A 121896-nucleotide genomic window follows, 5' to 3' on the forward strand; every position below is an offset into this window, starting at 1 on the left:
ATGGACAGAAACCTCTGAAACCCTGAGCCAAAGTAAATCTTTCCTCCTTATAAGTTGATTTACCTCAGGCAAATGTTATACTAATGCAAACTTGACTAATGCAGACACAGAGCTGGTAATAGGCAGATGTAGACAATGCTCTTCTTCTCCCAATCTGTCCCTCAGGGATGTGATTCAAGGCAGAGATCAAGTAATGAGGGGCTGCCCTGTTACTGGCTTCACTGTGTGACTTTTGGCTTCTTCCTACTGCTTCCTGGGTTATATTGAACTTTTACTCCTTCCCTACTGATGACACGATGAAAAATTCAATGTTTACCTCCAAAACTACTGCCTTGGTCTGTTCGTGCAGCTATAACAAAAGACCATAAAATGCATGGCTTATAAACAACAGAAATTTATTGCTCACAGTTATGAAAACTGGAAGTTCAAGATTAAGAATGACTCCTGGTTCAAAGACCTGCCTTCTCACTGTGTCCTGGTGGAAGGGACAAAAGAGCTTCCTTGGGCCTGTTTTATAAGGAGACCAATCCATTCTTATAAGTGGAGCCCTCATGATCCAATCACCCCCCGAAGTCCCTTCTCCTAATGCCATCACCTTGAGGATTAGGATTTCAACACATGATTTTGCAAGGGACACAAATATTCAGACCATAAGCAACTAACTTGATTCCAGTGCACAGACTGGGGCCAAATTGGAGGTTGCTGCTGTCTCCTGGGAGCACTGGGCCTGCTGCTGGCTTTTCCCTCCCTTTGCTTCTGGGTGACCCTTAGTTGGAGGCAGTCACCACAGAGCCATAAGCTTGACTGCTAAAGAGTTTTCAAAAGAAGCCCATGAATTTCCCTACAGGAAGCTCCTCATTCCCTCTGCGGGGGACGACTCTTCCCACACTTTCTTCTCTTCCTAGGGTTGCAGCAATCCCCGGTCAGGCAGTTACATAAGCAGTCCTCCTTGCCAACTGTCGCCAAGGCCACCTGGAAAATCGAGACACATGCGGACCAGTAATAGCTTGCCAGCCACTGGCTGAAGCTTTGCTTTGAGCCCTGTCATTACTACCAGTGTTGAATTTTTCCAAAACAGGAAAAACAGCAACATGTATTTTCTGCAAATTTAAAACCATTTGAGAGGCCAGGGAAGTGGCATACAGGGTAGAAACAACAATGTCATCCTGAACTCCCCTGCCCCTTCGTCTCTGGTTTCTCCTAAGGTCAGGATCATGTGCTCGTTTCCTGTTTCCACACCCCAACTCTTCCATCAAGCCTACATGAGTGACTTAGCCTCTGAAGACTTCTGTTTTCTCATCTGCAAAATAAGGGAGACATTACTAGCTACTCTCCATCCTGAAATGATTATCTGGAATGCAGGGGTTCCTTTCCCAGGCCCCCAAATTCTAGCTCAATCCTTTATGGAGCCCCCTGTCTAATTATCTTTTAGTATCCCCAGGAGAGGAGTGAGAAGGTGTCAGTATTCCCCTTCTGCAGGTGAGAAAGTGCATTGTTAGGAGAAGTGAAATGACCTAGTACTGCCATGTCCTGGATCATGACGTGGGTTTTCTCTACTCTTCACACTTGAAGGAAGAGGAACACGGCCAGGCACCTGGTTCTGCACCACCCCAACAGCTGATGCCTGGGCTCGCCCTTTCAGACCAACACCTGCTCAAGATACCCCCGCTGCAAGGGGGCTGAGCCGCTCCCAACCCTCGTGTCTGTCCCCTTTTGGCCCTGCAGTCCATCTGTGTGTTCTGTCCCATCTGTCTCCACACCTTCAAGCCAGCTGAATCGGCCTAGAGACAGAAGAGGTCAGGCAGCGAGCGACACCACCCGAAAGCTGAGAAGACGAGTGAACTGTATGGAAGGGCCCAGGACTTGGTGGCTCGGATCTGAGAACAGAGGCCTGAGCCCTCTAGAGAGGGGGTCCACCTGTGTCTCGGGGTCCCCGTCTGCCAGGCAAGGTAATAGATATTTCAGAGTTGTATAAGAAGGAAGTGAGTGTATGCAAATGCCCCCGCACAAGACTGGTCCTAAGCAACCATCACTCTCTCTGTGCTCCACTGACATTTAGGACGTAGACAAGAGCCTTGTTTCACTGTGTCCTTCCATCGACCCACCAAGAAGAAGACACAGTGACATGTGGAGAGAAGCAGATGGGAGCTGGAGGGGGAGCAGGTGGGGAAAGGATCAGAAGCTGAGAGGAAATGTAGCTTGTAGAACCAGGCCTCTAAAGGCCCCTTCGAAGGAGGTGAAGGGGCACATGATCCGCTCACTCTCAGTGCTTCTTGCATTTTTCAGCTTGGAACTTGTCTTCTACAGCTTTGGGGATTCTGATCGTCTGTGGTTGTGGGCTCTGTCCCCCTGTCTCAAGAGGTCTGAAAGCCCAGTGGCTGAAACCCTGTGGCTAACAGGATGCTCCTGGCCAGCATATGCCCTAGGCCACTCAGTGTTCCAGATGCAGCATCATGTTTACTTTTTGTTTTTCAGTATTGGGGATTAAACCCAGGGATACTCTATCACTGAGCTATATATATTTCCAAGTTCTTTTTGATTATTATTACTATTATTATTTTTTTTGTTATTAGGGATTGAATCCAGGAGTGCTTTACCACTGAGATACATCTTAGCCCTTTGTATGTTTTATTTTGAGACAGTCTTTCTTTTGTCATATATATCTATAACATATATATATATATATATATATATATATATATATATTTAGTTGTAAGATGGACACAATGTCTTTATTTTTTTTATGTGGTGCTGAGAATCGAACCCAGGGCCTCACATGTGCTAGGCAAGTGCTCTACCGCTGAGCCATAACCCCAGCCCAAGACACAGAGTCTTTCTAAGTTGCTAAGAATCTTGCTAAATTGTTGAGGTTGGCCTCGAACTTGCAATCCTCCTGCCTCAGCCTCCCAAGTCACTGGGATTATAGGCATAATCCATACCACCTACCTTCATATTTATTTTTATTATTTATTTATTTAGATCTTGGGGATCAAATCCAGAACTTCATGCATCCTAACCATGTTCTACCACTGAGTTGCATCCCCAGCTCCATCATTTTTAACTATAATTTTGAGATTGGAGTTAATGAACAAGAGTGGGAAGATTTACAATAAATCCAATAAGGCAAAACAAAGTAACTTCTAAAAAAGGTGAGGAGTGAAGAGTGAAGGGGACAAAAAGACAATTGGGAAGAGGGTATTTTTAAGAAAGCATTAACAGAAGGAGTGAAGGTCAAGGCTTGCAGGGAACAACTGGTAGGCAGAAAAAAAAACTGGCTAACAAATAATTTGAATGAAGATTGCTTGGTAAAGAGATCAGAAAGAATATGGTGTCAGAACAGTAATGGACCATTTTAGACAAAAGCTGTTTCCTGGAAAGGATTGCCTCTCACTTGTATTATATTAAAAGCTGTTTGGTGATTTAAAGGCAACTGGTGGAAGTCTGGTGAAAAATCACAAAAAGAAGGAATGGAGACTCAAAGAAAATCCCCTGTGTCTAAATGAAATATAGTCTTGATTTGTATGCTGAAATGCCCCAGAATGAGGGCTTCTGAGAAATGAGTCCACTAACAGGGAGTTGAGAAATTGGGCATAATGGAGTCTCTTTCAGCAAGGAGAGGGCGACTGAAAGGAAAAAAAGAAGAAAAATCAAATGGAATTCAGAGAGAGAAGAAAGGCTGGGTGGAAGGGAGGAAAGGGCTTTTGTCTGAGGTTTAAGCAAGGAATCAGGCTAAGGGGGCTGACTCGTGGTGTACATTGCACTGTGTTTGTCTTGAACAGCGGTGGCTGCCGTTTTTATTATTTTTTTAACTCACGAAAATCAAAGTATTGTATAGCTTTTCCAACCTGCCTGAGGCTCCAGGTAATAAAAAGAAAAGGATGAATCATATGTAAGAGTATAGCTTTGATGAAAAAAATCCCCAAATCACACAATGGTATGATTGGTTTAACAAGTCCCTGATGTTTGTCTGACGGGAGAAATGACTATTTTTAGACTTTCACGCAGCAGAAATAAATCACAAGCATGTTCGGGTATTTGTGATGTGGGTCCACTTTGAACATCTGAAAGTTCAATTCTCAGGTGCAGTCTTGTTTTTATATTTGTTCTCAGTGGAGCAGTTTAAAATTGAAATAGTGTTTACTGTGTACCTGGCACTATTCAAAGGCCTTATGTACATTAACTCCGTAATTATTGGGGCAGCCCTAAGAGGAAGGTTCTATTATTCCATTTTTCAGATGAGGAAACTGAGGTGCAGAGAGGTTAAATAATTTGCCCGAGGTCATAGAGCCAGAAATGGGAAGAGCCTGGATGTCACTTACTAATCCCTGTTGCACTCACCCCTGTGTGCAATGGTCCAAATTTGTCCTGTGTACTTCTTTCTAAAGAAAGAAATAAAACACCACATAGAAAGTTTCTATGCCTGTTATATTTCGATTCTGTGTTCCATCCCCCGTCCCACGAATGCAGGGTGCACCCTCTAATTTCTTTTTCAAATATGCATACATATATAGGCTAATATCTAGGGACAATGTATAGGTTGTTTTTCACATTTTGAACTTTTTCATAATGCCATGATGTGGATACACATCCTCTAAAGGCCCACGTGTTCAAAAGGCTTGGTCCCCAGTCCAGGGTGCTATTTGGAGGTGGGAGAACTTTTAGGAAGTAGGCCTCAATGGAAGTTTTAGGTCATTAGAGGCATGCCCTTGAAGGATATTGTGGGATCCCAATCCCTTCTTCTTCCTCTCTTTGGCTTTCTGGCCATGAGGAGAGCAGTTCTGCTGTACCTCAAATTCCTTACCATGATGTGCTGCCTCATCATAGGCCCAGAAGCAGCAGGTCAACTGACCAGAGACTCAAACCTCAAGAACTGTGAGCCAGGAGACCTTTCCTCCTGTTGATTATGTCAAGTATTTTGTTACAGTAATGGAAAGTTAACACATGGAAGTTATAATATACTACTTAAAAATAATACCCTTTGTGCCACTTGCTTTCCCCCTCTATTTCTGCCACTATAATTGTGAACCCTGCCTATGTTGACATGTATTGATCTTTCTGCATTATTCAGTTGTGTAGCCTCTGACCACATCTGGTTACTAAGCACTTGAAATGTGGAAATAGATCTGCTGTAACTGTAAAACACATATCACATCCCAGAGACAGTTTGAAAAAGTTAAATAATCTATTAATGATTTTTAGTATTGATTACATTTTGAAATGACAGTATTTTGAACATATTGGGTTAAAATATAAAATTACCTCCACTTGTTTCTTATTTTGTTAATGTGGCCACTAGAAAACTAAAAGTGGCATGTGGTTCATATTTATGGCTCACATTTTATTTCTATTAGAGAGCACCAATAGAGATCCTTCTTTTTAAAATGAAATCCTAGTTTAATAACAATCTTTAAGATGAGTTTTAGTTTCATTAATTGAAGATGTACTTTTTAAACTGCTGTCAGTCTTTTAGTTAATTGATGGAGAAAGCCCTAAATCTGAATAATAAAAATTGATATTTACTGATTATAAATTGATATTAACTTATTATTGGTATTCACTTATTCTAAATGTTTGACATGTTTCTTAGTCCATATTGTGCTCTGTAACAAGATTCTGCAGATTAGGTAATTTATAATTAACAGAAACTAATTTGATTCACAGGTTTGGAGGCTAGGAAGGCCAAGATCATCTGGTGAGGCGCTTCTTGCTCTGTCATAACCTGGTAACGGCATCACATGAGGAAGATGAGAAAGCCCAACTTGTATTCATAACAAACCCACTCTCTAGGTACCTAATGTGATATCATTAATCCATTCATGAGGGGAGATCCCTCAGGACCAAATAGCCACTTAAATATCCCACCTCTCAACCTTGGGGGTTAAGCTTCTAATACAAGAGTTTTGGGGACACATTGAAACCATGACAATAAGTAATAATCCACTCAGTCTTCCTGTGAGGTTGCAGAGCTGCACAAAGTGAGGTGAGGCAATTGTCCAAAATCACACAGCTTCAAAGAGCCTGAGCTGAGACTGAAGTCAGGCTGGCTGGCTTCAGAGCCCAACCTTTTAACCACTAATTCAGCTGGAAGAAGCCTTATGAGAATGGTGTAAATCTGCCCGAGAAAGCAATGGCCATATCATTGCAGTTGGTGAAGTCTCTAATACATTCTCCTTACATATCAATGAAGCATCTGGCTTTTCTGACTTTTAAAGAGCAGCTATAAACAGACACACATTTTTTGCAGCAATTTTAGTTTTAATGAAACCAGCACAGGCAGTATTTTTCTGACATCCGCTTGCAACATTATGAAGTTAACCTTACTCTTTGCCACTAATTACATTAACTATTTTTAGGGCAAACTGTCAATGCACCATACGTGTTCATGCTTCCTACGTTTCCAATTTGTTTTCTTCAGCCGTGACTATTTATACCTGAAGTGTTGGGTTTTTTTTTAAAAAGGACATTCTCATTATTCTGCCAATGATTAAGTTGGGGCTTGTAATTAAGTTATAAAACACACTGGGAGGGAAAAGATGACGTGTGGTTGCCATGGGGATATTATTGATGACTATTAGATTAATTCTTAAATTGTGAATACAAACCCACTTTAACATTTCAAATCATAAAGTTGCAGAATAGGGAGGAATTTGAGGTCACCTAAGTGTCTGTTTAGAACAGGCACTTGGTGTCAGGCAAGCTTCATAACCATGTGACCCTGTGACCAATCTTGTAACCATAGTAAACCTCAGTTTCCTCATCTATAAAATGGGAATACTAACGTCTACCTTCTAGAGTTCTCCTGCGAATTAAATGTGATAGTGATTGTAACTTTGTTCTTTGAAATAACTCTTATTACTCATGGTAGTTGTAGTAATTACTATCATTATTCACTAGATGACTCCAAGGGGATACAGTGTTTTCAAGCACACCTGGCCCTATTCCAGCAGACATTTTTCTCCTTCATTCTCTACCAGGACTCTTGAACTCTTCCCTTAGGTGAAGGTGTACAAGATTAGAAGGAAGAAAACCCTGAAGCCCCCACCTTCTACTTGCTTTCTCTTTCTCTCTCTCTTTGAGTCACTCTGCACATCACTGGCTGAAGAAAGCTGTGCTAAGGTCCATATACAGCACACTTCCAATGTCCACTTCCCCAAGGATCTGCTCCACGTGCCCCTCCCACTGCACCTGAACATATCTACATCCATACTCTCCTTAAGAGAATCCATCTTGGACTTAAGAGCAGTTGTTCACCTTGCTCCCTGAATGTAAGATTCCTTCCCCCTCTTTTCTGCCATGATGGTGAGTGAGGGCTCCAGTTGACAGCTTTCCTCATCATCCAGAAAAATTTTTCTATTTAATTTTTTTTAGTGGTAGGTGGACACAATACCTTTATTTTATTTTTATGTGGTGCTGAGGATCGAACCCAGGGTCTCACGCATACTAGGCAAGTGCTGTACCACAGGGCCCCAAACCCAGCCCCCAGAAAATTTTAATACAGCCCCCATATCATACTCATTTTGAGAAGAATAAACACAAACCTATCAGCTGTTCCCTTCTTTGGCCCAGTATCCTACAGGCTTCTCATGCAAAGAAAACTTTTCAGGGTCAACCATGTATGTGAAATTAGAATGTAGTTGAGGCTCTGCCATGTCCCTGGACTAAATAAGATTTTAGAGGTGGAGCAACTGGGACCTAAGTGCTTAAAGAACTGGCCAAAGATACTGAGAGTATCAGAGACAGTCTTTCTTCCAGGATATATTTTTTCTTGGGATGAGTATCCTTCTGCCTTGTATTGAAAGTTGGGACCGTCTTCCTCAACTACATACAAACACATCCAGCAGGTCTAGGTGCATATTCAATGTTTATTGAGTTGAATTATTCGTTTCTCCCTCAGCAGCCATGAGGAACTGGGAAAGGACCACAATTTCTTTGCCTCTTCGTCCTTTGTTCTTCGTATGGGGTCTGGCACTATGGGTTCTCCCTCTCCTGTCTGAGGTGTGCATGGTGTAGGCGCTTAGGTCCTTGGTCTCTGGACTCTGCTCCCCGCTGCAGAGCCCAGGCCTCACACAGGTGTTACCCTAGTGTCATTTACTCTGCAGCAGTTTCTGTTGTTTCTTGGAGAGACCCGCGGTCTTGGCTAAGTTGCGTATTTATTTCTGGGCTTCCTGTGTTAGTTGCTTTTGTGCCCACTTCGTCATATGGATAGTAAATAAGGCTGTTATTTCTGAAATAAATCTCTTATTCCGACTCTAAACCATTTCCAGGCCACCCCGGACCCTCCCACGGTCGCCCAGCAACAAACTTCCCCGCCCCTGCGACTTTGCTCCGCCCCGTTTCCAGCGCGCATGCTCAGAGCCTCCCTCCTAGCTCCGTGCTTGCCGAGTGCACGGTAGTGACGTACACAGTCCGCGACGCTCTCGGAAGGCTAATTCCTGGGATCCTAGTGATTGATTCCCTGACCCCACCGCGCCGCCATGGCCTCCGCCGGGGTGGCGGCGGGGCGACAGACCGAGGATGCGTTACCGCCCGCGTCCGAGCCGCCGCTGCCTGAGACCAAGCCGCTGCCGCCTCCTCAGCCGCCGCCTCCGGTCGCTGCGCCCCAGACGCAGCAGTCCCCAGCACCGCAGCCTCAATCACCCGCTGGCGTGAAGGAAGAGAACTATTCCTTTTTACCTTTGGTTCACAACATCATCAAATGGTAAGGGCCCTTGGAGAGGACGAGCCACCGCACTCCCTCTCTTCCTGTCTCGTCTGTTTCAGAGCTGCGAGAGCTCTGGGCGCTCGGAGGTACGCCCATATGTCAAAGATGAGGAAACTGAGTCCTAGAACCGGAAGAGGCCTTCTCTGAGACCGCACAGTTACTCTACGAGTTCAGCGATATGCTTAAAAAGAAGCCGAGTTATTGACTCAATGCACAGGCTCTGGGTTCCAAGTGCTCAAGTTTGTATCCCAACCGTCTTAAGCAAGTTAAGGTCTAAGCCCGTGTTTATTCACCTGTAACACGGTTAATACGGGTTGTGGATCCCTTATCCGAAATGCTAGGGATTAAGAGGGTTTCATATTTCGCATATTTTCGGATGGGACCCAAGTCCTTATACACATAACCCGAAAGTAATTTTATACAATATTTTTAGTTCACCTGTGTTTTGAATGCAACCTACCACACGAATTCGAGTGTGAAATTTTCCACATGTGGCATCATGTAGGCACTCAAGGTTTTGCATTTTGATGCATTTCAACATATACACATCATCTCACCTGTGTGGGGAAATGCCAGATTCTATGAGTATACACAATAAAAGGAGCCAACTTTTTAACTCCACAGGGCTCACCATCAGAAGGAAAGAAAAAACACGAATGTGGATAATATAATTAAAAAATAAAAAGAAGGGAAGAGTGATCAGGAAACATTAGAGGAAAGAAAGACACATAAGTTGCCCTAAATGATTAGATCCCTTTACTAACTTTGTTGTAAGATAGTATCAAAGGATGTGTTGTCATCCTTTTGAACAAAAGTCTTCCTGATCCCCATATTTGCCTAAGTTATTATTTTTTTCACATACAGTCTTGTTGCCTAAGGATGGAGACATATTCAGAGAGGTGCATTGTCATGGGCATACCCAAAGTTTACTTTCATAAACCTAGGAGGTATAGTTCAGTCACTTGACATGGCTTCTTGATGCAATCAAGAAGCTCTAAATATAAGGTGTATGAGGCTGCTGCTGGCCCATCAGGGCACACTGTTTTATAGTGATTTTTTTTTTTAAAGTAGGAGTACATTTTGGCAATTTAAAGTACAGAATAGTAGATACATAAGCCAGTAATATAGTCATTATTATTATTGAGGATTTATCTACTATCTATAATTGTATGTGCCATATTTTTAAACAACTGGCAGTACAGTGCGTTTATTTGCTCTAGCATGAGTGCTACAATATCACAATGGTGTCTCTGGGCCATTGAAAGTTTTCAGCTTGTATGTGTGGTCTGTCATGGAATAAAAGGTTATTCAGCACATTACTATATCCACATGATATTAAATGTAAACCCCTAGGCTTTTAACTCCTATTTAACCATTCAGAGCTAAATCAAAGTAAATTAATACAAAATACCACTCTAGTAACATTCAAGCGAACATTAACATGCACTTTGGTGTTTTGCTAAAAATGAATTGCCAGTTGGAACCTGAAAATCTTGAGTGTTAATGCACCAGCTTCTTTGAGGTTTAGATAGCCTGGATTCACTTGCTGTGAGATGATGTGATACTCACCCACCACAACTGCAAATCCTTTGTTTTCAAATAGATCCCCACTTTATTTGACTTCGCTTGGAATGAATGAGGCAGACTGTTCTGTCTTCATCAACAAGTGGCAATGAAGTAGCATTTCTTCTCAGCACCAGTGAGTTCACAAACAGAAATACAGATGACACCCCACCCCAGACTCTGAGCAGTAATGAATTATAAAGGGATTATCCAGCCAGGCACTGTGGTACACGCCTGTCATCCCAGCAGCTGGGGAGTCTGGGGCAGGAGGACTCCAAGTTCAAGGTCAACCTTGAGAACTTAGTGAGACCCTGTCTCAAAATACAAAGGGTTGTGGATATAGCTCAGTGGTAGAGTGCTTGAGTTCAACCCCAAAGAAGGGGGTTATACAGATTAACCCAAATACCCTGGTTTTAAGAAAAATATGGAAAAACAGAAGCACAAAAAGGTATGCATTCATGGAGACAGCTCTTGGGAGTTGTCTAAGTGTATATTATTCTTTTCTCTTTTTTTTCCCTTTTATTTATTTATTTATTTATTTATTTTGGTAACAGGGATTAAATCCAGGATAGCCACTGAGTCACATCCCCAGCCTTTTTTTTTTTTTTTTTTTTTTTTTTTTTAAGTTTTTATTTTGAAACAGGGTCTCCCTAAGTTGGTCAGGGTCTTGCTAAATTGCTGAGGCTGGCTTTGAACTTCCAGTCCTCTTCCCTCAGGCTCCTGAATTGCTGGGATGACAGGCATGCACCACCACACCCAGCCCTAAGTATTAATTCTTGAGTTCAGGTAGAGAAGTTGAGTTGGACTGACATTAAAAATGAAGCCGTAAAATATATTAGGGAGAGCAGACCTTGAAGTCAGATAGTCCTGGATTCAAGTCTGTGTGCTTACACTTGCTTGCCTTATCATCTTGTTAAATAACCTTCTCAGGCTATAATTTTCTTATCTTTAATATGTCAATAATGGACTTCAAACATTGAATTCAAATTAGCAGCTCTATAATGTACTATTTGGGTAACTTTGGGCAGGCAAACTAAACTCCTCTGATCCTCTTTTTTGCCTGTGAAATAGGAACAATAATACTTAAGTCATGAAATTGTTTTTGTAAGATATACCTAAGAGTATGAAAGATGATGGGTTGTCACATGTGGTTTGTGTAAAAGACAGTAAAAGGACTTTTTTTAAAAGCATCCCAGCAACTCGGGAGACTGAGGCAGGAGGATCTTGAGTTTAAAGCCAGCCTCAGCAAAAGCAAGGTGCTAAGCTACTCTCTGAGACCCTGTTTCTAAATAAAATACAAAATAGGGCTGGGATGTGGCTCACTGGTTGAATGCCCCCGAGTTTAATCCCAGGTTCCAAAAAAAAAAAAAAAAGCAAAGCATAAAATCAAAAAGAACAGGACAGGAGAGGATTGCCACAAAACAGATGGTCAAGGGCTAACTCACCTACCAACTCTGAAGCTAGCTGTCTTTGACCATCATGGCCTTCTCCCAAATCCCAGGAACTGCTTGGGCCTGCAATCTCTGGAAGTTGGGCATGAAGGATGGGGCTAAGAACAGGAGGATTACTTAGAAGTCTAGAATATCCACCCACTCCAAGAAGCCAAACTACCTTTCATCTTGGCAAAGGATTGCTCTTTCCCAAGATATATTCTCCAGAAGGAATAAGACAGCAAGGACCTGGATTGGGAGACACCAGGCATGTTGCAGGGGTAGGTAGTAGGGAGCCATACTGAAAATAGGAAATAAGAGAAAGTTCATCAACCAAATAGTAACCTACCCCTGCCCCCTGCAACCAGCCTTTTCCAACCTGGCTTTTAGCCTGGGTAGCCAAAGAGAATGAGGTACCTTCTCTGAGATGTCTGTCCAGTCCCAGAGAAAAGACATTGGAGTACAAAAACACACCAGAAAAGACTTTCTTTCCCCCACCAAAAAGCCAGATCCGTTCATTTGAAGAGAAACTATCACCTTGAGAAAAAGCTAGGATTCAGTCTGGAAGCCTTTGATGTATTATGTATTTGAGTTTATAGGCTAATGAGGGAAAGGGATGTGGACTGAGGAAGGGTAGGGGAGCCAGAGATAGGAGACCTCAGAAAGCCTGGAGAAACCAGAGGCTTGTAGAGGGTGATGCCAATGATAAGTCTGAAATGAGAGGGAGGAGGACAGTGTAGGAATGGGGCGGTGGGGGGGGGGGGTGAAGCCAAGAAATAGCATTGACTCTTGGGGTCAATTCTCCAGTTTGGTGGCATTGAAAGTAATCCAAGCTAGAACAGGGTCAGGATGGAGAGCTGAAGAAAAGGGAGGAGTCAGGATAGACTAGCACACCCCCTGTAGGGAGCAGAACTTTGTCCTATGAGGTTTACTGGGAGGCCAGGTGGGACATGGACTTGGCAGGCTTAGCCACAGGTAGTGAGGACTGGGGCCAGACCTAGTACACAGGGTGACTCTCCAAGAACCTTCATCTCTTCCTTCCTGAAACTTCCAAACAGTCCATTGGAGTGGTGGTCAGGGATGAACAAGAAAGTAAAACAAAGTAGCAAATGTAGCCTTTCCTGTTCTTATAAAGAATTCAGCTGGTTACATCAGTCTTTTATTTAAATTATTTCATAAGTCACAATTGCACATTCAGAAACACAGAAAGGTATAACTGCTGTGAATACTTAAGCTGCCTTCCAGGGAATATATATGTTTGTCTTTTCAAATATGTACACAAATTGAGACCATGTGCCTTGTATTATGCCTTTTCACTGATTAGTTCGCTGTGGGCACCTTTCTGTACTGCACATAAAGATTTGCCTCATTAAGGCCATTGCAGAGAATTCCATCTCATGGATGTACCATGATTTATGTAACTGGTCTGTACGTGTGCCCTTAGGCATTTTCCTAATTTTTGCTATTGCTGGTAGTTCTGGGGTAAGTAAGCATCCTTTTATTTCACTATGTTTATGGTGAGGTAAATCTTCAGCAGTGGAATTGCTAGAGCAGAAGGCACATGCATTTTTTATTTTGATAGCTACTGATCAATTTACAATGCTACTTCATTTAGCGAACTCCTCCAAAATTCAGTCCTGTAGACTGGGCTGCTTCAATTAACTTCAAAATTCTATTAACCTAAAGTGGCCCATAAATCTGCCACCCCAAAAGCATTAAAAAAAAATTAAAGTGGTAGATGGAGTCCAAGAGTACGCAGAGATATGAAATGAAAGTGATCCTTCCCCTCCGCTTCACCCAGTTTCCTCCCTTGTCCCCAAACTGCAAATATTCCATTTTATGAACATGCCATCATTTATTAAACTGTTCTTTGCTCAAGGACAGTCTTTATGCCAGGGGTTCTGCTTTGCAGTCAGTACTGCAGTTTGTCTCTTTATCAATACTGTCTTGTGGTTCTTAGGAGTCTCTGCAGGGGACATTTCTAGCAATGGGATGTACAAATTAAAAATTTTGATCACTATTAACAAATTCAGAAAGAATATGTCAGTTTGTGCTTCCGCTAATATTGTATTTGTATCTTCTCCCCACACCACTGCTGTCACCAGTAAACTTTTAGCTGTAGTTAATTTGATAGGTCAGAATTTATATATTGATCTGTATCTTTTGTTACCTTAGAAAAAAATCTTTTCATATGTAATTTTATGCATCATTTGTACTTTTCCCTATAAACTGCCCATGTTTCTATTAGGTCATTTTTTTATGAATTCTGTATGGTAAAGAAGTAATGTCTCTGTCAAATATTACAAATAATTCCCTCAAGTTGTTGCTTTTTTTCTGTCTTGTTCATGGTCATGGTTTTCTTGTGTGTTTTGTTTCATTCAGTATCATATAATTTCATGTAGTCAAAGTTGTTGAGTTTTTCCTTTCTGGCTTCCAATTTTGAATCCTACCTAGGCCATAGGGCTGGGGATGTGGCTCAGTGGTAGAGCGCTTGCCTGGCATGTGTGAGGTCCTGGATTCCATCCTCAGCATCACAAAAATAAAGAAGAAGAAAAAGATAAAAGACCTGGACACTCTAAAATTATAAAAATTAATTCCCATTTCTAAGTCTTTTCCTAAGACTTTATGATTGTGGTGTTTACTTTGAGTTTTTTGATGCTTCTGGAATTTGTTTTGGTGGAGAGTAAGGGAGCCAGCTAGCCACCTCTTCCCCACAGGCATTTAGTGAATATTCATTATTGTACCTCCTGGAGTTGCTGCCTTTATTATATATTGATTTGCCATATGTTTTTTGATCTACTTCTCAACATTCTGTCCTCTAGTACCAAACTGTTTTAGTCCTGAAATCCTCATAGTATGTTTACTTCCCATTTAGGGATATTCCCCCCTTGCTCTTGCTTGTTAGTTATCCCCTGTAACATCTTTACCTTCCCAGCCCAGTTTCCTAGTAACCTATCTGAGATTGTGATGCTTTTTGGTTTTGTGGACCTTTTTGTCTTGGACCTGCTCACTTACTCTCAAACCTGTTGAGACTACTCATCAGCTAGACCTAATCTTGTTTTTTAGATTAATAATCACTTCTTAATTAGTCTCTTTACCTTTAAACTCTCCTCTCTAAAATTCATCCTGTGTATGTTATCAAGTTAATTTTTCTCTACTCGAAATTCCCTAGGGCTTCAGAGGAAATGAAGCCCAGACCTTAGCCTTCCATTCGAGTATCTCAGCAGACCGCCTCACTTTGCATGCCTGGACCATCCACTGTAAAGTCCAGAACAGGGACTTTTCTGCTGCAAGTGCCTTTGGGAGGATGAAGTCCTCATGGGAATGCTGCATGTTTTTTAAGGACTTTTTTAGAGGCCACCTCCTGTGCTTACAGAGCTTTGTGAACGTGATTTCCACTGTACCCAAGGACACTCCCTGCCTGGCTACCAGAATCTCCACCTGGGACCACCCTGCTTACAGTGGGAACTCTTGTGCCTCCTAACATCTTTCCCATGGTTGAATGAACAACTAAAACTCTATACATTTATTTTTAAAGAATGAGGAGCCAGGATCAGTGGCACATGCCAATAATCCCAGCAACTCAGGAGACTGAGGCAGGAGGATCTAGCTTCAGAAATTTAGTGAGACCCTATGTCAGAATCAAAATTTTAAAAGGCTGTATCACTGTAAAACAGTGATAGAGTGCCCCTGGGTTCAGTTCCCGGTACTGAAAACCAAACAAATAACAAAAAGGATAATCTAATGCCTATAAGAAATATTCGAAATACCAAGTCTTTTGAGACCTTTCTTGGTATATATAAAAGTTCCATGATAAAAGTAGCAAGAAATGAGATATGTGAGACCAGAGAAAACTATAATGTCTTTTTCCTTTAAATTTACCAAATCTAATCTGAGTCTGGTACTATGTGTCCCAGCCTAGGAATTCTGGATTGCGTTGTTCCTGCCTTCCTGCTGTGTTTGGCCCACCCAGTTAGAGTATTCTGTCATTATGGGTACTGTCACAAAATATTTTTAATTAAACGTTTTCCTTTAAAATGTCGTAGGTTGCTATGTGGGTACAGGAGAGCCATCCTTGACCCTGCAGAGGGAATTCCAGTGATGGCATGCCAAGCTGTCCCTCCCATCTGATCAAGCTTTTGAAACAAGTCCTCTTGTAGTGGCAGGTCAGCAAGACCTCAGAGCCCCAGCAGGACCTCTTCCATGAGAACAGGGTGTTATTGACCTGCCTCTTCCCACACAAGGTCTGTTTTGATCCGCCCACCCTCCACGCCAGCTGAGGCTTGCTCCAGGGCTCAGCAGAAGTGGCCCCCTCTGCAGCTGCAGCAGAGGAACTGGGCAAGCCCACACCAGCATGGTCTGGGGCAGCTACTGCAGCCTCTGCCTTCACACCCTTCTCCTTCAGCCATGTCCCAAAAGGATGAGTGCCCAGACAGGAATGTCTGGGAGACTGCTTGGAAGAGTTGCTTCCAGGGCCTGCTTGAAGTCTCTTCACTCCTCTGCCACTTCATTTCTGTCCCATTGATTTCACTGACTGCCCCACAAAGTCAGTCTTCCTGGCCAGCACTTACTTAATACAGTGGGAGAAATGTTTGGGGTTGGGGGCAGGGTCCTAGGTAGAATGGGAAGCTGAGCCTAGGAAGGCTAGAGGCATTTGTGGGTAGCATTGGTGGCCCCCTTCACAGTTTGAACTTGCCCAGCAGGTGTTATCTGGGAGCTGAGGGCCAGCTAGAATTTTTAAGCAGCAGTGACCTGTGCAAACTTGGGTTTCTTTTTTTTTTTTTTTGGTAGTGCTGGGAATTGAACCCAGGGCCTTGTCCTTACAAGGCAAGCACTCTACCAACTGAGCTATATCCCCAGCTCCAGACTTGGGTTTCTAAAGGTAGGTGAAGCAGAGGGTGTGGAGGGGAGCCTTCCGTTTCCAGGAAGGCAGTGGCAGTGGGTAGTTCTCAGGAGTCTCTGGAAGGTAGAGTTGGCAGGACCCATAACTGGGAGAGTGACGGCACAAAGGGCAAGTCTGAGAGGGCAGCCCTGAGTTCACTCAGTGGGGTGGTTGGGGCCTTCCAGCAAGGAAGCGGACGGAGGCCCACTTTGGATTTTAGGGGTTTTCCAGACTCCAGGGAGAAGATAATCAATGACAGCTGGAAAGAGGGAGCTATAGGCAGGTAGGAGGGCTGGTGGGGAGTTGCTTTCAGCATGCACAGAACTGGGAGTGGCTATCAAGTCCAAGGGTGATTTGCAGAGCAGCTTCCCACCCACAACATGCCCCCCCCCAAACTTCTTTTAGCAGCAGAACCTTTTGTTGTTACTCCCTAAAAAGAATGTATTATACATGCAACCCTGAAGCAAGGGTGTAAGGTTCAGAGGTCTCTTGGGTGCTGGCAGAACTGGGGCAGAGGAATACAGCTGCTAGAGAAGGAACAGCCAGCATTGTCCAGAGTAGGAGGATAGTGTGTCATGGAGTGTACATCAGTATAGCTTTTTTGAGGTTTTTGTTGTTGTTGTTTTTGGATTTTTTTCTTTGATATGGAGTCTTTAAGTTGCCCAGGCTGATCTTGAACTTTTGATCCTCCTGTTTAGTCCCCGACACCATAGCTGGGATTATGGGTATATCACCGCATCCAGCTGAGAGGGCAATTTGGTAATATTTCAGAAATCACAGAACTTTTGACCCAGATTTCTCACTGGTGGGAAATTGTGTTCCAAAATACTTGCACAAGTACATGAAGATGTAGGTATAAGATGCTCATTGCCATCCTAACAAATTACAGGCATTCCAAACACACATCAATAAATAGTTTAGCTATATAATGTATATATGTGTTAATGCAGAAAGACCTCCAAAGATGCGTTGTTAGGAGAAAAATGAAAATTTAAAAAAATAGAACCAGGTATGGCCACATTTCTGTCAAAACAAAGAAGCATGTATTTTTATACTATGTTTTGAAGTGATCTGAAATAGTATACATTACATATCAACATGGTTATCTCTGGGTCCTAAAACTAAAGGGACTTCCTGTTTCTAAGTCTTTGCATCTGTCACTTTTGAATTTTTTCCTTTAAGTACCCATTAATATTAAAAAGAGAATAAAAGTTTTGGAAGGATGAAGCTACTGAAGTTAGCATGGTAGAAGGAGAGGCCAGAGCAGAGGAGAGCTGAAGCCACTAGTCCACAGTGCAGCCGCTGGGACATTTAGCTGAGGGCAGTGGAGGTTTTGAGGAGGACATAAGAAACCAGGTCAGATGCCACCCACGGTCAAAAGAAGTGACAATCAAGTTTTAGAGGAGGCTGGCTTCAGTTGATCCAGTGGGTTTCTTTTGCTTCTAACGTGCCAGTGGACACACTGTCCAGTTGTTGCCCATTTGCATTTGTGCTAAAGAACCTTTACTATAAAAAAATAAAAGAAGAACAAAGAAAATGGAGTTGTGATTCTTAGATGTGTCCACCTAACCTGTGCTATTTATGATTCTGGAGACACATATCCAGATATCTCTGTGGCCTGCTGGAAGGACACTCTGAGCACTACCCTTAGCAGTAATATTTCATCCACTCCTTTAAAAAGCATAGTAGGTGGGACCAAAGTGCCCTGACTTTGCCCTTGTTTGTGTGATTATTATCCTTCTTGACCTAGTCTGTCTCTCTCTCTTTTTTAACCTTCTAAAGTTGGATGATGACTAACATTGAGGACAAAGGCAGGCCCATTTAGAGCTTTCTGCTTTTATTCACTCAATATTTGGGCCTGTTCCTTTTCTTTGGGCCTGGGTATTTCATAGTCATTTTGGCTTAGCAGGTTCCCACTTGGTTCCAACCAGTTCTTGAATAGCATGTGAATAGCGTGTTTTCCTCGCCCCAGGACTCATGTGCTATTTACTGCCACCAACTAGGGCAGGTGAGCAGCTCACAGAGAGGCCCTCTTTCAGCTCAGCTCAGCTCCCCTCTAGGTGGCTTTTCTCATGGCTCATTTCTTATCTGAGGACCTTATCCTCTCCTAAAAGTTCACTGAATAAAGAATGGGCAACCCTGGAGATTTGGGGGTTTTCAGAAATAAGCATCTTAAACATGGCCCACTTCAGAATTTTATTTTGGGCCAAGTTAGGCCCAAAAGGTTAGTTTTGATTCAACAATTGGATTACCACAACTTTCTTCCACATTTTAATTTTATGTATTTTTAATTTGTTTTACTGTTTTAGAAAGTTTCATGTGATGTGAATCAGTTTTCTTTAAACTAAATTTTAATTTCAAAACTTCTTTGGGACTTAAGTTGGTAACAGTGTTAGTTCATGTGCCATTCAAGTATAATGCTTTCAGGATTCCAGATGGTTTCTATCTAGATTTGTGTATCTGAGCTGAAAGAGTTAAAAGATGATCCCTGATGAGGAGTATAGTTCAGTGGTCGAGCACTTGCCTAGTACACAGGAGGCCCTGGGTTCCGTCCCTAGCACCACAAAAAAAATATTGCTCCCTGTTTGCTTCCTTCCAAATCATTTGCAGTCCTCCTGAGCTCCAGGTACCCATCCTTAGCAGCTGAGTTAAGGCATACCCATTAATTGTATTTCTAAATTGAGGGCATCTAATGGCAGCAGGAAACATTTGCTTGGCCACTTATTCCCTAGAAGAGATGATTGATTCTCCAAGTTCCACCTGAGTTTAGACCTGTTGATAAATAATGAACAGGTCCTGGTGGCCATCTGATTCGCAAGGTGTGAGAAGTAGCTGATGGATCAACAGGAAAGATAGGTATTCTGTCTGCGTAAGCAGAGAAATGATGAATAATAAACATGAATTAGCACCATCTGGGTTGAAATTTCCCACCAGGGATGAATGTTTATTAAAAAATACATGATCATTGACAGTTTCCCACTGACGCCTCCATGGCTTCCTTTCAGAACAGCTTACTAAACTGGTGTTTCGTTTTTAGTCTCAATTGCTTTTACCAAAGCTTACTCACTAACTTAGGAGCGACTGGTGGGCCATTTTTTTGATATTAGTTGAGGGTTTTCATCCTTGTTTTGCTTTAATTTGGTAGTAACAGGGGAGTGTAGATCTCTGTGCAACTAATAATAGCTGGGAGATTAAGTGAATGATCAGCAGCCTTCAAAATGAGCTTGACCTGAAGGCAAGGAGTTTGCATTGCTGTGGTAGGAGAAAGCCTATATCTGCTGAAAATTTCCAGTATTTGTAACTGATGTAAAATTTATGAACAGCTCTATAGAAATTAGTCTTTATGTTAACAGGTTCAAGTGAGCATCAAAACCTTGGCTAAAATTAGCTCTTGCTAGTTGAAAAGTCTCCTGATTGGCTAGAAATGGCTTAGGTTATACAGAATGTGGTATGTAAACTTTTTGGTTTGGCATGAATCAGCTGATGATTGTTAATGGTTTATTCGTTCATTCAACCCAAATTTATGAGTTTATTTGCCAAACATGCCTGTGAACAAATACTTCTTGAGAGTCTGTGGGATAGGGAGACAGTTGTGGATGAGACGGATGCAGTCCCTGTCCTCAGAGGGCCAATGGTGGACAGAAGAGCAGGATTAAGCACCTGACTTTGTGAGTGTGCTAGACAAGGGGGTGTTGTAAGAGAGAACTGTTCCCTGCCTTCTGAGGTCGCACAGCTTATTTGGGACAGACACATCAAACAATGTTCTGAAAAGTATTGTAGGGTGCAGAACAGGGAAGCCAGGCGTGGGTATGAACTATGAGTGCTAATGACCATCCTCTGCCCTCCACAGCATGGATAAGGACAGCCCAGACGTCCACCAGGACCTGAATGCCCTCAAAACCAAGTTCCAGGAGATGCGAAAGCTCATCAGCACCATGCCCGGCATCCACCTGAGTCCTGAGCAGCAGCAGCAACAGCTGCACAGCCTCCGGGAGCAAGTCAGGACCAAGAATGAACTTCTGCAGAAGTACAAGAGCCTCTGCATGTTTGAGATCCCCAAGGAGTAGAGGCAGGGTGACTTCCAGGAATCCCTGAGAAGGCAGGGGAAGGCAAATGGCTTCCTTGCCCACAGTTCCTCTAGACTCCAGCTCTGAGCTCAGCTTCACCAGCCGAAAGCTTGTACATACCCATATGGCTGATGCATGCTGACTTGAGTGTCTGCTGCTGGAAGCAAGTGTTCCTTAGGTTGGGGGGAGGGCTGCCTCTGCCACTGGGGAGGGGGCCATCTGCTGTGTGTCTGGGTCCCTCCAGCAGATCTGAAGAGCACAGTAGGAAAGGAGGCGGCTCTCCTTACTTCCTGCCCTCCCACCCCCGATATAATCAGCATGTACCAGGTACATATTGTTCCTGTTAGCAGCCGTTTTTTTGTGAAGCATTTGCATAGAATTCACTGGTCGAATTCGCCTGTACTCATATGGCATGGGTTTAACATGATTAAAGGAGGCTGTGAGAGAATGAACGTTGTTTTGGAAGACCAGAGGGTGGGTGGCTTTCTCTCCCCTCTCCAAAACGGTTTGGTTCCTTTTATATTTCAGCCAGTGAGCGGAACTTTATCCTACCTGTGGGGATGTCAGCTTGAAGCCCTTCCAGGCAGCCCCTGACTCCAGGCTCCCTCTTCCCTTATATTTGGCTCTTGCTACCTTTGTCTCCTGTTATCTTCAGTTAGTGCTGGGGCATATCCAAACCATTCCACACCCATAGCGCTTCTCCAGGGATGGAGAGGGCCGGGGGTTCCCTCAAAGACTTAAATAGGGTTTTAGGCGAGCAGATCTTTCCTCTACCCATTGCCCTGGCTCAAACCATTATTTCCCCTCTGGGCTTCTCACCAAAGTCAACCCTGTTTGCTGTCCTGTAAACAAAAGGGTTCACAATGCGCTTTTTGTTGAGAAGGAGGCTCTTACGTGGCAATTGGGATGTCCCCTCAGCCAGGTGTGACAGAAGAGTTCTGGATCAGTTCTGATGGGATGGACTGAGCTAGGCCTGGAACTTACACGGCCACGTTCCTAGTTCCTACATGTTTATCAACAGCCCTCACTCCCCCAGCTCCATGCTTTCTTTCAGGTAGGACACTATGTGTGCTCTCCCCATGTCTACAGTGGAGGTGACAGCAGTTCTTCCCCCGAATCTTAAGTGTGAGGTGAGAAGTAACTGAATATTGTTTGGATCTAGAAATGGGCACATAATCTGTGCTGACCAGCTCAGGGCTTAGCAGGTGCCCGCTGACTGGCCTCATTGGCAGAAGTACTGGTTGGAGATGTTAGCAGGGGTTCTAGTGGTGTCCACCTGTAGCCAACGGTCAGAAGGTGACTGGCATATTGGAAACCTGGGACTGTGTGAAGGAGATCAGGTTTCAGAGACAGGCTTTGGCCAGAAAAGTAGGCTCTGAGTTTAAGTGGGTGGTCACCTATTAGATCAGTTCTATCTTGGGACTGTTATTTAACTGAATCAGTTATCTTAAAATTTCAGAGTAGCAGGTGGGCCAGTTTTAAGGCTCTGACCAAATACCATGGAACATGAAGCATGTAAAAATATAAAACCTTCGGGGCCTTTCTGGGAGTCTGAAATGGAGAAGGGCTCCTCACCAGGGGTGGGGGGAGATGGAACCTTCTCTGTATTCCAGTGATTTGACCTGTGATATTTTTCAAGTGTGTGATTAAAAGAACTTACTGCTCTACTGTCAGGACACCATGGTTTTTTGTGTTTTGTTTTTGCAATACTGGGGGGAGGTCAAACCCAGAGGATCCTGTTTTTTTATGCCCAGGAATTCATAATGGGATGTATCTTGCATAGTTGAGAGGAAGGTATTCACTTCGCTTAGACAAAGAATGAAGTTGGAAGACCTTGCTCCTTGTCCCTCTCCTTCCAGCACAGTTAAACCAGCATAAGAACAATAACTACTGGACACAGTGGTGCATGCCTGTAATCCCAATTACTCTGGAGGCTGAGAGACAAAAGAATCACAAGTTCAAGGCCATCCAGGGCAACTTCACAAGACCTGTCTCAATATAAGTAAAAAAGAGCTGGGATACAGCTCAGTGGTAGGATGCCCCTGAGTTCAGTAAATGACTTCCTCAATGAGGAGCATCTGTCCCCACAGGTGAATCTGACTGGAGGATCATTCCACATCTGTGTGTGAGTCACCTCTGGGCCATCCCTCCTCCTGGTGGGGATAACTTTTGGCAATTTGAAGAGGTCCAGTACTGGCAGGGAGTGGCCCTCACCAGAGCAGGGTTGAAGTCCTTCCCCTAGGACAGTTTTGAGTCTCCTTCACAGAGAGCTGAGCATCCTCTAAGAAGCCACCAGTTATGTGGATTACTGGGTGGCAGGCATTTGTGCTCAGTACTTTTCAAACATCACACCTAATCCCCACAGCTACTCCATGCAGAGGGCCTTCTCTGTACTTCTCAGATGATGAATTTGGCAGGTGTCACTTGCTTCAAATTTACACAGTGAGAGCTGGGTCACAAGTTACAAGCTAATGATCTTAACCACTGAGGGACAAAGCAAGATGCAGAGGGCTGCCGGACCCCGCCCAGGTCAGCAAGTGCCTCTGGAAGCTACAGGAGGAGCTCGAGGCTGTAGGATCTTAACTATCTCCAGTCATGTAACTCTGGGGCAAGAGGACGAGGGTCCAGCACGAGCCTGCTCCCAGGTGTGTCACTCTGGTTCCATTTCCTTATTTGTGACAGCTAAGCTGGGTGACAGGTCAAACAGTCTGCATTTCAAGTTTGACAACCCTCTGTAGCTTGGGTCTGCCCTATGATTAGTGAGAAATCAGTTCTGCCAAAGAGGAAATAAGAATGTTCACTCAGGGGCTGGGGATATAGCTCCGCTGGTAGAGTGTTTGCCTCACAAGCATGAGGCCCTGGGTTCCATCCCCAGCACTGCAAAAAAAAAAAAAAAAAAAAATTGTTCACTCAGAAAATGAGGCCCAAGGTGACACAGCCTAAAGAAGATCACCCAGGTAGATGGCTAGAAAGATCTTTTTAGGGAGATCCCTGAAATCCTCTGTCCTGGTTTTCTAGAATCCCCATCATCTGGAACTTTTTTGGTTTCCTCCCCCATGAGGCCTGAAGCTATTTCTAGACGGGCAGGGTTCTGTTCTGGAGATGGTGATGTCCAAAGTCACTGCAGCAGAAACCCAGCCTCCCTTCTAGAAGCAAACAAAGTCTTGTTTTCAATGTTAAATTATTTTATTTTATATTAAAAAAACAATAACTTTAAAGATTTCACACACACACACACACACACACACACACACACACACACACACACACACAGTATAAACACCTGGAAAGCATTTTGTTCATGTTCATGTTGACCGGAACTACTATTAAAGTGCAAGTTTTATGTTTTTCCTTTGTGCAACTTCACACACACATATGTAAACAAGTCTCTTGGCTATGTTTTGACCCACACACCCCCGCCAGTTTTTTCCGGAGGACAGCGGCCTTGGCCAGCTGTGACGGGCAATGAGAAATCACAGACAGGATAATGCCCCAATGGCCCTGACCCTCAAGCTAAAGCCAGGGAGGACCAGTTACTTGACGCCCAACAGTGGCTAATGAACCTCACACCCCCTCCCTACTCTCATTCTGGTCTCTGACAAATACCCCCTCTGCTGGGCCACCATCCACGTTGTTGAGGATGAGAGACGCCAACAAAGTTCAAAAGTGAGGGAGTCCATGTCTTTGCCAGTTCTTCCTTCCAGAGCAGATGACCATCTCTTCTCTGGTGGCGCCTTCCCAGTGCGCGTGGCCGGATTTCTCCAAGGGAAGAAACCAGTCCGCGTGCGCTCGCGGCCCGGGGTGCACCCCGCTGGCCCAGGCGTCAAACTTGACTTAAAAAAAATAATAATAAGTCCTCGTTGGATTGTGTCGTCGGCGCGGTGGGGGCTCCTAGCTAATGACGCAGCGCTCCTTGTCCTTGGCCTGGCTGCTGCCGTTGGCTTTCTCACGGATATACATGAGGTCGCTGTGCACGCTGGGCCTGCGCGCGAAGGGCGCAACGATGCCGAAGGCGTCGCCCGGGTCGCCACCGCCACCGCTGCCAGCCCGCAACAGCTTCTTGTTTCGCAGCGCCTTTTTGTGTAGCATGTCGCAGTACTGCACCGACACCTTTCGGTGCAGGTCGGGGCTCATCTCGCTTGGCAGCTTGGCCATGGCGAAGAGCGCGCGGAACATCTGGTCTAGGCTGCTGTTCTTCTTGGCCGAAATCTCGAAGTACGCGCAGCGCTGGGGGTCGTCACCCACCAGCTGCTCGATCTCGCGCTGTTGCACCTCGCGGTAGAAGTCCCGGTCCCCCTTGTTACCGCAGATGACCAGGGGCACGTCCACGTTCTCCTTAGTTTTGTTCTTGAGGCAAGACTTGGTGTCCAAGATCTGCTGCTTGAGCCTCTGCACCTCCTCGAAGGAGTCGCGGTTGTCCAGGCTGAACACCAGGATGAAAACGTCTCCTGCAGAGAGGCAGGGGCAGAGGGCGGAGAAGGTGAGGGCGGCTGCCAAAGAGGCTCCAGCAGCCGAGCGGGGTGCGCTGTTCCCTTCAAGCGCAAAACTCAGCGCGCAGAAGTGGGACCCGCGCAGACCGCGCCGCCAGCCCGACCCTCGCCGGACTATCCTAGACCAGGGGTCCCCACTCCTTCCCTTCCCCGCCCACGACCTTCCCTTCCCTCCACCCAGCTCACCTGTAAGGATGGAGAGACGCCGCATAGCTGGAAACGGATGGTTGCCGGACGTGTCAAGGATGTCAAGCTGGTAGACCTCGCCGCGGATGGAGTAGAACTTGCGGTGGAAGTCCTCGATGGTGGGTGTGTAGGCATCCTCGAAGCGTCCGGTGAGGAAGCGCGACACGATGGCCGTCTTGCCTACCTTGGACGAACCGAGGATGACCATGCGGTAGCAGTTCTTGGCCGGGATACTCAGCTCAGAGTCGGTCGGGCACATCTTCTTGATCATCGCCGCCAGTTTCATTGGGCGGAGGGGCCGGGGGCGGATGCGGGACCGAGAGAAGTGCTGAGGGCTACGCAGGGCGCGAGAGTGGAGACACCGGGGCGGCGGAGGGCTCTGCTTGGGCTCCGCTCGCCGGCAGATCCTCTGTGGCTCTGACTAAGGCGAGGGCTCAGGTCTGGCTCCGATTGCCTCTAACTCTCGGGCACAGGCAACTCGCTCTGGCTCTCCGCGTCCCGCCGCCGCCTTTATATGCAGCCTGAGGGGCCGCCCCGCCCCGCGCCACCATGTGCCCTCCCAGCCTCAGTGCGTCACGCCCCGCGGGCGCCCTCCTCTACTTCCCCGCACCCCTCCTGCCCGCGACCTCTGTAGACAACTGCACTGCTGCTGCCCAGTGGGTGCGCAGAGGAAACTGAGTCCGGGTTGGGGCTAAGGACGTACGAACCCTGCGCTTTCCACAGCACTGGGCACAGCGGCTGCAGGGGCGTTAGTGTTCTGGTCCTGGCTGTGCCTGACTTTGTGACTTTGGGCAAGGACCTCCCAAAAAAAAAAAACCCACAGTTTCCCCAGAAAATAACGATAACAACCCAGCAATAGCAGCAGCGTTTTCTGGGTGTCTGAGCGTACTGCATCTCTTTCGGTCTTCGGATGAGAGCCCTCAACGCCAGCCCTCTCCGCTCAGGCGGGTGCTTGTTCCTTGGAGCTGGTGGCCCGACTGTAGTGGCTTTTGCAAGCTTCCTGAGCTGAGGCCCGCGCTGCACGCTCAGGCCGCCAGAGGGCAGCAGAGGACCCTGCTGGCAGCACAGGGAGCCAGAGGGCGAGAGTCACAGGGCTGTAGAGCAGATCAGGGAGTGTAGGTGGGGTTTGAGGACTCCGGCGCTCTGGTACAGATAACCCGTTCCTTTCTCCCAACCAGAGATGCTCTGTGGCCTGGAAGAGTTCTCAGCCAGGGGCAGCCCCCACCCTTTCCTGTCCCTGACCCCAAAGACCCAGAGTCTCACCTTTCCTTGAACCGGCCTAGGCGAGCATCCCAGCCTCTCTCCCCCTTGGCATTTTGGGCCTTTATAGTCCTGCAGACTAACGTTCCCATTTGGTATGGAGGAAACTGGGGTACAAAGTCACAGAAGAGGTGTACGAGCACCCCACAGCCTCTTGCCTTCTTTGGCCTCAGTTTCCTCCTCTGGAAGATGGTGATCCTGTGATTGTGGATGAAAAAAGTGCAAACACTCCAGGAGGGCAGGACCTGATCATAACAATAACAATGTGTAGTAAATGACCCATGAGGCCCCAGGGAAGGGGAGACTGGCAGCTTCTGGCAGGTTGATCAGTAACCAGAAGTGGGCTGATTCTCCTAGAAGGCCCAGAAATAGGCTGTCTGGAGCTAACTCACTCCAGCCTGGAGCTCCTGAAGAAGCCATTACTCCTGGCTATGACAGGTATGGCTGTGTTATTTTGACTTGCATCCGATTTGGGAGAAACCCAGAGAGTATAACTATCCCAACACCCATCAGTTGGGCTCTGGGTGCCAGTCCCTTCACAGAGGGCCACCCTTCAGGAAGGGCTTTCAAAGCTATCCCCTCTGAGGACCCAGGATTCCAGTATAATCTCCTTGTCTCTGTGGAGTGGTGCAAAGCATCCACCCCCAGAGTCGACCCAGGAGTGCTTCTTTCATGTCAGGCCTGTTCTAGATGATGTTGCCCTTCCTCCAGGAAGTCCTTGAGTTGTAGGACTGTTAATCTCTCCATTTTGCACTTGAAGAAACTGAGGCACAGGGTAGTGACTTGCTGGAGTACCCAAGCTAGTAACTATGACAGGCTCAAACCCCAGGGCCAACTGGTCAGCTCAGAGACCTGTGATTCTGCACACCCCTATTCCTCCACAATGACTCCAGCTACAGGGGCTACTACCAATGTCCAGCTCATTTCTCAGCCAAGCGGGGTACCAACATGCAGAGAATCCTCTGGCTTCTCTCCCAGGTTTCACTTTTGAGGTCACATGTTTCAAGCCACATCACAGAGTGGAAACCCAAGGACTCATCAGTTGGATCTAAGAAATGTCAACAGTCCTTGACCTGGATCTGATTCCCGGTGCAATTTATGCAGGAGGTACCTGGCTGCCCAGCTGGGGCTGGTTCCCCATCACGATCTTTAGTTCTTATATCTGTTGATACTCCCTGTCCCTTCACCCCCTCCCCATCGGGAGCAAGCTACCCTAGGATGTGAGAAGGAGCCACACCTGTGCAGAACTCAGGGCTCCTGTGCGTGGTGTTCACTGCCTTTTGGGCCCATCACCTCACCCCCCACAGTGCTGGGTTCTGGGGGATTCCTTCTCCAGATAAGCCAATTCACTTAGCGGAGTCCTCTGCTTCTCCCATCCTGAGCGCCCCACAGCGCCTGGGGCTGGCAGGGCACGAGGACTCCGGACCTCACTTCTCAGAAGCAGGTGGATGACACTGTTAACACAGATGGGTCCTTTTCTTTCTCAAAAGGATTTTTCTCTTCCAAACCAGATTGAACCAGAGTGAAAGGAACAGAAAAGGCAGGGCCTCTTGTGTCACACCCAAAGGCCAGCTGGACTGCTGTTGCTGATATCCCCTTGCCAGACTCCCAGTGAGACAGAAGCTCCACCTCCCACTTCTGGACTTTCTCTGCAAACTCAAGTTTTCCTTTTTTCTTCCTGGATTTGTTTTTGTGGCTTTAGACCAGACTCTACGGTAGCTGATCAATCACGGTGGTTGGGGTCTGAAAGCCCAGCAGGACTCACCCACATAACCGGCTCCATGGCACCTTGACCCTGCTCTGGAGAGGCACATGTGTGCTCCCCAGCTTCCAGCACCCCCACCTCCCATGTCCCTCCGCCAACTTGGTATTTTTATGTTGTCCAGGTTTGTAGTTTGAGTTCTTCTTTTCCTATTCGTATCCCTTTAATTTCTTTGGTCTGTCTAATTGCTCTGGCTAGAGTTTCGAGAACAATGTTGAACAGAAGTGGTGAAAGAGGGCATCCCTGCCTTGTTCCAGTTTTTAGGGGGAATGCTTTCAATTTTTCACCATTTAGAATGATATTAGCCATGGGCTTAGGGTAGATGGCCCTTACAATGTTGAATTATGATCCCACTCTCCCTATTTTTTCTAGTGTTTTGAGCATGAAGGCGAGCCTATTTTATCAAATGCTTTTTCTGCATCTATGGAAATAATCACGTGATTCTTGACTTTAAGTCTGTTGATATGGTGAATTACATTTATTAATTTCCTGATGTTGAACCAACCTTGCATCACTGGGATAAAACCGACTTGATCGTGGTGCACTATCTTTTTAATATATTTTTGTATGTGATTTGCTAAAATCTTGTTGAGAATTTTTGCGTTGATGTTCATTAAAGATTTTGGTCTGAAATTTTCTTTCCTCGATGTGTCTCTGTCTGGTTTAGGTATCAGGGTGATATTGGCTTCATAGAATGAGTTTGGGAGGGTTCCCTCCTCTTCTACTTCATGGAATACTTTGAGGAGTATTGGAATGAGCTCTTCTTTAAAGGTTTTGTAGAACTCGGCTGAGAACCCCTCTGGTCCCGGACTTTTCTTTGTTGATAGGCTTTTGATGACCTCTTCTATTTCATTACTTGAAATTGATCTATTTAAATTGTGTATGTCCTCCTCGTTCAGTTTAGGCAATTCATATGTCTCTAGAAACCTGTGGTTACTTGCTGTTGTGTGACAGATAATTGTTTCCTGCATGCTTGGGACATGAGACTATGAACAGTATTGATGAGACTGGGAACTATCCGTCAATGTCACTTACTTGTGGTACAGCAATGTTCCTGCTCTGGATGGAAGGGGAACGGTTAGCATCCCACCAAATGTTAAGGGTGGTCATGGGGGTGAAGAGATGGTGCTCCAGGCAGGAAATGTTGGCCACACAGCCTGGTCTGAGTACCTAGGGGACCTCAAACCCTGGCCTGCCCCCCATGGGACCAGGTGCCTAGTGGTTGACACCCCTTCATAGCTCAGTGCTTCAGAGATGCTGCTTTGGGGCACACCAAACTTGTTCTCGCCTCAGGGCCTTTGCACTTGTCATTTCCAGATGCCTGGAGAACTCTTCTGTCAATCTGCTGCCTCTTGCTTGGCTCAAATGTCACCTCTTCAGGAGGCCCAACCTGAGCATCATGGCTAAAACACCTCCACTATCATGTTACTTCTTAGGTTTTGGGTGTGATGTATTCTGCTGTCTGATCATTTTCTGACCAGTTCCTATTCAATCTGTCCCATTTTCTCTTAAAATTTTTGAAGTATTAGTTGGAATCATACAATAGTACTGTCTTTATTAAAAATGGTTCAAATGGGCCATTCTGCATGGTTGCACTTGACATAACTTAGTTACTGTACAATGCAAAAATCTGAAGTTAATGGCTTGAAGAAAGCCAACGTACATATGCACCTTTTGACTCCATCACATATATAGAGGCATGTCCAGCCCCCAAGTCTGCCTTGTACTCCCACCCAGACAACCCCCCTCAACTAAGCTGGCTTTTACTACCAGATTACTTTTGCCTTAGCGTCTGGCTTTTTTTGTCCATCACAGGACATCCATCCACACGTCAATCACATGTCCCTTGGAGCTTCCCTCATTATCCCTGCTATAGTTTGGATTTAGAATGTCCCTCAAAGATCCACGTGTTGAAGGCTTGGTTCCCAGTCCAAAGTGCTATGGGGGGTAGTTGGGCCTGTAGGAGGTGTGGCCTGGTGGAAGTTGGGTCCCTGGGAGCATGGCTTGAAGGGGTTATTGGGGCCCTGGTTTCCTCTCCACATACTCCCACCATAAACTGTGCCACCCCAGGCCCAAAGCAAAAGAGTCAAGCAATAGAGACAAGAGACCATGAACTAAAACCTCTGAAACCATGAACTAAAATAAACCTTTCCTTCTTTTAGAATGATAATCTCAGGTATTTTGCTACACTGGTGGAAAAGTGAATCCTATTGATTGTGCAAGTGCAAAACTAGTTCCAATAAAATCCCATCATAATAGGACAGGATTAGAAATGGCCAACCAGGAGATCCATGATATGCTGACATTGATATTTTTTAAAATTATCACTGAGGGAGGCGGGAAGTGCTGGGGAATGATATTGGCCAAATTATATTGTTATCTTGTGTGCGTGTATGAATATGTAACAACAAATTCCACATTATGTACAACTATAATGCATCAGTAAAAAAATCCCACTGAGATGGGAATGTAAAATGATTCAGACACTATAGGATGCAGTCTAGAAGTTACTCAAAATGTCAAATGAGTTACTGCATGATCCAGAAATTCCATTCCTAGGTGTATGCCCAAGAGAAATGAAAATATATGTTCACACCAAAACTATACACTAATGTTCACAGCATTATTTACAATGGTTCACAGGTGCCAAGTGTCCATCAACTGATGCATGGATAGACAAAAGTGTCCTGTCCATACAATGAAATATTGTTCAGCAATTAAAAGGAAAGAGGTATCACTATGGTTTGAATGCCACACCAAAAATGTGCTGAAATTTAATCCCTATTGGGAGGTTTTGAGAGCAGAAACTTAATTAAACTACAGTGTTTGGGGTGGGGGGCTATTATGGCTTGGATATTAAAGTGTTCCCCAAAAGTTCATGTGTGAGACAATACAGAAATGCTCAGAGGTGAAATGATCTAATCAATTGATTAATCCATTTGCTGAATTGATCATTTGGAAGGACTATTATACTGGTTGTAAGTGTAGGCAGGTAGTGTGGCTGGAGGAAGTGGGTCACAGGTTTGTATTTTGTACTGGCATGTCTCTTCTTTCTCCTCTCTGCTTCGGGCTGCCATGAGTGACAGCTTTCCTCCATGCCCTTCCACCATGAAGTCCTGCCTCATCAAAGGATTCAGCCAACCATAACTGTACCTCTGAAACTGTGAACCGAAATAAGCATTTCCTCCAAGTTGTTTTTGTCAGGTACTCTGAAAAGCTGACATGGCCTTTGGGAGGTAATTAAGGTTAAATGAGGCCAAAATGGTGGGGCTCTAATCCAATGGGACAGTGGCTTTATAATAACAGGAGACATGAGCCAGGATGGCCTGTCTTATCAGGTGATACTGTGTCACCTTGCAAATTCTCCACCAGCAAGACGGACCTTACCAGACACAGACACCTGCTGTATTTTGGATGTTGAATGTCCCCCAGTGGCTTGTGTTTTAAAGGCTTGATCCCAGGATGGTGGTGGGGCCTACTAGGAGATCCTTAGGTTTTGGGGTGTGCTCTTGAAGGTGACTGGGGACTCTAGCCCCTTCCTTTGTTCTCTTTTTGCTTCCTCACCATGAGGTGAGTTTTGCTCCACCATATGCTCCCATCACAGTGTGCTGTCTTGCCACAGGTCTAAAGCAATAAGGCCAACTGATCATGGACTAGAACCTCCAGAAGTCTGAGCCAAAGTAAACCTTTTTTTCCTTCATCAGTCTACTATCTTGGGTATTTTGTTATAGTGATGGAAAGCTGATTAACACACCACCCAATATTGAACTTCCCAACCTTCAGAACCAGGAGGCCAAATAAACCTTTATTCTTTATAAATTAGTGGTATTCAGATTTAGCAACAACAACAAAAACCAGACTAAGACAAATAATGACACATGAGAAAACATGGGCAGACTTCAAAGACATGTTAAATGAAACGTCAGACACAAAAGGACAAATATTGTGATTCACTTGTATGAAACGTCCAAAATAAGCAAATCCAGAGAGAGGAAGCAGATTGGTGCTTCATTAATGCCGGAGGACAGCCCTGGGCTGACAGCTAAGGGGTATGGGGGTTTCTTTTCTTCTATTTATTTATTTTGGAGTGATGAAATGTTTCACAGTGACTGTGGCAATGGTTGCACAACCCTGTGGGTGAACTAAAAACCACCAAATGGTTCACTCTGAATGGGTGAGTTGTATGTATGGTACAGGAATCATATCTCCCTCAGGAGGTTAAATCAGCCTTGAAATAAAGTATGAAGTGACATCTCCTCACCCTAAGGCCCCCTTCACTGTAGAACCTGCTCCCACCCAGCAGCCAGAGGGACCCTGTCACCTGCTATTCAGTCAGACCCCACTGTGTTGCTGCAGAACCCAGGACCCTCCCCGGGCTTTGGGGCCTTGGCACACGCTGGAAAGCTTCTGTTCCCTCACCCACCTCATCTCGCTGCCACCTCCTCAGACCTCACCTCACCAGCAAGAATTGCTCCCCTGAGATTGAGGATGTGGTAACAATGACATAAAATGTGCTCCAAAAGGGAGGTGTGCCCCCAAGGAAAGGGCCTAAAAACTGGTCATTGCTGAGTTCAGTACTTGGTTCATAGAAGAACTTAATATTATGGGATGGATGGATGGAAGGGGGATCATTCCAGGTGGAGGGGGCAGCAAGGGTAGATGAGGAGGTGATCTGAGATCTGAGTTCTCCCAAGTGGAAGGGAAGGGGCTGCAGCGGGCCAGGCCCTGGGGGGAGAAGGAAGCTGGACTCCCAAGTTAATGGGGTGAGACTGTATCTTGAGGACAACATAGGGTCATGGGTGTCCTGATGCCATCTACATTTGGCAGGGGATGGTGGTGTATGTGGGTGGAACCCAGCCATGGTGAGGGGTGGGTGGGAGGTCAGCAGAAGACTGAGGGTGGGGAGTTACCAGAGGAACCCCACCAGGCTGAGCCAGGCTGTTGCCAGGGAACCCAGGCTTCCTCCCCATGCTGCCAGCACACACAGCTTGGTGCTGAGCAATTGGTGCCTAAAAATAAAGCCAGGCACAGTGGGTCCTGGGCTGACAGGGACACAGGTGGGACCGTGTCCCAGGGACTGGGAGGCCACCCAGGCTGAGCCTCTCTTGGTCAAGCATCCTCACTGCATGGAAGAAGGTTCGGAGAAGAGAACAGTATTGGCAAAGATCTGCACAGAACCAAGTTGCTACCATGTCCTGGGGTGGTGAGGACGCAGGTGAGGAACAGCCTGGCCCAGTGGTCTTATCACCCTCTCCACTGAAGGCACTGGGGGAAGGGAGGAGTTCAAGGCAGACAGTCTGGCCACTGTCCTGTGCTCTGGCCCAGGACTCCAGCCAATGAGGCTCCTGGCACCCACCCTTGATGCTGAAAGGGGAGGCCCAGGCTTCCTTGGAAGGAGTTCCCACTGTGGCCCTGTGCACACTGTGGTCCCTGGCACTTTATAAATGTCCAATCCAGCCATGACCTTGGGGCCTGGATGACAGTTACTGGGGATGTTTAAAAAAGGACAGCCCCCAGACACTGTCCCATGCAGTCCCTGAGGAGTCCAGGAGCCAAAGGAGGGCCTAAGGTCACAGATGGAGGAGGGTGGGGATGAAACAGGCAGAGGCCTTGCTCTCTAGAGCCCTGATCCCACAAGCCCTTCTGGGAGCCCCTGACTGGGGCCAATGAAGAGACCCTGCAGAGGAATGTTGGCCTGATGTTTGGTGTCTGGCACCCCAGAGATGATCACCCCACTGAGTCCAGGACCTGAGGACAGGAAGTGGCCATGCTTCCTGTGTGAGAAGGGGTAGAAGGTTCCCTTTTGGCTACCTCTGTAGTCCCCTCAGCCATTCCTGACCTGACACTTGGGGTCACCTGAGCCCTGCCTGGCACATGCCCCAACCCTCACAGGGCTTCCCTGTTGCCCTTTTGGTTGGCAGCTCATGTGGGCGCCCTGTGGACGCTGCATGTCCAGTTGCTGGGTGGTGACTCTTAGATGACAGTGTCTTCTCCCCAACTAGACTAGGGTGGCCAGGGACAACATAGTGACACATCTACACAACTCCACCCTCATGTTTACAGACTCTGGCTGGATCCACTTGAGGAAAGGGACAGTGAGGAGGTGTCCTGGGAGTGTTGGGGTTGGGGGGGTTACCTAGGGGTGAAGATGTGCCACAGCCAGAAGAATCACTGATGCCTTCCCATTGAGTTCCTTTTCTGTGAAGCCTGGACAGTGGTGCCACCTCACAGCACTGGGACGATCCAGAGGAAGGCACTGCCCGGCCAGGAACCCTCAAGGGACATCCCAGGCCCTGCCCTTCCCTCCTGGAGCCCAGAGCCTACTCCTTCCCCCTGAGGACAAGGATGAGGGTGGAAAGAAACCTGGAGGGATGCTGGGGTCAGGGCGTCTTTATTGGTGTGGGAACAGTAGGGACAATGGGGCAGGGGGGCTCAGTGGCCAATGGCAGCTTGTCCAGGGCCCCCAAGGCAGTGGTTTCCAAGGCACTGGAGCAGCCCACACTGGGCACAAGCCAGGAGCAGTGGCCCAACACCACTCTTCCCAGAGCATGGCTGTGTACTTGCAGTGGGCAGGCCAGTAGGTCAGCCAGGCCTTTGGCTGTGGGCCCATCAGCTTCTCCGGTGAGACCGGGAGGCCTTCTGCCGGTAGATGTCTGCGGTGAAAGGCCTGTGGGGCAGAGGAGGCTTCTGTTGGCTGGTCCAGGGTGGGGACCCCAGGCCAGGCATGCTGCTCCTAGAGCACGGACTGCCCTTCCCCTGTGCCAGTGGGACCTGGATCCCCACTTTCCCCCAGAAATCTTCAGAGTGCAGGTGAAGGCATAAGGGGCCAGGGCCACCTGCCCACGTGCCTGGATCTCACAGGCCCTGGATGTGTCCCCTCTGAGCTTCCTGACCTGTGAATGGCATAGCCCAGGAGGCAGAAGCATGCAGAGCTTGCCTGGCCACAGGGAAAGGCCCTAAGGGGAGCGGCCTGGCACAGTGTCAATCACACTGACACCCCGCCCTGCCAGCCCCTACTTACTCCTCGTACAGAACGGCCACCATGTAGACGAGGGCCACCAGCACCGTCAGAAGCAGACCTGTGGGACTGGCATGTCTGTGGGGACAGACCATGGTTAGTGGGTCCAGCCACCTCCTGCTGCCACAGTGGGTGCTCAGGCTGACACCGGGTTCACTGGGGGCAAATGAGCTGAGCTATTCCTCAGCCCACCTTCCTGAGTTGACTTCCTAAAGGACCAGTGTCCCTGTCCTCAGGGTCCTGAACCTTGACCATCTCTCCATCAGCCTGTCCTAAATGGCTGGGTCCCCTTGGGGCAGGGCCCACACACCCCTTCCTTGTCTCGGGCCAGGCTGGAGCTCAGGACAGCAGGAGGGAATTGAGAGGAAGGAATGACGCTTCTGAGGACTGTTCCTATTGGCAAGCCTGTTCCTTTGTGCACAGGAGTGTTCTGGGACAGAAAATGCTCCCCCCAACTGCCTGGGATAATGTTCTTAGGAAAGAAGAATTTTCTAGAAAGCTAGTCTGGACCCTCAAGAACACACAGCCCTGAGAGAGTTTCTGCCACTTGAGCCTCAGGCCCTGCCCACAGGTGCAGCCCCATGGCCACTGCCCTAGGATGCTCTAGCAGGACGTTCCAGAAATGCTGGCTCCACACTTCCTCCCCACCCCAGGCCTTGGCTGGGCTGCATGGGTGGGAGGTACAGCAGCCCTGCACTTGCAGGCCCAGCCTAAAGCCCCCACCCTGGCCCAGAGCATGAGAAGCCCTAGGCAATGCGTGCAGTGGGCCCAGGGCTGGCCAGAGCATCTGTCACAGGCTCTCTGCTGGTGACCAGCCTCTGACCTTGCTGTGCCGACAAGTGCTGGCAGCTTGTTAGTGACGGCATTGAGGAGCCTCAGAGCATCTGCCTCAGGTTTCCAGAAATAGCTGCTGTCAAGCTGTCCCCCAATCTATTTCTATAGTTACCTCTGATCCCACCAGCTCCCGCAGGGGCTGGACTGCTGCGTCCAGATCAGCAGGGAGGAGAGAGGAGGACGTTGGTGAGGCACAGCCACGGCTGAGGAGGAGGCACAGGGCAATGCTAGCCAGGCCTCAGGGCTCCCTCTCTCTTGGCTGCCCCCAGCTAGGCTCAGCATCAGGCTGCCCCTCTTCCAGTCAGTCAGCACAGGCTTCCTGGGTGGGGGGCAGCCCCAAGGCACAGGGGTACCAGGGTGCACCCTGCAGGGACCCTCTGCCTTGCCCACTCCCTAATACCTACATTGACCTCATACAGTCTGTCTGTCTGGGAGCTCTGGGAGGAGACAGAGCAGATACGGAGACAACAAAGGCCTGAGCCCAGACTCCAATCCTATTGTCCAGTGTCCAGCAGCACCTTCACTGTGGGCACTGAGCGGGACAGAACCCCTGTCTTGCACAACATGAAATGAGAAGGCTGCCTGACCCTCATACCTCTGCCCCCACCTCTGCCACTGTCCATAGAGTGGGCTCACCACCACAAGAGGGGACACCAGAGAGACCTTTGTGGGGTAGACATGAAGCCTGCCCTCCTGGGGCTTCCCTCACTGCTCCACTGCAGTCTTCTAGAACAAGCAGAGCCTCTCAGCATGTGCCAGGCATCCCAGGGAATGGGGAGGCAGGCAGGGGCAGGCTGGCCAGCACCAAGGTGCACCTACTATGGGCCCCACGCTCTGTGGACAGTGTCCCCAGGACTGGTGCTTTACTGCTCAGGACAAAGCTCCCTGGGAGCTCTAGTGACCAGGGATGGCCTGGCAGCTTCTGTGAGCAGCTAGTCCCTGAGCTAAACTCTAATCTCAGCTTGTGCCTTCCCAGAGAATCAGGTCCCAAGAGGTCAGCTGGGCTGTAAAGTAGGGCTTTGTCCTCTCTGTCCTGTTACTCACAGAGGACATTTTTTTTTTTCTTTTTTTGGTACAGACTTGGAACTTGGAATGGTGGAAGGACTTGGGGCTGGGTTTAGCCCTCCGCATCCTGGCAGATGTGGCTTTTCAGCCTATTTCTTGCACTGTGAGAGGGATGAACTATGAGAGGGTCACAGGGAGCTTTGTGATGGTCACCTCTTCCTCCTGGCTAAAGAGACAGTCTGTCTCCTGCTAGGCTCAAGGAGAAACCTGGTCCCTGGCCATGGTCCCAGCCTCACAGGGTTCTACAGGCTATGAAAGACTCTGGAGGGAGGGTCCAGCTGGCAGATAGGACCCCAGGTAGACCTACCTTGGCCATGTCTCCTCACCTTTGGACACCTGCTGGTGGACAGGCTCATTCACATGAGTCACCTGTTTTGAGCTCACCCCTATAGGAAAGTTCTCCCTTGCCCACTGAGCTGACTGCAAGCACTTGGCCACCACAGGAGGGTCCACAGTTCCTCACAGTTCATTTCCTGTTGCTAAAAACATCATCCACGCAAAAAGCAAGCAAAACAAAGTTGAGAGGCTGTGCCTGGGAGCCAAGGGACCCTGGAATCAAGCCCATCTCTATTCCAGACTTGCTGTGCAGCCTGGGACGAGCCTATCCCCAGCCTCAGTTTCCCCGCCTGTCATGGGAGAGGGCTGGACTGACTGACCTTTACTTTCTTCCATGATTTCAAAACCTATGATTTCAGAACCCCTAGTACCTAAAGAAGTCACTGGAGTGGCTCCAGCCAGGGACTTTTGGAAGGCCCTTTAAAAGCCTTTCCCAGCCTCAAGTCAAAACCCTGGGGAGAAGACCTCCAGGCAGCCAGTTCTCCCAGCACAGAAGCTGGTGGGACACCTTGGCTTTGTACCTCACACCTACAGAGCGAGCAGGATGCTCCCCACCCTTCTCAGATCCCAGCCAGCACCACCAAACATGCCACCACTGCCCTCAGGGGCAGAGATCTTATGGCCCCAGGTCTGTGGGTGAAGTGGGGAAGGTTGGGGTGGGATTTGGGGGATGGGACAGTCCTGTTTGCCCAGAGGGGGAAAGGTACACAATCTTAAATTCCTTTTTCTTCTCATCCACATGAAACCTTCCCATCTGTTGTCACCGTAGGTCCAGCTTGACCTTCTAACACTCCAACCTGGGAGCTTACTGTCCTGCTCTGCAGACGAAGACACACTGAGCCCAAAGGAACCCAGTCCCTGCTGGAGAGTTGGTGAGATGGAGGCCTGGAGAGATCAGGGTCCTGCACCATGTCCAGTCTCCTGGCCCTCAGGAATCCCTCAGCCTGGCCTTCCAGGTGCCACGCCTGGGTGCTCAGTCACTGGGGCCCTGGTGGGCAGGAGACAGATGGGCTGTGGGCGTCCTGGAAGTGGCCCTGCTGGGTCAGCATCGGGCAGCTGGGTAATGGCTTGTCTCTAATGAGTCCTCAGACCAAGGGCTCCATCCTCCAGCACAGCTGGGCCTCTCTTCAACACTGTATGGCTAATGTCCTTGGAGGCAGCTCTCAGGCGCCACATGTTCCAGGGTGGCTTTCACTCCTTGGCACCAGACACGGCTGGAGACACGTGTATGTGCTCTTCCCTTGGAGAGAAGGGCCACTAATTGCTAATTCCAGCATGCGATGGGGGGTATTGGAGAACAGAGGGGACCCCAAGTGGCCAGGAAGGTTTTCCTAGAAGAAGGAGCACCTCAGGGTGGATTTGGAAGGACCAACTAGGGGTGAAGTGGAAGAGTTCCAGGCAGGAGGAACAGTATGTACACGGGAGGCGGAGCTTGGTGCATCAGGGAGTTAGGAGTATGCACAAGTCTGGGGGCAGGCACATCTTGGCGAGAGGGGCTGTGCTGAAGGCAGGTGGGAGGACAGTCCTCAGGTGAGCTCATAGGGCTGGGGACCATGTGATCTGGATGTGGGGTGGGTCCCAGCCAGACCTGAAAGCCCCTTCTAGCTCCTCATCACTCAAACTCTAGCAGCTGTGATCCAGGGGCACAGTCTACTGGCAGCACCTGGGGTGAGGACCAGGCGGGAACAATCTTGCCCCTGACATCTCACTATTTAAGATCTGATCCTTTGGGGTCCTAGGGCCCTTCTAGTTTCTGAGAACACCTGCAACATTCTAGACAAGTAATATTCAAACGCTAAATCAGAGCAGCAAAATACTTCCTATAAAAAAAACCTCTCCTTCGGAAGAAAATGGACTGATTTGAGCTGCCAGGCAGGAGTAGGGAGGGCACCGTTGGCAGTGCAGAGCCAGGGCCACAGTGCAGCCTTCTTCACTTCAGGGTCTCTGATTCCTGAGGATGTGTCCCCACAGCCTTGTTAGTGCCCATACCTGACTATGGCAGACAGCAGTCCTGGGGCCCAGCCTCCATTGGCACAGGGTGGCTCTCTGTGGGAGGAGGGCATCTGACTGCACAGGTTCGGACCAGCTCCCCTGTCAGGAGCACCCTGGAGAACACAGGGGTTTCGGTCAGCTACGCTGGCACTGTGCCCCTGGGCAGCTCACGTGGCCCTTCTGGTGTGTGGGACCAGCAGATTGCTTGACGATTTCTCAGCCCTAATGTGCTAATTCAGGGCTCAGCAAACACAATACCTAAGATGGAGACTGCTTTTTACATTTTTAAATGGTTAAAAGAATCCAAAGAATATTTCATGACACATGAAAATGATATGAAATTCTAATTTCAGTGTCCATAAATGAAGTTGCCTGGCCCACACCACACTGTCCAGTTCCCTGTGCTACAGAGGGTGGCTGAGTGGCTGTGCCCTGCCTGTGGCCCTCAAGCCTAAATTCTCTGACCCTTCAATAGGAAGCTCACCAAACCCTGTTCTGGGAAGTTGTTTCTGTTGTCACAGATAAGAAACTCCTGAGAAATTAGAACCCCAATGCCCTTGACTTCCATGGATGACTTCCCTCTCCAGGGGCCCAGCAGGGTGGGGGCAGGGCAGGCTGGTACTCACAGGATGGCCCAGCCCAAGTAGTTGGCTGTGCTTCCCCAGTACATGGGGTTGTCCATGATGTTGAAGGGGAATGTGGTCACTCGTGCCTCCTTGAGGATCCCAAAGTAATCACCTGTGGATGAGACAGGGAGGGTGGGAGGGTCACTGGACCATTTGCTTCCCTGGCCTTACCATTCCTAAGGGAGGCCCCCAGAGTAGGCTTTGGTAGGTCCTACAGATGAGACAGGGCCCTGCCAGCAGGGGGACAGGTTCAAACAGCATACAGTTCAGCCCCACCCCCCACAAGCCCCAGATGCCTTGGAGGGTGTGAATCTGGAGGGACTGGGGTGCTGAGTCCCACTCCCAAATCAGCACCTGCTCACCCCTCTTCTCTATCTCCAAGATCCCCCATACTGGTGTCTTCCCCCTCTTCCTGCCTCTGTGACTTTGCACATGCTGTTCCCTCTTGGGAACATGCCTTTCCCTGCTCTTTGTACTGACAGTCTCTCCTCCTTGGGCATTTCTTTTATTCATGTCACCTCCTTTGGAGCCCCATCCCACCCTAACCTACCTGCCGAAGCAGGCCTACCTGCAGTTCATAACTTCCACCCCACCTCCTCCCCGCTCCTCACCCCGGCCAACAGCTCCCCCTCAGGGCAAGACCGAGGCCACCTCAAGCTGCTTGCAGGGCTGCTCTGGGCAGGAAGAAGTGACCAAGGGATCACAGATAAAAGGATCTGGCCCGAGCCCCCATGCAGCAAGTCATACAGGCTCAGCATAGCTGTTCAATAAAGGACGCTGCCACGCCTCCCAGGCCTCCTGCCTTTGTTTCCTGTCAGTCTGGGGGAAGACAGAGCTTCATCTCGGCCAGAAAGTAGGGCAACAGCCTGACAATGAGAAGCCACTGGCAGGAGGGGCCCAGTAGGCATTGTGTCGCCCATTGTTGGGGACAAAGAGTGCAGGGGTCCTGAGGAGCCACCAGAGAACTGCTGGGAGCCTCTTTCTTCCCAGGAACTGGCAAGTGGGGCAGTGGGGCCTGGAGGCGGGTGGCAGAGAAACGCGCTTCAGGCTGCTTCCTGGGGGAAGTGACTGCCATGGCCTACATCCAAAGCCTGTTGGGTCCCTCTAGCATTTCTAGGCCACATCTTCTGGGGAGGTCCGTCCCAAAGCTGCAGTCACCCAACACCCTGCCTCGCTCTTCTAACTGTCCACCACAGCAACCTCAGCGTGTCCTTCCTCCTCCCCAGGAGCTCCACCAGCCCTTCCACCTGCAGCCATCCATGTTCACGTCCACCTCAGCCCCAACCATCGCAGGTACTCGGCCTAACCTCCAGCCCTTGCCCTGACTGTGCCCCTGTGCAGCCAGTGTCCGCGGCCTGTCAGCCTCCCATTCCTCTGTTCTAAGACCTTGTCTTCTCCTGCCTGCACCTGCAGACCCAGGTACTCAGCTCCCCGCTCCCAGGGTCCCCGCCTCTGCTCTCTTCCAGGGCAGTTCCCTGCAGCCCCTGCCTGGGCGTGAAGCACAGAACCACGGGCAATGGCCCCTGCTACAGTTGTCCCAGCAAAGCCCTGCCAGGACTTGCCAGGCAACCAGGAATGCAGGACTCAATGCCACTTGATCCCTTTGGGCCCAGCTAGTCCTGAACACACACACATGCATGGAGTGTTGAGCTGGCTCCTGGGATACCAGGCCAGGGTAGATGCCACGCGCTGCACAGGGATGCAGGAGACTGCCACCGGGCCCTGGAGAAAGCTGAGGCCTGGAGTCCTGCCAAGTCTCTGCATCTGGTCAGAGGCCGGAAAGGGAGGAAGAACTGAGCTTCCCAGCAACTGCAGGCAGGGCTAACAGCCAGGTAGAGCCTGAGTGCTGGAGGGGCTCCCTTTGTGGATGAGGAGCTGCCACCTTCTCTCTGCCCCTGTTCCCAGCCTCCTCCCGCTGGTTTTCCTTGCATCTCCCAGGTTTCCAGGGAGCTGGAAGCTGCTGCTGTCACAGTGGGGAGTGAGGATCTGGTCAGGCTAGTACTGGCTCCCATTCCCAAAGTACGAGAGCCATAGACAGTAGAGAATGGAGAAGGGACAATGTTCCTCCACCCTGCACCGCACCCTAGACCAGCCCTACTGGTGGCCCAAACACAACAAACCATGAACCCATCTGGCCTGGCAGCCAAGCATTCTGGGAACTCCTGAGGGCTGGCCAGGCATGATTGCAAAGGAGGAGGGTATTGTACTGTGCACCTGGGTGACTTACCACGGCTTCTTTCCGCAAACAGGACCTCAGGGAGCCTTCTGTGAGGTGAATGTGGGCCCTCGTCAGGGCAGCAGTGAGAGAAACCATCTTCACCCCCAGGAGGCACAAGGTCACTGCCCAGGAGTCAAGATGAGATAGTAGAGCCCAGCCTCCCATTTTAACCATGGATAGACCCAACCCAGAGATAGAGACGGAGCTGGGAGTCAGCTGGATCCCCAGTGCTCCCCGGAGAATGTCACAGATGGCAGGCAGCAGCCACAGGGCCCCACTCATCCTTGGACCCCAGTGTACCTGCTCAAGTTCACTCCAGCCCTGAGTCTTACCTAGGAAGGTTCCAGTGAACCCCAGTGCAAAGAAGCTGGAAAGCACAAACAAGGTGCCCACACCCAGAAGCATCAGGCCCAAGCAAAAGGCGGTGGGGTTATCCAGACCTTCCATCTTGGGTTGGCTCAGCATGGCCTGTGTGAAGCTGCAGGACAGGGGACAGAGAGAGACAGCATGTCACAGAATTAGGACAGTTACCCTACCCTTCTTGATCCTCCTCTATGGACTCTCAAAGGGTAGTCAGCCCAGAGGTTACACACTCAATGCCTGCTGCAGGTGGGTTCCAGGCCCTTGCAGAGTACTGTCTTGTCCTAACTGCCACAGGGAGGAGACAGGAACAGGGGCCCAGGCTGCTAGAGATTTTGATTTTTCTAAAAAAGCAGAAATCCTGACTTGCATATGAAATTGCCCACATTTTAGAAATAGGTCATTCATGAAAACCATCTGGGACTCTGTGCGTGCAGGCAGGCTGGTACAACCCTGGGGCCACTAGTTTGCAATCTCTGATCCTGTCTGCTGAGCAGCTTATACTCTGGAGGAAGGTGAAACTCAGAAAGGGTGTGTGTGCAGAACAGATGGTACAGCATTCCCAGCACCTGACTGCCCTGCTTTGGCATATGCCACATGTGGTTGTGGGCATCATTCTCCTAGCAGACTTGTGGACTGAGCCTGGCGTGAGCTCTGCAATGCCCACTTGACTCCCTGGCCCCTGCATAGGCCTGGCCACAGGTAGGCAGCTAATTTGAATTTTAAGGTACTTCAAAGGCCTCTATGTGTCCTCTTCCATCCCCCAAATCTCCCTGTGGACCTCCCTTTGGGGTCAAGCTACTGAAAGCCCTACACAAAGGCAGTGGGCTGACCAGAAGTGGGGGACTAGGCTGGCATATCAGTGGGTTTGAGGTGTGGGTTCTTCAGTGGGCCTCTCCTCTCCCAGACTGGAAGACCTGGAGCAGGTGGGGAACAGGGAAAGAAAAGGAGTATGGGCCCCAGTGAGACAGAGGTGCTAGACATTAGACCAGGGACACATCCAAAGGAAAGAATGTGTGTGGGGGCAGGCACACGTGGGAACCAAGTAGGCATTGCCCATTTTCCCCATGATCATGACATTCAGAAGACATGAAGATCTGCTACTCACCCAGAGCAACTTCTACTCACTCTGTGCCAGGTCCCTCCCAGCAAGAGCAGTTCACCATCCCTACCCCATCATTAATCCATCCATCCATCCAACCACCCACCCACCTAACCATTCAATATTCACCCATGCACCTCACCATATATCCATTCACCCGTCCATCCATCCACCCTTCTATCCACCCATCCGTCATCCATCCATCCACATACTTACCCATCAGTGCACTCACCCATCTACCCATCCACCTCTTCTACACCCAAGCATCCATCCAGTCATCTGTGCGCTCTCATCCATGCATCACTGAGTGTCTTTGCTTGCCAGGCTCTTTCAGCAGAATGCATTTGCTGTCACTCACTCCAGCAGTGACAGCAGTTTGCTGTGACATTATACTTAAAGTGCACTGCATGCTGACTCCCTGGAATTCTTCCCTCAGCTAGACTTTCTTGGGCAAGAGGCCCTTCTCCTTCCCTGTATCTTCTTGGCACCCAACACGGGCCAGAAGATGGGCCAGAGAAGAAAGGCCTGTCAACAAACACCATAGCAGAGGCCTGCAAGTGACCTGTGAGCAGCAGCACATGTGTGTCAGGGCAAACCCAGCCTCTGGTCATGCTGCCCCCTGCCCAGTTCTCCACCCATTACTGCCCTCCCTCAACCCTCCTGCTGCTCAGGCTCATGGTCACCCTGCACCCTGCAGCTTCAGACTGAGCTACTGGAATTGGTGCAGGCTGCCAGGAAGCATCACCCACACCCTATGTTGTGAGAGGCAGCCACACCCATGCCCCCACCCTCTGGGCAGCCCTGTGACCCAGGAAAACTCTTAGCCCTGCAGACTTAGCTTCTGAGGGCATCAAGTTTTGTCACCCCCCCCCGCCCCGGCCCCCAGCCTTGGCCTCTTCCCCACTTTATCTAAGCAGACAGTGGAGTGGAAGGACATGGAGAGGACCAGGCACCAGCAAGACAGCCTGCTTGGGCTGGGTCTCCTGCAGGTACCCATGGAGAAAAAAGTATGGTGGAGGGAGTATGTGTGATGCTCAGGGCCTGGGGTGACTCTAACCACTCCGGCTCCATTTGCCTGAACCTAAGGGCAACAAGGATTGTGGGGCTCTCTCTGATCAGCCCTAGGCTGCTTGCCTTGAGTCCTTGGGGGTCACCAATGGCAGCACAAGAGCTGTTGGCTCCCAAAAGAAGAGGGGAATGGGGCTTCAGATAGCCTCAGCCTGCTCCTCTGAGACCTGATGGTGACCCCTCCCCTGCTCCCTTGTGTAAAGTTGCTGTTGCATGACAGCTGAGGGGACACTGTGACAAATGCTGAGAAGCACAGGTTGCCAGAGGGCCACATCAGCCAGGGGCAGTGGTGTGGAGGTGCAGTAAGGAAGAGATTCTGCAGCCGAGGTATAAAGGAAGAATGGGCAGAAAGAGGACTGGCCAGGCTGGATGCCTTGAGGCTCAGGCAGAGGGTGGGACTCAGAGAGAGGTGTGAAAGGGCCTGGTGGAGGTTGGAACGATTCTGCACATGTGTGGGAAAAGCAGAACAGAGAGACCAGTCGGATGACACAATAGTGGGCAGAGTTGGGGCAGCCAGGAGGCCGGAGGGGTACTCTGGAGGGGGACCTTAATATGACTGACTCCTTCCTGTCCCAGGGACAGAGAACCAGGCTACTAACTGTTGAGCCTGTTTCACACTCTGCATGGGTCATCTTGAAGGTTCCTCTGCCAGGATTCATCTGCATCAGGCAAACAGGCAACAGATGAAGGGGAACCTTCTGGCTTTTGACGTGCATATCCTGGCTGAGCTTAAGGGCAACCTGGATGGAAGTTGATGATGATTCTGGACAAGGGTCAGTGAATAGGCAGTGATGGGGCTGACCCAGTCCTGTCCTGGGCTGGCTGATGGCTCCCAGGCCTGTGGCTCCGGCCTGGGGCTGTCAGCAGGAAGATTAGTTTCCTACAAATGTTGGGGTGAGGCCAGAGATTCACCCACAAGTGCCCTGTGGATCGCTGCTCCAAGAGTCCTCAGAGAAAACAGGCAGGGGCACCCCTTGGTGGTCTAATCTTGGCCTAGCCAGCCTTGTACACACCGCAACACAAATGGCAGGTTTACTGGAATCGATGCCCAATTAGGCCACCAGTGTTCCAGCTCCTCCAGTAAGCCAGGAAAGCACAGTCCATTCCACCCATAGAATTAACAGAGGGACAAGTAGCTCTGTGGCCACGTACTCTGTGGCAGAATGAGGTAATAGGAGCAATTTCCTTTGGAAATATTCTGCACAGGGATGGGGGTGAACAGAGATTTGTTCATGTGCCTTGGGTTCTATTTTTAAAACTTGGATTGAGCTTTTGGTCACCAATGTGACTTGAGGCTGCCTGTATTCTGCTGCCCTGAAATCCCGGAAACATGGGGTGTAGGTGGGAGAGAGGCATCAGGAGCCCAGGGATCATACCAGGTCACAGGCACCTCCCCACACAGTGTGCACAGGCAGACCTGTCCCCTGTTCCCATCTGAAACTGACAAGAAACACTTCCTGACCTCAGTTGTTAAGTGGGTCTCCATGTTCACGTTACTGAGCAGTCTAAACTGGCACGTACTTCACATTTTCCTTAATCTCAGGGCTAGATAAACTTGCTCTTCACCCTTCAACTTAGACTAAGCAAGAGAATCCATCTAATGGACTTATTTTCCTAACGAGTACTAAAATAAACATGTACGAAAACAAAAATGAATTTAAATATGTAATCCCCCAAACCATTCAGGGGCTTGAATTTAAGGCTAACATGCTACACTAATTCTAAACATTTGAGTAACAGGGCAGCTTTTCAAAGTGTTTCCAAAACCCACCAGCCGCCCACCCAACTGTCTCATGTTACAAAAAAGGAAACAGAAGGGTCAGAGGCTGGAGGGCAGGGGCCCAGGTAAACAGCATCTCCTGCCTCCTCAAGACCTGTGAATAGTACAGAGCACCAGCTGCCTAGGGGTGAGAGGGCAGTCCCCAGTGGTGTGTGTGGGCTCTTCTTCCCCCCATTCTAGCTGCAGAAGGCTGGCTTTCCCTGAGGCCTGGGCTCCCACCTGACCTTGTCCTGGCTGAAATGCACACCCTGTCCACCTTCATTCCCTGAGATCCAGGAAGTCTAACCCAGATCCCCTTTCTGATTGGTTCTCCAGCTGTATGCAAAGAAGTCCACTGGTGACTGACAGAAGACCCCAGAGGCTTCCTGATGCCTTAACAACATGGGCCACATCTCCTCCCAAGGCCACTGTCTGTCAGGCAAGAGAGCCAGGAAGGAGGAGAGGCTGCATCTCAGCTCTGCAAAGCCAACTGGGCCTGCCTGGCTGTCTACACTGCACTGTCACCCACAGGTCTTTATCAGGACAGCCCTGTGGCCTCAGTAGAAGACAGTGGCTCCAGGCTACCCAGGTCTGGTTGAGGCCAGCTACGCAGGGGAGAGCCCATAGGGAAGGGGTTTCAATAGATGCCCCTGAGCCCATCAGGCCTCCCTCCTGATCACGCTCCACAGCCAGAGCAAACAGGCCTGCACTAATTGCCCACTTGGGTCTGGACTTAGCACCATTAGCCTCCAGATAACAAGCCAGCTCATCCTGCCCCAGCCCTCTCCAGGCCACCAGCTGGTGCAGGCCAGCTGACGACGTGGTCCCCTGGGACCCGCAGCAACTGCAGGGTCCTGGCCCCACACTGGGACTGCAGAGTGCCCTCTCAGACACCCCTGGCTGTGACCTGGATTCAGTTCAAGTGCATGTGTTTTCTGCCCACTGTTCAAACTGCTAGGCACACAGTGCAGAAAAGGCAAATCTATGGGGACAGGAGAAAGATGAGTATTGGCAGGGGGCTGGAGGCTAGGGGCTAGAGGCTGGGAAGAGGAGGGGGCACCCGATTCATGAGAACAGGACTTTCATTCCAGAACTGGACAAAAGAGGTGGTTGCAAAATGCTGGGAACAAGTAAATGTCACTGTACCATGTACCTTAAAATGGTGAGTTGTCATGTGTATTTTAACATACGCCAGAGCACATATCTGTAGGTATGGATGGAAGTGAGGCATGGGGGGGCGGTCCTGGAGGCTGGGGGTGCAGGTGCTCCAGGCAGGAGCTGGTTTTGAGCAGGGTCTCTCACCAGCCCCTCCCCAAAGCCCCATCCTCACCCTTGTGCCTGAGCCCATGTGCCACACACTACCCAGTGTGGGGAGGAAAGAGTTGCCTGTCAATTAACACCGCAGGGGCCATGGGAGAGGAGCGAGCAGGGCAAGAAGGACAGGTGGATACTGCGTCCAGCAGAAGCGGAGGGTCTTCTGTGAAGATGGAGGCCTACAGTAAATCTGGAGGGAAACAGTGGAGGGGAGCAAGAGCCAGTGCTTCTGCTGTCTTTTGACCCAACAAGTGAGAAGAGAAAACCAGTCTGTGGCTGCTCATGAACATGTTTTCTTACATCCTCAAAATTTCCTGGCCTGACCAAAGAAGAACAGTTAGGGACTTGACAGCTGGGTGACCCCAGGTCCAGCTGACACTGACATGAAGAGGTCTGGAGAAAAGGGGGCTGTGGTCTGCGAGAAACTGGATGTTGAATGCCTCCTTCCCAGGAGCCCAGGCCTGAGAAAAAAGCCAGACAAGTCTCTGCGGAACTTGCACGTCCGAGCTGGGCTGACGTGAGTCTCTACCTCTCCAAGGCACACACAGTGCTGGCTGGGTCCTGGAGAAGGAAGGAAGGAAGGATCCCAGCCAAGGAACCAGGAATGAGGGGGCCTTGCAGCTCTCTGCTAGCATCTCATGCTGGGAAGAAGGTGCCACATTTAGGCACAGCAGTCCCCCTCCACCCATTCTTCCATGGGGACCTGCTCAGATGGAGGTCACAGCATCATCTTTGTTGTTGTTGTTTGTTTGTTTTTGAAACAGGATCTCACTATGTTTTCCAGCAATCCTGCATCAGCCTCTGAGCAGCTGGGACTACAGGGGTGCACCATTGCACCCAGTCACTGCACCATCAGCTGACCCCCTCCACAAAAGCCACTCCACAAATCTCTACCATGTGCTCTCCTGTCTGTAAGTCCCTAATGAACTTACCACCTCCCTCCCCAGCTGTCCTCATCAGCTTAACTGGGCTCAGCTCTAGCTCAGCTCCAAGCCCACTTCCCCAGCACCTGTAAGGTGGGACAGCCCGGGGTCCCATATGTGTGCATGTGCATGTGTCTGTCACACCCTTACAAAATGAGGGAGGGGGTAATACACCTTCTTCTGGTTCACATGGGCTCCTCCTTTCCCATCTGGATCCTTCCTGGAATCAACTACTATTCCATTTCACAGATAAGTAAACGAAGGCTCAGAGAGGTATCATGACCTTGGGGTCAAGTAGCTCATCAAGGGCAGAGCTGAGGCTGACCCAGGCACCGATCTCTTCCTCAGGCTGGCTCTGACTCAGCCAAGTGTGGCATCTAAACCAGGAACACTCAGAATGATTCAAGTAATGCACAACCATGGTGAGATGCCACCTCACACCCAGAATAACAGTGTTCGCAAGAGTGTCGTGAAATTGGAATGCTCATGAATTGTGGTTGGAAAATACAGTGGTGCAGCCACTGTGGAAAACTAGCAGGTCCTCAGAAAAATTAAAGATAATTTCACCATATGACCCAGCAATTCCACTCCTAGGAATAGACCCAGAAGAACTGAAAATAGAGTGTCAAACAATAGCTCAAAGGTAGAAGCGACCCAAGTGTCCGTCCGCAGGTGAACAGATACACAAAATGTGATCTATCATTACACGGAATATTGTTCAGATTAAAAAGGAAGGAAATTCTGACACATGCTATACAACATGGATGCATCTTGAGGACATTAGCAAAACAAGCTGCCTGCTTCCACCTGGCTAGTACAACTCAGAACAGAAAACAGAACAGGGATGGTATTGGTTACAACATTGTGAATATATTTAACGTCACTGAATTATACCCTTAAAAAAGTAAAAGCAAGCTGCCAGTGGTTGGTTGTACTCTGTCTCCCCCACACCCCAAACCAAATGGTTCAAAACCATCTGCCTTTGCTGAGGCCTGACAAAGAGAGGCTGGAGTCAGGCACCTGGAGGTCACACTTCTGCCCTGCCCAGGGATCTTCCTGGCACAGCAGCCCCCCACCTGACTCAGCAACTCCATCCTTCTCTTCTGCCTGTGAGTCCAGCCCCTATTTTGGACCCAGGATGCCAAGATCTTAGAAGTCCAGGACTCAGATAATCCATTGCTTCCGGTGTCCTGAGCAGTAATTTCCAAAATATTTTTAGCTACTACAAGAGATAAGGAGCCACTAGGGTCCCACCTACTCATTCCCTCACTCCCTCACAGAGGGCCTGAGCGTCTGCATGCCTGTGGAAAAGACTTGTTTGCCCAAGAAAAGAAAGGACAAAAACATTAAGTAGTTTCTCTGGACTGGAGCTGTCCCATTATAGCGCTGGCTTCCTGAACCAGGGAGGGAGGAAGGAGGCTGCTGTGGTCTCCCCATCAGCAGAGCTTTCAGGAAGCAATGGGCCCCACTAGGGGAGAAGGGCAAATTGCAGTACAGATAGCCCAAACCTGTCCAGCTTGCCTGCCAACCCTGAGCTGAGAACTCCCTCACCCAGGGAGTAGACACAAAGGGCCTCTGTCTGGAGGTCAGTCTCCGAACTATCTGTACAGCCGTTCCTGGGCCCCAGGGCAGCCAGCCACCTCCTACCCCTTCCTGTTCTTAGGCGCAGTTTGCCTTCCCTGCCCAACACCCTAGCAACGGCTCCTCTAGAAGTGGGAACTCTCAACTAAAGAGTGAAACAAGTGAGGTTTACTCAGGGAGGCAAGGAAGCCCCTGTAAGTCCCCAAAACCAACAGGTCACCTGCTCCAAAACCTTCGATGGTTCTCTAATTCCTAGCACATCAGGGGGACAGATCCCATCTGACTTACCCAACCAAGTCCTCCCACTCTTGGCTCAGACCACCCCCACACCCACCAGTCACTGCCCAGTCCAGGCTGGGGTCATCCAAAGTTTACTGGGGGTGCATGTGCAAGGAATGGAAGTGGGCCTCTCCTCATTTCATGGGAGTCCCTTTGAACCAGGTCACATGTGGGCAAGGTCACATGCAGATTAGGGACCACTGAGGAACTTGGGTGAACATATCCCCTGCGTGGCACTGAAAGTGGCAGAGGGCTGGGAAGAATCCAAGTGACATGTGCAGAGTTGGGTGATGTTAAATATGGCACAATCTTGCTGGGAGTTGTACACAGAGAAGAATGAGAAGGACCTGCATCTGTTGCTATGGAGCCTTCACTAAGTTCTGGCATGTGAAGCCAGCCACATGCTAGACAGCACGCAAGGCTGCACACACCAACCCAGGTTGAAACAGAGACCACCTCCTGAAGGACAGCAAAGGCATGCGTAACAGAATCCCCTGGAAAGGGAGGAGATTTGCGCTGTGCATCCTCTAGCACTATTTTATCAGATGGCTGTTTTAGTACATGATTGCTGTTTGGCTAAGAGGCACAGGGCATCTTTACGACATCTAAGAGCTGTTCATCCAGCAGCAGGAAGGGACTCCACATTTATTGTGAAACTGCTGTAACTCTGCACTTCTAACCATGGGCCTAACTCTAGGGCCTCTGTGACACTCCAGCTGGTCCCAGGGGGAGTTCCTGGGGGTCTGCAGCTGTTGCAGATGCCGTGTCTTGGCAGCATTAGACCAGGATGCAGAACTGCTAAGCACCTGCTAGGTGCGTACTGACATCAGCTACGTGTTCCTACGTGTTCTGCTGGGAAGGGTGTTCTCTTCCCAGGCAGCTCAAGACTACAGTGGCCATGGGAGGCAGGACAGACTCAGGGCTGTCTGAGACTGGGCCTTTCCCATCCTTGAGCCCCAGGCAGCCTCTTCCCTGAGGGCTCCTGAGCCATGGGAGGGAAAGTTGGATCCATGCAAACCCTAGTGCTGGGCACAGTTGGAGTGAGACCCAGGGGAGAGAACACCAGACCAGAGCAATCAGGTAACTAGTTTATATGTTGGGAGGTTTTAGAGAGGGTTAGACCTCTAAGAGGTCAGAGATCAGCTAGGCTTAAACCCAGGCTTCCATATTCCCAGTGCAGGTTCATCCACTGTGCATTTAATCTCAAACACTTAATGATCACCTCCAGGTGTGGCCCTGGAGACATACTGGCCAACAAGACAAGTTTGACTGATCCTTATAGTTCATCAACTAAGGAAATAAGTGTGTGTCATGAACCTGCAGGGGCTGAACAGGAGTCCAAGAGAGCTGAGCTCTGCTCAGGTAGGGTCTTTTTTGGGGCACTGGGGGGCACCAGGAATTGAACTCAGGGGCACTCAACCACAGAATCATATCCCCAGCCCTATTTTCTATTTTTATTTAGAGACAGGGTCTCAACTGAGTTGCTTAGCACCTCGCTTTTGCTGAGGCTGGCTGTGAACTTGCAATCCTCCTGCCTCAGCCTCCAGAGCCACTGGGATGACAGGCATGCACCACCATGCCTGGCTCAGGTGGGGACTTTATAGTGTGCAGTTGGGGACCAGTTCTCTGGCAGGTGCTACAGATGCCACAAGCTAACCCATGTGAAACCAGACAAGGTGCGAGGGGGCAGAGATAGAGCCTGGCAGATGTCCTGCCACGGGAATGGGGTGGAGGTGAGAATGGAGTTGCAGAGCAGTGAGCAAAGGGAGCCCGTCTTGGGTGGGCAGGGCGCTGATGTGGTACAGGAAGGCCAGAAGCGGAATTGGAGGCTATTCTTAGTGCAGTGGGGTTGTCAGCCAGGATGATGCAGTTTGATTTTCATCCTAAGGAAGTCACTCTTGCAGCCATGTGGAGGCCTGGAATGAAGGCCAGGAGTCACAAGAGACAGCTGTGTCGTCCAGAGAGAGGGAGGGGGCGGAAGGGTGGAGAGTGAGGTATGGATCTCCAGGACAGATCCAGGGCTGTGCTGCCATACTGAGCAGGGAGATGTTGGGAAACCATTTGGGATGCCTCCATGGTTTCCAGTTGGAGTGAGTTTCCCTTATCATGATAGGGCTTGGCATGAAGTCAGAGTTGAGCAGGATGCGGAGCACCTCCTGGGGGCAGGGCTGGGTTTGCTCCTGGCTCATCATTTGCCAGCCTTGGACTCTTGAACTAATGAACAGACTCAGATGATACTACAGCTCATTATCCAGTGCCCCAGGAAAAGTCTAGGATGGCTGCTCATATCTGGTGCTTAGTGATAGTGCCTGATCTGTGGCACTGACCAGTGTTTATCCCAATGGTCTATCCCAATGGACAGTGGGATTATGTGGCCCAGGGGGCCCAGTCCAATCCTGTGGAGTGCTTGATCCTAAGCTAGGTCCTGAGTATAGAGGGCTGGCTCCTTCAGCCCTCTGTACTTCTCAGGCTGAGTGCCACTTTGGGGGGCTCTGTGTAGACAGTGGTGACAGACCCCCTCCCCCCCACCACCTGCTGGGGTCTAGAGGACCCAGGTCCCCACCATCCTACATACGCAGTCCAAGGTCCCATCCTCTGTAAGGAGGGATACTCCATAGGCAGCCTCCCAGGTGGCAGGGCTGGGAAGAGGCCAATCTCCCTCTCCTCTGTGAGTCCAGCCCAGGAGCACCAGGGTTGGGACTGCTACTTTCCTCTGACCTAAGTGGATCAGATCTTTTCTCAGAGCTGTGAAACCCAGGGCAGATCATTGCTTCTTGCCAAGCCTCATCTTCCCCATCTGCACAATGACACTCCTCCCTCCCTCCCTCAGACAACAAATGTGAACATGCCTGGTGGCTGGTGAGCATGCAGGTTGAGTAGGCCTGGAGGTAGTGCAGTCAGCCAAGCCCATGCCATGTCATGGGGTGAGTGAGATTTCCCTAAAGACGAGTCACGGGACCCACTTCCTCTGAGGACCAAGACCCTTGAGATATTCGCCTGATCTGGAGACTGTGGACAGCCCCAGGCCAAAGAGCCAAGAGGCACAGGCCAGGAGCCAAAACAGGGATAGGTACTGACTAGCAGGACCCCCCCAACTCCTGTGCTCCTGAGTCACAGGATAACGCAGCCCACAATGATGAGAAGATAGGGAGGGTTTGCAGTTAGGGTGCCCTGCCAGCAGAGAGGGAACCGTGGGCTACACCCTCACAGAATGTGAGTGTGAAGAGCCTGGCTTGCCACCCATGCCCACTGCCCAGCTTCCTGCGTGCCAGGCATGGAGCACAGAGCAGGTTACTTCATATGTGTGCCCTGTATCTGCAAAGCCAGACAGGGCCAAGGGGTGTGGGGAAAGCCAGGCAGCCCATGGCCTGTCTAAGCAGCTGTAACTAAGCTCCCAGTGACCTCTTCCCCTGGAAGTGGGGACAGGATCACCAGAGCTTCTGAACTACTTTGAGTCAGACATGTGGATTCTTAGGTCATTTCTCATTTTTTTTAAAGCACCATAGGGGCCACATTCAGCCCCTGAGCTCTCACAGAGCCCAGGAGTGGGATCCAAGGCCCAGAGGCAGGGCCATGCTGAGCTCAACCTACGTCCAATGACTCAGTCCCACTCTCTTCCCTGCACAGCCTGTGTCCCCAGGGTAACTGCCAGGCAAGTACGTTCAGGATTTGGAGAAGAAGGCTTGTGTCTGGGAAGAAGTCTTCACTCCTGGACCCACTGAGCTGATCTTCATCATTTAGATTTAGTTCACCTGCTCTGGGCTTTTTCTTTAATGGCAGGAAGGTAACATGTCCCAAGTCCACAGATGGACCAAGTGCTTCTCTTTGTGTGTGTGGTACTAGGGATTGAACCTAGGGTGCTCTACCACTGAGCCACATCCCCAGCCCTTTGTATTTTATTTTGGGGTAGGGTCTTGCTAAATTGCTTAAGGTTGGCCTCGAACTTGTGATCCTCCTGCATCAGCCTCCTGAGTCACTGGGATTACAGGCAGCCATCACAACACCTGGCTCTGAGTGGATTCCTGACATGGACTCACACCTAGGCCTGGGAGATGGTCAGACTCTGACCTCCAGGGGCTCCCAACCTGGGCATCTGCCCCCTACCCCAGCACTTCTTAGATGGGACTCTGAGGGTATAAGCCTGGGGACCATCTTGTATGTCCTCTCTGCTCCTCCTTGCCCCAGACCCCTTTTACAGTGCAACAGTCCAATTCACATTGTCCCCTTTCTGAGGTTACTAGAACTCCTTTGCTGACAGTGGTTGTGCTGTGCCATGAGGCCTTTGAAAGCTGCGCTCCCTGTGTGTTCAGACACAGCGACCCCCACATCTTAACAGTCCCTCTGACACAGTCCTTCCCCTCTGGAGCCATGTGTTTTCACAGTTGACAGTCGTCTACACAAGGCGGGCCAGCCTAGGTGGCTTACCAGTGTGAGCGCAGGACATTTAAGAGCAAGATGACACTGCCCAGGAAGTAGCATGCCAGGTAGGGAGATCTGAAGGCCCTGCTCAGCTGGCGGGTTTTCTGTTCCCATCTTGCAACCTACATGACAGGCAGAAAGAACAGGAACAAAATGTGAGGTGTTCATTAGGGAGAATTCAGGGCAAAGGTGGGGGACAAGTCCCTCTCTGTATTCCTAGGTTCTGGAATCCCCAGTTCCAAGGAAGGAGAAGTACCCGAAAGCACCTGCCCATGTCTGCCTGGACAGCTGGTTATGCCTCAGGGTGTTTTGCAGGATTTCCATACTCTCATTATTTACAATTCCAAAAAGGCCCAGCAGACAAGAGAAGCAAGAAGTGCCAGAGGCCCTCTGAACAATGGAAGCACCCTGGGTTCTGCTCCTGCCCTCCTCCAGACTCCCACGGTGTCCACCCAAGAAAAGAATGGATGGGAAGGCCTTCCCCGTCACTCTGTGCTCTCCTGAAGGCACCAGTTTCTAAACTTGTATAATCCTTAGCCACAGAATCCTTTTGCTTCTTCCAACTAATCACATCTGGAACCTTAGCATTCAGCAGCTCACGGGACAGGGAAGCAAGCAGGGAGCTCCCCTGCCTTTCCATGTGCCCCAATGGTTGCATTCCCTTTTTTTTTTTTGCGGTGCTGGGGTTCAAACCCAGAGCCTTGTGCTTGTGACGCAAGCACTCTACCAGCTGAGCTATATCCCCAGCCCTAATGGTTGCATTCTCTAAATGTCCAGGCAGAGATGTTTGCTGCCCCAGCTGGATGAATGTACAGGGTGGAAAGGAAGAGAAGGGAGAGAGGTACAGGAAGGATGCAGAAGGGCAAACACACAGTCTGGGGTTCTAATTATGTGAGCAAGTCCCTCTCTAGAGCATGAATCTGAACCCATATGTATGTGTATGTGCATGTGAAGAGGGTCCCCAGCTTCCGGCACGTTGACCTAACAATTTTCCAACTTTATAATGGTGCAAATGTGATAGGTATTTTGAATATGGGTCTTTTCTTGGGCTAGTGATGGGTAATCTGATCCTTTCTCATGATGCTGAGCAGTGGCAGTGAGCCATAGCTCCTAGTCAGCTCTGCGATCACCAGGAGAAACAAGTGGTACCCTACAGTATGCTGTGTGACAGCCTTTTGTAGATACAGTAAATTACACAAGCTATTCAACACCTTATGATAAAATAGGTTTTGTATCTTGGATAATTTTGCTGACTGTAGGCTAACGTAAGTGTTCAGAGCACATTTAAGGCCGGAGAGGGTGGGCAAGGCTGTTCAGTAGCTTAGGTGTACTAAATGCATTTTTGACTTAACAATGTTTTCAATTTGCAATAGTTTATCAGGACATAGCCCCATTGTAAGTACAGGAACATCTATTCGGAAGGATCTCCAAGGCCTCCCGGAGGAGCTGTGGTGCGTGAGACCAGGATCAGTGGAGCCATCTATCACCATCCTGGCCCCACTGGGACTCTGTTTGCTGCCCAGCCCAGCTTCCCAGATAGACCTGTCTTTCCCAGAAGCCAATCAGTGGGCAAGTGATGACTAGCTCAAGGCCCTATCGATGAATTGGCCCAAGGCCACCAACTCCCTCTCCCAGGAGGCGGCTCTGGTGCTGGGCCTGTCCTTGGAGTTCCTGGGCAGTGGAGCTGGGGGAGGGGTGCAGGCCCACATTTACGGGAAGGAGAGTAAGGTGGGGGTGGGGGGTTCCTGGGCCTGCCCTCAGTCAGCTGTTAGCTCAGCTGCTATGTTCTAGAAGCTAAAAAGCCCTTTGTCCTGCCCAGGCAGGTAGCTCTGCTGAGGCAGTGGGAAGCCCAGTCCTCTCTCCAGTAGAGGAAGGGATGAACACTGGAAGGGCTGGAGTCAGGGTGTTGCATGGTGCTGGAGCGCACAGTAGCAGCCTACTGGGGCACCATGTGCCTGGGGCCACAGACATCACCCTCCTTAGGGCCACTTCATGTTTTCCCTTTTAATTTTCAAGATAAAGCTTAAACTGGCTCCATCACTGTAATCTCGTTCCAAAAAACTTGGTCACCCCAAAGTGAACCCTGCACCCATCAACAGCGACTCCCATGTCCCCTCCCCAGCCCCTGGCAACTACCAGTCTGCTCCCTGTCTCTATGGATTTGCTATTCTGGACATTTCATGTTGCCAGACTCATACAATACACGGCCCTTGCTTCCTTTACTTATTTTCAAGATTAACACACGTTATAGCATGTATGTGTACTTCATTCCTTTTAAAAGCTATTATTCTATTAAATAAAGACACCATTTTTTGTCTATCATCAGTTGATGGACATTTGGATTTACACTTTTTGGCTATTATAAATAATGCTGTGAACATTCCAATTTTTCTGGACATGAATTTTCTTGGGACTCCACCTAAGAGTAGCATTTCTAGGTCACATGGAAACTCCATTTTTAATTTATTGAGGAACTGCTAAATTGCTTTCCATAGTGGCTGTGCCATTTTGCACCCCCACCAGCGATGCACAAAGATTCCAGTTTCTTCACGTTGTCTCCAAAGCTTGTTACTTTCCACTTTTTAAAACCAAAGCTGGGGCTGGGGAGATAGCTCAGTTGGTAGAGTGCTTCCCTTACAAGCACAAGGCCCTAGGTTCGATCCTCAGCACCGCAAAAAAATAAAATAAAATAAAATAAAACCAAAGCTGTTCTAGTAGGTATGGAGTGGTACCTTGTGGCTTTCATTTGCATTTCCCCATGAAAAAGGATGCCAAGCATCTTTTCATGCACCCATTGGCCATTTGTATACCTTCCTTAGACAAAGACCTACTCAAATCCTTTGCCCATTTTTAAAATTGGGTTCATTATCTTTTTGATATTGAGTTTTATGCATTTTTAATATATTCTGGATATTAGAAGTTTTCAGATACTTGATGTATGTACATTTTCTCCCATCCTGTTTTTTCTTTCTTTCTTAATAATGCCTTTTGATGCACAAAAGCTTTTTATTCTGACAATCTACTTCATATTGCCTTTGAAGACTCAGCCCAACTTAATTAACCACCTAGTGCCTAATGGTGTATGCCATGGTGCCAAGTGCTGTTGAGGCTCCAGAAATACATAAATGGGCCAGGCCTGCCCTTGGGAAGCTGAGTACACCAGGACGACACACAGATGGGTTTCTGCCTGTGTGCCTGCTCCTGCAGCACCAACGGCAGGGCAGACAGGCCCTAAATCTGGAGGGGTGTCAGGGTAGTCTGACATCTGTGCATATATGGGCTTCCTTCTGGAGGGCTCTGGGAGACAGGGCCACCTCTAAAGCTGGGATAAAGTGCAAGGGATACAGAGCAGCCTTTCCAGCAAGCCTGTCTTGAACAACATGAAGATCCTGTAAATGGCATGAAGTGCCCTGGACCAGAGGAAACAGCCAGGCATCCAACTTGAACTGACAAGTCACAATGGAAAATATGTCCAGACAGACGTCTGTAGAGAGAGCCCAAAGAGGGAAGCAGGGGTCTGTAACTACCCAAGGGTAAAATATTTCTAATAAAATATAACAATAACTGATCCAGGATCACACAGCCAAAAAGAAGTGCAGTAGAACAACTCTCCAGACCCCTGTCTAGACTCCTTCTATCCACTGAGCCTATTAACCTGTTTGCTTTTCAAATGAGTAATGCTGGCACACCGTGTTCTACTAGTACATGATCCTAAGACATGGCTTTTGAGTTCACTGGTGTTTTTTTCTCCCAGTTGATAAGATAATGTTTTTAGAAGGGCATTGAGGTATGTAAATTGCATAAAGTTTCATGGACCAGTACCAGAGAGGCCTGTGGAAGGGTCGCAGAAATTATCAGGCCCTGGGGCTTGGTCCCCTGTGCCCAATTTATCCTGAGAAGCCAGTTTCTCTCTCAGGACTGTTTTCCCTCTACTGAATAAGGAGGTCGAGGGTGGCAATCTCAGTTCCAACTTTCCATTTCCTTTAACTTCTGCTTTTCAGAAAGGTAGTTCCTGGGGCCAGGCTATGCTCAGTGGTAAAGGGCTTGCCCAGCATGCACAAGGCCCTGGGTTCCATCCTCAGCAGCACCAAGAGGAAAAAAACAAGGAAGCCCAGTACCCCTGAAAGGGGTGGGCAAACAAAGGATGGTCCAATGCACAGTGCTGGGAGATGGGCCAGGAAGGGCCTAAGAGGACTCGTGAGGATCATGGTGACACATGGGAAACTGCACATGTAAAGTGCACCTCCATAAAGCTGGTTGTTTGCACCTAGTTGAAGGTGACCTCTAGGGTCAGATGAGAAGGGCTGCCGAGGTCATTTACTCCATAGGGCCTCCCCTGTCCCCTGAAGGCAGATCTTTCTTGATTTAAGAGGCCTCCTGGATGTGTCCAAGGACACCCAACTGTGAATGGGTATGAGTGGGCAGACCCTGGCCTGGAGCCCACAGTTCTGCACTGTGCTGATTCTATAGTCACAGCATCCTGCTGGGCAGTGGCGGGGAAGCCCATCCTCCAGCCGAGCAAACTGAGAGCAGAGAAAAGCCCAGGCAGGCTCAGATCCCTGGACTACAGACTTGGCTCTAGGTTCCCAGGCCTTTGTTGTTCTGGTGACAATGGGTGACAAAGGCCACTCTGCTATTCTTGGCCTTCCCCACAAAGTAAGCCCCACTTGCCCCTCGATCTAGGAAAGGGTAGGTGATGCTCTCAAAGACCACAAGGAAAAAGAAAAAAGGAAATGGCGAATCGTGAATCCCATGAATAGCCATCATCTGCCTCCTGGCTGGCTTTTATTCGATCACAATTATTTCAAGGCAATCAATAAATCATCAGCCAACGCAACTCCCTGGGTCTGAGGTTAATTTCCCTCCTCGCCCAGCAGCCCCACCATCCCCTCTCCGGGCGCCCGGCTGCACACTTCATCCAATTAAAGGGCCGGAAGCAGGCAGAGAGCAGGAGACCAAAGCCAGTCATGAGGGTCCAGTATGAGTGACGTAGGTGCTCTCAGCACGTGGCAGGAGGCAGAATGATGGGCACTCTGCTGTCACAGCTCCTGGGTTTGCTCATCATCCAGATTTCCAGAGCCCCATCCATGCCCAAACTCCCTCGTTAGGACTGCCAGATAAATACAGGCTGCCCCAGATAAACTGGAATTGCAGAGACAAGCAATTTTTTAGCTGAAATTATTCTGAAGTTATTCTGAAAGTCACATGGAACATTTTTTTTCTTGCAAAAAAAATTCATTTGTTTTCTACCCGAAATTCACATTTCATGGAGGTTCTGAATCTGTGTTTACTCTGGGTCCCCAGCTCAATTATGTCATGGACCCCAGGACCTCCAAATGTTGATTGGTTTTCTTTTTTGCTGTTTTTCAAATCTCTCCCACAAGGCAGGCATGGTGGTGCTTGCCTGTAATCCCAGCAACTCGGGAGGCTAAGGCAGGAGGGTTGCAAGTTTGAGGCCAACCTCACCAACTTAGAGAGACCCTCAGCAACTGAGAAAGACCCTGCCTCAAATTTTAAAAATAATAAGGTCCCAGTGGCTCAGGAGGCTGAGGCAGGAGGATTACAAGTTCTAAACCAATCTCAGCAACTTAGCAAGACCCCGTTTCAAATTTTTTAAAAATAAAAAAAATAAAAAGGGTTACACAAATGGTATGCCTTTACTTCATGTACAAACAGAAACAACATGTATCCCATTTGTTTACAATAAAAATTAAATAAATAAATAAATAAAAAAGGGCTGGGCGGGCTGGGGATATAGCTCAGTTGGTAGAGTGCTTGCCTCATAAGCACAAGCCCTGGGTTCAATCCCCAGCACCACAAAAAAAAAAAAAAAAAAAAAAAAAAAGAGGTTTGGGGATGTGGCTCAGTGATTAAGCACCAATGGGTTCAATCTGGTACCTGAATGAATGAATAAAACAGGGGATGAAACACAATGGTAAACCACTCAGCCAGCTTTAATCCCCAGTACCAAAAAACAAAAAAACTCAAGCAGAAGCGGGAGGACAGGCCAGTTGAGAAGAAGGTAACCTGGAATGGAGTAGAAAGAACCCCATGGATGCCATCCTAGTGGTGATGACCACAAGTCAGCTGAAAGTCTGTAGGCAGATCACTTAGCTGCCAGCTACTGCAAACAATTCAGCTGGAAAATATGAAACACATCTTACCACCTCCCAGTGTGGTGGGAGGGTTAGAGCAGGCAACGGATAGAAACACCAGCGGGCTGGGGAGATAGCTGAGTAGGTAGAGTGCTTGTGCTGCGAGCACAAGTACCTGGGTTGGATCTCCAGCACTGCACGAAAAAAAAAGAAAAGAAAACACACCAGCATTTCATCCAGGGTGCATGAATATCCTGTCTCTTCCTTGGAACCAAGGCTCCCAGAGCAGGCACGGTGCCCTATTTGCCTATAGTTACATTTACGTGGCGGAAGACTGTCCAGCCATGCTGATGAAGCCAGCCTTGCCTCAGAGGCGGCAGGTGCATGCCTCTGTCTCTGGAGGCACATGCCTGTCATTCAGTCAGGAGGTATGCTCCTTCCTGGCCACTTCCAGGGCTCCATCCCCTGGGATTGTATCCTTGGGCTCAGATAGGGGTCTTAACTGTTAGCTCAGGATGTGTTTTGGTCAAATTTACAGTATTTAAAAATATATTTGGTAGTGAGACCCTGTCTTAAAACAAAAAATAAAATGGGTTGGGGATGTAGCTCAGTGGTTAAGTACCCCTGATTTCAATCCCTGGTACAAAAAAAAAAAAGGGGGGGGGCGGGGCTGGAGGGGGTCACTGGGGTATAGCTCAGTGATAGAGCTTGCCTAGCATGCAGAAAGCCCTGGGTTTCATCCCCAGCACTAATAATAATAATAGTAATAGTAGTAGTAGTAGTAATTAATTTGATCCAACAATTAAACGTCCTGAGCTTTCACATTAAAACCCACACTTCCAGCTTGTGATAAAAAAAAATCTCAATAATGAGACCATAGTGGGCCTGCCACCTGCATGGCCACAGGCAGCCACCCGCTGGGGATGGAGCAGTGTCTCTGCTGTAGGGCTCACTGCTATAGTTTGCAACTTAAGTGTCCCTCAAAGGTCACTGTGTTAAACAATTGGTCTGCAAAGTAGCACTATTGGAAGATGATATTGGAACCTTACTAGGAGGGGCCTACAGGGCAGTATTCAGGTCACTGGAGTGTGCCCTTGAAGGAGACAGTAGGAGGGCAGCCTCTTCCTCTCTTTTGCTTCCTTGCCATGAGGTGAGTGGTTTTGCTCTGCCACATGTTCCTGCTGTGATGGGCCATGATGGGGCCAACTGATAATGGAGTGAAACCTCTAAAACTGTGGCTGAAACCAAACTTTTCTCTTTATAAGTTGATTATCTCTTGAAGTTATAGGAAGCTGGCTGACACATTCACTGTGGGATCTGATGGGTTCATGGCAGCTTCTGTGGCTGGAGGCACATGAGGTGCCCACCAGGGAGCTGTGCAGGCCACTGCCCACACATGCCCAATACAAATATAGCCTGTAGTAGGCATGGCACAGTGACCTCACACTCCCAAAGCCTCCAATGTGTAAGCCCGGCATGCCATGTGCCTGTCACCACACCCTGAGCAATGTCATTTCCATCAGTATCCACAGGAAGGAGAAATCTGTCTTCAGGGCATTACTGAAAACGGGGGCTCAGATTTGTGATATAATGTGTTAGAGCCAGGAGTCACCGGCATTGCATGGTGACCTGTCCTGTCACAAGGATCCTGCTGGTTTTGTAGGAAAAGGCCCAAAGGCCACCTGTGTAAGCACAGAGTATGTGACTGGCTATCCTTGGATCATGGAGCCAGTCTTTACAAACTGGGTGACCTTGGACCATTTCCTCTGCTTGAATAACAATAATATCCAACACAGGAGTTACTGTAGGATTATACAACACCTACAGGGTGTGCTCAGCCCAGGGCCAGGTAAATGCTCTGTAAAAGGAGCTGCTACTATTATTCACATAGAGTTGTGTCCTTGGGAGACCATTTCCCAGGGATGCTGGCAACCCAGTGGCACATGGTAGAACCAGGGAGGTCCAGGATCTGCAAGGCATCCTGTGATTATCTTTTTGTCGCTCACAGTCCAAAGACAAGAGTCAGTCTCCGACTCAAGAAAACTGTAACAATGGTGCTCTTGTTTATATGTCATCTATGCAATTAAATAATGATCATTAAAGCCAGTGTGCACATTCATTGAAAATACCAATGCCCCTGGGTGTCCACAAAACACAGCAAGAGCCATGGGAGAAGCCTTGGGAACTGGCTCCTCCAATTCTATGAGGGCTAGAAAAGCAGTGGGGCTGCTGCCTTGTGGGCACTAGTCCCTTTTCTGGAGACATCCTCTTAGTTGCTTCTCCAATATTTTATGTCCTTGAAGTGAGGGTCCCAGAGGGTAGATTTTTAAAAATACCTCATTTGAAGGGAGAAGGACTAACTTGAGCATTCAGTGAAGGACTAACTTGAGCACCTACTATGGCATCCAGTAAGACAGCATTCACTTCTGGGTCCAAACACCAGCTCCTCTATTTGTACCTTGGGCAGGTGATTTGACCTCTCTTCCTCAGTTTCCTAATCTGTAAAGTGGAGCTTACAATATACTGCCTCAGAGTGTCACCCTGAGGATACAGGAATGACTGCATGTGTCTGGAATGTGACAGACATTCATATGGAATGGGACCATGTTTTCATTTTAGTGTAGACAGATGAGTGGGAGTTAAGGCATAAAAAGGCCAGGCTATTGGCCACTAACAGAAGTTTTGTGTGATCTAGGGCCACCAGGAAGAGGACAGAAAGCCCAAGCCACACAGGCACCACATACATTCTGGGCCAGGTCCTCCCCCTTCCCAGTCATAGCTGAATGACCTCACAGAGCTCCTTGTCTCCCACTCTGCCTCCTTCTATTGCTAAATTGACCCAAAGCCCAGCATGGTCACAGGATACCACCTGAACTCCTTAGTCAGAAGCCATGTCCCCCAAGTCAGTCCAGGGGTCCCAGCCATGCACCTGGGGTATGTTGCATGGTCTGTATCCATCCCCAACTGAAGTTCAAGACTCTGGGCTTTGTGTGTATCTTTTGCTGGGGTGCAGTCATGTCTTCCATTAGCTTGAAAGCATCTATAAGAACCATGGATAGAGCCAGGTCCCTTTCATTCAGATGGTGCAGTCAGATTCAGCATTCCTATTTGCTTTCTACCTTCCTGCTTTTGTCTCCAGCTCCTCCTGGCTACAGCTGGGCCTACCCCCTCTGCCATTCCCATTCACTTGCTTCCCACCCCTTGAGCTGTCCCTGAGCATCCTAAATAGGCCAGGCCCCAGCCAGCACCTGCTTTATGCCTCGGAATGCCTGCCGCACACTTCGCTGGTGAACTGTGGCCATGGTTTAACAAATCGGACCACGTTAACACATCCTGCCTCTGTGTGCATGGAGCTGCCACTGAGGAGGAGCTCGTTAACACTGCTCTGTATGAATGAATGCATACTCCAAGGCCTCTGATTTCTTCTCCCCTTCCTGGGCTTTCATCCTGCTGGGAGACCGGGTGAGTGGTTTTGCTCTGCCACATGTTCCTATGATTTGGGGGCCAAATCATAGGGTTCCATGTATCAGTGAGCAAGGCCTCTAGAGTGGGGCTGACCAGGAGGAAGTGCTGTTCAGGAGTCACGGGCCCCGTGCAGAAGGGAGGGGAAAGGGTCTCAGGGAAAGACACAGTGGTGAGACTACATGGCTGCAGTTCTTCGCCAGGGGAAGGGTGACACACAGGGGTCAGAGTTGGAGAGATCCCCTATGGGCACTTAGCACCTCTATCTCTCCCTCATCCCTGAAACACAGGCTCCTTTGGATCAAGAAACTCAGAGCTTCTCTGGCAGCAGAAGGTGGGCTTTGGTATCAGTCAGGCCCATTAAAGGGACAGCCTGAGGCTACCAAGGCCACCAGTTGGTCCCCCCAGCTATCACAGCCCTAGATGGCCCAGGTCCAGGAACATGAAAATAGCTCATCTGAGGTGCACTTCCTATCCAGCCTGACATGACACCATCAAATACAGTTGGTACACACAGCCAGGTGTGGGACCCAGATCCTGATCCCTACTGAGCTAGGTGGGCCCCTGAACCAGCCAATGAGCTCTTGCCCCATCCTCCCTCAATCACCTACTGCCTCTCTGCCCAAAGTGGCCTTACCTCACCTGCCCTTCCCCTGACACTGAACTGCACGCTATCCTTCCAGGTGCACACAGTCATGGCTTCCTCTTGAGGCCTGTCCCAATCTGGCCAGGGTATCTCTTCTTCTTTGGAGTTGTGAGCCTGTGCCCAGTTCCCTCCAATACACAGAACCAGTAGCAGCACCGGACAGCATCAATGATAATCAATGACAGCATTCCCCAGCACACTGTTCAAGTGCCCTGTCACAGGACACAGCCACCAGTGGCTTTTGACAGTAATTACCTGCCATTTCCACCAGCTTGTGGAGGGAATTAGTCAATGTCCAGATACACACAAGATGTCCCCCTGCAACAGAGTCATATTTGCATTTGACTGCCTGAGAGAGAATCCCAGACCACACTTGTGAGGACAGAGTCTCCTGCTAACCCAGCATTTGCTAGACAATGCACTGTGCAAGCTTGCTTCACACCCCAGGGGCTATGGCTGAGGAAGGGAGGGACAAGGGTCTCCTGTAGTCCTATGGTGGGGGAGTGGGGAGCTCTGCTCACAGTCAGTGTTCTTGCCTCTTCATACTGCCTCCCACCCCCAATTTACAAGAGCAGGAGGAAGAGAACCATGAGGAATGAGTCCAACCGATGGTTAAACAGGGACTCTGGCTTCCAGTGCTGGCTCCAGCTCCACCTGTAATATCCTGTGAAGATGGAACTCAAGCCCGGGTCTGTCGGTGGAGAATAGGCAGCCCACCCTGGAGAATGACTCAGCAGAAGAGGAAGGGAGCAGCTGTCCACTTATGGTGGTGCTGTGCACTCCAGTGAGAAGGTGGGTGCGGAAGATGGCTTCAGCAGGCGGCTTTACAGACGTCGACAACCTGAACCTAACATGGATACTCAAGGTCCCACAAAGACAATACAATCTTGAGAAGCCCCAGAGTTGGAAGACTCGTACTCCTGATTTCAAACTTACTATAAAGCAACAGAAATCAAGATGGTATGGTACTGGCATGAAGAAGGACATATATATAGAACAACAAATAGAATAGAGTCCAGAAATAAACTCATATACATGTCAGCTGATTTTCAAGGAGGATGCCAAGACAAATGAATAGGGAAAGAATAGTCTTTTCAACAAATAGCACTGAGACAACTGGATATCCACATGCAAATGAAGCTAGATCCTTACCTCACACAGTATACAAAAATCAGCTCAAAGTCAATCAAAGACCTAAATGTAAGAGATGCAACTTAAAACTATTAGGAGAAAACATAGATGTAAATCTTCCTGACCTTGGACATAGCAATGGTTTCTCAGATGTGGTAACAAGCACAAGCAACCAAAGGAAAAAAACAGAGAAACTGGACTTCACCAAAGAATTAAACTTCAGTGCTTCAAAGGACACGCATGAAAATATAGAGACAATCCACAGAATGGGAGCAAGTATCTGTAAATCATATATCTGATAAGAGACTCATATCTAGGATATAGAAAGAATTCTTAAAACTCAATAATAACAAAACAAATGCACACATTAGAGTGGCTAAAAATAAAAAGACTAACCTCACCAAGGCTGAACAGGAGCAGTACAACTGGAAGACTCAGTCACTGCTGATCGGAAATTAAAATGATCCAGACACTTCCAAAAGTGGTTTGGCAGTCTCTTGAAAAGCTAAACACATCTACTATATGACTCAGTCACTCCACTCCTAGGTTTTGTGCTCAAGAGTGAGGAAAGCAGCTGTCTATGCAAAGACTTGAACATGGATGTTTACAGAGCTTTATTCTGAACAGTCAAAAACTGGAAACAACCCAGAAGTCCAGCCACAAGTGAATGAGTAAACAGCTGCACTGTATCAATTCAATGTGTAGATGCTTTGTGTCCATATGATGCAACACTGCACAGCAACAAAAAGGAACTATTGATACAGTAACAATGTCAATTATTTATAAAAATAACTATGCAGGCCAGGTGCAGAGGAGCTTGCCTGTAACCCCAGTGGCTGGGGAGGCTGAGGCAGGAGGATCATAAGTTCAAAGCCAGTCCAGTCTCAACAACTTAGCGAGGCCCTAAGCAATTTAGTGAGACTCTGTCTCACAAAACAAACTGAAAAGTGCTGGGGATGTAGTTCAGTGGTTAAGTGCCCCTAGGTTCAATCCCTGGCATGCAGCATGAAAGAAGCTAGACCAAAAAAAAAAAAAAAAAAAAAAAAAAGTATATACTGGATGATTCCATTTATTAAAATGCTTGCAAATATAAACTATATCTAATGACAGAAAGCAGGAGGTCAGTAGCAGCTTGGGTTGTGGGAAGGGGCAGTATGGATCAAGAGGGAGGGTTCACAAAGGAACTCAAGGACATTTTGGAGGGAATAGAAATGTTCACAACCCTAATGGAGGTGGCTTCTCACTGCACATAGGTGCAGTTTGTGATATTCTTTGACAAACCTGTCTAAAATGAAATAATTAATTTTTCGGAATGTAGTGAGTGAAGTATCAAAGTTGTGGTTTTTAAGGTCCTTTATCTATTAGCAATACTATGTTTCATATGAATATGAGAGTTACAGATGGAATAATACGGTGTCAGGATTTGCTTTAAAACACTCTGGCAAATGGGAGGGGGGAGGAGGGAGAAGGAGAGGAGAAGGGAAGGTGGATGGGGGAGACGGTGCAGAGGACAAAGGAACAAGGGTGACATAGCCCCAGCATGAGCGCCTCCTTAACACGGGTTAACGAAGTGGTAGTGGGGGGGGATCATAATACAGAGTGAAAAGCAATGTGAATCACACTACTTACTGGCTATGTGAGCTTGGGCAGGTCCCCAGCTTCCTTCAGGGTGAAGGTACTCATTGAGGAGTTAGAGGGCTCCCCCCAATCCCTAAGGTTCTGTGGGGAAATTTTATAGAAGAACTTGCCCAAGATCATACAATGAGCAAATAGATTCAAATCTGGGGTCTGGCTCCAGTTATGGCCCCTCCTGGGTTTGGTCCCAACATTCCCAGGGACTCCTGGCTCCAGCAGGGAGGCTCTGCACTGACCCCCCACCTCCAGGAGAGCCTGTTGTCCACCAGTCCTGCATCACCCCTCAGTGCAGAGGTGCCCACACAGGAGGCCTGGCAGCATCTGCACTGGGGCAGTACCATGACCCCAAAACTGACTGAACCAGGCTGCCCCGAGGGTAGGGCTGAGTAAGAACAACAAAACCAAGACCCTACTTCATGAGTCTCATTTCCCCTACCAGACCCCAAGTTGCTGTCCTTGACTTCACCTAACAACCACAGGCAAAGTTCAAAGGCCTCCTATGCAAACTCTGGTTCCCCAGAACCAGTGCCTTGGGGCTAAAGCACACACAGGGACATCTTAGCTTTTCCTCCTGTGGCAAGGAGGGCCTGGGGTCCCAAGGGACACTGTCACCTCCACCAAAAATTCACACTCCACTGGCATGCCCTGCTAAGGACAGATCAGTAAGGGAGCATTTGTGGAAGCACATTCTCCACCCTGCAGCTGGCTCCTGAGGGTTTGGGTAGAAGGATAATGGCTCGGAACCATCCCTTTCTGAGTTATCAGGGATCACTTTCCACTATCCTCCTCTCGAGAAAGCTGGTCACACCTGGAGGTTCATCCACTAGACCAGGCTCTATGCTGCACAATCTCAGTGTAGGCTTTTATAGGTCATTGCCTTGTGGAATCCAGTGCGGCTCTGGGACTCCCTTACTGGCCAGGGAAAGCACCGAATAGACAGGACGCCTGCCTGAGAGATTTAGGGCAATGATGATACATTTGACTCCTTTCCTGTATCTGTTTGAGGGGCTCTGGGCACCTGCTTACAAAGATGTCCAGTTCCTAATACTGGGACAGTGCTGCCCTGGAAAGAAGGGAGAGAAGGGCATCCTGGCAGAACGGTTCAGATGCAGAGCCCCATAGCCACCTGCCTGCTCCCATAATGAGGACCTGTTTCTGGGCCTGGCCCCTTTCCCTTCTACTGAGATCCTGTCCTTACAGGTCCCCAGGCCCACTCCCTGCAAGAAAACCATGGCCCAGCAATGACAGAAGGTTGCAGCTCCTCCAACATACATGCCCCCACCATAATCCAGTCCTGGGCCCCAGATGCTTGCAGTGAGCTCTTCCAACACTGGCATAAGACAGGGTCACACTGTGTGGACTGCTCACCTGTCCACTAGTCATGCTCTGTCTTGTAGCCACCTCTTCTGTTCCTGTAGTTAACTTTTGGGGTAAGTAGGAGGAAAAATAAGGGAGAGAGAAAAGGAGAGCTAAGGGCCACACCCTGCTCCTGGAGACTCTGGGACCCAAAAGGTCCCAGGGCTTGGCAAGGCAGATGAGCCTTTAACACATCCCTGAGGCTTGGCCATCAATCAGGCACCCAGCCCCGGAGCTGGTAGTGTGGAGATGACAGAAGGCTGTGTCTAGTAGACCCTGGTTCTGCCCCTTCCCATGGGGGTGGCCTTAGATGAGTTACTTATTCTCTCTTACTGAGTCTTGATCTCCTGGGAGGGGAATCTGAGATGTGGATGGTGCCTGGCCCAGGCTTGCATGGGCTATAATAAGACTATTAAGTGTCCTTCGACCACCTAACCTTCCAGAGGACTCAGGGAGTGTTGGTTGACTTTGACTTGAATTGGCCCTCATCCTTGTGTCCATCCTGATACCTGCAGGGAAGATCCAGACCGAAAGGAGCAGTGAGTGGCCAGCTGGTCAACACCCTCAGAAGGGGACAACGTGGCATGGCCCATCTTGTCTCCTGATTCCCAGCCCTCAAGGACCCTCAGGTTCCTGATGGTAGATGAAGAGTGCTAAAGAGATGGGTGCCTGTGCTCCTTGACAGGGAAGCAGTGAAGCCACCTAGACTCTGTCACTCCACCAATGCACTGTGGACATGCCTCATGCATCCAGAGAGCCCCAGCCTAAGATGAAGGGAGGCTGTGCACATGAGACACAGTCCTCACGGGGGCAAATCAAACAGACACTTTAAAATTTTCCTTAATAAATACAGTAAAGAGGACAAGCGTGGTCATTGTTTTATCAAAAGATTCACTCAGGCTCATTGAAATCTGAGGGCTTTTCTACTGCATTTATCCCACTTGATTTCTACATAGTTATTTTAGACTTTTTATTTTAAATAAAAGAAGGCCCCACCTGTTCAAAGGTACTGGAAAAATAACCCAGGGGTGACTCTTCAACTATTAACCAAGTGCAATGCAAACTCTGGGTTGCCTTCTTTAGTCAATATTTACATGGACTTCAGCCTGCCTTGGAAAGGAAATTTGAAAGTATCTGGTGAGTAACGGGCTGGTTGTCTGGATACGCAGGGTCCTGATAAGCAGCCGGCTGGGTTTCCAAGCACACCTTTCATGGGCATCCCAGATGGACTCAGGCAGCAACAGACATTGGTCATCATCATCATCATGCTAAGAGTGCCTACTGTCAGTGAGTTGTGTTTTTTTTTTTTTTTAAACCTAAAGGAAGATTTGATTTTAGAAGAGGGGAATTTAAAATCTTTAGGTTAGATTTTGAGGCAAAATTCACATACAGTAAAAATGTACCCTTTTAAATGTACAGTTCTTTGATGTTGACAATTGAATATGGTCACACAGACACCTTGATCAAAACAGGGAATGGGCTCATCCATTCCTTTAAAAAAAGCCCCTGCCCACATTAAGTACTTGCTCAAGATGTTATTTAGTAACTACCTGTCTTAGTTTCCTGCAAATCCTGTAATAATGCAACAAAAGCTCCACTGGCTAAAAACAACAGAAATGTATGGTCCAGGTTCTGGAGGCCAAGTTGGAAATTAAGATGGGAGTAGGGCCTGACTTCCTGTTACAGTTATTAGGGCAAATCCTTCCTTCTAGCTTCTGGAGTTTGCTGGCAACTGGTGCTCCTGGATTTGCAGGTGCATCACTCCCATGGCCTGGCTGTCTTCTCACGACATTTTCACTCTGAGTGATCTCTCTGTCCAAACTCCCCCCTATTTAAATGATACCAGTCCTATTGAATTAGGGTCCACCCTAAAGACCTCATCTTAATTACCTCTGTAAAACCCTATTTCCTAAAAGGATCACGTCAGAAGTACTATGATTAGGACTTGAACTTAAAATTTATTATAGGGGGATACAATTCAACCCATCATTGTCTATAAGACTAGAACAAATTCCAAGAGGAAGACACACAGCAGGTACAAAATCCAGTGTTCATTATATTGAATGAAATTCTATTTTTAAGAGGTATTATTGAAAAAATGCAGTAGTTAATCAGGGCTCAGGATTTCAATACCTACAGCACCAAGCAGGTAACATACATATATGATGTGGATAAAGGTACTGGAGAAAATATTCCAACTAGCATTAGTGGCTTACTGCCATGAGAGAATATAGGTTCGGTATGTTAGACCTTCCAATTTCAAGAGAAATCATATATCCAAATTGTTTTATAAGAAATTTTCCAATTTTCAAATGGGAACAACTATATCAATTTTCAAATTGAAGAATGTTAGTGGCAAAAAAATTTAAAAATGTGTTTTTAAACTTGGAAAAAAAAAAAAAAAGCCCCTCCCCACGGGGCTGAGGTTGTGGCTCAGTGATAGAGTGCTCACCTAGCATGCATGAAGCCCTGGGTTCAATCCTCAGCACCACATAAATATAAAATAAAGGTATTGGGTCCACCTACAACCAAAAAAAAAGAAAAGAAAAAAAAGGAAAAGAAAAGAAAAGAAAGAAAGAGAGAAAGAAAGAAAAGAAAGAAAGAAAGAAAGAAAGAAAGAAAGAAAGAAAGAAAGAAAGAAAGAAAGAAAGAAAGAAAGAAAGAAAAAAAAAAATCCCTGCTCTGAGCAACCAGGCCCTCCCTGCCCTGTCCCTAGCCTGGGTTCTGTTCCCCACCCATCCCCCTTTTTTCTTTTCCAGCCTGCCCAGGAAATAGAATCATGCAGTCTTGGCTCCTTTCCATTGTGTGATGCCCCTGCACTGTGTCCAGGGTGTCATGTAGATCCATGGCTTTGCCCTTTAGTGGGCCATGGAGGATTCTGTGGTGTGTGCTCCATGGTCAGCTGAGCTGCTCCCCAGCTAAGGTGGGACTGTGTCGTGCTGAACACCACAGGAGACATCCACATTTCTCCCGGGGGTTGCTGGTTGCCTGCTAAGCTCTGTCTAGCCCTCTACCCAAGTGGCTGTAGGGTGTGAGTTACTCAGGACTGCTGAGCAGGGCAGCTGCTGCCCTCCTTCTGGGATTCAAAGATCTGGGCACAGCCTCATGCTGAGAAGTGGGGGCACCACCTACAGGACTCCATGCCCTGTGGTTCTCCCCATGTCCTCCTCTCAGCCAGAGTCCCTGAGCCCCACTTACCCCTTGATGCCCAAGCCCCCAGGAAGGTAGGCAGGAGGGGTCCTGGGAGGCCATACTGGAAAGACTCAACAGGTAAGTGACAGGAAGCCCAGGACCTCACCATGAAGGTGAGCACTTCCCACATGCCCCAGAGGCAGTAGTCTAGGAGAAGGAGAGGACCCATGGGAAAGCAAGAAACAAAGGCTGGGGCTGTGCAGGTGATGGAGAGCCCTTTGTGGAAATCTGAATAGCCAACAAGGGGAAGAGACTACAACTTGCCCAGTAATGGCAGCAGCCAGGTAGGTCTGGGGGCAGGGGAAGGGCATGGGGGCATGAGGTGGGGGTGCAGAATGGTGTCAGGAAGCTTGGAGGGGCCCAGGATGGAGAGGAGAGCAGAAGACCCCTCATCCCCAGTGGGAGTATGGACCGCATGGGGACCAATGTCGTGGGAGCTGGGGAGATGTTCTAAATGAACTGTGGTCCGCTCCAGTACATGCCCCTGCAGCTCTGCCCAGAGCAGGTGGGCTCAGACACCGACTGCAGGTTGAGCACACCATGTACAGCAGGAGGAGGGCAGGACGCTTGAGCCAGACCCTCCAAACCAGCGACTGAGGCCAGAGGGGCCAGAGCCATCTGCTGGTGGCCAAACAGATCCTGTCATCTGAGATGTCTGGGCAGGGCAGGAGCTAGGAGACATTCAGAGGCCCAACATCCAAGTGGGTGCAAAACAAGACGACTTGAGGTCTGGTCCCACCCTCCCCATGCCACTCGCTCTCCACATCCCTCAACAGCCCCTAACAGAAAAGCCCTTCCTCCAGGGCAGGCTCAGGATTCAGAAGATGCAGGTGGGACTGCACATGGGGACCACCTCCCACCTACAGGGCACCTGGTGCACCGTAAACATGGTACCAGCAAGCAGATGAGTCTCCCCCAGGTATTCTCCTCTGAGCACCCTGAAGCATATAGGAGGTACTCAATAAATGTTCACTGATTATTAAAATATGAATGGGCAGGGAGAGAAGTAACTGCCTTGTACTTTATCCTCTTCCCTCTTCCCAACCATCATACCCATTGAGCTGAGATACCCTGGCAGCACTGAATTAGGAGACAAACCCACTGAGGGGGTTCTGGGTTGAAGGCACAATCGAATGTTTATTCCAACTGACAGGGTTGCTGCTGATATCAGCAGTTGTGCTCAGCCCTGCTGCTATCTGGAGTGCTACATGAGGCAGGTGCCAGATGCCAGGCTGGCTGTTACCTCCCAGAGCCCTGCAAGGAAGATGTTCTTCACATTCTGCAGGTGTGGGGGCTTCCAAAAGTCACCTTGGGTTGGCTAAGGCCCCTGATCCAGAGCCTGGGCTCTTCCTACTCCCCTAACTTCATGTATCCCCACGACCCAGGCTGCTCACCCTCTGGGGCAGAGAGCTGCATGGAGTCCTCTGCAGTTTGCCAGGGCCCGGGCTTGTGGTCATTGAAATGCACCTGTCTCCACTCAGCCAGGCAAGGGAAAGTCAGCTCCCAGGAAAGGCAGCACAGGAGGCCCCAGGATCATCACCTGCAGCCGTGGGGGTGTGGACACTCAGATGATGCAGGGCTTCAACCCCAAGGGCCTGGTCCCCAGTCCCAACTTCCACAAGTCGGTAGCCACTCACTCAGTTTGGAGGGTCTGGCCCGCCCTAGCTGCTACACAGAGAGCACAAAGGCCTCAAGGCCTCCAGAATTAAATAGTGTGATGTTCATTTTTCAGGCAAGGACTCTGAGCTTCAGAGAAATGAAGCTCAAGAACATACAGCTACTGAGACAGGGAGGGCACTGTGCCCAGGGCACCTACGGCAGGATGTCCAGCTGTGCCAGTGGCAGCCTGCTTGGTCTGCCACTACAGAAAGGTTTCTTCCAAACCCTTCCCAGAGGAATAGGCTTCTGGGTCTGACTTCAAGGACAACCAGAGAGGCCATGGTCACCTGGGCCAGCCCCTGGGTACCGCCTGCTTGGTGCTGCCTCCAAAAGGTCCTTTGGGGCCAGCAAAGCTCCCTGAATATTAGCATGGGGCCAGAAGGACACAACTAATCTTGTTATTCTTTAAGATAAGCACTGTGCTCAGGAAAGTGGTATGCCTAATTGCGATCTCTCGCAATTAATTCAGAAAGAGGGGCTAAAGCAGGTCTGTGGGCTGGTGTTACACAGTCAGTGTGACCATGGCCTGGGATGGCCAGTGCCAGCTCAGGCAAGCCCTGATAAGCACACCCGGTGCCCTCAGCTTACTGCTGATTACCTCTGGGGCCTCACCTTGGTGCCACTTCCACCAACCTGCATGGCTGATGCTCCTGCACTGGGTACTCATGGGGTTGGCAGAGGCCTTTCTCTGGAATGTTCTTTGGCCTTCTGGGGGAGCAAGCTGAGCCACATCAAGGGTACCAACAAGTCCAGAGCAGGATCTACCTGTGTTTTAGTAGGCTCTTTGTCATGGAAGAAAGAGGATGGTTTGGATCTTCCAGAAATGGCAGAGACCATAATCCTGGCATTTTTCACCACTAGGGTTTCTGGGGCTTTTTCATGTGGCACAAGGGTCTGCTAGGCCAAGTACACACCTCATCTCACTGAGAAGCACCAGGGCAAATGAGGGCCTGCAAGGCTGGGGGCCCCCTGTGCTACACCACGAAGGAGGCCACCACACAGGTTGACAGGAGTGACACCCCAGTCCCTGAGAGGCCACCCAGTCTTGAGCATCCTAATGCTGGAAAGAGCTTAAAGACACGGTTCTGCTCTCCCTTGCTGGTTCCATGGCCAGAAAGTTCTCCCAAAGAATTCATTTCTACTGTAGCTCCTACTTGGTGTGTCTCATCACTGCTTAGGCCTTTCCTACCCTATGTTGGTTTCCTCAGGCCCATGGCTGCTGTGTGAACACATTTCCATTTTTCAAACTGAACAAGTTGAGAAGACAGGGTCAGCATAGGACCTCTCCTTCCACATGTGTGGCCCTTTTTTAAGTGGGTGCCCAGGCCAGAGCTCCCTATGACTCTGGGGAGAGAGAACGACTGGATGTGGCCACCCTTTGAAGGGGTCCCTGAAGGAACACACACTACCTGGAACCAGAGTGAGGGATGCCTGCAAGGTCAGTTCACATGGCAGAGGGCAAAATCAGACCCCCAAACACCACCTCTTAGCTTGATCATGCAAATGATTTTTGAGATATGACCCTAAGTGACTCAGTTACTCATGTTGATGTGAATCTTTGCCACTATAGGACTCCCAGATTGAGCTCCTGTTTAGAGTTCAATAACACAGTAGCGAATGATGGTGGACTACAGGGAGGGTGCATTCTTTGTCACTTTGTAACTCAGGATTCAAGCAGAGGAAATACTGTTTCTCTGTGGGGCAATCTTTGCTGCTCAGTGATCACCCACTGTGTGCCAGCATATCACCTGCTTTTTGAGTACGGATCACTCACTGCCACCTATCATTCGCCATTTGACCGTTTGCCTGCCCATTGCCTGCCTTTCACCTACCCACAGCCCACTGCCCAATGTGCACCCACCCATCTTCCACTGCTAACCTGCAGACCGCCCACAGATGGCCAGTGAATTGCCTGCTGCTTGCTGTTGCCTAGAAGTCCATTTGTCACAGTACCGCAGGTTTGGTTACATGTGGCTACCGCCATTTGGGGACAACAGCTGGAACCTGCAGGTTTGCCACCATGGCCATCACCATCTTGGGGTGTGGCTACCTCAGTCGAGACTCAGGCCAGGGCCTGGAGATACACTGGGATATCCGCAGGTCTAGATGCACCTGAGGTCTTTCTGTTTGGTGTGATAGAGCACTATTCTCCAAGATATTTCAAGAACTAAAAAAACCTAACACCAAAAAAAACAAATAACCCAATCAATAAATGGGTACTTCACAGAAGTGACACTGAACAGACACTTCACAGAAGTGAAGTGTCTTCACTTCTGATCACTACCACAGCTGCTCCCTTTCTGCTGGCTCTGCCCAGATTCACTGTAAGATCACATCTTTGGTATTCTCCTACACAGAGGGTTAGGGGGCTAGAAGAGCTGCCTTCTCACATATGAACCAGCTCTAACTCCCTAAAGTTCCCTGAACAGAAAAGACATTTCAAAACCACAGCAAAATAGGGCCTCTTCCTCCAATTCCTAACATCCATGTGTGAAATTGGGGCAGCAACACCAGCATTTTAGCTATACACTCATCTTAAAACTTCCCCAGCTGCAGTGTCTCCACCAAGAGACTTAAGGATTTGCTTTGGGAAGGAAGGAGCAAAGACACATCCCAGAGATGAGAGGTGAACCCACTGCTGGGCTGTCCTACTCCCAAATGAGGCCAACAAGGGCCCTCGAACACAGGATTCCTGTTCCAACGGGCCACTCAGAGTTCTCAGCTTCCCACATAGGAAGCCATTCTGTCTGGCCTGTGTCTCCCTGGGTCCTTGCCAGGCTGCACCCCAGTTGTGTTAGTCAGCTCTGAATCACGGTCACAAATGCCAACCACAATCAACTTACAAAGGAAAAGGTTTGTTTGGGTTTACAGTTTCAGAGGTTTGGGACCATGGTTAATTGGCACCACTGCTTTGGATCTGTGGTGGCACATCATGGTGGGAGCATGTGGAAGGTCAAAACATGGCCAGGTGATGAAAGAGAGAAAGAAGGGGCCGGAGTCCCACAATACCCTCAAGGATACACCCCCTGGCCTAAAGTCCTCCCTACTTCTTAAAGGTTCCACCACCTCCCCAAAACACCGAACTGGGGACAAAGCCTTTAACAATGTATGTTGCGGGGACACTCTTCCAAACCACTGAACCTGTTTAAAGCCTAATCTCTCCAGGGCAAATCCAGGAACTGTGGCTTGTCGGGCAGAGCTAGAGTCAGGACCTCGGAGACGGAGCCAGCCCACTCGTCATAGTGCACACAGAGTGGGGCTGTTCAAGGACATCCTGAGGGACCCCACCCAACCACATGGCCTCCATATAAGGTCAAACCACAAACAGACCAGTCACCCCCAAACTTCTGACAATCTAGCATCCCAGCCCACCTCTGACTTGGTTTTGACACCCCCCCAACTCTGTGCACCCTGAGAACCCAGGCAGCCCATGGTCTCAGGCACATTCCACTCACAGGAATCTACTCCTGCTCTCTGCCTGTCTGCATCATGCTGTGCTGCCAGGTCGGGGCATCCTGTGTCCACCCGTCCTGGAGTGTTCCAGCCTCCAAGACCATTCCATGGATCAGCCCACAGTACAAGTCACCCAACCTGACTCTTTCGTCCTATGTCCCAGTCTCAGCTCCATTTCCTCCACCAGACTCCATACCTCTTGATGACAGACCCAGAGTGACTCCTCTTGTCCCTCTGAGAACCTGGTATATCCATGACTCACTCATTCCTTCCATTCCAGAACAACCCCTACTCTTGCTTGCTTCCAAACTTTTGCTCAAAATGTTCTCTTTTGAGATAATGAAATTGTGCTGAAGTAGGAAATGTCCTTAGTTTTAGGAATATTACAATAAAGTGTTGAAGAGGAACATGTCCGGTTGTCTATGATGTCATCAAACACAAGATGTTCTAGAACCCCAGTGCGTGGAGTTTATTTTTCTACTTCTCTGTGTGCTTCAGATCTGTCAATTCAAATCCCCCCTCTGCCTGAGAAACATATTCTTTTCCTTGCCTGGTTCTGCCTGCTAAAATCTCTCTGTCCCTCAGGGTGCCCATCTCCTTCCATCTCTCTCTCTCTCTGCAACCCCCAGGCCACCCAACCTGGGCCTCACTCCCAACATGTCAGCTTCTGAGCACTGTGTTCTCCTCTGTGACCTCCTCATCAGCCTGTGACCTCACTGGGAGGGGCCAGGCCTCTTGCCACCTTCCCTGGAAGTCTGCAGCAGTATTGACTGAATCCCTAACAAGGGAGGTGCTCAGAGCCAGTGCCACTTCTGCACTTGCAATGGACCAACTATGATGACAGTGTCTCCTGAGGCCACCAAATCATTACTAATGGGGTAAGAAAGAAGGTCACAGCATAAGTGGAGAAGAGGGTCACCAGCAAGGTGGGGCATGGGCCTACTATTGCCACCGTGACCTGGCCTGGCTCACCTCTTTACCACATCCTGGGAGATGGCCAGGCATCCCTGACCCACCAGGTACAGATTCAAAAGGCCTGGGCTCCCTTCCTGGGCTCCACCCCATTTTCAGAAACTAACCTCGAACCAAAGTGAAACTCACATAGCCCCGCCAGGGGGTCAGGGCACGACAGGATTTAAGCAGCACTCAGTGCTTTCATCTGCTAAGACTGCTAAGTCCAGGGAAAGAAAATCACAAGATGAGGAGACAGCACCTGCAGGGTTGTAAGCAGCTGCGTGAAGCTTCTAGAATGGTGGCTTTGCCTCCCCACAACCTGCTCAGCCAGCAGTCTCCCACTTGCAGTGGCAGCACTGTTCACCCTGGAGCTGACCTGGATTCCCCTCTCCATGCTCTAAGAGCACTTTCAAGTCAGAAAAGAAGCACAGCAGAGGAGAACCAGGGACAGTGCAGGTCCTTGGTAGCCCACCAGGGCTCTCAGCTTGGAGGCAGTCCGCCAATTTCCAATGAGCTCCGGATAATTGCTGAGATTATATGCCCATGAAGACACCTCATTATCCTCACAGCTGCAGTCCCAGAGATGCTGGGACAGGTTATTCCATTTGCTGAGTGCTGACCCAGGCCCCTGCCCACTGGGCTTACTTTCCTATTCTTTTAAGAGGACAGAAAAGAAAAAAGTGACCATGGACTGGGCTCTGTGTGAGTCCAAGTGGCTGTAGGACAAAGCTGTCTCCAGCTTAGGATATGCCCTTCTGAAGCGCCAAGCAGCCTCCCACCCCCCACCCTTCAAGCATGCTCTTGAACAAAGCGCCACTCCTCCTCGGGGCACCCAATGTTCCCTATTAGCACCTCCGCTGTTAATGCAGGATAATTAAGTCAATGGGAAGTAATTCCACAGGCAAGGAGCTCCGACTTGCTATTTCACACCTGCCAGAGCATCACAGGATATCTGCAAATCAGTCCAGACCTACCCATGAGCACACACCAGGTCTAGGTCTTCCACACTGCAGAGCCCCCAACCCTGCAAGCACCTGTTCTTCAAGCCACTAGGGAGCAGCTGCCATTGCACCAAAGTGGGGCTCTAAAGAGAATAGGTCAGGTGCCCTAGGGAGGCCGCCTGTCTGCAGGACACAGACACCACGTTATGATGCCAGGGGTGTGCTCCCCTCAAAATGGGGTGTTGGGAGAAAGAATAACCTGGGGTTGAGACAGTCAGGAAAGGCTTCACACTCAGTTCCAGTGAATGAAAAGGAGATATCACGCAGAATACAGAAGGACTTTCCAGGCACAGGATTATTATGTGCAAAAGTCCTGGTGCAGACGGGCATGTAGCACACACCAGTGATCCCAGTGACTCAGGAAGCTGAGGGTCACAAGTTCAAGGCCAGCCTGGGAAACTTATCAAGAAACTATCTCAAAATAAAAGGTATGTGGCTCAGTGGTAGAGTTCCCCTGGGTTCCATCCCCATGCTGGGGGGGGTGGAGGTCCTGGTGCATTCTGGCAGGTCCCCTGCATGGTTCCCACAGCCCTGCCTGTGCATCTGTGCCAGCCTGGAAGATAAAGCCCCTGCCCAATGACTCTCCTCCCCTGTGTGCCTGGCCACTGGTGACCCCCATTGCCTGGGCTGCAGCAAGGGAGGGAAACTGAGAGTGGGTTACCTCAGACTTCATATTTAGGGTGCAGGTGTCTTCCCAAGATAGAAGCCAGAGCACAAAGGAAGGCACGTGAGAAATCAAAATCACACTATGGTCCACAACTGAATTCTGGGGAAATGCAGCCATATGTGGCTTAATGACAAGGATAAACTCTGAGATACATTGGCCAGTTTCTTGTGTGAGCTTGCCCATACCCAGGTTGATGGTACAACCTGCCACACAGCTTGGCTACATGGGCTAGCCCACTGCTCCGAGGTGATGACAAACCTGAACATCACATTAGGGCCCTGAACACTGTAGACAACTGAAGTACAATGATACCTACATACCTACATATATCTAAACAGTTTAGAAAAGGTGCTGCAAAAATAGCAGGCAATAAAAATCTTTCAGCTCCATTAAAATATTACGGGACCCCTACTGCATATGTGACAAAAATGTTACTGTGTGGTGCAGTTCACAGTGTGACAAAGGAAAATGGGATGTGGGGAATGGAGAAGGAAGAACAAAGGAACATGGCAGTTGAAAGCTGGGACTGGGCCCAGAGTGATCCAGGTGGAAGAGGCAGGTCACAGAGCTGTAAGCAGGACTGGAGCCCATCTCTCCCAGGCCCTCCAGGGGTCAGCATGTCACACCAGAATCCCTGAGGGCTTTTATAATTGGCACAAGCCTTAAAGAGCAGGAGGCAGGGCCTGTTTGGTCAGCAGACTGAGGGACCACCTGAGCCATAAGATGCCCAAGCCCTGTGCATATGTCCAGGGCCACACTAATCAGGCCCAGGCTCCTGCAGCAGGTCCCTTCCCAGGTCATGGTACAGACCTTGCAGGGTAACCAGAAGCCACAGCAATTTTTTAAAACAATCTTTCATTTTTGGAATGCTTTGAGATTTCCAGAAAACCTGCAAAGACAACACAGGGCATCTCCATATGCCTCTACCCAGCTCCCTGAGGCTAATGCCTCACAACCAAGGGCCAAAAGCTAGAGTCCACAGCAGTGACAATCCGTCCAACCCTTGAGCAAAAGCAGTGATATTTTGCTAAGTCTGAGGATTCCACAGCTGTCCAGCCCAGCAGACAGGAGCCAGGTCCTCCTCAGGGCCACTCAGTCATTCTGTGCCAGCAAGCCCAGTGGGCACCTGCATGTCCACACCACACCCGCATGCTCCCTTAGACTGTGCAGGCTGGAGGGGGAGCAGGGCATGAACACAGCGGAGCGCACATACCCAGCTCCACTACAGAAAGAACAAAAAAAGAGCCTGCTCACAGAAACCCAATCCTCCCCTCCTCCTTCACACAGTGGTGTGACTGTCCCTGAAACCTGTGTCTGATAATGAGAGGACAGCACAACTGGGCCCAGGGACTTTCTCTCCTCTCTGGGGACAGCCTGGGTTCAAAATACCATGTTCTGTGCTAAGTAGACCCCCCCACACACACACCCGCCAGAACGTTTCCCGTGACAGAGCGCAGGGATGTTCACAGTTCTCTGTCACCAGAGGGAGGGACAAGACAGAACAACACGATCCTTACCTGTCCCAGGGGCTGCTGCAGCTTGGGTTCCTGGGAATGGCCCTGTCCAACTTTCCTGTGCCACTGATCAAATTGAGTTTTAAACAGGAGACCCACATTGGCTTTGCAGATACCTGAGTTGAGACATAACTGGGAGTCTCCTCTGGCATTCATGGGTCAAAGGTCATATGCACAAGCCCCACTGGCACAGACTACTTCAGAGTCCAGGGTCTCACTCCTTCACAAGCACACTTTCTCCCTGCAATTGTCAGTCATGCCTATAACATGGGTTAGATATAGACCCTGCATGTATGTGCCCACATAGACAAGTAAGTAGAATAAAGAGGTTTACTTTAGCACTGTTTATGGTAGTCAAAGTTGAAATAAATCAAATGGCCATCAGTGGGAGTATGGGTGCATGAATTATACCTATATGATGGAGTACCACATAGCCATGAAAAAGAACAAAGCAGATTAGTAGATGCTAGAGTAAACAACCTCTAAAATCCACTGAGAGGTGGGATGACTTTAAGGATTAATTGGAACATGGATTAATGAGAACACTTTGGAAGTACTAATAAATGTCAGTGATCATTACTGTTAGAAGATCATCATCCTTGACTATTTATAAAGAAAAGACAGAGAATGTCATGCTGTCACACAGGTGAGGAGAGACCTGTCTGTAGAGATGCTTCATATAGACACCTCAGGAAGGGTCTCCAGGAAAGGGGTTCAAGGGAAAGAGACATGAGGGAGCCATTTCGTCTATACTACTTCTTGTACTATTGAATTTTTATAATGCACGCATATTATTATCTACTTTAAAATTCTAAACAAAATTACTGCAGAGATAACTAAAAACAATGAATTAACTCTGTCTCCAGAGGTGAGGGGAAGATGGCCATGTGTGGTGGCAAGCAGCTAACTGTACAGCTCTGAGGCCTGGTTCATGGTTCATGTGGATCATGCCAGGTCTCCCTATTCTCCTCCACAACAGGGCACGAGTGAGAGCCAATGCTGATGCCGGAGCCATCGTCCTGCCTCAGGTCAACATGCCTTTACTGCACACAAGTCTAACAAACCCGAGTGTGCACGTCCAGAACACTGCACATGAAGCCGAGGACAGGAGGGAGGTGGGGCAGCACTGGATCCATAAGCCATGAGACACATTGGCCAACAGGGGACGCAGACATTCGGAGCACACACAGGGTCCTTAAGGAGTGCAGCATCGGGGCCACCAGCACGGGTGTGTGTCCCAGCAGTGCCCAACCAAGCCCTGGGCAGCAACTGGGGAGGTGCTGGTGACCCTCCATCAACATGAAATGGTTGGCTCAAGGAGGCGAGGAGCCTACATTGATTTAGAAAGATACCTCAGGAAGGGTCTCCAGGAAAAGGAGAAAAAAGACAGAACAAAAACCTCTGGGGGCAGTGAAAGTCTCATTAAAAGCCAGAAAATTCTAATGCAAAACTGGGTAAATGGTGATCTCATTTGCAGTTTGGGCTTCTTGTCTCTAACAGTGAGCACCTCCCCCAAGACAGCTGCCACTGTCCTCTCCCACTCCTGACACTCTCCCTGTGGGGAGACAGCTCTCCTGTGAAGACAGCACAGCCCTCATCTGAGGGGACCTGAGGGCAGTTCAGGGTGGTCACAGAGCCAAACCTGGGCCCAGGTAACCAAGGGGCCCAGGTGCCACAGAGGCCACCTAAGGGGCAGAACTGCAGCCATGGCAGCCCTGCCTGGGGATGTGCCCTTTCCCCCATGGAAATGCCTTGACCTGGGATTAACAAGAGGTCAAGGCTATGAAGTCAGATTTCTTTTTAATTATCTTGCTGCCATTCTGACACGGAGACCCAAGCTCTAAAATTAGGCCACTGGATCTCACACCTGACTTTCCAAGCTCCCTGGTGGCAGAGGTGTAAATCTACACTCAGGGACAGTGTCTTCTGAACACTCTGCTCCCCAAACCCTTCACTTGGTCCCCTCCCCACCCCAGCCAAGGGCCTTGACTGGGGGACCCCTGCTCAGGGTGGACTTGGGAAAATGCTGAAGGTTCCCATCAATGGGGTCCCAGAGCCTCTCTCACCTCTCAAAAATTCAGAGGCCACCTTTCCTTCATGGAAACGAGTGAAAGGTTGCCACTGAGGTGTGAAGATGCCTGGCAGGCCTGGGGATTAGAAAGGCTTTGATGTCCCCACACACAGTGTTCTTTGCAGGCCCAATGCCCTCAGCCAGCAAGGAGTTAATGTCCCTGCCTCCCCCTCCATCCAGGCCAGAGTCAGCCGAGGGTTAAGGTCAAGGTTGCCATCAAAGCTCCAACAGCCCTCAGACTTGCACCCTCAGCCCACATCACTGTTCTGGCTGCTCAGGATAGATCACCTGGGCTTGGCTGCGGAAGTGTAGGGACACTTGCACACCCTGCACTCCCCATTCCCTGCCTGCTTGTACTATCCCTGTTCCCTGGGGAAGCACACTGATGCTGACAGCCACCCAGCTCTTAGTGGTGCTGCTGACACCTTTGTCCTGCCTGACCTCTCAGACCTATTAGACCCTGTCCTCTTGCTCTGGAACACCCCTGAATCTGCACCCTTTAAACTCACAGGTGTTCCCAGGCCTCTGAAGCACCTTGTGATCACTTGACCACTAGTAGTAGGCTGTCCCAGATGTGTCCTGGCTTCTGCTCATTCCCCAATGTGGCTGTTTCCTGAAGAGCCACTTGCAGGAACTTTCTCTAGAGTCCTTCATCCACATCCACAAGTGAGACCCTACTTTCTTGCAACTCTGTACCCAGACAGCCAAGCAAAATCTAGAAACTTCCATGGCTAACTCCCCTCAGTTCCTCATGATCTCCTTTGCCAGATACCAGATTCCAGTCACAGCAGGTGAATGTGTGACATTTGGGGAACTATTCTTTCTCTTCCTCCTGTCCAGCAAGCCACAGCCCCTCCTGCCCAGCACACACTCAGCCAGGAATGGGGGGGCTACTCTGGACTGGACGGTCCAGAAGCTTCTCTGGGAGTGGGTTTTAGGCCTGCAACCTGGCCCACGAGCAGGAGCCAGCCTTGGGGAGAGCAGTGAGAGGCAGACAGAAGCCACACTGGGGGCCTCATAGCTAGGATCCTGCAGCTGATGGCAACAGTGCTCCCAGGGCCTCCTTGCTTCTGTCCTCATTTGTTTCTCTCACAAACACACCTTGTGCAAAAGGATTTAGCTTTCTGTATAAAGGAGATGGCAAGCATCAGGAGATGTGGTGTCAAAAAGTCAGGTCTCTGTCCTTTGGTAGACAGGGGTGAGGTGCTTGCAGAGCCATGAAGGGACAAAAGGTAAAAACACTCCAAACGTTTATGTGCCCACCCACCCCCCAACAACACCAATATCCTGTTTTTGAGTCGACTGCCAGTTTCAGAGGCATACATATTACATTTGAACATGCTCCTTCGCTGCTGGCATTGAGCTCCCTGGCTCTGTCCACACTCAAAGCTAGCAAACCAGGGCTGTGAACTGTGTGGGCCCAAGCAAATAGAGCCCTTTAATTGCAGTAAAAACCGGAGGCATTTTCTAAAGATTTTTTAAAATACCCACAGCACAAAAGTGAAAGAGGGAGAGAGTACATATCTATCTATTCATTCATTCAACACTTACAGACCCTGCATGGCTCCATGCTCTCAAAGGAGGGGGAGGAAAATCCCACACACATGCGTATGAGCACTAATGGGCACAGTGTTAAATCCTGCACAGGAACCAGCTTCCTAGATTCTCACCATGACCTACAAGCAGTACAGTCCTTCAGAATCTCTGCAGAACTGGTTCCAGGATTCCCCACGGAATACGGAAATCCATGCATGCCTGAGCTTAGTATATGAGTCTGAAACTCCCTCTGCTTTGGTCTATAGCAGTGGACACCCAGATCAGGCTGAAACCACTGGGAGTCAGCACTTTCCTTCCAGCAGGCTCCTGTGGGCCTTTGAACATACATGGTGGGCCCTGATGCCTCCTCCCTCCTTCCACAGAGGTCAAATGAGCCCCTCTCAGCGAGAGGTGTCAGGAAAATGGTTATAACACCCTTTGTGTGCTGAGAAAGTCCTGGGACAAGAGCTCAGCTATTAATGGGGGAATCAGATGTACTTGTAGACATGGTGGTTCCTGGGCATTGTGAGCTGCTGCCTCCCAGGCAGGTTCTGGTCTTCACTCAAGGGCAGGATGGTCAAGAGAGAGCCAGGGAAGGCATGACTGGCCTGTTGCCTTGAGCCCCCTCCTCTACCTCCCTTGACCCATGGCTTTCCCCAGAGCCTTTGCAGCCCCTTCCCAGACCTCCACACAGCCTGCAGACTGACCCCTGTGCCACCTCCCCAGGCTGTTTCTCACTCAGGACACACCCAGCAAGGGCCATGCTCCTTCCTAGGTTTCTCTATGTGGAACACAAGCTCAGTTGCCTAGCATGGGCTCTGAGGACCTTTGTTTCTTGGCCTTCATCACAAAGAGAATGTGAGAAGCCTACAGAAATACAGCAAACCGAAGAAATGAGAAATGGAAGATGCTGGCACAAATGCAGAACCCTGCAACAGGGGGGTCTTGGGTCAGCTCAGAGGCCCTGCATCCCTGGGAGATTCTCACATACTCTGGACCAGAGTGGCCATGGACACAGAAGCAGGTTGCCCCAGACTGGGGTCAACCAGAAGGTTCCACAGCCAGCTTTCTATCCATTGCAAACGGCCCTGTGGCTACTGCCAGAACACTGCTCTCTGTGGGTCAAATGCCCTGGAAATGATTGCTGAATGAGCAGAGAACAGAAGAAAAGAGCCAGGCATGGTGGTGTACACCTGTAGTTTCAGCTACTTTGAAGACCAAGGCAGAAGAAGCACTTGAGCCCACAAGTGTAAGGCCAACCTTGGCAACATAGTGAGAACATGTCTCAAAAAAGAAAAAAGAAAAAGGACCAAAGCACAGCAAATCTCAGCAGGTCTGTTGGCCCAGAACAGAAGGGTGGAAGGTAACATTGCAGGGCCAGGGACAGCAATGAGGCATGCTCCCAACTTCTGGCAGAGACAAGGGTCTCGCAGGTGTTCCCCCAGGGAACTGGGGAAGGCAGTCCTTGGGAAAGTACTAGGCTCCTGGGTCCATGGGATGCCAAGGTGAGCTGGGAATCAGTCTTGTCCCTCTTAGGTTTGCTAAGGGTATCTGTGAGCACATGAACAGAGAGGGCAGGGGATCAGCCGGATCAGCCACCAGCAGCACATACAGAATAGCACTCAGCAGGTTGGCCCAGGCACCATAATCCCAAGCACAAGACACCTGCAGCTGGTTTCCTGCTGCAGGACAATTAGAGGAGCAGCATGGGACATTGGCTAGACCCAAAGAAAAGTACTGGAGTGGACTTGAGCCCAGCTGGGCTCCCTTACCCCACCCCAGGCCTAGGGTCCTTCACCTAGGTCCAATCACCACTCCAAAGAAAGTCCACTGAGGTGCCTGAGTTCAGCAGGCCTGCCAGATCCCCAAGAGCACTTAGATCATTCTTAGTGGGTCCAATTAGAAAGATGTCCACCAGCGAGTCCTTTGCTATTTCCAAAATGCATCCCTATTCATTTCTCTGCATCCCTCTCCAGGTTACAGAGATCTTCATAAAACCAAAATCAGATCTCAGCTCTGCTCACTTCACCCTGTCCCCTCACAGCCTCACCAGAGCAGGCATTGCTCGCCCCATATACAGACCAGAAACGGAGCCCCACAGGCCTCTCATGACTCAACCAGGCCCCACAACTCCCAGGTGGTGCTGGTAAGGCTGACTCCAAACCCTCCCTTCTCTCTCCCTCTTGCTTCAGGACTTCCAGGAACAGGGAAGTAGGGGAGGGCTGGAGATAGAGGGGGCTAAGGGAAGACTCGGCTTGGGCTTTTTGCATAGGCCCTGTCTACAAGGTCAACACCATAGTGCCTTTTTCAAAGAGGAAGGCCCATGGTGGGCAGATCCAAGACTGAAAACAAACAGCCTGAGGCCAGTGCCTGCCCCTTTGGGCCAACCCCAGCTATGGGCCAGGTTCTGGGTCCTGCCCTTGATACATGATTCCATCTGATTCCATCACCAAACCAAAACCAAGTTGGAGGCTGAGGAAGAAACAGGCACAGAGGAGGCAAATAACTTGCACAAAGCCACACAGCTAATAAGCAGCACAGGATGGACAGATGCTAGCCCATGTGAGCCCAGAGCCCAGCTTTCTACTACATGGGGCCTGAAGAAGCGACTTGGGGAAGACCCAGCAACCACATCTGTGCAGACAGCTGCACCTATGAACCAAATGGGCCCTCGAAGAAAAACCCTACTTAGCTAAGGAGCATCACAGTGAGCAGATGAGGACTCTCTAAGCATGTGTCAAAAGGTTCAGCCTGTCCTCCATGAGACCACGTCTGCAAGGCTCCATGCCACCCCAGCAACAGATGTGAGGCAGTGTCGCACAGCACCTCTCCAACTCCACCCCACCCTATCCTTCCCTGGCACTGCCCTTAACTACCCTTCACCTGACCTCTCTGTGCCCCGAATCCCAGGCCCAGGCTGGCACATGTTGGGGACTCACTCAGCAGCAGTGTGCCACATAACCAGGGAAGGCCAGGACACCCTTTTGGCACCCTCTTCTCCCCTCTCTCTTCCCTTTTTCTTCTCTCCACAACCCTTCCTGCCTCCCCCGTCTCCTGGGCCCTACAGTCAAATCTTGGTGCTCAGAACTCAGGGGGCCTTGCATGACGCACAGGACCCATGTGCACCCCAGTCACCGAACATCATTGGGTACCAGTGGACAGGACGTGAGGACAACAGTCACTCATACTCCACCCTTACCGGGCCTGGACTCTGCCTGGTGCTGCCCGTGGGGTATTTCACTGACCCTCACCACAGCCCTGGTGGGTGGAGCTCTGGCTAACCTGTTTCACAAATGAGGAAACTGAGGCACAGAGCTTAGGTTCAAGGCCTTGCATCATCATGTGGTGAGTAAACTGGTTACTGTTAGCCAGAACCAAGACCAAGGCAGGCAGGTCCCAGGCAGGCTGGTAAGACCCTGCGCAGGGCTCCACAGAGGAAGCCCACAGGCAGACCCCGGAAGTGCAGCCTGACACAGCTCCACAGAAGTGGACAGTGAGGCTGGAGGCAAGAAGAGAATAAAGCAGAACATAACGGCTGCTGAGCAGGCTCCAAGCCCGGTTTTCATTACTATCTTCCCATGGCAACAATCTGCCAGGCAACTTCCATGAGCCTATTTTACATATGAGAAAACTGAGGCTCGGAGAAGCCAAGAATCTCATCCAGGCAGTGGCAGGCAGGACAGACTGTGTGCTCAGAGGTCAGATGTGAAGAGGGCAGGGGGCATGGTTCTGCCAGGACATGGTTCTGAGGACAGCGAGGGCAGGACTTTGTGGGCTGGAGGACACAGAGGCACCCTTCCACATGGCAGCCTCACATGGCTGCTCCACATGTAGCCCTGCCTGCAGGAAGTCCCAAGTGCCGTCAAAATATTGACACAGGCGGGCACACACAAGCCTGGAAGTCAAGCTGTCACGAAATCAGAGCTGGGCACGTGCGGACCCCAGGCTCCAGCAGGGAGAGGGCAACAGGGCTGACTTGGTGACAGGTGCTCAAAGCACCTCTTCCTGCCCTCGGGGACCCCAGTGTCCAGCCCCATCTGGATCAGGCCATGCTGCCACTTGGAGCTATGCTTCCATCCGTGCCCAACATGACATGACTGTGCCCCAGAGGTGCAGGGGTGTATGGGCACTCAGGTGTGTGGGTGTGTGCAGGGGGCAGGTGGGAGGGGAAAGCGCAAGAGCAGGAGCACAACTGGCAGGCCCAGCTCTGGGCTCACAGCTGTGTGACCCAGGCAAATCAAGGAACCTCTCTGATCCTCAATGGCTGCTTCTACAAAAACAGGGGTTAACCCCTCAAGGGCTTCAAATGAAATCACTTTAGGGGCTAATGGAAACAGCAGCAGTGGCAGTGGTGGTGGTCGTGGTGGTGGCACTTATGATTATGACAATCACAAGAGCAGCCACTGTCAATACGGAATACCTGGGGAAGGCACGGTCCCCGTCCCTGTCCATGCAGCCATTCTGCCCCTTCACTATAGGCTGAAATCCCTGGATCCCACCTTCAGAGGCTAGTGGGGAAGGTACATCTGAGAACAAGGAAAGAGCACCTGCATCAAGTCAGTCCCTCCCCAGGCCCGCTACCCCCGACCCCAGCCCTTCAGCCACCTCACTTGTGGTCAAGCCCCCACCTATCTGACAGAAGCAGATGAACTTGTACAGAACACTTGTCATTATCACCCCTTTCCTCATTTTTCCCATGTCTTCCCATTCTAAGAAAAGGGAGCCTCCTGTGGGCGCTAGTGTCTTTGACCCCTGCCCTGGATACCTGGAACCAGGACAGCCTTCCTGGGCTCCCAGGTCTGTCTAAGAGAGAAACAGGGGAGACACAGCGGGTGGGCACGAGGGCACGAGCCTCAGCCAGATGAGCATGCGGGTAGACTTGGCATCCTCCAGACCTTCAGTCAAGGTCCCCTCCACCTCTGCAGTGGAGGATGGGTTAGGGGGCTCCAGGCTCCACACCATGTAAATGCTGCCTCTGACCTCAGAGCCCACACCTATCCCACAGGGGCTCCCAGGGCCAGCAGGGCCACTGGGGAAAATAACAGACATCACTTGGGCTCCATTCCCCAAGGGGCCTTCCACCAAAATGAGGGAGGAAGTGCCGGGAGAGAGGTGGCTGGGATTGTGGCTCACTGGTACAGCTATGGCCTAGGATGCACAAGATCCTGAGTTCCATCCCCAGCACTGAAAAAAAAAAAAAAAAAAAAAAAAGAAGAATACCACTAGAAATAAACTCAATTAATAGTTATAGGAACAGGCCCCCTTCCACACCTCATTCATCTGGTGTTCAACCCAACTCCAGCACTGTATATGGCTAGGATGGGGGTGGGAAGGGAAAGAGCTGAGGCTGCAGGTGGCCTACTATGTGCCTGGAGTCAGGCCATGCACTTCCCATGCTAAGCTCCTCATCAGTGCTGCATGATGACGCTGAAGAAGCAGGGTTATACTCTTTTTAAAAGGAAAGAAGGAACCAAATGCTGTTCCGAGAATACACACGGTCAGGTATGTAGCCACACACACCTTGGCTCTGGCCCCAACCAGTCAGCACAGTGTCCCTGAGCCTGGGTATTGTCACTGCTGTCACTGCAAGCCCCTCTGCCATGAGCATAGCCCTCACAGAGCAGGACAGTCACCCCAACCAGCTCTGCCCAGGAGCTGGGTGCTCTCCCAGCCTCCCTCAAGGGCACCAGCTCCTGGAAAGGAGAATCCCCAGCACACGACCTGCGCAGTACCTGGGAGACCTGAGCCCTAGGCTTAAAGCCTGGTCTTTAAAGTCCTTCAAGCCTGGTGTCACATGCTCTTCTGCATAGGTCATGAGAAAGGGTCCTCTTGATTGCAGGGTTCTGAAAACATTACTCACTGCCTCACACTCGGACTCTCAGATAGATAAGACACCTTAGAACCAGGGGAATGGTTCCCCTGGGGTAAGGAGGAGACTAGGAGCTGCTACCAGGAGAAAATGTCATCTAATACTCATCCCAGGGCTCCAGAAGTGCCACTGGCTGTGTAACTGTGGCTGGCTTCTCACTGGGCACTGGAGAGATGGGCCACCTGCCCACAGCTTCCCATTCAGGACTCAGTATTGGCCTGCTGGCAGAGAGGGAGTGGAGTTGGACTATGGTGGAGTCTTCAAGCTGCTTCTCCATATGCCACAATGGAATCTCCATCCCTGCCTCCTGTTTCCAAGTCCCCTTTCCCATCTTCCTTGGATGGATGGGGGAATCCAAAATGTTTAGAACTAGAAGACTATTGAGAGGTAATTTAGTTCAATTCCCCTTTTTTAATCAGAAACTACAAGCATACGAGGCCAATAGAACTTACCCAAATTCACGGCAAGGTGATGCAGAACAAGTTACATAAGATGAAGAAATCAAGACCATAAGCACAAAAGTCCTTCAGGAATATCTGTCCAGCACCTGGCCAGCTCCTAACTGCTAACCTGGTCCTCTGCTAACGGAAATGCCAAGGTGGGCAGACCTGCCTCCCAAGTGGGAGTGGCTTGCCCTTGGAACACAGCTACTCAGGATCCTCCACCCAATACCCCCTCACTTCCAACTCACACCCCACAACTTCCACCAGAGGAGCATGCACCATGCTGTTCCTGCCACTTCACAGACAAGAGCTATAATGTCAGCCACACAGGTGGGACTTGGAGGATATGATGTGTCAGGGATGGTGAGGGCCATATGGTGCATAGGGCTCCAGCCATAGGAGCCCAGCACCCCAGGGTCATACCAGAGTCCCCCCTTTTGAAACAACTATTGGAAATGTCTCAGGGTCTTGCAGCAACACACAGTGCCCTGGTTTATCCCAACCAAAACTTGTGTTGAGGCTAAATTCCTCAATATGGCAGTACTGGGAGATGGAACCTAGGGAGAGGTGTTACATTTCTTAATCTAATGAATAGATTGTTAATGATGTTCTGTGGGAGTGAGTTCTGCATTCCACAGGAGTGGATGAGCTACCGTGAGAGTGGATTGGTATAAAGTTACCCCTCAGGTTTCACCTCTTCCCCTCAAGTCCATCTGCCCTTCCATGTTCCACCATGAGTTGAGCAGCAAGTGACGCTCACCAGAAGCCAAGCAGATGCAGGCGCCCTGCTCTTGGACTTCCCAGTCTCCAGGACCATAAACTAAATGAAGTATTTCCTTTATAATTACCCAATCTCGGATATCTTATTATAGCCACAAATAGACTAGGACACAAGGGACCCTTCCCTGGAATGCAACTGGGGCTTCATCTAGGGTCTTCAACACTGACAAGGCTCTGGCCCTCCAAGTGGTCTCCTTGTGCCAAATCTGGCAGGGAACAAAGAGAGCAGGTAGTCAGGGGCAAGGTGGCAGGAACGGGGAAGCCACTTGGGCAACTAATGAACCCTGGAGGCAGCAGCCAATGACGCTGGAGAGCCCAATAGCACCTGGTCACTGTGCAGCCCCAAGACTGCCATGAAACACACATCCATCAGTTCCTGAGTCTCCGGGGTCCCTCCTGGCTGATTTGTCTCCACTGGAAAGGGGTTAGGATATAGAAATACCTTCCCTAGGCCATGAACATTTTCTGGGACTAAATGAAGACACTGGGACGAAAGCTGGAAGAAGTGGGAAGGAAGAGGCACCGAGCATTTCCACCAACACAGGAGATGTTCTAGACGCTCCTGCTGTCAGATGGCTCCCAGCAATGCTGCTTCCTAGACCCCAAAACCTTTGCAGCTGTCCCCTCCCTTTAAGGCTCAAGGCCACACCTGAGCACAGCAGGCAGGAACTGCTCCTGTGGACCCAGAACAGAGTGATACAAGTGCAGTGGCTTGTCACAAGTCACAGAGTAAGTCAGCAGTGAAAAGAGACAAGCAACACCTTGGAGTTTTCCATGGAAAATTTTTTTTTTTTGTACTGGAAGTAGAACCCAAGGGCATTTAACCACTGAACGTTCTTTGGTTTTTGGTTTTTGTTTTTTGAGACAAGATCTTGCTAATTTGCTTAGGTTCTCACTAAATTGCTGAGGCTGGCTTTGAACTTGCAATCTTCATGCCTCAGCCTCCTGAGCCACTGGGATTACAGGCATGAGCCACTGTGCCTAGCTTCACAAAATCTTTTTTTTTTTTTAACTTTATTTATTTTTTTACGTGGTGCTAAGGATCAAACCCAGTGCCTCACATGCTAGGCAAGCACTCTACCACTGAGCCACAACCCCAGCCTCTCCACAAAATCTTGACTGGTTCCAAAAGATCCAGGGTGATAGGAATGTAAACTGGTATAGCCATGATGGAAAATGGTATAGAGGTTCCTCAAAAAGTTCTAGGGTTCTACAGCAAAGTAAGGTGACTACAGCTTACAACAGTTTATTACACAACTTATAAAGAACTTAAAGAAAAATTCGAAAGGTTCCAACCCAAAGAAATGGTCACTGTTTAAGGAGAGGGGAGTGTCCATTACCCTGTTTGATCGGCATGCATTGTACACTGGATTACCACACTATGCCTCATAAATATGCACAATTATTATACGTCAGCTAAAAGAAGACCCAAGAATGGAGTAAAGCTCCTAGATGATTCTGGTTGCATCTCATTGATTTCTGATGGTGTACTCATGAAGTCCACAGAGGACTTGTTAGCTCCTTTTACAGAGGGAGAAAGAAGGCACAAGAAAGTGGGAGAGGGCCAACTGTGACCCATGTGCTCCCAACAGAGTTGGGAATGACTATGCCCAGCTACGTCACCCCCCCCAGGGTCACCTTGGGCTCACCCTCCAGGAAGGAGGATACACTTCGTTCATCCACCCCTTCCAACACTGGGCTAGGCCCCAGGCATACCCCCATAGCTCAGACCCTTCCCTTAGCTTCCAAGAGCTCTCAGGCTTCAAGGAAGTGGGATGTACATTTGCCATTAACAGCTTCTACAGCTCATCACTGCAGGGGACACAAAGTCACAAAGACAGAGTCATGAATCAAGGCTAAGGGGCAGAGGCAGCCAGGCAGGGAGGTTGAGGGAAGCTCTTCTAGCAAGTGGGAACAGAATGTGCAAAGGCACAAAGGCATGAGCAGAGACCAAGCCTGCAGAATGGTAGTGAGTCACATGGCCAGAGCACTGGAAGATGACACAGATGTGTCCAATGGGAGGGGGTCCAGATCATGAATGCAACTCAAGCTATGCCACCTAACCTGAAAGCAACCAAAATCTACAAAAGATTGAAGTGGGGGCAGGGGTGGCTCAGCAGTAGAGCACTTACCTAGCATATGTATAGACCTATGATCTATCCCCAGCAACTCCCCACCTGCCCCCCAAAAACAAAAGATCCAAGTTAAAGGGCCAGATCTGCAGGGAATCACAAAGAGAAAGTCATAAAACTGCCCATTTGGACGACGTAGAGGAAAACCGGGTGGGAGGGGGTGGGTGATGGAAAGATAGTACAATGAAACAGACAGTATTACCCTATGTATATGTATAATTACATGAATGGTGTGAATCTACATTGTGTGCAACCATAGAAATGAAAAGTTGTACCCCATTTGTGTACAATGAATCAAAGTGAAATCTGTAAAAATAAAAAAATTTTAATAAAAAAAATAGTTCAAACATGAAAAAAAAAAAAAAAAACTTTGCCCAGTTCCCTACCTCTGCCAACCCCCACCCCCAGCCCAGTGTGAGAAGAACCCCAAGTAATCAACACTAACCACATGGCCAAGTGCCCTGTCCACTGCCTCTTGGTTACACCCATTCCACACATTCTGAGGTGTGCAACAGCCTTGTAATGCATAAAGCCAGAACCAAAAATAATCTGGAGGAGAGATGCACTTGGACCCCCACCCATCCAGCATGCACTTCCTCAGAAACCTCTCAGACTACATGTCTGGAGTGTCAGGAACCTGAGGGAAGGAGTTGATGAGTGACACCCAGCTCAGCAGGGTGTCAACCCAGCTGGTGGGGAGAGCTTTCTGTCCCTGACTGTCTGTCTGTCTCTGTCTCTCTCTCTCTCTTTCTTTCTTTTTGTTTCTCTACTGTGGCATTCCCAAGCCATTCTGGAAAAGGCTGTGAGCTGACCCAGTTCGAGACACCTCATCTGTACACATTACTGCCACGTTGCTCGGACACCACAGTTCTAAAGTTAGCCCTGGCGCAGGCTGCACGCAGCACGGCTCTCTATTCAGAGGCGATGGGGCCTCACAGGTGGTAGGCAGGGTTGTTGGCGCGTAAAATCACGTTTGCTGCCTGGCTCAGAAAAGATCACTCAGTCTTATGCTCTGGATATCGAGCACTTGAGCCAAGATTTAGGGGCAAGGGGGGCAAGTCTGGGTCTCTGCTGCCAAAGAGCGGACAGTCCCCAGCAGTTGGGGTTGAGGATGGACTTGCCATTAGTTGTGGAGCAATTCAGCTAGGAGCAGGGCTCAGGCAGGAACCAGAGAACATTTGGGAGTGCTCAGTGCTTTAGGTGATACAGTTTGAAGGAACAAATGGCTGGTTAACTAGAGTCTAGTGTTCCCAGAGCCAAGTTTTCAAGTTCAGCAAGCCAGCTGGCCACACTCAGGGAAAAACCTTCCTGCTGCCACAGGCTATCCCAGCCAGCAAGACATGCCCTGGCGGGGGAGCACAACTTCCCAAAACACAAGATCCTAGCCCAGTGGGTATGTGGCCATGCCCAGGAGCCAGATTTCTAAGCCAAATGGGAGCAAGGATCCCGACATCCTGATTCACGCCCCATCCTAGTTCCCCTGCCCATCTGAGTAAGACACATGCTCACACTCATACGTGCGCACACACAAACCACCACCACCACCACCTCCCATCTCAGCAATCTGTTTGCAGACCAGCATTCAGGGTCTTCCCTAAGGGAACCCAGGCCCAACTGTCCACCTGCCAACCTCACACATTCCCCTTCTGTTGTTTCCTGGATTCTCAGTCACCCCTACCCTTCCCTTCTCTGGAAATCTTGGGCCAATTTAATCCAGGGGTGAGAAGCACTATCTCCTCTGCAAACCCCATGCCCCTCCCCACAACCTGGGACCCAGATGCACCCTCTCCTGAATTCCTCCAGTGTCCTCCATCAAACAAATCCTAGCTTTCCTGTTCTACTTCTGATGTCCAATATTACTAGTTCCAGGAGGGCAGAGTAATATCCCAGCACAGGACCACCCCAGCCTAGGTGGGCCTCAGTAAAAGAGATCACAATGTTCTAGAGCTGGACAGGACCTCAGCAGAGGGTTCTCCCTTTACAAATGGAGAAAGCAATGTCAAGAGAGGGAATGTGAACAAAAGGTCTTTGGGCTGAAACCCATAGCATCCACAGAGGTAGCTTCTCTGCATCTGGTAGGATCCCTCAGGCACCCAGAAATGAGCCCACAGATTGCAGGCGGGGGTCTGGAATCAGAAACTAAGGCAGCAGCAGCAAAGGCACAATGAAGGTGAAATGGAGGGTTGGGGGCAAGGCAAGCAGGAGGGCAGACAGGGCCATAAGGAGCACCTCCTTCTCCCTGTTGTCACCTCCTCTTCTATCACTGTGACCTCCTCTTCCATCATAGTCACCTTCTCCCTGCAGTCACCTTCTTGTCCCTGCTGTCACCTCCTCCCCACTCCTAGGAACCAGGAAAAGAATACCTCCCTTTGCCTACAGTGCCACCTACTGTTCAGCCACCCCAAAGCTCCCCCCCACCACCCCGCAAAGCTACCTGTCCAGGACCACAGGAACCAGGGGAGTCAGACATCCCACTGTGGAGACCCTGTGCCCAGCCATCAACCCAGCACAGCAAGCTCCAAACCCTCCTGGAGGAAAAGGCCACCACTTCCAAAATTAGATCTCCAGCAAGGGCTGCCAGGGGTCCTGGTCGGCTCAGGACTGAGGGGGCTCTGGGGATGCAGGACTCTTGGGCTGCTCCCTGGAGCATCCCTGGCCAGTGGACAGGCTGGCCATCCTGAAGCATGCACAAGGCCCGATAGCCCCACAGGGCATCCTCTGCAGGGCCAAGGCTGGGACATCTACGGCAGCCAAGTCATTCAATACTTCCACCTGTGAGCACCTGAAGAAGCAGCCTCTACACCCCCACCCCTCAAAGAAAGGTCTAAGGTGGGGGCATGGTGGGACAGAGGGAGCTGCAAGGCAGGGAGGGGCTGGTCTACCAGAAGGGGGCCAAGCTGGGTATGGAGGGAAACAAGAAAAGCATATCTGAAAGCACATCCCACAGCTGGAAGAAACCTCTGGTCCTTCTTCATACCCACACAGCAGCCCAAGCAAGATTCTTTAACAGCACCCCTTTCACTTCCCTGGGGTCCTAATATAGTAGGTGAATTACACCCACGGCTGCCCTCTCCAAATCTCCATCTCAGTTCACCTTGGTGTCCAAATATGCTGTGTCTCCATTAGCTTTGATGTTTGTGGTAAGCAATCTGCCTCAGATAATAATTAAGATACCAAAATACATGCGATTTACTCTTACAAACAATAGGAGAGTGCAAAACCACTATTCAGATCCCAGGTGCTGGCTCCCAGGGGTTTTGACACAGGGTGGAGCTCGGGAGGTGGGGCTCGTAGAGCAGCCCTACCTTACTCTCCTGGGTGCCAGGACTGTGTCTGTTACAAACTACTGCTGTGCTTCACTTCCCTGCAATCCCAACTCTTTCTACAAAGCCAGGGTGTGCACATGCAAATGTCCCAAATGGAGATAGACCCTGTCCACAAGATGCCAGAGGGACACCTTGACTCCCTCCTGGTTAAAAGTCCAATATAGGTTCATGAAGTCAATAACACTGCCTGAGCATTGTCTATGCCAGGCACAGCGCTGGGTGCAGGATAGGCAGGTGCAGGACCCTCCCTGACTCAGAAGGTGAGGCAGCAGTTGCCACCCAGAGCACAGCACACACCAAGTGGGGACTGGAGGTAGAGCAGGAACTTTGAAACACTCATAGGGGTTGGTGAGGAATAAACTGTGGCACCAGGCATGGCAACTGTCCCAAAGGACTTACATGGTAGGCATTTAGATCACCTGGGCCACTGTGTCCTGGAAGAACACCTGGCACTGTCTGGAGGCAGTGCTACTGACCCTTAGTGGACAAAAACCAGGCACACTCTGAACATCCTACAGTGCATGGGGTAGACCTAAAAGTCAGAAACCCTGACCCAGAGAGGGCAGGCGGAGGGAAGGTGACACCTGACAAAGGTTACCACAGGCCATGATGGCACAGGTCTTCAGGAAGCCCTGAATGAGAAAGGACAGAGACTGGGACCCAGCATGACTGAGGGAGCAGGTAAGGGCAGAGGGGCCTCCTTGGCCATGCAAAGAACTGACCACCCCTCCCAGGAGGCAGGGGGCCTTTCAGTACTGCACACTCGGGTTGACAGGAGGGAGACAGACTGGAGGTTTCACAGACCTGGATGATGGGTACAGGGCCTGAAGCAGGTGGTGGCATCTATTGATAGGTGGAGTCTGAGGGCAGAGACCCAGGGGACAGGGGAGAGGAGGAAGTCAGGGCATCCCTCTGAGGTGGCGTTTGTGGAAATGGGGAAAGGACAGCATATCAGGGGGTTCTTGGCCAAGGTTCCTGTGGGGCCTGGAGAATTCTAGATGCAGACACAGAACCTAGACCTGGGTTCCTGGAGCTCAGAGCAGATTTTGGGTGACAGAGACCCAGGCAACAGAAGGAAATGTCCCTCCTGGCCCCTCTGTACCACCTTGGCCTTTTACATGTGTATTTGTATCTGGGGAAGAGAGACTGCTAGCTGGCTTTCCAAGGAAACTGAAGGCCTGATGCACAATGGAGGATCAGTGAGTAACTGCCCAGTGTGGGGACGTCAGGCAGAGGAAGAGAAGAGTACAGGAGCAGAGGACAGCCAGGAAGGCAGCAAGGGGCCAAGGGAGCCTGATGTTATGCACAGCAGGGCCACAGTGAGAAACTGACCTCCCACAGGCTGAAAAGCCCCCTTTGGTGGAGCAATAGAACCCCGCAGGCCTTGGGGCTAAGGGATCTGAGAGCAGAGGATACAGCCTGGCTGTGGTAGAGTGAGGAGGATATAAGGAGAGGCTTGTTGGGGACAGGGAGCGGGGACGGAACAGGACTGGTATTGGGCACAGATGAGAGCTGGGTTGAAATGCTGGCAGCTGAAGAGGGCAGCCCATCCTGCCTAAGGCTGCAGAAGCACTTCCACCAGTTACAGCCCCAGAGAGTCAGGCAATGGCTAAAGAACAGGAGGCCTAAGTCCCCAGCACTTCATACAAGCCACCATCTGGGCCTTGACTGATGGCCCACCCTCCCAGCTCCACTCCAGCACTATCATCGCAACCCCTTGAAAACCCAACTGAGGTCCTGCTCCTGGGCTGTGGCTCTCAGCTCAGAGTCCATCCTACACCCTCCCTGCAGCCAATGGGGCCTGCACCACAGTCCCGTCACCTCTCCAACCTGCCCTCCACTCTCCCTCTGTCTGAAGCCAGTGGGTTCGGATGCTCTTGCCCCAAGACTTTACATTACTGTTTCCCCTGATTAGAAAGCTCTTCCCCATCTGGGGGCCCCTCCCATGTGAGTCCAATTTCAGGTCAAAAGTCATCCCTTTGAAGAGGCCTTCCCTTACCACCCCTCCTGTCTTTCTGTCCCTTGCCTGCTTTATCACCAAGCAGCAGGGATGTAAGTGTATTTACTTATTGTCCCCTTCCAGAATGCCATTACATGAGGGACAGAAAGGTGTACCCCAATGCCTGGGACAGGGTCTCACATACAGTAGGCCCTCGAGAAATACCTGAAAAACAAATGAATGAACATATTTGCTAAGGTTTGGATATGACTGGATTGGATTTTGTCCCCAAAAAGTTAATGTGCTAGAAGCACAGACCTCAGTGTGGCCATGTTGGGAAGTGAGGAGCCTTTACGAGGTAGAGCCTAGTGGAAGGCAGGTCCCCAGGTCATCAGGGGAATGCCCTGAGTAGAGACTGATGTAGCTCACACAGGATCAGGTTAGTTCTCTGAAGAGCACGATGTAAAAAGTAAGGCCACTCCTTACACTTGGCTTCTTCTGCACCCAGTCATTTCCCTTTCTGCTTTACCATGTTGTGATGTAGCCAAATGGGTACTCGGCAGGATGCTGACACCATAACCTCTGGCCATGAAAATTGTGAGTCAAATAAACCTCCTTATAAAGTACCCAGTCTCCAGTATTTTGTTATACAACAAAAAAAATGGACAAATATATTCCTCAAATCCCACATTCCAAAGTGGATAATAACAGCAGTGCTGTGAAAATTCATTGAAATATCACATGAAATGCACCAAGTACAATGTCTGAGTATGGTAAGACCTGCTGAATATTGGCAGTTATTAAAATTTAAGAACTGTTTTTAACGCTGGAGGCTTAGTGGTAGAGTGCATATCTAATAAGCATGAGGCCCTGGGTTCCAGTCCCAGCACCACAAAAAAATAAATAAATAAATAAAATTCTTCCTGTGCTTTCACAGCCACGACTTTTTTGTTCTCATGGTGGGTTTTCACATCCTCACCACATCACAGAGACAGGCTCCAGCTCCATCCTAGCTCCTCTTTGTGTTTTGTTTTTGTTTTTGTTTTTTCTGGTACTGGGGATTGAACCCAGGGGTGCTTAACCACTGAGCACATCCCCATCCCTTTTTTATGTTTTATTTAGAGACAGGGTCTCTAAATAAAACATAAGTAAATTTTAAATAAAATATTTAGAGACCCTGCTAAGTGGCTGAGGTTAGCTTTGAACTTGTGATCCTCCTTCTAAGCTGCTGGGATTACAGGCATGTGCCACTGCCCAGCTCATCCCAGCTCCTCTTGCCTCCGGGATTTTATTCCTATGGTTCTCCCAGGGGAGCAGCCCACTGAACTGCAACATTATGTCACTTTTCTCATTCTGAAACAACTCTGAAGAGTTTGTTCTTTCTAATGGCCACAAGCTGTTCCAGTGAATAATTTTTTCAAAAACTTAAAAAATGTATCAAATCAAAAAATGTATGACAAAAAAAAAAAAAAAAAATCCACCTATGACAAACACATAGACAACAAACTGCCTGTCCCCAAACCTTAATGCACCTTGACTCCTGGCCATGTTGGATGTCCCTGTGGGCCATGACACAGCTTTAGAAGGAAGTATGCAAAAGCACAGTTGGAAGGGCCAGCAGAAAATGACCAAAGAGGTCTTATGCACGGATAGCAGTACCCCACAAGACCCAGTGTACATTTGGCTGCCCAAGTCCCCAGGATAAGGAGAGCAGCACACACTCAAACAATTGCTGGTCAGTCAGGCCTGCAGCAGTCAGAGGACAGGGATGCCAATCAGCTGTTAGAGCCCAGCAGTCTTCTGCAGGGAGAGGCCTGTGGACAGGAAGGAGCATGCACACACCCACCCACACACCCACACCCACACCCACATATACCCTGCTCCCAGTTACTTAGAGCTAAGGTATCTTTTAGGTGGGATCTACAGCCTACTTAATACCCTGCATTCATTTCCTGTACCTGCTATATCAAATTGACACAAACATACTGACTAAAAACAACCAAAACGTCTTCTCTCACAGTTCTAGTGGCCTGAAGCCTGATGTCAACATCTTTACCCTCCAGTGTCTTACACTTGGGAGTGCTGGTCATGTGTGTACAGGTGGAGAGCAAGCACAGAAGGGAGAGAAGACAGCAGAGATGAGGCTGAGAATGCCTGGCCCCACAGACACCCACCCTTGCTGGGGAGGCCACGTCAGGAGATCAGGACCAACTCTGGCACATCCAGCCACACACTCAGAGGCCAAGGCTTCTCAAAAATAAGAGGAACTCACATTCTTTTTACTGGCCTTGGTCCCAACTCCAGACCTCCCTCCCTAAAGCCCCCTCCTGAAGCAGGGTCAGTGTGTTCAGGACCAACAGGGACAGCACATTCAGAATGTGGCCACTCTAAGATGACTGGCCCTACCCCTACGCACTGCCACTCTCCCCAGATGGAGAAAAGGCCCAAGTCATAAACCAGATACAAAACATGTCGTGCTCTGCCCTGGGACCAAAGGCTCACCTTAAATGAAAACAACTGGGAACAGTGTGTTGCTGACGTGGACCTTGGCCTTCTTCAGATTAGCCTCAAGGGTGATCACAGAGCGTCCACAGCTCTGCATCAGCGAGCTGAGAGCTGGATAAGCCCTGGGACCACCAGCTCGGGCCATGCCAGGCAGCAGAGCCCAAGAGCTGCAAGAGCCAATGGCCTGCCCCACCCACAGCTTCCTCTAAGGGCCCAGAAACACTGCCTACACAACCCTGGCCTGGTTACAGAGTCCTCAGGCCTCCAAACGTGTCTCCTTGTGTCCACAAATGAATAGGGTGCAGCTCTGTCTTCTGATTTCAGTCCCTGAAATCAGATGGGTGTCAGCCGTCCTTACCACCCATCATACCTCCACCCCAGTCGCACAAGCTACTTTACAGAAAGCCACATATAGGAACAACAATAATGGTTACAGAGCATACCTGGAGGAGGGGGATTCACAAGAAAATGGCTTTATGGTGAGACAGGGCAGAGAGGGAAGAGAACCCAATAGCCCCAGCAAACAACTCATGAATAAGATGGCTACTAGTGAGAGGGAGGGCGCACATGAAGCCCTACCACCAGGCAGCTCTCTGCTGCAGGTTCCTGTGGCACCGAGAGGGCCAGTCCCCACTGCCCTCGACCACCCTGATGTCAGCCCAGGGCAGGCCTGCTGGTGTCGAGATGTTGCTTGGGCCCACGAGGCAAGGAACTTCCCACAGTGTACCCTCACAGGGTGCTAACCATTGGTAGAGGATGGCAAAAGATACAGGAGGGCAGAGCAGAGCCATCCAGCTATCCATCTGCCTGAACAGCAGTGATCTACCACGTAAGATTCACCTAGCTGAACAGGGTCAGGCACAAGGTACTTACCACATTCCAGAAGAGCGGATTGAAAGCAATGGTGAGGATGGCCGCCACGAAGCTGGAATCCCAGGGGTTCACGTAGCCCAGCAGCCAGGTCATAACGCAGAGGTCTGCCTGCAGGGACAGAGCCGGCGTCTGTAGGAGGCCCGCCCAGCACCGCCCAGAGACTGCCAGGACCTAAAAGCCCCCAGAACTCAGAGACAAAGTTATCCTCTGGGAACACACTGGGAGGCTCAGGAACATCCAAGCCCAGCCAAGGTTACCACGCTGCGGTCTCATAAAACAAGATAAAAAGCCAAAACCTAATCAACTGTGTCATGCCCTGTCGGGAGGGCAGCCAGCCTGGCAGCCGCAGAGGTATGCATGGGTGCTGGATGAGGAGATCAATGGTTCTGAAGCTGGGCATCCGGCTTCCTCAAAGGAAGTGACACCAGAACTAGATGCTACCTGGACCCTCCAACATGAGGGCTCTCAGAGGCCCCAGAAAAACTCAAGTGCCCAAATACATGAAGAGAGATGCTAAACCTTACTAAACATCAAGTAAAAGGAAATTAAAACAATAGTAATGTGTGCATACCTCTAATCCCAGCTACTCAGGAAGCAGGAGGATTGCAAGCTTGAGGCCAGCCTCAGCAACTTAGCAAGACCCTCAGCAATTTAGCAAGACTGTCTCAAATAACATTTAAAAGAAAAGGAAAAAAAGTTCTGGAGATGTGGCTTAGTGGTAGAACACTTGCCTAGCATGAGCAAAGCACTGGGTTCAATTCCCAGTACATGTGTGTGTGTGTGTGGGGGGGGACACTTATTGAGGGACCACTTCAAGTCTTGTTGAGGGTATGAGAGGGGTCTTTCAAACCACAGAGGCATGTCCCCAAATCGCAGTAATTCCACACACAGCACAAAGAGCATGAGTATGTTTCTGCCAGCTTGCAGCAAAAATGACCAGGAACAATTCATTAGAGACAAACTAGGTGGGTGGGGTATGTGGCTCAGTGGTAGGCCCTGGGTTCCATTCTCAGTACCACAAAAATAATAATTATTATTATTATAAAAAATAATCTTAATGCCCATCAGTAGAAAAATGGAGAAACAAAATATGACCCACATATAAAGTAGCTAAGTCACAGAAGTTAAATAGGTTACAGTTCTATGTGACAGCATGTTATTTCTCAAAAGCATAAAGTCAAATGAAAAGAGCAAGTTGCAGCATTCACAGTGTAGATACAAATTTTTTAGAATTTTTAGAAAACAACACAATATGGTATTAAATATTCTTTCTGTGTATGTGCTTTAAAAAAAGATCAGAACACAATGTACTAAATTCGTGATACTGGTTGCCTCTGGAAACAGGGCTTCTCAACCTCAACACTGTTGGCATTTGGGGCCAGGTCATTGGTGGTTAGGGGGCTGCACCGTGCATTCTGGGATACTTGGCATTCCCCTACCCCCACTCCTGGCCTCTACCCACCAGAGGACAGCAGCTCCTATCCCATGTAACAACCAAATGTCCCCTGGTAGCAAAATCCCCTGCAGTGAGACACTCAGATATAGAAGCAAAAGGGAATAGTAAGATACTTTCAATACTCATTTCTGGTTTGTTTGTTTGTTTGTTTGTTTTTTAAGATGAAGCATTCTTTTCTAAACTTTTCCTTATTTAGGCCCAAAGGACTGGAAAGATCATGATGTCTTTCCACATGCAATTCAAAATAAAAATCATACTAAACAGTAAAATAATGGTCAAGTTCATCAAGACCTTTCCCCATGATGTCTATGTGGATGATGCTTTCTTTCAGGACAGAATGTATTCTCAGTGGCCTCCTCTCTTTCCCTCAGAGCCTTCCCTGATGAAGTCTCACCCCTGAAGGCCACCCCCATTCAGGCCTCCTCACCTTCACATGGCTCCCACATTGCAGCACCTACCAGAAGGTACATTCATGCCTCCTCACAGAGCAGACCTTCCACGGCCTGCCCAATCTCACATGCCACCCCAATCACCCACGGCTTTCACAGTGGCTTTCACAATGGCTTCTGCACATGCCTGGAATGTCCTCTGTCCCTCTGTACCCCATTCACAAATTCCTACCCATCCCTCAATACCCAGCTGAAGATTCCCCTACCTCTCACCCACAATACCCTCTTTTATGTCTTTATTGTATACCCATCACAATTACTTAATCATTACCCCTATGTTGTAGTAACTCCTCAACTGTGTGTGTGTGTGTGTGTGTGTATGTGTGTGATAGTTACTGGAGACAACAACCCAGGGTGCTCTGCCATTAAGCTACATCCCCAGTTCTTTGTTTTATTTTATTTTTGAAGACAGGGTCTCACTAAGTTGCCCAGGCTGGCTTTGAACTTGCCATCTTCCCACCTCAGCCTCTCAAATCAGTGGGATTACAGGCATGCACCACCATATCTGGATGGACTATTCTTTGGTTGATAATAAAAATCAGTATCAGGGGGCATGTAGATCAGCAGTAGAGTGCTCGCCTAGCATGTGTGAGGCACTGGGTTCAATCCTCAGCACCACATTAAAAAAATAAAGATAACTGTTTCCATCTACAACTAAAAAAAATTTTTTTTTAAATCATTATCAGCCCACTGGTGCAAAAAGTAAATTTTTGGTGAACAGTGGCCCTCAGTTCATCATCAGTAAAATTTGAGAGCTAAGTCATCTCTAAGGGACTCGTGAGTTCAGTTGCCCTGGTCTGCTCCAATCTGGCTTTGGAAGGAGGTAAGAAATTGCCAGAGCAGCCTCTGTGGGGATTCTGCAAGCAGGTAGACAACCAGGCAGGCAGTAACAATGAGTAAATCCGTCTGGACACGGGCAGCCTCTTTCAAGGCCACAGGACCTGGATTCACCAGTCACCCAGACACTGTGCTTCACAAATACCCATTTTGGGGCTGAGAAATTATGTGTTGACAGGGTGGGATGGCTAGAGCAAGGGGTGGGAGGGGCTCCCAAGGTTGCTTAATCACAGGACCTAAAGCTCTTCAAGGCCACCTTAAGTTCTTGATCGAGGCCTGTCTACGCCTAGGTGTGCAGCTGGGCGGCAGGTGGCTTAGGAGGAGCAGCAGGGGTGAAGGGAGGTGCCTAGGGCTAAGAGTCCTGAAGACCCAGCTCCACTATGAAGCCCACTGCCCACCCTTCCCTGCCAACACCACTCTCCCCATTTGTCCCCTCCACACATGAGGAATCGCCATGCCCTGGCCTCCCTGCAGCTCCCCACAGACAGACATATGGGGTCTATGTCCTGGGCTTGAACATCCTAAAAGACCTGGACCTACCCTCTGAATCATCACAGGCAGAGCAGCTCGAAACCAACATGAGTGGCCATTGGCGGTACTGAGGATGGAACCAAGGCATGCTATCACTGAGCTACCTCCCAGCTCTTTTTCAATTTTTTGAGACCAGGTCTCACCAAGTTGCCCAGGCTGGCCTCAAACTTTCGATCTGCCTGCCTCAGCATCCTGAGTCACTAGGATTACAGATGTGCATCACAAAACTACAGCTCAGGTCAGTGGTGCAGCTAGTGGTAGAGTGCTTGCCTGCACATGCAAGGTCCTGTGTTCATCACTAGCACCATAAAAAAAATTCCACAGAAGTTTACTTAATAATTCTGTAGATGAAGATTCATTAGCTTGAATGCACTTTAAAGGTGAGTTCTCTAAGGGGCCACTGTTCTTCTAAACTCTCTATTCTTCTATTCTCCCACCCTTTGGTGAAAACCTATCCCCACAGAGAAGATCTGCAGGGGCCTGCAGTCACTTCTTACTAAGCAGAGTGAGAGGAAAGGTGTTCTCTCCCATTCTCCTCCTCCTTTCACAGAAGTAAACTGAGGGAAGCAGCTTGCACAGGGTTCCAGGCAATGCTGCCTCCCAGGTGGACCCTTGCGGATGCCCTCAGCTCCTGGTGGCTGATTAACTATGCCAGGCTCCAGCTGGGCACACAGCGTGCTCTGGCTATCACAGCAGTTTCTCGGACACCCAAGGAGCTGGTGGCAGCTGAGAGAAGGTACACCTGTGCCAGGACAACCAGCTCACCCGGTTGGCACAAGGTTGCCTAACAGAGCCTGCAGTGCCAGAGGCCTGGGTCTATGCCCTGGGCACTGGGCCCCATGCCCCCTGGCATTTACAGGGCCGTGACCCTGAGCCACAGAACCAGACCGCTCTTACCCAAGCCTAAGAGAAATGAGGGGAGAGTGCAGAGTTCCAGGGCAGAGTCCCGCCCAGCAGGTGAAAGGGAACAGCAGGAAAGACCTGGGGACACTAAGCCCAGAGAGCCGGACATGGGTCCAGCAGACCGTGGGAAGGCTTCAGTTTCTCAGTGGTGGCAGCCTGAGGAACAACAGAGGGAAGAGGATAACGGGACAGGAGAGGGGTATAAGGGCATCTCCAGGGCAAAGGAACCTCCCTCCCCTCCCACCTCAGCAGTAGGAGAAATAGGAACTCTCCCCCTTTCCCCCACAGGCCCTGGGGAGAACTGTTCCCTTGCAATCTTTAAGAGGTTGTAAAGAATCCAATTCAATGTCGTTAGTCAAATGCTGAGTTTCCACAAAGGAGACCCTTACTTACTCCGGGGGGGGCAGGGGAATCAAAGATCAACAAAATGACCCAGCCTGTGTCACTAAGCTGAGCACATACCTTATTTCTTGCAATCCACAAACACCCTAAAAGAAAAGTTCTATTATTTACATTCCCACTGCAGATAAGAGAGGCAGAGGCTTGGAGAAGCCCCACAAACCCAGTCAGGTAGGGGCAGAGCCAGCTCCATAAGATGTGGGTCTCCACAGCTAAGAGAGGCCCTGGTCCCACCCCAGCAACCAAAGTCAGTATTTCTTGGTCACAAGCACTCACAAAAGATGAAATGGACAAGGAGAAATAGGCTTCTTTTTTTTTTTTTTTCCTTTTAATGTTGGTGCTGGGGATTGAATTCAGAGCCTCACACGTGCTAGGTAAGCACTCTGCCACTGAGCCACAACCCCAGCCCAGAAATAGGCTTCTTTTGACTTTTGTGAGAACCAAAGTAAAGGAGGGAAACTAAGGCACTCAACTAATATGGTTAACCCCATAACTACTGACATCTGCCCAGGTTTTCCAATTAGGGTCAAACTGATCAAAACTAGCATATGGCTCCATCTCTCCCACCTCCACCCAGGTCCCATACCCCTGGTCAATCTGCCCCCAGAAGGAAGAGAAACTCCATCTGGTAACCTGGGTTACCTTGAGACCTCGTGTTGCCAAGAGAAGCACCTGCTTAGCAGGAAAGAATGACTAATGTTTCAGAATGGAATTCAGGAAGAGGGGAGACACTAAGGTCCTTTCTTCATTACTGTCACTTCCCAAACTCCCTCCTGAAACTGGATCAGCAGAGAGAAAATTCATGTTCTGATGTGAGCAGAGCCGCAACTCTGCCTTCCAGCGAGTGTCAGAGGCCCCCTCATTCGAGCAGCACAAGTCCCAGCTTTCTGCTACCCAGTAACTCCCTCAAGGTCACAAGCTGCAGGGACATCAGAGGTTGAATAAAGGAGAGGAGTGACGTACCAGAGCCAGGAGGAAATGTCAGGTGAGCTTCAGGAATAACTCAGGTCACCCAGGTCACTGATGAATAGGCTCAGCGATGGAAACCCCCCAGGTTGGTAAGAAAGAGGTTCATATCAATTTCACTTCATTGAGGGCCCTGGGGACTCTTCAGAGCAATGTCCTGCTGTCAGGGAATTATTTGCAGTGGGTCAATAGCACCTAAGGTACAAGCCACATTGTGACATCCAAACAAACAGCAGGGCCCCAGGAGAGTCAAAGAGCTTTGATTGATCTCATGCAAGCAAACAACTGACCACTTTGTTACATGTGTCATATACATCAAAGAACAGGAGGAAGGTGGGGGCTGCCCAGAAAGGGGACAGGGGCCCCAAGCAGGACCCATTAATACTGCAAAATGTGACTCTGGAGTTACTGCCTCTTCTGCCTCTCCTCAAGCTGCACAAGCACCATTGTCATGTCATGTCATGCCGCTGTCGTGTCGGCAGGTTCGGGTCGTGTTTACAGGGCAACTTTAGGTTCAAGCCCTGTGTCTGGCACAGAGACATGAGAATGAATGTGCCAGAGTCTTTTTCTTCTGGGCTTACATTCTGCTAGGAGTAGAAGGAAGATGTTTGATATTAAGACAACCCCAAGACCCTTTTTTCTACACTGGGGGTCGGTCATCTGGCTAAGGAAGGACTCTGGGTTTTGGCACCTACAGTCTGGTCTGGGGGCAGGGCTCCACCCCATCCCTACTCCATGGAGGGACCACCCCACTACCCATATCAGTTCAAGTTTCCCTACACTGAAATGGGGTGCTGAGACCTGCCACCCAGGATTACGTTCTGGACAGAGGCAAGAATAGGAGCGAAGTGCAGGGTGCCCCCTTGGTGCTCTGGCACCAAAGTCAATCCATCCCCTTTATCTGTTTGCTTCACCTTAACTAGACACACATGTCACCTTTCTCACTTTCTAGGGGGCATCCTCCTAAGAAGACACATCCTAAAGCAAGAGCCAGAGAGAGAACAATGACCTCAGGCATGCGGACGCAATGCTAGAATTTGAGGGCAAGCAAGCCCCCGACAGTGGAGACTATGGTAAGACAGGAGGTTTAAGGCAGCTTGTTAGAACATCACAATGTAACAGTAATCTCCAATAGTACCAGTCAGCTGTGGATGGTTCTGGGTGGTTTTGAGGTGTTCCTGAATCCCACCATAAAAGAAAGAAACAAACAAAAAAGAATGGCCCCAACACCACATTAAATTCAAAATTTTAGGCCTGTGGGTGTAGATCAGTTGCAGAGTACTTGCCTAGCATAGAGAGGCAAAAGAAGCTGTGACCCCTAAGGCATATTTTGCAGTATTAGTGGGTCCTGTGGTATTGATGGTTTGATCCCAAGCACCACAAAAAATTAAAAGCAACAACAAAAAATCTAGTTGAAGATGCACCAAACCCCACAAATCCATAACTCCTTTCGGGAAGTTAGAGATACTAATTCTTCAGTTCATTAATTCTTCATTCATCAAACATATTCAGGCCAGGTGCAAAGAGGGGTTATTGGCTCATGCTCTTGTCACCTTATCTAGGGCCCATATGGGCCCCTTTCCTGGTGTGGAACCACAGAGGGCCCTGATCCCCTCTACCTTGGGTGGCCTCTTCTCAGCCCCACTGCTGCATTGTGAGCTTCAGACCCCCTTTCTGTAATGCACCTTCCAGGGCCCAAGACAGAAACTAGCAGGTTGGTGTTACTGCACACATTTACCCAAATATATTACCCAAATATGTTACCAAACATATTACAGGTTGGAGACCACAACAAAAAGTCAGCAACCTTCACTGGGAAGTTAACAGTATGCCAAACCCCAGCAAGGGGCTTCAGTGAGGCTCAGGACAGAAGAGATATGAAACATAGCACCCTGGCAGGCAACCCTGGGCAAACCTCATGAGCTCTTCCTATCCGAAGTGGGAATGACAGCAGAACCTTCATCATGAGACTGTCAAGAGAATCAAACAGACAACACCAGGAAAGTATATGGCAAGGTGTCTGACACATTTGAAGCTTGATTGATGTTAGCCATTACCACTACGTGAATAAGTCCACACACAATCCAGGGAGGTTTGCCCACTTTTCAGATTAAAGATACACGAAGCTTAAACAGCAAGCAGGGCACAGTGGCACACACCTGCAGTCCCAGTTACTCAGGAGGCTGAGGTACAAGAATCACTTAAGCCCTGGAGTTCAAGGCCAATCTGGGCAACATAACAATAACCTATTTCCTTAAAAAAAATTTTTTTAAGTTAAAAATTTCACAGCATTAGCAGGTGCAATAGACAGATCTCATAATTCTTATTAACAACCGACACTCCTCTCTCAGTAATAAATAAGTAGACCGAAAATGAGAAAAAACAATGGCACTGGATTAAATTGACCTTGACAGTCTACCCCATGATACAGCAACTGCATATTCTTCTCAAGGGCATGTGGGACATTCACCAACACAGACTTCATTCTCAGTCACAGAGTACACCTTAAATTTAAAAGAATAGAAAGAATACAAAAGAAGTTCTCAATCTACAACAGAATTAAATGAGAAACCAGTTACACAAAGATATCTGTTTAAATACATAATGAGGCCAACAAGAATTTTCAAAGAAAATTTTTAGAATTGAATGAAAAGGCAATATATCAGAAACCGTGGGCTACAGTTCAAGCCACGCTGAGAGGGAACAGTTTATATTAATAAAGAAGTAACTCAAATCAGCAATATAAACTTTGTCCCTAAGAAATTAGAGCGGTCTGGGTTCAGTGGCCCATGCAGGCAATCCCAGCAGCTAGGGAGGCTGAGGCAGGAGATTGTGAGTTCAAAGCCAGCCTCAGAAAAAGCGAGGTGCTAAGCAACTCAGTGAGACCCTGTCTCTAAATAAGAAACAAAACAGGGCTGGGATGTGGATCAATGGTGAGTGCCCCTGAGTTCATTTCCTAGTTACCTACTGGCCCCCAGCCCCGAAAAAGAAAAGAAATTAGAGAAAGAGAAGCTAAACCCAAAGCAGGCAGGAGGGAAAAATTAAAAAGAGAAGAGCAAATACCAATCCAACTGAAAAAGAGAAAAAATATAGAAAAAAAAAAAAGGTCAAACCCAGAGTTGGTTCTTTTCAGGGAGGGAGTTTTTTTTTGTTTTTGTTTTGTTTTGTTTTGTTTGTTTTGTTCAGTAAAATCAATAACCCTCTAGGCTGACTGGTCAAAAGAGAGAGAGATAAGACATAAATTACCAAAATCAGAAATAAAAAGCAGACTCGAATCGCGGCCGCGGAGACGAGAAGCTCTGGAGGAGGAGGGCTCCCTATCCGGGTCGGCGCTCGCCCGCGCTCGGCCCCGGCCCCGGCCCCCACGCCATGGAGAAGACTCAGCTGATCCAGAAGGCCAAGCTGGCCGAGCAGGCCGAGCGCTATGACGACATGGCCACCTGCATGAAGGCCGTGACCGAGCAGGGAGCCGACCTGTCCAACGAGGAGCGCGACCTTTTCTCGGTGGCCTACAAGAACGTGGTCGGGGGCCGCAGGTCCGCCTGGAGGGTCATCTCAAGCATCGAGCAGAAGACCGACACCTCCGACAAGAAGTTGCAGCTGATTAAGGACTATCGGGAGAAAGTGGAGTCGGAGCTGAGGTCCATTTGCTCCACGGTCCTGGAATTGTTGGATAAGCATTTAATAGCCAATGCAACTAATCCAGAGAGTAAGGTCTTCTATCTGAAAATGAAGGGAGATTACTTCCGGTACCTTGCTGAAGTTGCATGTGGTGATGATCGGAAACAAACCATAGATAATTCCCAAAGAGCTTACCAAAAGGCATTTGATATAAGCAAGAAAGAGATGTAACCCACACACCCAGTCCACCAGGGGCTGGCTCTTAACTTTTCTGTATTTTACTATGAGATCCTTAATAACCCAGAGCTTGCCTGCACACTGGCTAAAACGGCTTTTGATGAGGCCATTGCAGAACTTGATACACTGAATGAAGATTCATACAAGGACAGCACCCTCATCATGCAGTTGCTTAGAGACAACTTATGGACATCAGTGCAGGAGAAGAATGTGATGCAGCAGAAGGGGCTGAAAACTAAATGCAAACAGGGTGTTATCCTTTTTCCCTCAAGAAACCTTTTAACACATCTCCATTCCTTATTCCACTTGAATTTCCTATAGCAAAGAACCCCATTCATGTGTATGGAATCAACTGTTTATAGTCTTTTCACACTGCAGCTTTGGGAAAACTCCATTCCTTGATTTGTGTTTGTCTTGGCCTTCCTGGTGTGCAGTTACTGCTGTAGAAAAGTATTAATAGTTTCATTTCATATAAACATAAGTAACTTCCAAACACTTAGGACTAAAAATGTATCTGGTATTTAAGTAATCTGAACCAGTTCTACAAGTGACTGTGTTTTGTATTACTGTGAAGATAAGAAAATGTAGTTAATTGCAATTTGAAGTGTTCTACATAACCTCTTAATTTCTACACTCCCTTCCTTATTCTTTGAGGGTTTCCAAGTATTAGATTGAATGGGAAAGCACTTGACATTTCCTGGCCAGGGGTCACAAATTGAAATGCCTCTTGTGTATCACATGTTGTGGAGGTCATATCTACCTGTGATAACAGGGAGTTTCCTTATTCACTCATCATTTGCTGCTGTTTAAGTTGACAATTTCCCTTCCCAATAAAAATTCACTTACTCCTCCTGCCTTTGTAGTTCTGGTATTCACTTTACTATGTAATAGAAGTAGCATTTGCTGCCAGAATACAAGCATTGCTTTTGGCAAATTAAAGTGCATGTCATTTCTTAATACACTAGAAGGGGAAATAAAAGTACACAAGTCCACGTCTAAAACTTTAGTACTTTTCCATGCAGATTTGTGCACATGTGAGAGGGTGTCCAGTTGATCTAGTGATTGTTCTTCAGAGAGTTGGAGCACTATTGTGTGTTGCTAATCATTGACTGTAGTCCCAAAAAAGCCTTATGAAAATGTTATGCTCTGTTATATAACAGCAGAGTAACATAAAATAAAATTATATTTTATAAGAAAAATAAAAAATAAAAAGGAACCTTCCTAATGAACTCATAAACGTGAAAATGATAAAATTATGAACTTCATGTGCATAAACTCAATAATGCAGCTAAAGATGAAATGAACCAATCCTTGAAAGACACAAACTACCAAAATTCTAGCCCTATATCTATAAAACCTTCACACACACACACACACACACACACACCAAAAAAGTGCCAGGCCCCAATGGTTTCACTGGATGAATTCTACCAAACATTTAAGAAAGAAATAACAGCAGTTCCAAACAATGTCTTCCAGAATATGGAAGAAAGAACACTTCCCCATTCACTTTATGAGGCCAACATCACCTTAATACAAAAACTAGATAAAGACATTACAAGAAAACTGCAACCTATACTCAAAGGACAACATGGCAGGACCCCATGGGGTCACCCCAGGAATTCAGAGACAGTCCATCACTCAAAATATCCATTGAATCACCATGTTAACAGACAAAGATGGAAAAGCATACCACCACCTCAACAGCAGCAGAGGAAACAGGAGCCAAGAGTTTTCAAACTTTACCTGACTTGCCCAGTTTCAAAGAGCAAAGAAAAGCTTCAGCCCTCGTCTGTTTTGACTGATTCACAGAATACTAAGACAAAATGTATGTCCTTGGGAAAAAAAAAAAAAAAAAAATCACAAAATAAGTCATCTAATATAACAGTTTGATATTTACTTTAACTAAAGTGATAAAAATCAAAAGATTTTTAAAACAATTTTGTGTAACAGGCAAACATCTTTCTGTGAAAGGATTTCCAATGTCCCCCCATAATGGCCCACGTGTTGAAGGCCTGGTCACCAGCCTTCAGCATTATTGGGAGGTGATGGAGTCTCTGGGAAGTGAAGCCTAATGGAAGGGAATCAGGTCACTGTGAGTGTGCCCTCGAGGGGACATGGATCCAGAACCTCCTGTCTGTCTTTGCTTCCTGGCCTTTATGAAGTAAACAGGCCTCCTCTGCCATGGGATCCCACATTATGTACTATGCTACAATGGGGACAAGCAACCACCAACTGAACTATGACACTGTGAGCCAAGATAAATCTTTTCTCCTTTCAAGATGATTATCTCAGATATTTTGGGTTTGTTTCTTTTTCCCCCAGGGCCGAGGACGGAACTCAGGGCCTTGCACGTGCTAGGCAAGTACTCTATCACTGAGCTAATCCCCAACTCCTATCTCAGATATTTTGTCACAGTGATGGGAAGCTGACTGACACAATAGTCAAGATGCCCCATTTCTGCCATGGGGATTTGGTCTCCAGTGGTGCATTCTGCTGAGCCTGATGCAAATGGGGGCTGTGCAGGTGGAGGGGCCTCTTCCCCTCCCTAGTCTCTCAGCTTCCTGCTTCAGGGCCTTTGCCTTCTGAAGACCATCCTCAAACTGTGCTGCATTTTATAATTTATAATGCTTCTCCAGACCCCTTATCTCATTTTGGTCTTTGCTGTAGCACTGTTCCTATCCCCATTTGACAGACCAAAAAATTGAAGCACACTTTGTGACACCTACACTGAGTTCATGACATCATCATCCACCTGCTCCTGTGAGCAGAGGAGTCCTGATGGCTAGACCTGAAACAGGCCACCTGGCTGAGAAGCTCAGGGTGCTCTGCCAATCTGGGTACCACAAGAAGCCAGCAGCTTCAGTCCCCTCTGGGGCCATCCTCTGAGTCCTAGAGGTGCCCTTGCTGTGGACAACAAATGGATAGGTCCTACTCCCAGCTGCCTGCTGGCCAGCTTGCTCCATGCAGCCAAGAGGTTGAAAAGCAGACTCTGGGACCTCACAGCAGGGAGAGGCAAAAAGGGCCTCGGTCAATGAGGCTGCAGTGGGCATGCGCCTCACACCAACGGGTGACTTTCTTACATTAAAAACAAAACCAAGGGCTAGGGGTGTAGCTCAGTGGTAAAGCACTTGCCTAGAATGTGTAAGGCCCTGGATTCCAACTCCAGCACCAAAAATTAATTAATTAATTGCAAAACCAAGATTTCAATGCCAGCTGACAGCTGGTTAATGGGATAGGTGTTCCCCCAACAGGTGCACTCTGCACTACTGTAGCGGCCACCAGCTACATGTGGCTATGAAGTGCTTACAGTGCCACATGAGGAAACATATTTATATATGAACAGCAGTAAAATACAGTTGCCCCTCAGATTGGTTCCAGCATCCTCAAACACACCAAAATATGTAGATGCTCAAGTCCCTTGTATAGGGTACAGTATTTATAGATAATCTACAAGCATCCTCCCATATACTTTAAATCATCACTAGGTGACTTATAAAACCTAATACAAGTTAATGCCATTTAGATAGTTGTTATGTGTATTATTCAGGAAATCATGACAAGAAAGAAGTCTGCACGTGTTTAGGACAGATGAGACTTTTTTTTTCAATCAATGGTAGGTGTAATTCTTGAATGCAGAAACTGTGGGTACAAGGTAGATCATATCTTGGCAAAATTATATTTTCTATTTCTTTTTACATAATGTAGCTACTAAAAAGTTGTTATTTTGTGATACTGGGGATCAAACCCAGGGCAGGCCTCATCCATGCTAAGCCAGTGCTCTACCACTGAGCTAGCTAATCCCTTGCTAAATTATATGCGGACACGTGATGTTTCCATTGACAGCACTGAGAACCTACAGCTCAGATGCTCATAGGTTCACAATAGCTAGATTGGGGAACCAACTGAGATGCCCTTCAATTGACAAATGGATAAAGAAACTGTGGTATATATACACAATGGAATATTACTCAGCCATAAAGAAGAATAAAATTATGGCATTTGCTGGTAAAAGGATAAAGCTGGAAAAATATCATGCTAAGTGAAATAGGCCAAGCCCAAAAAACCAAAGGCAGAATGTTTTCTCTGATAAGTGGATGACATAATGAGGAGGGGTGGCGGGGGGTAGGGGGGAGAGAAGAATGAAAGAACTTTGGATGATGTAGAGGAAAATGGGGTGGGAGGGGGTGGGGAAGGAAAAAGAGTAGAATGAGACAGACAGTATTACCCTATGTATATGTATGATTACATGAATAGTGTGAATCTACATTGTGTACAATCATAGAAATGAAAAGTTGTACCCCATTTGTGTACAATGAATCAAAATGCAGTTTGTAAAAATTTAAAAAAAAATTAAATAAAAAAAGAAATGAGCACATATCAAAAAAAAAAAATTATTGAAAATCTCTCAGGCTAGGGACTGACATATTTTAAACCCAGAAACTATGATTGAAGGAAAGCAACCGCAGAACACACATATATAATGTTATAAGTGGTTGCTGTTGTTTTAGGAAAAATCCCTTGGCAACAGGAAGCTTAACTGAACCAAAAGGGCAACAGTAGAAAAAACAGAATGTTAGTCAATGAGGGTCAACCTGACCTGTCCCCCTAATGCTTCCAGTTCTCCAGCTACACAGCCCTATCAGCCTTCCCCTCTGTTTGTATGGGGTGGGGTGGGGGGGCAGAAAAGCCCTTCTCACATATGCCAGGTAATCTTCCCCATCTACCACTGTACCTCTCACCTATTGGTTTTAGGTCTATAACACAGACTTTGCTTCCACTCCCCTACTGCGGGCCAGTAACCATCTAGCAATGCTAGAGGTTGGCAGTAGGACAGGGGTCCTTTAATTCTGCCCTGTGGTCTCACAATTTTTTCACCCTGAAGATGGTGACCCACCTTTCCAGCCAGTGCCCTTTCCATCTGTGATATATGAGGATATAAAACATGAATCACAGAGGCTGGGGATGTAGCTCAGTGGCAGAGCACTTGCCTAACACGTGCAAGGCCCTGGGACTGATTCCCAGCATTGCAAAAGAAAAACATAATAATAATGAAAGATAAATCACAGTCCTGTGAATCTCTAATGGCCATTGATGGCAGAAAACTCTAAGGATTCCATCAAATGTGACATCAGTCTTCCCCAGGGAGGATCCTGAGGGTATCTCCTAGAGTTGGTGATGACCTATCTTGCTTTGGGTGGTCACAACAAATGGGTTCACCCTGGTAGATACAGAAGGTGTACACATATGACCTGCCACTCACTAACTGGACATTATGCTTCAATGGCAAATTTACTAAAATGAGAAAACTAGTCTTCTTCCTTTCTTCTACTGCCCTCGTTCCCTGTCCACATCAACTGTCCTGCACACCCTCAGGGCCAACTACCAGCATTCTCTTGTCCCCTCAAGGCCTGTGCACCTGCTTCCCTCCAGCACAATATCCTACCCCACTGGCTTATCATTCAGCACTGGGATCCCAATCACCTCACTACAGATATGGATTCTCCCTACCAGGTGTTCTCTAAAACATTGACCAACTTTATCTCCTTAAGAGAACAGTTCTTTGTTTCCAGGCCTATGTCTCCATTACAAGAATAAAAACCCAATAGCAGGCTCTTGACTGTCCTAGAACAAGGCATTCAGGAAATGCTGGCTGTTATCAGTGAGTGAATAAGAACACGTGTGAGGAATGCATGAAGCGAGTAAATAAACTGGATAAGGGGCTACTTCCAACAAGATGTATCTTATGGCTTCCATAAAGAGTGGATGGTTAGGGCACAGGTTATGGCTCAGTGGTAGAGGTCTTGCCTGGCACAGTGTGAGGTCCTGGGTTCGATTCTCAGCACCACATATAAATAAATCAATAAAAGATCCATTGATAACTAAGAAAATATTAAAATAAAAAAGAGTGAATGGTTAAAAAAAAAAAAAGTGAATGAAGATCTAAGAGAAAGCAAACGTTTTGCAGGAGAGCAAAATGCATTGAACCTGGAGCCTGGAAAGATGGAGGAAAAGGCAAACTCCTTGATCATGACTTTGCTGAGGGACAGGTCAAGTTCCCAGAGTCCAGGACCCATTCCCCCATCCCCATTCCAACACTTTCCTCCTCCGGGAAGGAGTTGATCTGCAGTCCCTTCAGGGCCAGTGCTTGGAGGGGCCAGGATTCCAACCACTTCTTGCTGTGGCTTTAGAGAGGGAAGGGGAGCAGATACCCTCACGGTTCCCAAATATCCACATGCTCTCACCGTCCACACAGCATGCCCCCAAACGCACATGCTCAGCCTCCTTCACAGTTACTCGCAGACACAGCCTCAGTCACGCTTGCACTCCCAGGCACACAGAGTAACTCTGCCCATACAATTCCGAAGACTTACACAATCTCAGAGATACACTTGCACACACACATCCTCAGTAACTCCCCACCCTCTGACACACGCAATCTAGACCTGACGCACATGCGCACACTCGCACACACACGCGGCCGCGCACCAGCCGCCTTTCTGGAAAAAGCTGCCACGCCCAATACGTCCCGCCCCCGTTGCCTAGTAACAGCGTGGTTCCGCCCTGCAAGCGTTGGAGGAGGCGCCCGCCCGCACACCGCAGGCCTTCCCAGTTCCTCTGTGGGTGCCCGCGGTCGCCGGGTTAGTTCAGTACCTTCCCAAAATCGATGTTGCCGAGGCCTCCGCAGCAGTCCGGCCCCGCCACCGAACTGCTCATAGGCTCGTCTCCCCGGCTAGCAGTTCCTTCAACCCGCGGGCAGCCTCACGAGGGACCACGCGGGTCCTCGCACAGCCGCTCGCCCCTGGAAGCGGCCCCATCGCACCGGGAAGGCGCAAGCAGCCGGGGCGCTTTCTCGGTAACCCCAAACTTCTCCTGGCCTTATGGGAAATGTAGTTCCCGCTCCGTCTTGGCGGAATTCACAACGGCGCCCCGGGGAGCCGAGGACTACAAGTCCCAGAGTGGGTCGCTACTGAGCTGGCAGGTTCCGAGGCGGCCACGCGGCAGTTTCCCTCGGATTGGGCTTCCAGCCTTGTCCCTCTGGTCCCCGGCACCAGCATGAGACCTTCCAACTGACCTGGCCTACCTGTCCTTGGCTGGCGGCGGTGGGACTAGAGGCCAGTGACCGCCGGACGTTGATATAAGTAGCTTCCCGCTCAGCCACTTGCTGTTTGGACTTTAGCCGGCTCGTGCTCCCACCCCTCCGCCCCCTTCTGAGATTCTCTTGTCCAGGGGAGGTGTAGGCCCGGCACATTTCCTGCCATCAAAGTTGATCTCCTGACTCTGGGCTCCCGCCCTTGTGGTCCCCGGAGTCTTTGCTCCGCCAGAGACCCCCTCCACTCAATCGTCCCTTCGTTCATTCCCTTGCTGAACTAGTCTGTTGAGAATATTGTGGGAAACAATGCAAGATCCCTTTCCTTGCTCTCTCCTGCCAATACGAAGAGTCTCCAGTGCAGCCTCTGTGCTGGGGTTCTATGTTAATACCGATGGTTACAACCTTTGCAATCTTTGCAACATAGCTAGGATGGGGCAGGCAGACCAAGGAGACCGGAAGGACGCTGGCTTTGCACTAGATCTGTGAACGCAACTTGCTCTTTCCTTAGAAAAGGGAAATACATATGGGTAAAACTCATCCAGAAACTGACCCATGGCTAGTGCTTAATGAGCGTTGGTCATGGACACGAATGGGTACATAGGGCTCAAGGGCTGAATGACCATTGTTGTAAGGATCAGGAGCCTTACTTTGCCGTGAGTACCCAGATAGGGCCTCCTAGGATCAGAACCATTTCTAGGGATCCCCCCAGCAGAAGGGCTCCTAAAAAGTATGTCTCCTACCTCCACCACATGTCCACTAAAGCCCCAGTCTTCTGACCTACGTGGTCACGCCATTTTTTTTTTTTTTTTTTTTTTTTTAAGCTTTATCTGGGAACAAAAGGTAATTGCTAGAAGTCATATCCCTCTACCTGCAACCCAACCGAACGGAACGGAACCCAAATCAGTCTCCCTGTGTGAAAAACAAACACCTCACAGGAAGCCAGACTTGGATCTTAAAATGTGATTGGAGTAAAAACCTCCTGCCAAAATACTTTTGGTCAGAAATCCTTGCCTGGGCCCTTTGAAAGCACCCAGATCTCAGAGCTTTCAGAGAAATCCAGGTCAATTTCTCTTGCTTGCTGGAATATTTCTTCTACACCTTCCTTGGCAAAGTGTGTAAGTCACATCAACTTATATGCCCCAAGTGATGGGAGGTTTACCACCTATCAAGGTAACCTGCTCTACTCTTGGACAGGAATACTCATGATACCCAATTACCCAAGTCACCATATGAGAAGCTATTTATCAGGGAATATCTCCAGTGGGCTCCAGGGAAAACCTGCTGATGGCCTCTCTGGCACTATCCCTTGGCACTACATTCATTCTCAGCAGTCACTAAGGGGGCTTTTATTGCTAAAATTAACTATGCTGATGGAGTGGCTTTTGGGTAAACCTAAAGCTTTCTTTACTCAGAATCTCTTTTCTGTCCATTAAATAGGTATCATAGTGTTTTTTGTTTTGTTATAAAACCGGGGATTGAACCCAGGGCTGCTCTACCATTCAGCTACATACCCAGCCCTTGTTTTATTTTGAGACAGTGTCTCACTAAATTGTCATGGCTGCCCTTGAACTTCTGATACTCAGTCTCCCAAGACTCTGGGAATGATTGGTGTGTCCCACTGCGCTCAATTTACAGTGTCTTGAATGCCCCTGAACCACAGAGCAGGTTCAGCAGGAAGCAGGGTAGAAGCTGGCAGGGCAATGGTCCTCTGAAGATGTGTGCCTGTTGATGATTCCCCTCATATATTCCTTTCCACACTGGACTTGGGAAGAATCCTCTTCCCCAGTGTCTCCTTTTCCATGTTGCAAAGAGTGTAACAGTGGTCTACTTTATGCTTTGAATATAACCCTTGCTGCTCTGCCACTGTAACTTATTTTTTAAATGGACATGTTTCTTTCTCTTCCTCTTTCCCTGATCCTCCTTAATCTCT

At 49.1% G+C, this 121896-nt stretch overlaps 3 protein-coding genes and 1 pseudogene across 9 annotated transcripts; 2 read left to right on the forward strand and 2 right to left on the reverse strand.

The window, feature by feature from the left end:
- Positions 1-8379: 8379 nt before the first annotated feature.
- Positions 8380-22319, forward strand: MED9 (mediator complex subunit 9). Its single transcript, XM_079132121.1, has 2 exons — positions 8380-8698; positions 20427-22319. The coding sequence occupies exons 1-2, from the start codon at positions 8475-8477 to the stop codon at positions 20641-20643; spliced, it is 441 nt and encodes a 146-aa protein (XP_078988247.1). The 5' UTR covers positions 8380-8474; the 3' UTR covers positions 20644-22319.
- Positions 22320-23855: 1536 nt separating this feature from the next.
- On the reverse strand, positions 23856-25787 carry RASD1 (ras related dexamethasone induced 1). Its single transcript, XM_079132393.1, has 2 exons — positions 25320-25787; positions 23856-25091 (listed from the first exon to the last, which is right to left on the reverse strand). Exons 1-2 carry the CDS (start codon positions 25603-25605, stop codon positions 24535-24537), a joined length of 843 nt encoding a protein of 280 aa, XP_078988519.1. The 5' UTR covers positions 25606-25787; the 3' UTR covers positions 23856-24534.
- Positions 25788-32119: 6332 nt separating this feature from the next.
- Positions 32120-120040, reverse strand: PEMT (phosphatidylethanolamine N-methyltransferase). 6 transcript variants are annotated; one of them, XM_079133804.1, is made up of 7 exons: positions 119958-119980; positions 103475-103582; positions 55242-55357; positions 42763-42908; positions 40213-40324; positions 35363-35437; positions 32120-35008 (listed from the first exon to the last, which is right to left on the reverse strand). In XM_079133804.1, the coding sequence occupies exons 2-7, from the start codon at positions 103565-103567 to the stop codon at positions 34951-34953; spliced, it is 600 nt and encodes a 199-aa protein (XP_078989930.1). In that variant the 5' UTR covers positions 103568-103582; positions 119958-119980; the 3' UTR covers positions 32120-34950. The 6 variants fall into 6 exon arrangements, with proteins under 6 accessions (XP_078989930.1, XP_078989929.1, XP_078989932.1 ...); XM_079133803.1 differs by having other exon boundaries at positions 119949-119971; XM_079133806.1 differs by lacking the exon at positions 119958-119980 and adding an exon at positions 119528-119920.
- Positions 112385-113528, forward strand: LOC306657630 (14-3-3 protein theta-like; annotated as a pseudogene). The gene has a single exon. The product of its transcript is annotated as a 14-3-3 protein theta-like (transcript).
- Positions 120041-121896: the final 1856 nt, after the last annotated feature.

This window comes from Sciurus vulgaris, assembly GCF_902686455.1.
Source record: "Sciurus vulgaris genome assembly, chromosome: 3".
NCBI classification, from domain to species: Eukaryota; Metazoa; Chordata; class Mammalia; order Rodentia; family Sciuridae; genus Sciurus; species Sciurus vulgaris.

Bases quoted from the DNA above. Each gene is read 5' to 3' on its own strand.
- MED9 (XM_079132121.1), top strand. From the start codon at position 8,475: ATGGCCTCCGCCGGGGTGGCGGCGGGGCGACAGACCGAGGATGCGTTA. The intron at 8,699-20,426 runs GTAAGGGCCCTT...TGCCCTCCACAG, and splicing joins GTTCACAACATCATCAAATG to CATGGATAAGGACAGCCCAG.
- PEMT (XM_079133806.1), bottom strand. From the start codon at position 119,590: ATGAGCAGTTCGGTGGCGGGGCCGGACTGCTGCGGAGGCCTCGGCAAC. The intron at 55,358-103,474 runs GTAAGTACCTTG...CCTGTCATGTAG, and splicing joins ATCCGCTCTTCTGGAATGTG to GTTGCAAGATGGGAACAGAA. The intron at 35,009-35,362 runs GTAAGTAGGGGC...TCTGCCCCACAG, and splicing joins GTGGCCGTTCTGTACGAGGA to GCCTTTCACCGCAGACATCT.
- RASD1 (XM_079132393.1), bottom strand. From the start codon at position 25,605: ATGAAACTGGCGGCGATGATCAAGAAGATGTGCCCGACCGACTCTGAG. The intron at 25,092-25,319 runs GTGAGCTGGGTG...GCCTCTCTGCAG, and splicing joins GCGTCTCTCCATCCTTACAG to GAGACGTTTTCATCCTGGTG.